The sequence below is a fragment of the Eucyclogobius newberryi genome, unplaced genomic scaffold, assembly GCF_026437365.1.
Source record: "Eucyclogobius newberryi isolate DKJ021-1_F unplaced genomic scaffold, fEucNew1.0.hap1 SCAF_11, whole genome shotgun sequence".
Lineage (NCBI taxonomy): Eukaryota > Metazoa > Chordata > Actinopteri > Gobiiformes > Gobiidae > Eucyclogobius > Eucyclogobius newberryi.
In genome coordinates this window covers 38293269-38435630 of record NW_027315735.1, presented here as the reverse complement: position 1 = coordinate 38435630, position 142362 = coordinate 38293269, and the positions used below count along the sequence as shown (strand labels likewise).

Below are 142362 nucleotides of genomic sequence, written 5' to 3'. Positions count from 1 at the left end.
GTAGTCCTGGGTTAGTGGTCCTAGTTTAGTAGTCCTGGGTTAGTAGTCCTGGGTTAGTAGTCCTGGGTTAGTAGTCCTGGGTTAGTGGTCCTGGTTTAGTAGTCCTGGGTTAGTAGTCCTGGGTTAGTAGTCCTGGGTTAGTAGTCCTGGGTTAATAGTCCTGGGTTAGTGGTCCTTGTTTAGTAGTCCTGGGTTAATAGTCCTGGGTTAGTAGTCCTGGGTTAGTAGTCCTGGGTTAGTAGTCTCGGGTTAGTAGTCCTGGGTTAGTAGTCCTGGGTTAGTAGTCCTGGGTTAGTATTCCTGGGTTAGTGGTCTCTGGTTAGTAGTCCTGGGTTAGTAGTCCTGGGTTAGGAGTCCTGGGTTAGGAGTCCTGGGTTAGTAGTCCTGGGTTAGTAGTCCTGGGTTAGTAGTCCTGGGTTAATAGTCCTGGGTTAGTAGTCCTGTGTTAATAGTCCTGGGTTACTAGTCCTGGGTTAGTAGTCCTGGGTTAGTAGTCCTGGGTTAGTAGTCCTGGGTTAATAGTCCTGGGTTAGTAGTCATGGGTTAGTAGTCCTGGGTTAATAGTCCTGGGTTAATAGTCCTGGGTTAGTAGTCCTGGGTTAATAGTCCTGGGTTAGTAGTCCTGGGTTAGTAGTCCTGGGTTAGTAGTCCTGGGTTAGTAGTCCTGGGTTAATAGTCCTGGGTTAGTAGTCCTGGGTTAGTAGTCCTGGGTTAGTATTCCTGGGTTAGTAGTCCTGGGTTAGTAGTCTTGGGTTAGTAGTCTTGGGTTAGTATTCCTGGGTTAGTATTTCTGGGTTAGTACTCCTGGGTTAGTGGTCCTGGTTTAGTAGTCATGGGTTAGTAGTCATGGGTTAGTAGTCCTGGGTTAGTAGTCCTGTGTTAATAGTCCTGGGTTAGTAGTCCTGGGTTAGTAGTCCTGGGTTAGTAGTCCTGGTTTAGTAGTCCTGGTATAATAGTCCTGGTTTAATAGTCCTGGGTTAGTAGTCCTGGGTTAGTAGTCCTGGGTTAGTAGTCCTGGGTTAGTGGTCCTGGTTTAGTAGTCCTGGGTTAGTAATCCTGGGTTAGTAATCCTGGGTTAGTAGTCCTGGGTTAGTAGTCCTGGGTTAGTAGTCCTGGGTTAGTGGTCCTGGTTTAGTATTCCTGGGTTAGTAGTCCTGGGTTAGTAGTCCTGGGTTAGTAGTCCAGGGTTAGTAGTCCTGGGTTAGTAGTCCTGGGTTAGTGGTCCTTGTTTAGTAGTCCTGGGTTAATAGTCCTGGGTTAGTAGTCCTGGGTTAGTAGTCCTGGGTTAGTAGTCTCGGGATAGTAGTCCTGGGTTAGTAGTCCTGGGTTAGGAGTCCTGGGTTAGGAGTCCTGGGTTAGGAGTCCTGGGTTAGGAGTCCTGGGTTAGTAGTCCTGGGTTAGTAGTCCTGGGTTAGTGGTCCTGGTTTAGTAGTCCTGGGTTAATAGTCCTGGGTTAGTAGTCCTGGGTTAGTATTCCTGGGTTAGTACTCCTGGTTTAATAGTCCTGGTTTAATAGTCCTGGTTTATTATTCCTGGTTTATTATTCCTGGGTTAGTATTCCTGGGTTAGTGGTCCTGGTTTAGTGGTCCTGGGTTAGTGGTCCTGGGTTAGTAGTCATGGGTTAGTAGTCCTGGGTTAGTAGTCCTCGGTTAGTAGTCCTGGGTTAGTAGTCCTGGTTTAGTAGTCCTGGGTTAGTAGTCCTGGGTTAGTATTCCTGGGTTAGTATTCCTGGGTTAGTGGTCCTGGTTTAGTGGTCCTGGTTTAGTGGTCCTGGTTTAGTGGTCCTGGGTTAGTGGTCCTGGTTTAGTGGTCCTGGGTTAGTAGTCATGGGTTAGTAGTCATGGGTTAGGAGTCCTGGGTTAGGAGTCCTGGGTTAGTAGTCCTGGGTTAGTCCTGGGTTAGTAGTCCTGGGTTAGTAGTCCTGGTTTAGTAGTCCTGGTTTAGTAGTCCTGGGTTAGTAGTCCTGGGTTAGTAGTCCTGGGTTAGTAGTCCTGGGTTAGTGGTCCTGGGTTAGTGGTCCTGGGTTAGCTGTCCTGGGTTAGTAGTCCTGGGTTAGTATTCCTGGGTTAGTATTCCTGGGTTAGTGTTCCTGGGTTAGTGTTCCTGGGTTAGTAGTCCTGGGTTAGTAGTCCTGGGTTAGTAGTCCTGGGTTAGTAGTCCTGGGTTAGTAGTCCTGGGTTAGTGGTCCTGGGTTAGTGGTCCCGGTTTAGTGGTCCTGGGTTAGTAGTCCTGGGTTAGTAGTCCTGGGTTAGTATTCCTGGGTTAGTATTCCTGGGTTCGTAGTCCTGGGTTAGTAGTCCTGGGTTAGTAGTCCTGGGTTAGTAGTCCTGGGTTAGTAGTCCTGGGTTAGTAGTCCTGGGTTAATAGTCCTGGGTTAGGAGTCCTGGGTTAGGAGTCTTGGGTTAGTTGTCCTGGGTTAGTTGTCCTGGGTTAGTAGTCCTGGGTTAATAGTCCTGTGTTAATAGTCCTGGGTTAGTAGTCCTGTGTTAATAGTCCTGGGTTAGTAGTCCTGGGTTAGTTGTCCTGGGTTAGCAGTCCTGGGTTAGGAGTCCTGGGTTAATAGTCCTGGGTTAGTAGTCCTGGGTTAATAGTCCTGGGTTAGTAGTCCTGGGTTAGTAGTCCTGGGTTAGTAGTCCTGGGTTAATAGTCCTGGGTTAGTAGTCCTGGGTTAGTAGTCCTGGGTTAGTAGTCCTGGGTTAATAGTCCTGGGTTAATAGTCCTGGGTTAATAGTCCTGGGTTAGTAGTCCTGGGTTATTAGTCCTGGGTTATTAGTCCTGGGTTAGTAGTCCTGGGTTAGGAGTCCTGGGTTAGGAGTCCTGGGTTAGTAGTCCTGGGTTAGTAGTCCTGGGTTTGGAGTCCTGGGTTAGTAGTCCTGGGTTAGTAGTCCTGGGTTAGTAGTCCTGGGTTAATAGTCCTGGGTTAATAGTCCAGGGTTAGTAGTCCTGGGTTAGGAGTCCTGGGTTAGTAGTCCTGGGTTAGTAGTCCTGGGTTAGGAGTCCTGGGTTAGGAGTCCTGGGTTAGTAGTCCTGGGTTAGTAGTCCTGGGTTAGTAGTCCTGGGTTAATAGTCCTGGGTTAGTAGTCCTGTGTTAGGAGTCCTGGGCTAATAGTCCTGGGTTAGTAGTCCTGGGTTAGGAGTCCTGGGTTAGGAGTCCTGGGTTAGTAGTCCTGGTTTAGTAGTCCTGGGTTAGTAGTCCAGGGTTAGTAGTCCTGGGTTAATAGTCCTGGGTTAATAGTCCAGGGTTAGTAGTCCTGGGTTAGGAGTCCTGGGCTAATAGTCCTGGGTTAGTAGTCCTGGGTTAGGAGTCCTGGGTTAGGAGTCCTGGGTTAGTAGTCCTGGTTTAGTAGTCCTGGGTTAGTAGTCCTGGTTTAGTAGTCCTGGATTAGTATTCCTGGGTTAGTAGCCCTGGGTTAGTGGTCCTGGTTTAGTAGTCCTGGGTTAGTAGTCCTGGGTTGGTAGTCCTGGGTTAGTATTCCTGGGTTAGTAGTCCTGGGTTAGTGGTCCTGGTTTAGTAGTCCTGGGTTAGTAGTCCTGGGTTAGTAGTCCTGGGTTAGTAGTCCTGGGTTAGTGGTCCTGGTTTAGTAGTCCTGGGTTAGTAGTCCTGGGTTAGTAGTCCTGGGTTAGTAGTCCTGGGTTAGTAGTCCTGGGTTAATAGTCCTGGGTTAGTGGTCCTTGTTTAGTAGTCCTGGGTTAATAGTCCTGGGTTAGTAGTCCTGGGTTAGTAGTCCTGGGTTAGTAGTCCTGGGTTAGTAGTCTCGGGTTAGTAGTCCTGGGTTAGTAGTCCTGGGTTAGGAGTCCTGGGTTAGTAGTCCTGGGTTAGTAGTCCTGGGTTAGTAGTCCTGGGTTAGTATTCCTGGGTTCGTAGTCCTGGGTTAGTAGTCCTGGGTTAGTAGTCCTGGGTTAGTAGTCCTGGGTTAGTAGTCCTGGGTTAGTAGTCCTGGGTTAATAGTCCTGGGTTAGGAGTCCTGGGTTAGGAGTCCTGGGTTAGTTGTCCTGGGTTAGTTGTCCTGGGTTAGTAGTCCTGGGTTAATAGTCCTGTGTTAATAGTCCTGGGTTAGTAGTCCTGTGTTAATAGTCCTGGGTTAGTAGTCCTGGGTTAGTTGTCCTGGGTTAGCAGTCCTGGGTTAGGAGTCCTGGGTTAATAGTCCTGGGTTAGTAGTCCTGGGTTAATAGTCCTGGGTTAGTAGTCCTGGGTTAGTAGTCCTGGGTTAGTAGTCCTGGGTTAATAGTCCTGGGTTAGTAGTCCTGGGTTAGTAGTCCTGGGTTAGTAGTCCTGGGTTAATAGTCCTGGGTTAATAGTCCTGGGTTAATAGTCCTGGGTTAGTAGTCCTGGGTTATTAGTCCTGGGTTATTAGTCCTGGGTTAGTAGTCCTGGGTTAGGAGTCCTGGGTTAGGAGTCCTGGGTTAGTAGTCCTGGGTTAGTAGTCCTGGGTTTGGAGTCCTGGGTTAGTAGTCCTGGGTTAGTAGTCCTGGGTTAGTAGTCCTGGGTTAATAGTCCTGGGTTAATAGTCCAGGGTTAGTAGTCCTGGGTTAGGAGTCCTGGGTTAGTAGTCCTGGGTTAGTAGTCCTGGGTTAGGAGTCCTGGGTTAGGAGTCCTGGGTTAGTAGTCCTGGGTTAGTAGTCCTGGGTTAGTAGTCCTGGGTTAATAGTCCTGGGTTAGTAGTCCTGTGTTAGGAGTCCTGGGCTAATAGTCCTGGGTTAGTAGTCCTGGGTTAGGAGTCCTGGGTTAGGAGTCCTGGGTTAGTAGTCCTGGTTTAGTAGTCCTGGGTTAGTAGTCCAGGGTTAGTAGTCCTGGGTTAATAGTCCTGGGTTAATAGTCCAGGGTTAGTAGTCCTGGGTTAGGAGTCCTGGGCTAATAGTCCTGGGTTAGTAGTCCTGGGTTAGGAGTCCTGGGTTAGGAGTCCTGGGTTAGTAGTCCTGGTTTAGTAGTCCTGGGTTAGTAGTCCTGGTTTAGTAGTCCTGGATTAGTATTCCTGGGTTAGTAGCCCTGGGTTAGTGGTCCTGGTTTAGTAGTCCTGGGTTAGTAGTCCTGGGTTGGTAGTCCTGGGTTAGTATTCCTGGGTTAGTAGTCCTGGGTTAGTAGTCCTGGGTTAATAGTCCTGGGTTAGTAGTCCTGTGTTAATAGTCCTGGGTTAGTAGTCCTGGGTTAGTTGTCCTGGGTTAGCAGTCCTGGGTTAGGAGTCCTGGGTTAATAGTCCTGGGTTAGTAGTCCTGGGTTAATAGTCCTGGGTTAGTAGTCCTGGGTTAGTAGTCCTGGGTTAGTAGTCCTGGGTTAATAGTCCTGGGTTAGTAGTCCTGGGTTAGTAGTCCTGGGTTAGTAGTCCTGGGTTAATAGTCCTGGGTTAATAGTCCTGGGTTAATAGTCCTGGGTTAGTAGTCCTGGGTTATTAGTCCTGGGTTATTAGTCCTGGGTTAGTAGTCCTGGGTTAGGAGTCCTGGGTTAGGAGTCCTGGGTTAGTAGTCCTGGGTTAGTAGTCCTGGGTTTGGAGTCCTGGGTTAGTAGTCCTGGGTTAGTAGTCCTGGGTTAATAGTCCTGGGTTAATAGTCCAGGGTTAGTAGTCCTGGGTTAGGAGTCCTGGGTTAGTAGTCCTGGGTTAGTAGTCCTGGGTTAGGAGTCCTGGGTTAGGAGTCCTGGGTTAGTAGTCCTGGGTTAGTAGTCCTGGGTTAGTAGTCCTGGGTTAATAGTCCTGGGTTAGTAGTCCTGTGTTAGGAGTCCTGGGCTAATAGTCCTGGGTTAGTAGTCCTGGGTTAGGAGTCCTGGGTTAGGAGTCCTGGGTTAGTAGTCCTGGTTTAGTAGTCCTGGGTTAGTAGTCCAGGGTTAGTAGTCCTGGGTTAATAGTCCTGGGTTAATAGTCCAGGGTTAGTAGTCCTGGGTTAGGAGTCCTGGGCTAATAGTCCTGGGTTAGTAGTCCTGGGTTAGGAGTCCTGGGTTAGGAGTCCTGGGTTAGTAGTCCTGGTTTAGTAGTCCTGGGTTAGTAGTCCTGGTTTAGTAGTCCTGGATTAGTATTCCTGGGTTAGTAGCCCTGGGTTAGTGGTCCTGGTTTAGTAGTCCTGGGTTAGTAGTCCTGGGTTGGTAGTCCTGGGTTAGTATTCCTGGGTTAGTAGTCCTGGGTTAGTGGTCCTGGTTTAGTAGTCCTGGGTTAGTAGTCCTGGGTTAGTAGTCCTGGGTTAGTAGTCCTGGGTTAGTGGTCCTGGTTTAGTAGTCCTGGGTTAGTAGTCCTGGGTTAGTAGTCCTGGGTTAGTAGTCCTGGGTTAGTAGTCCTGGGTTAATAGTCCTGGGTTAGTGGTCCTTGTTTAGTAGTCCTGGGTTAATAGTCCTGGGTTAGTAGTCCTGGGTTAGTAGTCCTGGGTTAGTAGTCCTGGGTTAGTAGTCTCGGGTTAGTAGTCCTGGGTTAGTAGTCCTGGGTTAGGAGTCCTGGGTTAGGAGTCCTGGGTTAGTAGTCCTGGGTTAGTAGTCCTGGGTTAGTAGTCCTGGGTTAGTATTCCTGGGTTCGTAGTCCTGGGTTAGTAGTCCTGGGTTAGTAGTCCTGGGTTAGTAGTCCTGGGTTAGTAGTCCTGGGTTAGTAGTCCTGGGTTAATAGTCCTGGGTTAGGAGTCCTGGGTTAGGAGTCCTGGGTTAGTTGTCCTGGGTTAGTTGTCCTGGGTTAGTAGTCCTGGGTTAATAGTCCTGTGTTAATAGTCCTGGGTTAGTAGTCCTGTGTTAATAGTCCTGGGTTAGTAGTCCTGGGTTAGTTGTCCTGGGTTAGCAGTCCTGGGTTAGGAGTCCTGGGTTAATAGTCCTGGGTTAGTAGTCCTGGGTTAATAGTCCTGGGTTAGTAGTCCTGGGTTAGTAGTCCTGGGTTAGTAGTCCTGGGTTAATAGTCCTGGGTTAGTAGTCCTGGGTTAGTAGTCCTGGGTTAGTAGTCCTGGGTTAATAGTCCTGGGTTAATAGTCCTGGGTTAATAGTCCTGGGTTAGTAGTCCTGGGTTATTAGTCCTGGGTTATTAGTCCTGGGTTAGTAGTCCTGGGTTAGGAGTCCTGGGTTAGGAGTCCTGGGTTAGTAGTCCTGGGTTAGTAGTCCTGGGTTTGGAGTCCTGGGTTAGTAGTCCTGGGTTAGTAGTCCTGGGTTAGTAGTCCTGGGTTAATAGTCCTGGGTTAATAGTCCAGGGTTAGTAGTCCTGGGTTAGGAGTCCTGGGTTAGTAGTCCTGGGTTAGTAGTCCTGGGTTAGGAGTCCTGGGTTAGGAGTCCTGGGTTAGTAGTCCTGGGTTAGTAGTCCTGGGTTAGTAGTCCTGGGTTAATAGTCCTGGGTTAGTAGTCCTGTGTTAGGAGTCCTGGGCTAATAGTCCTGGGTTAGTAGTCCTGGGTTAGTAGTCCAGGGTTAGTAGTCCTGGGTTAATAGTCCTGGGTTAATAGTCCAGGGTTAGTAGTCCTGGGTTAGGAGTCCTGGGCTAATAGTCCTGGGTTAGTAGTCCTGGGTTAGGAGTCCTGGGTTAGGAGTCCTGGGTTAGTAGTCCTGGTTTAGTAGTCCTGGGTTAGTAGTCCTGGTTTAGTAGTCCTGGATTAGTATTCCTGGGTTAGTAGCCCTGGGTTAGTGGTCCTGGTTTAGTAGTCCTGGGTTAGTAGTCCTGGGTTGGTAGTCCTGGGTTAGTATTCCTGGGTTAGTAGTCCTGGGTTAGTGGTCCTGGTTTAGTAGTCCTGGGTTAGTAGTCCTGGGTTAGTAGTCCTGGGTTAGTAGTCCTGGGTTAGTGGTCCTGGTTTAGTAGTCCTGGGTTAGTAGTCCTGGGTTAGTAGTCCTGGGTTAGTAGTCCTGGGTTAGTAGTCCTGGGTTAATAGTCCTGGGTTAGTGGTCCTTGTTTAGTAGTCCTGGGTTAATAGTCCTGGGTTAGTAGTCCTGGGTTAGTAGTCCTGGGTTAGTAGTCCTGGGTTAGTAGTCTCGGGTTAGTAGTCCTGGGTTAGTAGTCCTGGGTTAGGAGTCCTGGGTTAGGAGTCCTGGGTTAGGAGTCCTGGGTTAGTAGTCCTGGGTTAGTAGTCCTGGGTTAGTATTCCTGGGTTAGTGGTCCTGGGTTAGTATTCCTGGGTTAATAGTCCTGGGTTAGTAGTCCTGGGTTAGTAGTCCTGGGTTAGTAGTCTCGGGTTAGTAGTCCTGGGTTAGTAGTCCTGGGTTAGGAGTCCTGGGTTAGGAGTCCTGGGTTAGGAGTCCTGGGTTAGTAGTCCTGGGTTAGTAGTCCTGGGTTAATAGTCCTGGGTTAGTAGTCCTGTGTTAATAGTCCTGGGTTAGTAGTCCTGGGTTAGTAGTCCTGGGTTAGTAGTCCTGGGTTAGTAGTCCTGGGTTAATAGTCCTGGGTTAGTAGTCCTGGGTTAGTAGTCCTGGGTTAATAGTCCTGGGTTAATAGTCCTGGGTTAGTAGTCCTGGATTAATAGTCCTGGGTTAGTAGTCCTGGGTTAGTAGTCCTGGGTTAGGAGTCCTGGGTTAGGAGTCCTGGGTTAGGAGTCCTGGGTTAGTAGTCCCGGGTTAGTAGTCCCGGGTTAATAGTCCCGGGTTAGTAGTCCTGGGTTAGTAGTCCTGGGTTAGTAGTCCTGGGTTTGTAGTCCTGGGTTAGTAGTCCTGGGTTAGTAGTCCTGGGTTAGTAGTCCTGGGTTAGTAGTCCTGGGTTAATAGTCCTGGGTTAGTAGTCCTGGGTTAGTAGTCCTGGGTTAGTATTCCTGGGTTAGTAGTCCTGGGTTAGTAGTCTTGGGTTAGTAGTCTTGGGTTAGTATTCCTGGGTTAGTATTCCTGGGTTAGTACTCCTGGGTTAGTGGTCCTGGTTTAGTAGTCATGGGTTAGTAGTCATGGGTTAGTAGTCCTGGGTTAGTAGTCCTGTGTTAATAGTCCTGGGTTAGTAGTCCTGGGTTAGTAGTCCTGGGTTAGTAGTCCTGGGTTAGTAGTCCTGGGTTAGTGGTCCTGGGTTAGTAGTCCTGGGTTAGTAGTCCTGGGTTAGTAGTCCTGGGTTAGTAGTCCTGGGTTAATAGTCCTGGGTTAATAGTCCTGGGTTAATAGTCTCGGGTTAGTAGTCCTGGGTTAGTAGTCCTGGGTTAGTAGTCCTGGGTTAGTAGTCCTGGGTTAGTAGTCCTGGTTTAGTAGTCCTGGGTTAGTAGTCCTGGGTTAGTATTCCTGGTTTAGTATTCCTGGGTTAGTGGTCCTGGGTTAGTAGTCCTGGTTTAGTAGTCCTGGTTTAGTAGTCCTGGGTTAGTAGTCCTGGGTTAGTAGTCTTGGGTTAGTATTCCTGGGTTAGTATTCCTGGGTTAGTATTCCTGGGTTAGTACTCCTGGGTTAGTGGTCCTGGTTTAGTAGTCATGGGTTAGTAGTCATGGGTTAGTAGTCCTGGGTTAGTAGTCCTGTGTTAATAGTCCTGGGTTAGTAGTCCTGGGTTAGTAGTCCTGGGTTAGTAGTCCTGGGTTGTAGTCCTGGGTTTTTAGTCCTGGGTTTTTAGTCCTGGGTTTTTAGTCCTGGGTTAGTAGTCCTGGGTTAGTAGTCCTGGGTTAGTAGTCCTGGGTTAATAGTCCTGGGTTAATAGTCCTGGGTTAGTAGTCCTGGGTTAGTAGTCCTGGGTTAGTAGTCCTGGGTTAGTAGTCCTGGGTGAGTAGTCCTGGGTTAGTAGTCCTGGGTTAGTAGTCCTGGTTTAGTAGTCCTGGGTTAGTAGTCCTGGGTTAGTAGTCCTGGGTTAGTAGTCCTGGGTGAGTAGTCCTGGGTTAGTAGTCCTGGGTTAGTAGTCCTGGTTTAGTAGTCCTGGTTTAGTAGTCCTGGGTTAGTAGTCCTGGGTTAGTATTCCTGGGTTAGTGGTCCTGGGTTAGTAGTCCTGGGTTAGTAGTCCTGGGTTAGTAGTCCTGGGTTAGTATTCCTGGGTTAGTGTTCCTGGGTTAGTGTTCCTGGGTAAGTGTTCCTGGGTAAGTGTTCCTGGGTTAGTAGTCCTGGGTTAGTAGTCCTGGGTTAGTAGTCCTGGGTTGTAGTCCTGGGTTTTTAGTCCTGGGTTTTTAGTCCTGGGTTTTTAGTCCTGGGTTAGTAGTCCTGGGTTAGTAGTCCTGGGTTCGTAGTCCTGGGTTAATAGTCCTGGGTTAGTAGTCCTGGGTTAGTAGTCCTGGGTTAGTAGTCCTGGGTTAGTAGTCCTGGGTTAGTAGTCCTGGGTGAGTAGTCCTGGGTTAGTAGTCCTGGGTTTGTAGTCCTGGTTTAGTAGTCCTGGGTTAGTAGTCCTGGGTTAGTAGTCCTGGGTTAGTAGTCCTGGGTTAGTAGTCCTGGGTGAGTAGTCCTGGGTTAGTAGTCCTGGGTTAGTAGTCCTGGTTTAGTAGTCCTGGTTTAGTAGTCCTGGGTTAGTAGTCCTGGGTTAGTAGTCCTGGGTTAGTGGTCCTGGGTTAGTGGTCCTGGGTTAGTAGTCCTGGGTTAGTAGTCCTGGGTTAGTATTCCTGGGTTAGTATTCCTGGGTTAGTGTTCCTGGGTTAGTGTTCCTGGGTAAGTGTTCCTGGGTTAGTAGTCCTGGGTTAGTAGTCCTGGGTTAGTAGTCCTGGGTTAGTAGTCCTGGGTTAGTAGTCCTGGGTTAGTGGTCCTGGTTTAGTAGTCCCGGTTGAATAGTCCTGGGTTAGTAGTCCTGGGTTAGTAGTCCTGGGTTAGTAGTCCTGGGTTAGTAGTCCTGGGTTAGTTGTCCTGGGTTAGTAGTCCTGGGTTAGTAGTCCTGGGTTAGTAGTCCTGGGTTAGGAGTCCTGGTTTAGTAGTCCTGGGTTAGTAGTCCTGGGTTAGTAGTCCTGGGTTAGTAGTCCTGGGTTAGTAGTCCTGGGTTAGTGGTCCTGGGTTAGTGGTCCTGGGTTAGTAGTCCTGGGTTAGTAGTCCTGGGTTAGTAGTCCTGGGTTAGTGGTCCTTGTTTAGTAGTCCTGGGTTAATAGTCCTGGGTTAGTAGTCCTGGGTTAGTAGTCCTGGGTTAGGAGTCCTGGGTTAGTAGTCCTGGGTTAGAAGTCCTGGGTTAGTAGTCCTGGGTTAGTATTCCTGGGTTAGTGGTCCTGGTTTAGTAGTCCTGTGTTAATAGTCCTGGGATAGTAGTCCTGGGTTAGTAGTCCTGGGTTAGTAGTCCCGGGTTAATAGTCCTGGTTTAGTAGTCCTGGTTAGGAGTCCTGGTTAGGAGTCCTGGGTTAGGAGTCCTGGGTTAGTAGTCCTGGGTTAGTAGTCCTGGGTTAGTAGTCCTGGGTTAGTAGTCCTGTGTTAATAGTCCTGGGTTAGTAGTCCTGGGTTAGTAGTCCTGGGTTAGTAGTCCTGGGTTAGTAGTCCTGGGTTAGTAGTCCTGGGTTAATAGTCCTGGGTTAGTAGTCCTGGGTTAGGAGTCCTGGGTTAGGAGTCCTGGGTTAGGAGTCCTGGGTTAGTAGTCCCGGGTTAGTAGTCCCGGGTTAGTAGTCCCGGGTTAGTAGTCCTGGGTTAGTAGTCCTGGATTAGTAGTCCTGGGTTAGTAGTCCTGGGTTTGTAGTCCTGGGTTAGTAGTCCTGGGTTAGTAGTCCTGGGTTAGTAGTCCTGGGTTAGTATTCCTGGGTTAGTACTCCTGGGTTAGTACTCCTGGTTTAGTAGTCATGGGTTAGTAGTCCTGGGTTAGTAGTCCTGGGTTAGTAGTCCTGGGTTAGTGGTCCTGGGTTAGTGGTCCTGGGTTAGTAGTCCTGGGTTAGTAGTCCTGGGTTAGTAGTCCTGGGTTAGTAGTCCTGTGTTAATAGTCCTGGGTTAGTAGTCCTGGGTTAGTAGTCATGTGTTAATAGTCCTGTGTTAATAGTACTGGGTTAGTTGTCCTGGGTTAGTAGTCCTGGGTTAGGAGTCCTGGGTTAGGAGTCCTGGGTTAGGAGTCCTGGGTAAGTAGTCCTGGGTAAGTAGTCCTGGGTTAGGAGTCCTGGGTTAGGAGTCCTGGGTTAGTAGTCCTGGGTTAGGAGTCCTGGGTTAGGAGTCCTGGGTTAGGAGTCCTGGGTTAGTAGTCCTGGGTTAGTATTCCTGGGTTAGTATTCCTGGGTTAGTACTCCTGGTTTAATAGTCCTGGTTTAATAGTCCTGGTTTATTATTCCTGGTTTACTATTCCTGGGTTAGTACTCCTGGGTTAGTGGTCCTGGTTTAGTAGTCATGGGTTAGTAGTCCTGGGTTAGTAGTCCTGGGTTAGTAGTCCTGGGTTAGTAGTCCTGGGTTAGTAGTCCTGGTTTAGTAGTCCTGGTTTAGTAGTCCTGGGTTAGTATTCCTGGGTTAGTGGTCCTGGTTTAGTATTCCTGGGTTAGTGGTCCTGGTTTAGTGGTCCTGGGTTAGTGGTCCTGGGTTAGTAGTCCTGGGTTAGTAGTCCTGGGTTAGTAGTCCTGGGTTAGTAGTCCTGGTTTAGTAGTCCTGGGTTAGTAGTCCTGGGTTAGTGTTCCTGGGTTAGTGTTCCTGGGTTAGTGGTCCTGGTTTAGTGGTCCTGGTTTAGTGGTCCTGGGTTAGTGGTCCTGGGTTAGTGGTCCTGGGTTAGTGGTCCTCGTTTAGTGGTCCTGGGTTAGTAGTCATGGGTTAGTAGTCCTGGGTTAGGAGTCCTGGGTTAGTGGTCCTCGTTTAGTGGTCCTGGGTTAGTAGTCATGGGTTAGTAGTCCTGGGTTAGGAGTCCTGGGTTAGGAGTCCTGGGTTAGTAGTCCTGGGTTAGTCCTGGGTTAGTAGTCCTGGTTTGTAGTCCTGGTTTGTAGTCCTGGGTTAGTAGTCCAGGGTTAGTAGTCCTGTGGTAGTAGTCCTGTGTTAGTAGTCCTGGGTTAGTAGTCCAGGGTTAGTAGTCCTGGGTTAATAGTCCTGGGTTAGGAGTCCTGGGTTAGGAGTCCTGGGTTAATAGTCCTGGGTTAGTAGTCCTGGGTTAGTAGTCCTGTGTTAGAAGTCCTGGGTTAGTAGTCCTGGGTTAGTAGTCCTGGGTTAGTAGTCCTGGTTTAATAGTCCTGGTTTAATAGTCCTGGGTTAGTAGTCCTGGGTTAGTAGTCCTGGGTTAGTAGTCCTGGGTTAGTGGTCCTGGTTTAGTAGTCCTGGGTTAGTAATCCTGGGTTAGTAATCCTGGGTTAGTAGTCCTGGGTTAGTAGTCCTGGGTTAGTAGTCCTGGGTTAGTGGTCCTGGTTTAGTATTCCTGGGTTAGTAGTCCTGGGTTAGTAGTCCTGGGTTAGTAGTCCAGGGTTAGTAGTCCTGGGTTAGTAGTCCTGGGTTAGTGGTCCTTGTTTAGTAGTCCTGGGTTAATAGTCCTGGGTTAGTAGTCCTGGGTTAGTAGTCCTGGGTTAGTAGTCTCGGGATAGTAGTCCTGGGTTAGGAGTCCTGGGTTAGGAGTCCTGGGTTAGGAGTCCTGGGTTAGTAGTCCTGGGTTAGTAGTCCTGGGTTAGTATTCCTGGGTTAGTGGTCCTGGTTTAGTAGTCCTGGGTTAATAGTCCTGGGTTAGTAGTCCTGGGTTAGTTTTCCTGGGTTAGTAGTCCTGGGTTAGTAGTCCTGGTTTAATAGTCCTGGTTTATTATTCCTGGTTTATTATTCCTGGGTTAGTATTCCTGGGTTAGTGGTCCTGGTTTAGTGGTCCTGGGTTAGTGGTCCTGGGTTAGTAGTCCTGGGTTAGTAGTCCTGGGTTAGGAGTCCTGGGTTAGGAGTCCTGGGTTAGGAGTCCTGGGTTAGGAGTCCTGGGTTAGTAGTCCCGGGTTAGTAGTCCCGGGTTAATAGTCCCGGGTTAGTAGTCCTGGGTTAGTAGTCCTGGGTTAGTAGTCCTGGGTTTGTAGTCCTGGGTTAGTAGTCCTGGGTTAGTAGTCCTGGGTTAGTAGTCCTGGGTTAGTAGTCCTGGGTTAATAGTCCTGGGTTAGTAGTCCTGGGTTAGTAGTCCTGGGTTAGTATTCCTGGGTTAGTAGTCCTGGGTTAGTAGTCTTGGGTTAGTAGTCTTGGGTTAGTATTCCTGGGTTAGTATTCCTGGGTTAGTACTCCTGGGTTAGTGGTCCTGGTTTAGTAGTCATGGGTTAGTAGTCATGGGTTAGTAGTCCTGGGTTAGTAGTCCTGTGTTAATAGTCCTGGGTTAGTAGTCCTGGGTTAGTAGTCCTGGGTTAGTAGTCCTGGGTTAGTAGTCCTGGGTTAGTAGTCCTGGGTTAGTAGTCCTGGGTTAGTAGTCCTGGGTTAGTGGTCCTGGGTTAGTAGTCCTGGGTTAGTAGTCCTGGGTTAGTAGTCCTGGGTTAGTAGTCCTGGGTTAATAGTCCTGGGTTAATAGTCTCGGGTTAGTAGTTCTGGTTTAGTAGTCCTGGGTTAGGAGTCCTGGGTTAGTAGTCCTGGGTTAGTAGTCCTGGGTTAGTAGTCCTGGGTTAGTAGTCCTGGTTTAGTAGTCCTGGGTTAGTAGTCCTGGGTTAGTATTCCTGGTTTAGTATTCCTGGGTTAGTGGTCCTGGGTTAGTAGTCCTGGTTTAGTAGTCCTGGTTTAGTAGTCCTGGGTTAGTAGTCCTGGGTTAGTAGTCTTGGGTTAGTATTCCTGGGTTAGTATTCCTGGGTTAGTATTCCTGGGTTAGTACTCCTGGGTTAGTGGTCCTGGTTTAGTAGTCATGGGTTAGTAGTCATGGGTTAGTAGTCCTGGGTTAGTAGTCCTGTGTTAATAGTCCTGGGTTAGTAGTCCTGGGTTAGTAGTCCTGGGTTAGTAGTCCTGGGTTGTAGTCCTGGGTTTTTAGTCCTGGGTTTTTAGTCCTGGGTTTTTAGTCCTGGGTTAGTAGTCCTGGGTTAGTAGTCCTGGGTTAGTAGTCCTGGGTTAATAGTCCTGGGTTAATAGTCCTGGGTTAGTAGTCCTGGGTTAGTAGTCCTGGGTTAGTAGTCCTGGGTTAGTAGTCCTGGGTGAGTAGTCCTGGGTTAGTAGTCCTGGGTTAGTAGTCCTGGTTTAGTAGTCCTGGGTTAGTAGTCCTGGGTTAGTAGTCCTGGGTTAGTAGTCCTGGGTTAGTAGTCCTGGGTGAGTAGTCCTGGGTTAGTAGTCCTGGGTTAGTAGTCCTGGTTTAGTAGTCCTGGGTTAGTAGTCCTGGGTTAGTAGTCCTGGGTTAGTATTCCTGGGTTAGTATTCCTGGGTTAGTGGTCCTGGGTTAGTAGTCCTGGGTTAGTAGTCCTGGGTTAGTAGTCCTGGGTTAGTATTCCTGGGTTAGTGTTCCTGGGTTAGTGTTCCTGGGTAAGTGTTCCTGGGTAAGTGTTCCTGGGTTAGTAGTCCTGGGTTAGTAATCCTGGGTTAGTAGTCCTGGGTTGTAGTCCTGGGTTTTTAGTCCTGGGTTTTTAGTCCTGGGTTTTTAGTCCTGGGTTAGTAGTCCTGGGTTAGTAGTCCTGGGTTCGTAGTCCTGGGTTAATAGTCCTGGGTTAGTAGTCCTGGGTTAGTAGTCCTGGGTTAGTAGTCCTGGGTTAGTAGTCCTGGGTTAGTAGTCCTGGGTGAGTAGTCCTGGGTTAGTAGTCCTGGGTTAGTAGTCCTGGTTTAGTAGTCCTGGGTTAGTAGTCCTGGGTTAGTAGTCCTGGGTTAGTAGTCCTGGGTTTTTTAGTCCTGGGTGAGTAGTCCTGGGTTAGTAGTCCTGGGTTAGTAGTCCTGGTTTAGTAGTCCTGGTTTAGTAGTCCTGGGTTAGTAGTCCTGGGTTAGTAGTCCTGGGTTAGTGGTCCTGGGTTAGTGGTCCTGGGTTAGTAGTCCTGGGTTAGTAGTCCTGGGTTAGTATTCCTGGGTTAGTATTCCTGGGTTAGTGTTCCTGGGTTAGTGTTCCTGGGTAAGTGTTCCTGGGTTAGTAGTCCTGGGTTAGTAGTCCTGGGTTAGTAGTCCTGGGTTAGTAGTCCTGGGTTAGTGGTCCTGGTTTAGTAGTCCCGGTTGAATAGTCCTGGGTTAGTAGTCCTGGGTTAGTAGTCCTGGGTTAGTAGTCCTGGGTTAGTTGTCCTGGGTTAGTAGTCCTGGGTTAGTAGTCCTGGGTTAGTAGTCCTGGGTTAGGAGTCCTGGGTTAGTAGTCCTGGGTTAGTAGTCCTGGGTTAATAGTCCTGGGTTAATAGTCCTGGGTTAGTAGTCCTGGGTTAGTAGTCCTGGGTTAGTAGTCCTGGGTTAGTTCTCCTGGGTTAGTAGTCCTGGGTTAGTAGTCCTGGGTTAGTAGTCCTGGGTTAGGAGTCCTGGTTTAGTAGTCCTGGGTTAGTAGTCCTGGGTTAGTAGTCCTGGGTTAGTAGTCCTGGGTTAGTAGTCCTGGGTTAGTGGTCCTGGGTTAGTGGTCCTGGGTTAGTAGTCCTGGGTTAGTAGTCCTGGGTTAGTAGTCCTGGGTTAGTGGTCCTTGTTTAGTAGTCCTGGGTTAATAGTCCTGGGTTAGTAGTCCTGGGTTAGTAGTCCTGGGTTAGGAGTCCTGGGTTAGTAGTCCTGGGTTAGAAGTCCTGGGTTAGTAGTCCTGGGTTAGTATTCCTGGGTTAGTGGTCCTGGTTTAGTAGTCCTGTGTTAATAGTCCTGGGTTAGTAGTCCTGGGTTAGTAGTCCTGGGTTAGTAGTCCCGGGTTAATAGTCCTGGTTTAGTAGTCCTGGTTAGGAGTCCTGGTTAGGAGTCCTGGGTTAGGAGTCCTGGGTTAGTAGTCCTGGGTTAGTAGTCCTGGGTTAGTAGTCCTGTGTTAATAGTCCTGGGTTAGTAGTCCTGGGTTAGTAGTCCTGGGTTAGTAGTCCTGGGTTAGTAGTCCTGGGTTAATAGTCCTGGGTTAGTAGTCCTGGGTTAGGAGTCCTGGGTTAGGAGTCCTGGGTTAGTAGTCCCGGGTTAGTTGTTAGTAGTCCCGGGTTAGTTGTCCCGGGTTAGTAGTCCCGGGTTAGTAGTCCTTGGTTAGTAGTCCTGGATTAGTAGTCCTGGGTTAGTAGTCCTGGGTTTGTAGTCCTGGGTTAGTAGTCCTGGGTTAGTAGTCCTGGGTTAGTAGTCCTGGGTTAGTAGTCCTGGGTTAGTATTCCTGGGTTAGTACTCCTGGGTTAGTACTCCTGGTTTAGTAGTCATGGGTTAGTAGTCCTGGGTTAGTAGTCCTGGGTTAGTAGTCCTGGGTTAGTGGTCCTGGGTTAGTGGTCCTGGGTTAGTAGTCCTGGGTTAGTAGTCCTGGGTTAGTAGTCCTGGGTTAGTAGTCCTGTGTTAATAGTCCTGGGTTAGTAGTCCTGGGTTAGTAGTCATGTGTTAATAGTCCTGTGTTAATAGTACTGGGTTAGTTGTCCTGGGTTAGTAGTCCTGGGTTAGGAGTCCTGGGTTAGGAGTCCTGGGTTAGGAGTCCTGGGTAAGTAGTCCTGGGTAAGTAGTCCTGGGTTAGGAGTCCTGGGTTAGGAGTCCTGGGTTAGTAGTCCTGGGTTAGGAGTCCTGGGTTAGGAGTCCTGGGTTAGGAGTCCTGGGTTAGTAGTCCTGGGTTAGTATTCCTGGGTTAGTATTCCTGGGTTAGTACTCCTGGTTTAATAGTCCTGGTTTAATAGTCCTGGTTTATTATTCCTGGTTTACTATTCCTGGGTTAGTACTCCTGGGTTAGTGGTCCTGGTTTAGTAGTCATGGGTTAGTAGTCCTGGGTTAGTAGTCCTGGGTTAGTAGTCCTGGGTTAGTAGTCCTGGGTTAGTAGTCCTGGTTTAGTAGTCCTGGTTTAGTAGTCCTGGGTTAGTATTCCTGGGTTAGCTGTCCTGGTTTAGTATTCCTGGGTTAGTGGTCCTGGTTTAGTGGTCCTGGGTTAGTAGTCCTGGGTTAGTAGTCCTGGGTTAGTAGTCCTGGGTTAGTAGTCCTGGGTTAGTAGTCCTGGTTTAGTAGTCCTGGGTTAGTAGTCCTGGGTTAGTGTTCCTGGGTTAGTGTTCCTGGGTTAGTGGTCCTGGTTTAGTGGTCCTGGTTTAGTGGTCCTGGGTTAGTGGTCCTGGGTTAGTGGTCCTGGGTTAGTGGTCCTCGTTTAGTGGTCCTGGGTTAGTAGTCATGGGTTAGTAGTCCTGGGTTAGGAGTCCTGGGTTAGTGGTCCTCGTTTAGTGGTCCTGGGTTAGTAGTCATGGGTTAGTAGTCCTGGGTTAGGAGTCCTGGGTTAGGAGTCCTGGGTTAGTAGTCCTGGGTTAGTCCTGGGTTAGTAGTCCTGGTTTGTAGTCCTGGTTTGTAGTCCTGGGTTAGTAGTCCAGGGTTAGTAGTCCTGTGGTAGTAGTCCTGTGTTAGTAGTCCTGGGTTAGTAGTCCAGGGTTAGTAGTCCTGGGTTAATAGTCCTGGGTTAGGAGTCCTGGGTTAGGAGTCCTGGGTTAATAGTCCTGGGTTAGTAGTCCTGGGTTAGTAGTCCTGTGTTAGAAGTCCTGGGTTAGTAGTCCTGGGTTAGTAGTCCTGGGTTAGTAGTCCTTGGTTAGTAGTCCTGGTTTAGTAGTCCTGGTTTAATAGTCCTGGTTTAATAGTCCTGGGTTAGTAGTCCTGGGTTAGTAGTCCTGGGTTAGTAGTCCTGGGTTAGTGGTCCTGGTTTAGTAGTCCTGGGTTAGTAATCCTGGGTTAGTAATCCTGGGTTAGTAGTCCTGGGTTAGTAGTCCTGGGTTAGTAGTCCTGGGTTAGTGGTCCTGGTTTAGTAGTCCTGGGTTAGTAGTCCTGGGTTAGTAGTCCTGGGTTAGTAGTCCAGGGTTAGTAGTCCTGGGTTAGTAGTCCTGGGTTAGTGGTCCTTGTTTAGTAGTCCTGGGTTAATAGTCCTGGGTTAGTAGTCCTGGGTTAGTAGTCCTGGGTTAGTAGTCTCGGGATAGTAGTCCTGGGTTAGTAGTCCTGGGTTAGGAGTCCTGGGTTAGGAGTCCTGGGTTAGTAGTCCTGGGTTAGTAGTCCTGGGTTAGTATTCCTGGGTTAGTGGTCCTGGTTTAGTAGTCCTGGGTTAATAGTCCTGGGTTAGTAGTCCTGGGTTAGTATTCCTGGGTTAGTAGTCCTGGGTTAGTAGTCCTGGTTTAATAGTCCTGGTTTATTATTCCTGGTTTATTATTCCTGGGTTAGTATTCCTGGGTTAGTGGTCCTGGTTTAGTAGTCATGGGTTAGTAGTCCTGGGTTAGTAGTCCTGGGTTAGTAGTCCTGGGTTAGTAGTCCTGGGTTAGTAGTCCTGGGTTAGTAGTCCTGGTTTAGTAGTCCTGGGTTAGTATTCCTGGGTTAGTATTCCTGGGTTAGTGGTCCTGGTTTAGTGGTCCTGGGTTAGTAGTCATGGGTTAGTAGTCATGGGTTAGGAGTCCTGGGTTAGCAGTCCTGGGTTAGTAGTCCTGGGTTAGTCCTGGGTTAGTAGTCCTGGGTTAGTAGTCCTGGGTTAGTAGTCCTGGGTTAGTAGTCCTGGTTTGTAGTCCTGGTTTGTAGTCCTGGTTTGTAGTCCTGGTTTGTAGTCCTGGGTTAGTAGTCCAGGGTCAGTAGTCCTGTGTTAGTAGTCCTGTGTTAGTAGTCCTGGGTTAGTAGTCCAGGGTTAGTAGTCCTGGGTTAATAGTCCAGGGTTAGGAGTCCTGGGTTAGTACTCCTGGGTTAGTGGTCCTAGGTTAGTAGTCCTGGGTTAGTAGTCCTGGGTTAGTAGTCCTGGGTTAGTAGTCCTGGTTAGTAGTCCTGGTATAGTAGTCCTGTGTTAGTAGTCCTGTGTTAGTAGTCCTGGGTTAGTAGTCCTGGGTTAGTAGTCCTGGGTTAGTAGTCCTGGGTTAATAGTCCTGGGTTAGTAGTCCTGGGTTAGTAGTCCTGGGTTAGTATTCCTGGGTTAGTATTCCTGGGTTAGTGTCCTGGGTTAGTAGTCCTGGGTTAGTAGTCCTGGGTTAGTAGTCCTGGGTTAGTAGTCCTGGGTTAGTAGTCCTGTGTTAGTAGTCCTGGGTTAGTAGTCCTGGGTTAGTAGTCCTGGTTTAGTAGTCCTGGTTGAATAGTCCTGGGTTAGTAGTCCTGGGTTAGTAGTCCTGGGTTAGTAGTCCTAGGTTAGTGGTCCTGGGTTAGTGATCCTGGGTTAGTAGTCCTGGGTTAGTAGTCCTGGGTTAGTAGTCCTGGGTTAGTAGTCCTGGGTTGTAGTCCTGGTTTAGTAGTCCAGGGTTAGTAGTCCTGGGTTAGTAGTCCTGGGTTAGTAGTCCTGGGTTAGTAGTCCTGGGTTAGTGGTCCTGGTTTAGTGGTCCTGGTTTAGTGGTCCTGGGTTAATAGTCCTGGGTTAGTAGTCCTGGGCTAGTAGTCCTGGGTTAATAGTCCTGGGTTAATAGTCCTGGGTTAGTAGTCCTGGGTTAGTAGTCCTGGGTTAGGAGTCCTGGGTTAGGAGTCCTGGGTTAGTAGTCCTGGGTTAGTAGTCCTGGGTTAGTAGTCCTGGGTTAGGAGTCCTGGGTTAGTAGTCCTGGGTTAGGAGTCCTGGGTTAGTAGTCCCGGGTTAGGAGTCCCGGGTTAGTAGTCCCGGGTTAGTAGTCCCGGGTTAGTAGTCCCGGGTTAGTAGTCCTGGGTTAGTAGTCCTGGGTTAGTAGTCCTGGGTTAGTACTCCTGGGTTAGTGGTCCTGGTTTAGTAGTCATGGGTTAGTAGTCCTGGGTTAGTAGTCCTGGGTTAGTAGTCCTGGGTTAGTGGTCCTGGGTTAGTGGTCCTGGGTTAGTAGTCCTGTGTTAATAGTCCTGGGTTAGTAGTCCTGTGTTAATAGTCCTGGGTTAGTAGTCCTGGGTTAGTAGTCCTGTGTTAATAGTCCTGGGTTAGTAGTCCTGGGTTAGTAGTCCTGGGTTTTTAGTCCTGGGTTAGTAGTCCTGTGTTAGTAGTCCTGTGTTAATAGTCCTGGGTTAGTAGTCCTGGGTTAGTTGTCCTGGGTTAGTAGTCCTGGGTTAGGAGTCCTGGGTTAGGAGTCCTGGGTTAGGAGTCCTGGGTTAGTAGTCCTGGGTTAGTAGTCCTGGGTTAGGAGTCCTGGGTTAGTAGTCCTGGGTTAGGAGTCCTGGGTTAGGAGTCCTGGGTTAGGAGTCCTGGGTTAGTAGTCCTGGGTTAGTATTCCTGGGTTAGTACTCCTGGGTTACTACTCCTGGGTTAGTGGTCCTGGTTTAGTAGTCCTGGGTTAGTAGTCCTGGGTTAGTAGTCCTGGGTTAGTAGTCCTGGGTTAGTAGTCCTGGTTTAGTAGTCCTGGGTTAGGAGTCCTGGGTTAGTATTCCTGGGTTAGTAGTCCTGGTTTAGTATTCCTGGGTTAGTGGTCCTGGTTTAGTGGTCCTGGGTTAGTGGTCCTGGTTTAGTAGTCATGGGTTAGTAGTCCTGGGTTAGTAGTCCTGGGTTAGTAGTCCTGGTTTAGTAGTCCTGGGTTAGTAGTCCTGGTTTAGTAGTCCTGGGTTAGTGGTCCTGGTTTAGTATTCCTGGGTTAGTGGTCCTGGGTTAGTAGTCCTGGGTTAGTGGTCCTGGGTTAGTAGTCCTGGTTTAGTAGTTCTGGTCCTCTCTGTAACCTCTGTGACATCTGTGACCTCTGTGCTCTCTGTGACCTCTGTGACATCTGTGCTGTCTGTGACCTCAGTGCTTTCTCTCTATGACCTCTGTGTCCTCTATGATCTATGTAACCTCTATGACCTCTCTGACCTCCCTCTGTGCCCTCCCTCTGTCCCCTCCGTACCCTCTCTGACCTCTGTGACCTCTGTGATACTATGTCAAATATCGTGATATCGATTTGGTTCTGGTTCCGATGAGTCTTGTTCTAAGTGACCTTTGACCTCTCAGGAATTTTACGGAGATGCTGATCGCCTCTGGAGGACGTCGAGTCCGGATCAAGACCCAACAGAGGCAGGCTCAGAGGATGCTGGACCGGATTCTGGACCGGATTCTGTCACAGGCCCAAAGCGAAGACCAGAAGAACCGGAACCAACTAGAAGAACCAGAACCAGCTTAGTCCAGGTAAGATCAGGGACTAAATCAGGACTAAAGCGGGTCTAAAGCAGGACTAAAGCAGGACTAAAGCGGGACTAAAGCGGGACTAAAGCAGGTCTAAAGCGGGACTAAAGCAGGACTAAAGCGGGTCTAAAGCAGGACTAAAGCAGGACTAAAGCGGGACTAAAGCGGGACTAAAGCAGGTCTAAAGCGGGTCTAAAGCAGGACTAAAGCAGGACTAAAGCGGGACTAAAGCGGGTCTAAAGCAGGACTAAAGCGGGACTAAAGCAGGACTAAAGCAGGACTAAAGCGGGACTAAAGCAGGACTAAAGCAGGACTAAAGCGGGACTAAAGCGGGTCTAAAGCAGGACTAAAGCGGGACTAAAGCAGGACTAAAGCAGGACTAAAGCGGGACTAAAGCGGGTCTAAAGCAGGACTAAAGCGGGACTAAAGCGGGTCTAAAGCAGGACTAAAGCGGGACTAAAGCAGGTCTAAAGCGGGACTAAAGCAGGACTAAATCAGGACTAAAGCGGGTCTAAAGCAGGACTAAAGCAGGACTAAAGCGGGACTAAAGCGGGTCTAAAGCAGGACTAAAGCGGGACTAAAGCGGGTCTAAAGCGGGACTAAAGCAGGACTAAAGCAGGTCTAAAGCAGGACTAAAGCGGGACTAAAGCGGGTCTAAAGCGGGACTAAAGCAGGACTAAAGCAGGTCTAAAGCAGGACTAAAGCGGGACTAAAGCGGGTCTAAAGCAGGACTAAAGCAGGACTAAAGCGGGACTAAAGCGGGTCTAAAGCAGGTCTAAAGCAGGACTAAAGCAGGACTAAACCAGGACTAAAGCGGGACTAAAGCAGGACTAAAGCAGGACTAAAGCGGGTCTAAAGCAGGACTAAAGCAGGTCTAAACCAGGTCTAAAGCAGGACTAAAGCAGGTCTAAACCAGGTCTAAAGCGGGTCTAAAGCAGGTCTAAAGCAGGACTAAAGCAGGACTAAACCAGGACTAAAGCGGGACTAAAGCAGGACTAAAGCAGGACTAAAGCGGGTCTAAAGCAGGACTAAAGCAGGACTAAAGCGGGTCTAAAGCGGGACTAAAGCGGGTATAAAGCGGGACTAAAGCGGGTCTAAAGTGGGACTAAAGCGGGTCTAAAGCGGGACTAAAGCGGGACTAAAGCGGGTCTAAAGCGGGTATAAAGCAGGACTAAAGCGGGTCTAAAGCAGGTCTAAAGCAGGACTAAAGCAGGACTAAAGCGGGTCTAAAGCGGGTCTAAAGCAGGTCTAAAGCAGGACTAAAGCAGGACTAAAGCGGGTCTAAAGCGGGTCTAAAGCGGGTCTAAAGCAGGACTAAAGCAGGACTAAAGCGGGACTAAAGCAGGACTAAAGCGGGTCTAAAGCGGGTCTAAAGCAGGACTAAAGCAGGTCTAAAGCGGGACTAAAGCAGGACTAAAGCGGGTCTAAAGCGGGTCTAAAGCAGGACTAAAGCAGGTCTAAACCAGGTCTAAAGCAGGACTAAAGCAGGACTAAAGCGGGTCTAAAGCGGGACTAAAGCGGGTCTAAAGCGGGACTAAAGCGGGTCTAAAGTGGGACTAAAGCGGGTCTAAAGCGGGACTAAAGCGGGTCTAAAGCGGGACTAAAGCGAGACTAAAGCGGGACTAAAGCGGGTCTAAAGCGGGACTAAAGCGGGTCTAAAGCGAGACTAAAGCGGGACTAAAGCGGGTCTAAAGCGGGACTAAAGCGGGACTAAAGCGGGTCTAAAGCGGGTCCAAAGTGGGACTAAAGCGGGACTAAAGCGGGTCTAAAGTAGGACTAAAGCGGGACTAAAGCGGGACTAAAGCAGGACTAAAGCAGGACTAAAGCGGGTCTAAAGCGCGTCTAAAGCGCGTCTAAAGCGGGACTAAAGCGGGACTAAAGCGGGTCTAAAGCGGGTCTAAAGCGGGACTAAAGCGGGACTAAAGCGGGACTAAAGCGGGACTAAAGCGGGACTAAAGCAGGACTAAAGCGGGACTAAAGCGGGACTAAAGCGGGTCTAAAGCAGGACTAAAGCGGGTCTAAAGCAGGACTAAAGCAGGACTAAAGCGGGACTAAAGCAGGACTAAAGCGGGTCTAAAGCAGGACTAAAGCAGGACTAAAGCGGGACTAAAGCAGGACTAAAGCGGGTCTAAAGCGGGACTAAAGCGGGACTAAAGCAGGTTTAAAGCAGGACTAAAGCGGGACTAAAGCGGGTCTAAAGCGGGTCTAAAGCGGGTCTTAAGCGGGTCTTAAGCGGGACTAAAGCGGGACTAAAGCGGGACTAAAGCAGGACTAAAGCAGGTCTAAAGCAGAACTAAAGCAGGACTAAAGCGGGTCTAAAGCGGGTCTAAAGCGGGACTAAAGCGGGTCTAAAGCAGGACTAAAGCGGGACTAAAGCGGGACTAAAGCGGGACTAAAGCGGGACTAAAGCGGGTCTAAAGCGGGACTAAAGCGGGTCTAAAGCGGGTCCAAAGCGGGACTAAAGCGGGACTAAAGCGGGACTAAAGCGGGACTAAAGCGGGTCTAAAGCAGGACTAAAGCGGGACTAAAGCGGGACTAAAGCGGGACTAAAGCGGGTTTAAAGCAGGACTAAAGCGGGACTAAAGCAGGACTAAAGCAGGACTAAAGCGGGACTAAAGCAGGACTAAAGCGGGTCTAAAGCGGGTCTAAAGCGGGACTAAAGCGGGTCTAAAGCGGGTCTAAAGCGGGACTAAAGCGGGTCTAAAGCGGGACTAAAGCGGGTCTAAAGCGGGTCTAAAGCGGGACTAAAGCGGGTCTAAAGCGGGTCTAAAGCAGGACTAAAGCAGGACTAAAGCGGGACTAAAGCGGGTCTAAAGCGGGTCTAAAGCGGGACTAAAGCGGGACTAAAGCGGGACTAAAGCGGGACTAAAGCGGGACTAAAGCGGGACTAAAGCGGGACTAAAGCGGGACTAAAGCGGGTCTAAAGCGGGACCAAAGCGGGTCTAAAGCGGGACTAAAGCGGGTCTAAAGCAGGACTAAAGCGGGACTAAAGCGGGACTAAAGCGGGACTAAAGCAGGACTAAAGCGGGACTAAAGCAGGTCCAAAGCGGGTCTAAAGCGGGACTAAAGCGGGACTAAAGCGGGTCTAAAGCGGGTCTAAAGCAGGACTAAAGCGGGACTAAAGCGGGACTAAAGCAGGACTAAAGCGGGACTAAAGCAGGACTAAAGCAGGTCCAAAGCGGGTCTAAAGCGGGACTAAAGCGGGACTAAAGCGGGACTAAAGCAGGACTAAAGCGGGACTAAAGCGGGACCAAAGCGGGACTAAAGCGGGACTAAAGCGGGTCTAAAGCGGGACTAAAGCGGGACTAAAGCGGGACTAAAGCGGGACTAAAGCAGGACTAAAGCGGGACTAAAGCGGGACTAAAGCGGGACTAAAGCAGGAATAAAGCGGGGCTAAAGCGGGTCTAAAGCGGGACTAAAGCAGGACTAAAGCGGGAATAAAGCGGGACTAAAGCAGGACTAAAGCAGGACTAAAGCGGGGCTAAAGCGGGTCTAAAGCGGGACTAAAGCAGGACTAAAGCGGGACTAAAGCAGGACTAAAGCGGGACTAAAGCGGGACTAAAGCGGGTCTAAAGCGGGACTAAAGCAGGACTAAAGCGGGACTAAAGCGGGACTAAAGCGGGACTAAAGCGGGACTAAAGCAGGACTAAAGCGGGGCTAAAGCGGGTCTAAAGCGGGACTAAAGCGGGACTAAAGCAGGAATAAAGCGGGGCTAAAGCGGGTCTAAAGCGGGACTAAAGCAGGACTAAAGCGGGAATAAAGCGGGACTAAAGCAGGACTAAAGCAGGACTAAAGCGGGGCTAAAGCGGGTCTAAAGCGGGACTAAAGCAGGACTAAAGCGGGACTAAAGCAGGACTAAAGCGGGACTAAAGCAGGACTAAAGCGGGACTAAAGCGGGACTAAAGCAGGACTAAAGCGGGACTAAAGCGGGTCTAAAGCAGGACTAAAGCGGGTCTAAAGCGGGACTAAAGCGGGTCTAAAGCGGGACTAAAGCGGGACTAAAGCGGGACTAAAGCGGGACTAAAGCGGGACTAAAGCGGGTCTAAAGCAAAACTAAAGCGGGTCTAAAGCGGGTCTAAAGCAAAACTAAAGCGGGTCTAAAGCGGGTCTAAAGCGGGACTAAAGCGGGACTAAAGCAGGACTAAAGCGGGTCTAAAGCAAAACTAAAGCGGGACTAAAGCGGGTCTAAAGCGGGACTAAAGCAGGACTAAAGCGGGTCTAAAGCAAAACTAAAGCGGGTCTAAAGCGGGTCTAAAGCGGGTCTAAAGCAGGACTAAAGCAGGACTAAAGCGGGTCTAAAGCGGGACTAAAGCAGGACTAAAGCAGGACTAAAGCGGGTCTAAAGCGCGTCTAAAGCGCGTCTAAAGCAGGACTAAAGCGGGACTAAAGCGGGACTAAAGCAGGACTAAAGCGGGACTAAAGCGGGACTAAAGCGGGACTAAAGCGGGACTAAAGCGGGACTAAAGCGGGACTAAAGCGGGACTAAAGCGGGACTAAAGCGGGACTAAAGCGGGACTAAAGCGGGTCTAAAGCGGGACCAAAGCGGGTCTAAAGCGGGACTAAAGCGGGTCTAAAGCAGGACTAAAGCGGGACTAAAGCGGGACTAAAGCGGGACTAAAGCAGGACTAAAGCGGGACTAAAGCGGGACTAAAGCAGGTCTAAAGCGGGACTAAAGCGGGACTAAAGCGGGTCTAAAGCGGGTCTAAAGCGGGTCTAAAGCGGGACTAAAGCAGGACTAAAGCGGGACTAAAGCAGGACTAAAGCAGGTCCAAAGCGGGTCTAAAGCGGGACTAAAGCGGGACTAAAGCGGGACTAAAGCGGGACTAAAGCGGGACTAAAGCGGGACTAAAGCGGGACTAAAGCGGGACTAAAGCGGGTCTAAAGCGGGACTAAAGCAGGACTAAAGCGGGACTAAAGCAGGACTAAAGCGGGTCCAAAGCGGGTCTAAAGCGGGACTAAAGCAGGACTAAAGCGGGACTAAAGCGGGACTAAAGCAGGACTAAAGCGGGACTAAAGCGGGTCTAAAGCGGGACTAAAGCAGGACTAAAGCGGGACTAAAGCGGGAATAAAGCGGGACTAAAGCAGGTCTAAAGCGGGACTAAAGCGGGACTAAAGCGGGTCTAAAGCAGGACTAAAGCGGGTCTAAAGCGGGACTAAAGCGGGTCTAAAGCGGGACTAAAGCGGGGCTAAAGCGGGACTAAAGCGGGTCTAAAGCGGGACTAAAGCAGGACTAAAGCGGGAATAAAGCGGGACTAAAGCAGGTCTAAAGCGGGACTAAAGCGGGACTAAAGCGGGACTAAAGCGGGTCTAAAGCAGGACTAAAGCGGGTCTAAAGCGGGACTAAAGCGGGTCTAAAGCGGGACTAAAGCGGGACTAAAGCGGGACTAAAGCGGGACTAAAGCGGGACTAAAGCGGGTCTAAAGCGGGTCTAAAGCAAAACTAAAGCGGGTCTAAAGCGGGTCTAAAGCGGGACTAAAGCGGGACTAAAGCAGGACTAAAGCGGGACTAAAGCGGGTCTAAAGCGGGACTAAAGCAGGACTAAAGCAAAACTAAAGCGGGACTAAAGCGGGACTAAAGCAGGACTAAAGCGGGTCTAAAGCAAAACTAAAGCGGGACTAAAGCGGGACTAAAGCGGGACTAAAGCGGGACTAAAGCGGGTCTAAAGCAAAACTAAAGCGGGACTAAAGCGGGACTAAAGCAGGACTAAAGCAGGACTAAAGCAAAACTAAAGCGGGACTAAAGCGGGACTAAAGCAGGACTAAAGCGGGTCTAAAGCAAAACTAAAGCGGGACTAAAGCGGGACTAAAGCGGGACTAAAGCGGGACTAAAGCGGGTCTAAAGCAAAACTAAAGCGGGACTAAAGCGGGACTAAAGCAGGACTAAAGCAGGACTAAAGCGGGTCTAAAGCGGGTCTAAAGCGGGACTAAAGCGGGTCTAAAGCGGGACTAAAGCGGGACTAAAGCAGGACTAAAGCGGGTCTAAAGCAGGACTAAAGCGGGACTAAAGCGGGACTAAAGCGGGACTAAAGCGGGACTAAAGTAAACTAAAGCGGGTCTAAAGCGGGTCTAAAGCAAAACTAAAGCGGGTCTAAAGCGGGTCTAAAGCGGGACTAAAGCAGGACTAAAGCAAAACTAAAGCGGGACTAAAGCGGGACTAAAGCGGGACTAAAGCGGGACTAAAGCAGGACTAAAGCAGGTCTAAAGCAAAACTAAAGCGGGACTAAAGCGGGTCTAAAGCGGGACTAAAGCGGGACTAAAGCAGGACTAAAGCGGGTCTAAAGCAAAACTAAAGCGGGACTAAAGCGGGACTAAAGCAAAATTAAAGCGGGACTAAAGCAGGACTAAAGCGGGACTAAAGCGGGTCTAAAGCAAAACTAAAGCGGGTCTAAAGCGGGTCTAAAGCGGGTCTAAAGCGGGACTAAAGCGGGTCTAAAGCAGGACTAAAGCGGGACTAAAGCGGGACTAAACCAGGTCTAAAGCGGGTCTAAAGCGGGACTAAAGCGGGACTAAAGCGGGACTAAAGCGGGACTAAAGCGGGACTAAAGCGGGTCTTAAGCGGGTCTAAAGCGGGACTAAAGCGGGTTTAAAGCAGGACTAAAGCGGGACTAAAGCGGGTCTAAAGCGCGACTAAAGCGGGACTAAAGCGGGACTAAAGCGGGTCTAAAGCGGGACTAAAGCGGGACTAAAGCGGGACTAAAGCGGGACTAAAGCGGGACTAAAGCAGGACTAAAGCGGGACTAAAGCGGGACTAAAGCAGGTCTAAAGCGGGACTAAAGCGGGACTAAAGCGGGACTAAAGCGGGACTAAAGCGGGACTAAAGCGGGACTAAAGCGGGACTAAAGCGGGTCTAAAGCGGGACTAAAGCGGGACTAAAGCGGGACTAAAGCAGGACTAAAGCGGGACTAAAGCGGGTCTAAAGCAGGACTAAAGCGGGACTAAAGCGGGACTAAAGCGGGACTAAAGCGGGACTAAAGCGGGACTAAAGCGGGACTAAAGCGGGTCTAAAGCGGGACTAAAGCGGGTTTAAAGCAGGACTAAAGCGGGACTAAAGCGGGACTAAAGCGGGACTAAAGCGGGTTTAAAGCAGGACTAAAGCGGGTCTAAAGCGGGTCTAAAGCAGGACTAAAGCAGGTCTAAAGCGGGACTAAAGCAGGACTAAAGCGGGTCTAAAGCGGGTCTAAAGCAGGACTAAAGCGGGTCTAAAGCGGGTCTAAAGCAGGTCTAAAGCGCGTCTAAAGCGGGTCTAAAGCGGGTCTAAAGCGGGTCTAAAGCAGGACTAAAGCGGGACTAAAGCGGGTCTAAAGCGGGACTAAAGCGGGACTAAAGCGGGACTAAAGCGGGACTAAAGCGGGACTAAAGCGGGACTAAAGCGGGACTAAAGCAGGACTAAAGCGGGACTAAAGCGGGACTAAAGCAGGACTAAAGCGGGACTAAAGCGGGTCTAAAGCGGGTCTAAAGTGGGACTAAAGCAGGACTAAAGCGGGTCTAAAGCGGGACTAAAGCAGGACTAAAGCGGGACTAAAGCGGGACTAAAGCAGGACTAAAGCGGGACTAAAGCGGGACTAAAGCGGGTCTAAAGCGGGACTAAAGCAGGACTAAAGCGGGACTAAAGCGGGTCTAAAGCGGGACTAAAGCGGGACTAAAGCGGGACTAAAGCGGGTCTAAAGCGGGACTAAAGCGGGTTTAAAGCAGGACTAAAGCGGGACTAAAGCGGGACTAAAGCGGGACTAAAGCGGGTTTAAAGCAGGACTAAAGCGGGTCTAAAGCGGGTCTAAAGCAGGACTAAAGCAGGACTAAAGCGGGACTAAAGCAGGTCTAAAGCGGGACTAAAGCAGGACTAAAGCGGGTCTAAAGCGGGTCTAAAGCAGGACTAAAGCGGGTCTAAAGCGGGTCTAAAGCAGGTCTAAAGCGCGTCTAAAGCGGGTCTAAAGCGGGTCTAAAGCAGGACTAAAGCGGGACTAAAGCGGGTCTAAAGCGGGACTAAAGCGGGACTAAAGCGGGACTAAAGCGGGACTAAAGCGGGACTAAAGCGGGACTAAAGCAGGACTAAAGCGGGACTAAAGCGGGACTAAAGCGGGACTAAAGCGGGACTAAAGCGGGTCTAAAGCGGGTCTAAAGCGGGACTAAAGCAGGACTAAAGCGGGTCTAAAGCGGGACTAAAGCAGGACTAAAGCGGGACTAAAGCGGGACTAAAGCGGGACTAAAGCGGGACTAAAGCGGGACTAAAGCGGGTCCAAAGCGGGTCTAAAGCGGGACTAAAGCAGGACTAAAGCGGGACTAAAGCGGGTCTAAAGCGGGACTAAAGCGGGACTAAAGCAGGTCCAAAGCAGGTCTAAAGCAGGACTAAAGCGGGACTAAAGCGGGTCTAAAGCGGGACTAAAGCGGGACTAAAGCGGGACTAAAGCAGGACTAAAGCGGGTCTAAAGCGGGACTAAAGCGGGACTAAAGCAGGACTAAAGCGGGTCTAAAGCGGGTCTAAAGCAGGACTAAAGCGGGACTAAAGCAGGACTAAAGCGGGTCTAAAGCGGGACTAAAGCGGGTCTAAAGCAGGTCTAAAGCAGGTCTAAAGCGGGACTAAAGCAGGACTAAAGCGGGACTAAAGCAGGTCTAAAGCGGGACTAAAGCAGGACTAAAGCAGGTCTAAAGCGGGTCTAAAGCAGGTCTAAAGCGGGACTAAAGCAGGTCTAAAGCAGGTCTAAAGCAGGTCTAAAGCAGGTCTAAAGCAGGTCTAAACCAGGTCTAAACCAGGTCTAAAGCAGGTCTAAAGCGGGACTAAAGCGGGACTAAAGCGGGACTAAAGCAGGTCTAAAGCGGGTCTAAAGCGGGACTAAAGCAGGTCTAAAGCGGGACTAAAGCGGGACTAAAGCGGGTCTAAAGCGGGACTAAAGCAGGACTAAAGCGGGACTAAAGCGGGTCTAAAGCAGGTCTAAAGCAGGACTAAAGCGGGACTAAAGCAGGTCTAAACCGGGTCTAAAGCGGGACTAAAGCAGGTCTAAAGCGGGACTAAAGCGGGACTAAAGCGGGACTAAAGCGGGACTAAAGCAGGACTAAAGCGGGACTAAAGCGGGTCTAAAGCAGGTCTAAAGCAGGACTAAAGCGGGACTAAAGCAGGTCTAAAGCGGGTCTAAAGCGGGACTAAAGCAGGTCTAAAGCGGGACTAAAGCGGGACTAAAGCGGGTCTAAAGCGGGACTAAAGCGGGTCTAAAGCAAAACTAAAGCGGGTCTAAAGCGGGTCTAAAGCGGGACTAAAGCGGGACTAAAGCGGGACTAAAGCGGGACTAAAGCAGGACTAAAGCGGGTCTAAAGCAAAACTAAAGCGGGTCTAAAGCGGGTCTAAAGCGGGACTAAAGCAGGACTAAAGCGGGTCTAAAGCAAAACTAAAGCGGGTCTAAAGCGGGTCTAAAGCGGGTCTAAAGCAGGACTAAAGCGGGACTAAAGCGGGACTAAAGCAGGACTAAAGCGGGTCTAAAGCGGGACTAAAGCGGGACTAAAGCGGGTCTAAAGCGGGACTAAAGCAGGTCCAAAGCGGGTCTAAAGCGGGACTAAAGCGGGACTAAAGCGGGACTAAAGCGGGACTAAAGCGGGACTAAAGCGGGTCTAAAGCGGGTCTAAAGCGGGTCTAAAGCGGGACTAAAGCAGGACTAAAGCGGGACTAAAGCGGGACTAAAGCAGGTCCAAAGCGGGTCTAAAGCGGGTCTAAAGCAGGACTAAAGCGGGACTAAAGCAGGACTAAAGCGGGACTAAAGCAGGTCTAAAGCGGGACTAAAGCGGGACTAAAGCGGGACTAAAGCAGGACTAAAGCGGGACTAAAGCAGGACTAAAGCGGGTCTAAAGCAGGACTAAAGCGGGTCTAAAGCAGGACTAAAGCGGGACTAAAGCAGGTCTAAAGCGGGTCTAAAGCGGGACTAAAGCGGGACTAAAGCGGGTCTAAAGCAGGACTAAAGCGGGTCTAAAGCGGGTCTAAAGCGGGACTAAAGCAGGACTAAAGCAGGACTAAAGCGGGTCTAAAGCAAAACTAAAGCGGGTCTAAAGCGGGACTAAAGCAGGACTAAAGCGGGACTAAAGCAGGTCCAAAGCGGGTCCAAAGCGGGTCTAAAGCAGGACTAAAGCGGGTCTAAAGCGGGTCTAAAGCGGGACTAAAGCAGGACTAAAGCGGGACTAAAGCGGGACTAAAGCAGGACTAAAGCGGGTCTAAAGCGGGACTAAAGCGGGTCTAAAGCGGGACTAAAGCGGGACTAAAGCGGGACTAAAGCGGGACTAAAGCGGGACTAAAGCAGAACTAAAGCGGGACTAAAGCGGGACTAAAGCGGGTCTAAAGCGGGTCTAAAGCAGGTCTAAAGCGGGACTAAAGCGGGACTAAAGCGGGTCTAAAGCAGGACTAAAGCGGGACTAAAGCGGGACTAAAGCGGGACTAAAGCGGGTCTAAAGCAGGACTAAAGCGGGACTAAAGCGGGACTAAAGCGGGACTAAAGCGGGACTAAAGCGGGACTAAAGCGGGTCTAAAGCAGGACTAAAGCGGGACTAAAGCGGGACTAAAGCAGGACTAAAGCGGGACTAAAGCGGGACTAAAGCGGGTCTAAAGCGGGACTAAAGCGGGTCTAAAGCGGGTCTAAAGCGGGACTAAAGCGGGTCTAAAGCGGGTCTAAAGCGGGACTAAATCTCATCCGTGTTGTTTTGTGTTTCAGGTCTTGGACTTGACTTCAGTGACAGTCTGAGGTCACGTGACAGTCTGAGGTCACGTGACAGTCTGAGGTCACGTGACACTGTCACGTGACATTATGAGGTCACGTGACAGTCTGAGGTCACGTGACACTGTCACGTGACATTATGAGGTCACGTGACAGTCTGACGTCACGTGACAGTCTGAGGTCACGTGACAGTCTGAGGTCACGTGACAGTCTGAGGTCACGAAATGCAATAAATAAAAACAATGAAAACAGTTTTTAAAAAGTTTATTTACACATAAATAATCACAAACACGGGCTTCTGGGTAATGTAGTCTATGATTCGCAGAACACAAAAGAAAGAAGATACTCTGCGTTCAAGTCGTCCTCGGAGGTCAGAACTCGGACATTAGCACAACGTTTATAAATGCTGAGGCTCAACGGCAGCGCAGGAGCCAGCAGGGGGCAGTAGAGAGACAAGAGAACATGAGCCATAACAGGAGCCAGCAGGGGGCAGTAGAGAGACAAGAGAACATGAGCCATAACAGGAGCCAGCAGGGGGCAGTAGAGAGACAAGAGAACATGAGCCATAACAGGAGCCAGCAGGGGGCAGTAGAGAGACAAGAGAACATGAGCCATAACAGGAGCCAGCAGGGGGCAGTAGAGAGACAAGAGAACATGAGCCATAACAGGAGCCAGCAGGGGGCAGTAGAGAGACAAGAGAACATGAGCCATAACAGGAGCCAGCAGGGGGCAGTAGAGAGACAAGAGAACATGAGCCATAACAGGAGCCAGCAGGGGGCAGTAGAGAGACAAGAGAACATGAGCCATAACAGGAGCCAGCAGGGGGCAGTAGAGAGACAAGAGAACATGAGCCATAACAGGAGCCAGCAGGGGGCAGTAGAGAGACAAGAGAACACGAGCCATAACTGGAGCCAGCAGGGGGCAGTAGAGAGACAAGAGAACACGAGCCATAACAGGAGCCAGCAGGGGGCAGTAGAGAGACAAGAGAACATGAGCCATAACAGGAGCCAGCAGGGGGCAGTAGAGAGACAAGAGAACATGAGCCATAACAGGAGCCAGCAGGGGGCAGTAGAGAGACAAGAGAACATGAGCCATAACAGGAGCCAGCAGGGGGCAGTAGAGAGACAAGAGAACATGAGCCATAACAGGAGCCAGCAGGGGGCAGTAGAGAGACAAGAGAACATGAGCCATAACAGGAGCCAGCAGGGGGCAGTAGAGAGACAAGAGAACATGAGCCATAACAGGAGCCAGCAGGGGGCAGTAGAGAGACAAGAGAACATGAGCCATAACAGGAGCCAGCAGGGGGCAGTAGAGAGACAAGAGAACATGAGCCATAACTGGAGCCAGCAGGGGGCAGTAGAGAGACAAGAGAACATGAGCCATAACAGGAGCCAGCAGGGGGCAGTAGAGAGACAAGAGAACATGAGCCATAACAGGAGCCAGCAGGGGGCAGTAGAGAGACAAGAGAACATGAGCCATAACAGGAGCCAGCAGGGGGCAGTAGAGAGACAAGAGAACATGAGCCATAACAGGAGCCAGCAGGGGGCAGTAGAGAGACAAGAGAACATGAGCCATAACTGGAGCCAGCAGGGGGCAGTAGAGAGACAAGAGAACATGAGCCATAACAGGAGCCAGCAGGGGGCAGTAGAGAGACAAGAGAACATGAGCCATAACTGGAGCAGCCATGTTGGATCGTCTAATTCGTATCAACTTGTGAAATGCTCTGAGAACGACTGGAACCGTTAGATCCTGTCGGCCTCTGAGGGAATTCATTATTTAAATGATTTGTGCTTAAAACACACACAATTCACCAGAAAATGTTTTGAATCAAGAGCATTTCCCCACAGGAGGCGGAGCTTCATGTACCATGTGACGTGTTTTATTAGATCCATGATCCATCGACAGCTCAATCCTGCGTTTGTAGAAGGTTTAGACCAAGACTAAACCAGCACCTGGTCCAAACTCAAAAGAGCACGACGAGGTCATGGCAGGACCTGGACCGGGCCTCAGACTTGGACCGGGCCTCAGACCTTGACTGGGCCTCAGAGCACGGCGAGGTTGTGGCAGGACTTGGACCGGGCCCTCAGACTCACTCGTTGGTTTCCTCGGGACATGACTCGGTCCAGAAGTCGTCGAGCCTTTTGCGTCAGACTTTCTTTCCGTCTGTGAGTGTAGCGTGGTGTTAGCGTTAGCACATTAGCGCTTGTGTCGCGGTGAAGCCGGATCTGTCGGACCACGCCCTCGAACAGCTCCGACACGTTGTGATGAAGAGACGCCGACGTCTCCATGAACTTGCAGTCGAACACCACCGCGCACGCAAGGCCTTCTGGGAAAAGACAGGACATGTAGGAAATACTTTAACCCTCAGAATTAGGTCTCATTCATCACCCTCGGGACCTCCACATTTCAACAACCATAAAATACAGATCTCTTCATGTACTTCTACTCTGATCCTAAATGTGCAAACCTTATTAATATGATTTCTTTGTTTTACTTTTTTAGACCATACGGCCTTAAAAGTATTGATGTCATGGATTCCCATGAGTCTTTACATAAGTGAAGACTGTTCAGTGATGAGGGAGCCACAGTCACTCCCGTCGTGCCCAGGGCCAGTGCCTACGACCAATATAAGAAATATCGGAGAACTTCCGATTATGGCGGCGCTTAGAGTCGATGCGCCTCACGCCGCCGCAAAACTTAGCACTGACCCACTTAATCCCAAAGAAGAAGAACAAGAGACGAGTAAACAAGGAAGACACAAGTCTGGAAACTACGAGACCAAAGCAAACAAGGCTGACAGTCCCATTGGAAACAGCCCGCAGCACAAGCTAACAAAGCTAACATGGCTAACAAGGCTAACAAGGCTAACAAGAATAACAAGGCTAACAAGGCTAACAAAGCTAACACGGCTAACAAGAATAACATGGCTAACATGGCTAACAAGAATAACAAGGCTAACACGGCTAACACGGCTAACAAGAATAACATGGCTAACATGGCTAACATGGCTAACAAGAATAACAAGGCTAACAAGGCTAACACGGCTAACAAGAATAACAAGGCTAACACGGCTAACAAGAATAACAAGGCTAACAAGGCTAACACGGCTAACAAGGCTAACATAGCTAACAAGGCTAACATGGCTAACAAGAATAACATGGCTAACATGGCTAACAAGGCTAACAAGGCTAACAAGAATAACAAGGCTAACAAGAATAACAAGGCTAACCTGGCTAACAAGGCTAACATGGCTAACAAGAATAACATGGCTAACATGGCTAACATGGCTAACATGGCTAACATGGCTAGCAAAGCTGACACAGAGAGCCTTGTCCCTCTCAGATGGAGATTCTCACGACTTCTTTGCATCGACGACAGAATCATCAGATACGACTCACACACTTCCTCTTTATTCCAGAATAAACTATTGTTTTGTTCTCAATAAAAACAGATCTAAATCTCTGAGTCAGATTTAGACTCTCAGAGCTCAGAGACCTCAGAGACCTCAGAGACCTCAGAGCTCAGAGACCTCAGAGCTCAGAGACCTCAGAGACCTCAGAGACCTCAGAGACCTCAGAGACCTCAGAGACGACCTCAGAGACCTCAGAGACCTCAGAGACCTCAGAGCTCAGAGACCTCAGAGACTCTCAGAGACCTCAGAGACCTCAGAGACCTCAGAGCTCAGAGACCTCAGAGACCTCAGAGACTCTCAGAGACTCTCAGAGACTCTCAGAGACCTCAGAGACTCTCAGACCTCAGAGACTCTCAGAGACCTCAGAGACTCTCAGACCTCAGAGACTCTCAGAGCTCAGAGACTCTCAGAGACCTCAGAGACCTCAGAGACCTCAGAGACCTCAGAGACTCTCAGAGACCTCAGAGACCTCAGAGACCTCAGAGACTCTAAGACCTCAGAGACCTCAGAGACCTCAGAGACTCTAAGACCTCAGAGACCTCAGAGACCTCAGAGACTCTCAGACCTCAGAGACCTCAGAGACTCTCAGAGACTCTCAGAGACCTCAGAGACCTCAGAGACCTCAGAGACCTCAGAGACTCTCAGACCTCAGAGACCTCAGAGACTCTCAGAGACCTCAGAGACCTCAGAGACCTCAGAGACCTCAGAGACTCTCAGACCTCAGAGACCTCAGAGACTCTCAGAGACCTCAGAGACCTCAGAGACCTCAGAGACCTCAGAGACCTCAGAGACCTCAGAGACCTCAGAGCTCAGAGACCTCAGAGACTCTCAGAGACCTCAGAGACCTCAGAGACCTCAGAGCTCAGAGACCTCAGAGACCTCAGAGACTCTCAGAGACCTCAGAGACTCTCAGACCTCAGAGACTCTCAGAGCTCAGAGACTCTCAGAGACCTCAGAGACCTCAGAGACCTCAGAGACCTCAGAGACTCTCAGACCTCAGAGACCTCAGAGACTCTCAGACCTCAGAGACCTCAGAGACTCTCAGAGACCTCAGAGACCTCAGAGACCTCAGAGACCTCAGAGACTCTAAGACCTCAGAGACCTCAGAGACCTCAGAGACTCTAAGACCTCAGAGACCTCAGAGACCTCAGAGACTCTCAGACCTCAGAGACCTCAGAGACTCTCAGAGACTCTCAGAGACCTCAGAGACCTCAGAGACCTCAGAGACCTCAGAGACTCTAAGACCTCAGAGACCTCAGAGACCTCAGAGACTCTCAGAGACTCTCAGAGACCTCAGAGACTCTCAGAGACTCTCAGAGACTCTCAGAGACCTCAGAGACCTCAGAGACTCTCAGAGACCTCAGAGACTCTCAGAGACCTCAGAGACGTCAGAGACCTCAGAGACCTCAGAGACCTCAGAGACTCTCAGAGACTCTCAGAGACTCTCAGAGACTCTCAGAGACCTCAGAGACCTCAGAGACTCTCAGAGACTCTCAGAGACTCTCAGAGACCTCAGAGACCTCAGAGACCTCAGAGCTCAGAGACTCTCAGAGACCTCAGAGACCTCAGAGACCTCAGAGACCTCAGAGACTCTCAGAGACCTCAGAGACTCTCAGAGACCTCAGAGACTCTCAGAGACCTCAGAGACTCTCAGAGACCTCAGAGACCTCAGAGACCTCAGAGATCCTGCTCTACATTTGTAGATTTGGAGGAAAGATGTAAAAACACAGAGGTTCAATGCAGCTGCTTCATGACCTTTGTTTAAGGACAAAATGTCCTTAAATTGAAACTTCTCTGGAGGAACATGAGACTCCGCCTCCTTTGGGACGCTTCCAAAGCCGTGTTGAGAGGACACATTATAGACGCCGCCTCAGGGGGAAAACAGGGAGAAAAAGCTCAAAGATCTGCAAGAAAAATGTGAATTATTGAAGTAAAACCAGGCCAAAAAGTGCAACAAGAAATTAAAAAGAGGAGAAACTAATAATCTGGCTTCACTGGAAACAGTTCAGAAAATGCTCTTCACCAAATGTTCTAAACATTCTAAATGTTCTAAATGTTCTAAATGTTCTAAATGTTCTAAACATTCTAAACATTCTAAATGTTCTAAATGTTCTGAATGTTCTAAATGTTCTAAACATTCTAAACATTCTAAATGTTCTAAATGTTCTTAATGTTCTAAATGTTCTAAATGTTCTAAACATTCTAAATGTTCTAAACATTCTAAATGTTCTAAATGTTCTAAATGTTCTAAATGTTCTAAATGTTCTAAACGTTCTAAATGTTCTAAATGTTCTAAATGTTCTTAATGTTCTAAATGTTCTAAACATTCTAAACATTCTAAACATTCTAAATGTTCTAAATGTTCTAAACATTCTAAACATTCTAAATGTTCTAAATGTTCTAAATGTTCTAAATGTTCTAAATGTTCTAAACATTCTAAATGTTCTAAATGTTCTAAATGTTCTTAATGTTCTAAATGTTCTAAATGTTCTAAACATTCTAAATGTTCTAAACATTCTAAATGTTCTAAACATTCTAAATGTTCTAAACATTCTAAATGTTCTAAACATTCTAAATGTTCTAAATGTTCTAAATGTTCTAAATGTTCTAAACATTCTAAATGTTCTAAATGTTCTAAACATTCTAAACATTCTAAATGTTCTAAATGTTCTAAACGTTCTAAATGTTCAAAATGTTCTAAATGTTCTAAATGTTCTAAATGTTCTAAATGTTCTAAATGTTCTAAACGTTCTAAATGTTCTAAATGTTCTAAATGTTCTAAACGCTCTAAATGTTCTAAATGTTCTAAACGTTCTAAATGTTCTAAATGTTCTAAACGTTCTAAATGTTCTAAACGTTCTAAATGTTCTAAACATTCTAAATGTTCTAAACATTCTAAATGTTCTAAACGTTCTAAACGCTCTAAATGTTCTAAATGTTCTAAACGTTCTCAATGTTCAAAACGTTCTAAATGTTCTAAACGTTCTAAACGTTCTAAACGTTCTAAACGTTCTAAACGTTCTAAACGTTCTAAACGTTCTAAATGTTCTAAATGTTCTAAACGTTCTAAATGTTCTAAATGTTCTAAATGTTCTAAACGTTCTAAATGTTCTAAATGTTCTAAACGTTCTAAATGTTCTAAATGTTCTAAATGTTCTAAACGTTCTAAACGTTCTAAACGTTCTAAACGTTCTAAACGTTCTAAATGTTCTAAATGTTCTAAACGTTCTAAATGTTCTAAATGTTCTAAATGTTCTAAACGTTCTAAACGCTCTAAATGTTCTAAATGTTCTAAACGTTCTAAATGTTCTAAATGTTCTAAATGTTCTAAATGTTCTAAACGTTCTAAACGTTCTGAATGTTCTAAATGTTCTAAACGTTCTAAATGTTCTAAACGCTCTAAATGTTCTAAACGTTCTAACCGTTCTAAACGTTCTAAACGTTCTGAATGTTCTAAATGTTCTAAACGCTCTAAACGTTCTGAATGTTCTAAATGTTCTAAATGTTCTAAATGTTCTAAACGTTCTAAACGTTCTCAATGTTCAAAACGTTCTAAATGTTCTGAATGTTCTAAATGTTCTAAACGTTCTAAATGTTCTAAATGTTCTAAATGTTCTAAACGTTCTAAACGTTCTGAATGTTCTAAATGTTCTAAATGTTCTAAATGTTCTAAATGTTCTAAACGTTCTAAACGTTCTGAATGTTCTAAACGCTCTAAATGTTCTAAACGTTCTAAACGTTCTGAATGTTCTAAATGTTCTAAATGTTCTAAACGCTCTAAACGTTCTGAACGTTCTAAATGTTCTAAACGTTCTGAATGTTCTAAATGTTCTAAATGTTCTAAATGTTCTAAACGTTCTAAACGTTCTCAATGTTCAAAACGTTCTAAATGTGCTAAACGTTCTAAATGTTCTAAATGTTCTAAATGTTCTAAACATCTAAACGTTCTAAATGTTCTAAATGTTCCAAACGTTCTAAACGTTCTAAATGTTCTAAATGTTCTAAACGTTCTAAATGTTCTAAATGTTCTAAATGTTCCAAACGTTCTAAACGTTCTAAATGTTCTAAATGTTCTAAATGTTCCAAACGTTCTAAACGTTCTAAATGTTCTAAATGTTCTAAACGTTCTAAATGTTCTAAATGTTCTAAACGCTCTAAATGTTCTAAACGTTCTAAATGTTCTAAATGTTCTAAATGTTCTAAACGTTCTAAACGTTCTAAATGTTCTAAACGTTCTAAATGTTCTAAATGTTCTAAATGTTCTAAATGTTCTAAATGTTCCAAACGTTCTAAACGTTCTAAATGTTCTAAATGTTCTAAATGTTCTAAATGTTCTAAACGTTCTAAATGTTCTAAATGTTCTAAATGTTCTAAACGTTCTAAACGTTCTAAATGTTCTAAACGTTCTAAATGTTCTAAATGTTCTCCATCCATCCATCCATCTTCTGCCGCTTTATCCGGGGCCGGGTCGCGGGGGCAGCAGTCTGAGCAGGGACTCCCAGACTTCCTTCTCCCCAGACACTTCCTCTAACTCCTCCGGGGGGATCCCGAGGCGTTCCCAGGCCAGCCGAGAGACATAGTCTCTCCAGCGTGTCCTGGGTCTTCCCCGGGGCCTCTTCCCGGTGGGACATGCCTGAAACACCTCCCGAGGGAGGCGCCCAGGAGGCATCCGAAACAGATGCCCGAGCCACCTCAGCTGGCTCCTCTCGACGTGGAGGAGCAGCGGCTCTACTCCGAGCTCCCCCCGTGTGGCCGAGCTCCTCACCTTATCTCTAAGGGAGCGCCCAGCCACACGGCGGAGGAAACTCATTTCGACCGCTTGTATCCGCGATCTTGTTCTTTCGGTCACTACCCAAAGCTCATGACCATAGGTGAGGTCAGAACGTAGACCGACCGGTAAATAGAGAGCTTTGCCTTTCGGCTCAGCTCCCTCTTTACCACAACGGTCCGATGCAGCGACTGCATCACTGCAGCCGCTGCACCGATCCGCCTGTCGATCTCACGCTCCATCCTTCCCTCACTCGTGAACAAGACCCCGAGATACTTGAACTCCTCCACTTGGGGCAAGGACACCCCACCCACCTGGAGAGGGCAAGCCACCTTTTTCCGGTCGAGAACCATGGCCTCGGATTTGGAGGTGCTGATTCTCATCCCAGCCGCTTCACACTCGGCTGCAAACCGTCCCAGTGCATGTTGCAGGTCCGGGTTTGATGGAGCCATCAGGACAACATCGTCTGCAAACAGCAGAGATGAGATCCTGTGGTCCCCAAACCGGACACCCTCCGACCCCTGACTGCGCCTAGAAATTCTGTCCATAAAAATTATGAACAGAACCGGTGACAAAGGGCAGCCCTGGCGGAGTCCAACATGCACTGGGAACAGGTCTGACTTACTGCCGGCAATGCGAACACAGCTCCTGCTCCGGTCATACAGGGACCGGACAGCCCTGAGCAAAGGGCCCCGGACCCCGTACTCCCGGAGCACCCCCCAAAGGACACCCCGAGGGACACGGTCGAAAGCCTTCTCCAGATCCACAAAGCACATGTGGACTGGTTGGGCAAACTCCCATGAGCCCTCGAGCACCCGATGGAGGGTATAGAGCTGGTCCAGTGTTCCACGACCGGGACGAAAACCACTCTGCTCCTCCTGAATCCGAGGTTCGACTATCGGTCGGATTCTCCTCTCCAGTACCTTGGAATAGACCTTACCCGGGAGGCTGAGGAGTGTGATCCCTCTGTAGTTGGAACACACCCTCCGGTCCCCCTTCTTGAACAGAGGGACCACCACCCCGGTCTGCCAGTCCAGAGGCACGGTCCCCGAACGCCACGCGATGTTGCAGAGACGTGTCAACCAAGACAGTCCTACAACATCCAGATACTTTAGGTACTCAGGGCGGATCACATCCACCCCCGGAGCCCTGCCACCGAGGAGTTTGCGAACAACCTCAGTGACTTCAGCTTGGGTGATGGATGAGCCAGCCTCTGAGTCCCCGGTCTCTACTTCCTCTTCGGAAGACGTGACTGAGGGATTAAGGAGATCCTCAAAGTATTCCTTCCACCGTCCGACGACATCCCCAGTTGAGGTCAGCAGGCCTCCACCCGCACCGTAAACGGTGTTGGTGAGACACTGCTTCCCCCTCCTGAGGCGCCGGACGGTTTGCCAGAATTTCTTTGTTCTAAATGTTCTAAATGTTCTAAACGTTCTAAATGTTCTAAATGTTCTAAATGTTCTAAATGTTCTAAACGTTCTAAATGTTCTAAATGTTCTAAATGTTCTAAATGTTCTAAATGTTCTAAATGACCATCTCTGAAACTTCAAAAACAACAAGCTGAAAGAACAAAATTTAAAATACAGAACAGGCAAAAATATGTCATCTAAACTAAACCAGACCAAATTCAACATTTGAATCTTTATAAAGCTCTAAAGACACCTCAGAGTGTATAAAGCTCTAAAGACACCTCAGAGTGTATAAAGCTCTAAAGAGACACCTCTGAGTGATATAAAGCTCTAAAGACACACCTCAGAGTGTATAAAGCTCTAAAGACACACCTCAGAGTGTATAAAGCTCTAAAGACACACCTCAGAGTGTATAAAGCTCTAAAGACACACCTCAGAGTGTGTAAAGCTCTAAGCTCTAAAGACACATCTCCGAGTGTATAAAGCTCTAAAGACACAACTCAGAGTGTTATAAAGCTCTAAAGAGACACCTCAGAGTGTATAAAGCTCTAAAGACACACCTCAGAGTGTGTAAAGCTCTAAGCTCTAAAGACACATCTCCGAGTGTATAAAGCTCTAAGCTCTAAAGACACACCTCAGAGTGTGTAAAGCTCTAATCTCTAAAGACACAACTCAGAGCGGTATAAAGCTCTAAAGACACACCTCAGAGTGTGTAAAGCTCTAAGCTCTAAAGACACATCTCCGAGTGTATAAAGCTCTAAAGACACAACTCAGAGTGTTATAAAGCTCTAAGCTCTAAAGACACACCTCAGAGTGGTATAAAGCTCTAAAGACACACCTCAGAGTGTATAAAGCTCTAAAGACACACCTCAGAGTGTATATAGCTCTAAAGACACAGCTCAGAGTGTATAAAGCTCTAAAGACACACCTCAGAGTGTATAAGGCTCTAAAGACACACCTCAGAGTGGTATAAAGCTCTAAAGACACACCTCAGAGTGTATAAAGCTCTAAAGACACACCTCAGAGTGTATAAAGCTCTAAAGACACACCTCAGAGCGGTATAAAGCTCTACAAAGGTCATGACCTTTATAACCTCTGATTGAGACGTTTATCAAGATTATAAAGCAGAACTTTCAAGAGGAATAAAATGATATCAATACATTTCTAATCTGGACAAATACAAATTATATTGAACACAAATGAAAGAGAAGCTCATGTTGTTTTGACAGATGAAGAGTGGGAGGAGCTCAAAGTCACATGTTTGGAGATATTTTCTTCATAACTCCAGGTCAAAGGTCTCATTCTTCACAAATACAACTGTTGTAGAAACAGCGCCACCAGGAGGTGAACCACTGTCACTTGACCTGGGACTGTCCTGTCAATCACAAATATGTGAGTGAAGTTCACCACGCTCTGATACAGCATTTACCCCTGAACTATACTACTATGAACTTGGAAATATCTTTATCTTCAGACCAACACAATCAAAACAGTTTCAGATTTTTAAAATTCCATAATATTGTTTTGGTCAAACCATGCAGAAAAATGGGGGCCCTCGAGGGTCCCAAAGGTGATGTCCATACTGTTTTGATTTGTTGAACTGAATATGTGAAACATGGTGGCATTTATGACACTGTGGAACATTTTTGTGACTGACCTTGACACAGCCAGAAATATTCAGGTTTGAAAGAAAAAAAGTTCAAAGGAACTCTCAAGAGTCCCGAGGGGCCCAGAGGGTTAAACGCGCCAGGTCCTGTTTGAAGAGAGCGAGAATATGCAAAACTCTTTCAAATATGACACACTAGTCAATGTAATCCCTCGTTCATCCAGGGCCGATGTCGCCCCAATGACCCGGGCCGATGTCGCCCCAATGACCCGGGCCGATGTCGCCCCAATGACCCGGGCCGATGTCGCCCCAATGACCCGGGCCGATGTCGCCCCAATGACCCGGGCCGATGTCGCCCCAATGACCCGGGCCGATGTCGCCCCAATGACCCGGGCCGATGTCGCCCCAGGGCTTCAACATGTTACTGTGTATTATGTTTGAAAAGAGAAGTTAAAGAGGCTAAAAACACTTGGAACGCAGTGTTTTGTTTACAAACTCTGGAAAGATCTATAGTTTAAGTATTGTAGTAATAGTATCATCACCTTGTGTGTTTACCTCTCAGCAGTGTGTAGAGTATTAGCAGTGGTAAAAATAGTAGTATTGGCAGTATTAGCAGTGGCAGTGTTAGCAGTAGTATTAGCAGTAGTATTAGAGTTATTAGCAGTAGTATTAGCAGTAGTATTAGCAGTAGTATTAGCAGTAGTATTAGCAGTAGTATTAGAGGTATTAGCAGTAGTATTAGAGGTATTAGCAGTAGTATTAGCAGTAGTATTAGAGGTATTAGCAGTAGTATTAGCAGTAGTATTAGCAGTAGTATTAGCAGTAGTATTAGCAGTAGTATTAGCAGTAGTATTAGCAGTAGTATTAGAGGTATTAGCAGTAGTATTAGCAGTAGTATTAGAGGTATTAGCAGTAGTATTAGCAGTAGTATTAGCAGTAGTATTAGCAGTAGTATTAGCAGTAGTATTAGAGGTATTAGCAGTAGTATTAGCAGTAGTATTAGCAGTAGTATTAGAGGTATTAGCAGTAGTATTAGCAGTAGTATTAGCAGTAGTATTAGCAGTAGTATTAGCAGTACAGTTACCTTGTGTATTGACGGCTCGCGCCCGCACCAGGTCGCTCTTGTTTCCTACGATGATTATTGGAACTCTCTCGTTCTGTCGCGCTCGTCTCAGAGTGATTCTGAGCTCTGACGCCGCCTCGAAGCTCGAGCGATCAGCCACAGAGTACACGATCACGTATGCAGTACCGACGCTCAGCGAGTACTCCTGAAACACACAGAGTACTCCTGAAACACACAGAGTACTTCTGAAACACACAGAGTACTTCTGAAACACACAGAGTATACTCCTGAAACACACAGAGTACTTCTGAAACACACAGAGTACTCCTGAAACACACAGAGTATACTCCTGAAACACACAGAGTATACTCCTGAAACACACAGAGTACTTCTGAAACACAGAGTACTGCTGAAACACACAGAGTACTCCTGAAACACACAGAGTACTCCTGAAACACACAGAGTACTCCTGAAACTCACAGAGTACTCCTGAAACACACAGAGTATACTCCTGAAACACACAGAGTACTCCTGAAACACACAGAGTACTCCTGAAACACACAGAGTACTTCTGAAACACACAGAGTACTTCTGAAACACACAGAGTACTCCTGAAACACACAGAGTATACTCCTGAAACACACAGAGTACTTCTGAAACACACAGAGTACTCCTGAAACACACAGAGTATACTCCTGAAACACACAGAGTATACTCCTGAAACACACAGAGTATACTCCTGAAACACAGAGTACTGCTGAAACACACAGAGTACTCCTGAAACACACAGAGTACTCCTGAAACACACAGAGTACTCCTGAAACTCACAGAGTACTCCTGAAACACACAGAGTATACTCCTGAAACACACTGAGTATACTCCTGAAACACACAGAGTACTCCTGAAACACACAGAGTATACTCCTGAAACATACTCCTGAAACACACAGAGTATACTCCTGAAACACACAGAGTACTGCTGAAACACACAGAGTACTCCTGAAACTCACAGAGTACTCCTGAAACACACAGAGTACTTCTGAAACACACAGAGTACTTCTGAAACACACAGAGTATACTCCTGAAACACACAGAGTATACTCCTGAAACACACAGAGTATACTCCTGAAACACACAGAGTATACTCCTGAAACACACAGAGTATACTCCTGAAACACACAGAGTACTGCTGAAACACAGAGAGTATACTCCTGAAACACACAGAGTATACTCCTGAAACACACAGAGTACTTCTGAAACACACAGAGTACTCCTGAAACACACAGAGTACTCCTGAAACACACAGAGTACTCCTGAAACACACAGAGTATACGCCTGAAACACACAGAGTATACTCCTGAAACACACAGAGTATACTCCTGAAACACACAGAGTATACTCCTGAAACACACAGAGTATACTCCTGAAACACACAGAGTACTGCTGAAACACAGAGAGTATACTCCTGAAACACACAGAGTATACTCCTGAAACACACAGAGTACTCCTGAAACACACAGAGTATACGCCTGAAACACACAGAGTATACTCCTGAAACACACAGAGTACTCCTGAAACACACAGAGTATACTCCTGAAACACACAGAGTACTCCTGAAACACACAGAGTATACTCCTGAAACACACAGAGTACTCCTGAAACACACAGAGTACTGCTGAAACACACAGAGTATACTCCTGAGACACACAGAGTACTCCTGAAACACACAGAGTACTCCTGAAACACACAGAGTACTGCTGAAACACACAGAGTATACTCCTGAGACACACAGAGTACTCCTGAAACACACAGAGTACTCCTGAAACACACAGAGTATACTCCTGAAACACACAGAGTACTCCTGAAACACACAGAGTACTGCTGAAACACACAGAGTACTCCTGAGACACACAGAGTATACTCCTGAAACACACAGAGTATACTCCTGAAACACAGAGTACTCCTGAAACACACAGAGTACTCCTGAAACACACAGAGTACTCCTGAAACACACAGAGTACTCCTGAGACACACAGAGTATACTCCTGAAACACACAGAGTATACTCCTGAAACACAGAGTACTCCTGAAACACACAGAGTACTGCTGAAACACACAGAGTACTCCTGAGACACACAGAGTACTCCTGAAACACACAGAGTACTGCTGAAACACACAGAGTATACTCCTGAGACACACAGAGTACTCCTGAAACACACAGAGTACTCCTGAAACACACAGAGTATACTCCTGAAACACACAGAGTACTCCTGAAACATACAGAGTATACTCCTGAAACACACAGAGTACTCCTGAAACACACAGAGTACTGCTGAAACACACAGAGTACTCCTGAAACACACAGAGTATACTCCTGAGACACACAGAGTATACTCCTGAAACACACAGAGTACTCCTGAAACACACAGAGTACTCCTGAAACACACAGAGTACTCCTGAAACACACAGAGTACTGCTGAAACACACAGAGTATACTCCTGAGACACACAGAGTATACTCCTGAAACACACAGAGTACTCCTGAAACACACAGAGTACTCCTGAAACACACAGAGTACTCCTGAAACACACAGAGTACTCCTGAAACACACAGAGTACTGCTGAAACACACAGAGTATACTCCTGAAACACACAGAGTACTCCTGAGACCACACCCGACCACTGACTGTCACAGCAGCACAGGTGAGGAGTGAGCTGAAGAGGATTAAAGTGAGGAAGGAGCAGGACCTGAGGCATCAGCTCCAGGCTCCTTAAGTCCTGCAGATGAACTGTGTGGAGTTATGGAGCATGTCTTCAACATGAGCCTGAAGCTGAGGGTGGTACCACAGGTCTGAAGACCTCCTGTCTGGTACCACAGGTCTGAAGACCTCCTGTCTGGTACCACAGGTCTGAAGACCTCCTGTCTGGTACCACAGGTCTGAAGACCTCCTGTCTGGTACCACAGGTCTGGAAGACCTCCTGTCTGGTACCACAGGTCTGAAGACCTCCTGTCTGGTGCCACAGGTCTGAAGACCTCCTGTCTGGTACCACAGGTCTGAAGACCTCCTGTCTGGTACCACAGGTCTGAAGACCTCCTGTCTGGTACCTGTGCCCAAGACACCGCGCCCCAAAGACCTCAACAGCTTCAGGCCGGTGTCTCTCACGTCCTGATGAAGACACTGGAGCTGGTCCTGGACCACCTCCGCTCCACCGTGAGCTCAGCCATGGACCCGCTGCAGTTTGCATACGTCCTGACATCGGAGTGGAGGACGCCGTCATCTCCTGCTGCACCGCTCTCTCTCTCACCTGGAGAAGCCTGGCAGCTCTGTGAGGATCCTGTTCTTTCATCTCTCCAGCGCCTTCAACACCATCAGCTCCTGAGGGACAAGCTGGAGACGGCTGGTGTGGAGGACGACCTGCAGAGTGGGGGACCTGCAGTGTGGGGAACCTGCAGTATGGGGGACCTGCAGTGTGGGGACCTGCAGTGTGGAGTACGACCTGCAGTGTGGGGGACCTGCAGTGTGGGGGCCTGCTGTGTGGGGGACCTGCAGTGTGAGGGACCTGAAGTGTGGGGGACCTGCAGTGTGAGGGACCTGCAGTGTGGATTACGACCTGCAGTGTGGGGGACCTGCAGTGTGGGGGACCTGCAGTGTGGGGGACCTGCAGTGTGAGGGACCTGCAGTGTGGGGGACCTGCAGTGTGAGGGACCTGCAGTGTGGAGTACGACCTGCAGTGTGGGGACCTGCAGTGTGGGGGACCTGCAGTGTGGGGGACATGTAGTTTGGGGGACCTGCAGTGTGGGGGACCTGCAGTGTGGGTGACCTGCAGTGTGGGGACCTGCAGTGTGGGGGGCCTGCAGTGTGGGGGACATGTAGTTTGGGGGACCTGCAGTGTGGGGACCTGCAGTGTGGGGGGCCTGCAGTGTGGGGGACATGTAGTTTGGGGGACCTGCAGTGTGGGGACCTGCAGTGTGGGGGACTTGCAGTGTGGGGAAGAACCTAAGCAGAACCTCTTAGCTCTCAGAAGAACCTCAGGAGAACCTGAGGAGAACCTCTTAGCTCTCAGAAGAACCTCAGGAGAACCTCTCAACTCTCAGAAGAACCTCAGGAGAACCTCAGGAGAACCTCAGGAGAACCTCTCAACTCTCAGAAGAACCTCAGGAGAACCTCAGGAGAACCTCAGGAGAACCTCTTAACTCTCAGAAGAACCTCAGGAGAACCTCAGGAGAACCTCTAAACTCTCAGAAGAACCTCAGGAGAACCTCTTAACTCTCAGAAGAACCTCAGGAGAACCTCAGGAGAACCTCTAAACTCTCAGAAGAACCTCAGGGGAACCTCAGGAGAACCTCTAAACTCTCAGAAGAACCTCAGGAGAACCTACAGTGTGCTGAGGGTCCCAGGTGTCCATCACTGTCAGAGTTGTGTCTTCTCCGTCCACAGTCAGAGTTTTCTCAAACGTCTGTTCTGTAAAACAAAAACGAGTGTCACAAACTCTTCCTGAATGATGCGTCATGATTGGTGTTTAGACGGAGGCGGAGCTAAAGGTCTGCTGTGTTTGAAATCACGACTCATGCATCAAACTGTAAACTTAATGAAGATATTCCTGAGGTCAAAGGTCAGGTATTTGAGCCACAGAAAAAGCCCATGTAAATATTATAATTATAATGACTGCTCCAGATGTTGATCCCATCTACGCGGCGAGCTACGCGGCGAGCTATGCGGCGAGCTACGCGGCGAGCTACGCGGCGGGCTACGCGGCGGGCTACGCGGCGGGCTACGCGGCGGGCTACGCGGCGATGTTGATCCCATCTACGCGCCGGGCTACGCGGCGAGCTACGCGGCGAGCTACGTGGCGAGCTACGCGGCGAGCTACGCGGCGGGCTACGCGGCAGGCTACGCGGCGGGCTACGCGGCGAGCTACGCGGCGGGCTACGCGGCGGGCTACGCGGCGATGTTGATCCCATCTACGCGCCGGGCTACGCGGCGAGCTACGCGGCGAGCTACGTGGCGAGCTACGCGGCGAGCTACGCGGCGGGCTACGCGGCAGGCTACGCGGCGGGCTACGCGGCGAGCTACGCGGCGGGCTGGGCTACGCGGCGGGCTACACAGCGAGCTACGCGGCGGGCTACGCGATGACGGAGCTACAACTGACAAAGAACATTGGGTTTATAGAGCAAATGATCAAAATGTAGTCAAACTAATGATTAGCATAAACTGGGTCCAAACCAGGTCTAAACCAAGACTGTGTTTTACATGAACACAGAGCCCCGCCCCCTGGCTCCATTACTGAGCTGTCAGTGATCAATAACAGCTGTCAATCATAGCCCGGGGTCAATCAGCAGGATCGATGCAGAGGTCAGACACTGAAACTGAATTCAATATATTTATTTATATTTAATATTATTTATTGAATATTGATCTCTTTGTCCTGCAACTGAGTGTTTTCGCCTACCCCCTAGCCCCGCCCACATCCCTGAAAACCCTCATTGAACACAGGAAGGGCATCTGACCTTGGTTCTCATCCTGGTCTCGGTCCGCGGTTCCGGCGAAGACTGAGGCCAGACTGGACTTTCCCACATCATGGTCCCCAATGAGAACCACGCGGTACGAGTCCAGGTCCCGGTCCAAGTCCCGGTCCAGGTCCCGGTCCAGGTCCCGGTCCAGGTCCTGGTCTAACTGGAGCCAGCGGGACTTGTACCTGAGCGAGTCCCCGGGCTGGTACGAGGCAGACTGGACCAGGACTCTGTGAGGTCTCTGGGGTCTGGACGGTCCGCTTTGAGCCGAGTCCTGGTCCAAGTCCCGCTCTGGGTCTGGTTCTTTCGAGGTCTGGGCCTGGTCCTGGTACAAGGCCATAGTCCGGACTGGAGTACTGCCCCGGCGAGTCCAGTCCTGCTGCGTCATGTCTGGACCTGCAAGACCTGGGTTTAGTCCTGATGCCTGTGGTCGTAGGTGATGTTTGTGTCCATTTCTTTGTGATGGACTTTATTCCTGCTGCAAAAGGACATTAGAAAAGTACATTAAAAAAGTACATTCCAAAAGTACAATAAAAAAGTACTTTCAAAAGTACATTAAAAAAAGTACATTCCAAAAGTACAATAAAAAAGTACTTTCAAAAATACATTAAAAAAGTACATTAAAAAAGTACATTAAAAAAGTACATTCCAAAAGTACATTCCAAAAGTACAATAAAAAAGTACTTTCAAAAATACATTAAAAAAGTACATTAAAAAAGTACATTAAAAAAGTACATTCCAAAAGTACATTCCAAAAGTACAATAAAAAAGTACTTTCAAAAGTACACTAAAAAAAGTACATTCCAAAAGTACAATAAAAAAGTACTTTCAAAAGTACATTAAAAAAGTACATTAAAAAAGTACATTATAAAAGTACATTCCAAAAGTACAATAAAAAGTACATTAAAAAAGTACATTAAAAAAGTACGTAATAAAGTACATTCCAAAAGTATATTCCAAAAGTACATTCTCTTTAATCCCACTGAGACTGAGGACTCAGAGAGACTCGTCCATCACCCAAACTGAAGTCACTGAGGTTGTTGTCTCCTCAGTGTCTCCGGAAACACTGAGGAGACACTGAGGAGTAACGCTTTGTACTACTACTGTTTACTACTACTTTGTACTACTACTGTTTACTACTACTTTGTACTACTACTGTTTACTACTACTTTGTACTACTACTGTTTACTACTACTTTGTACTACTACTGTTTACTACTACTTTGTACTACTACTGTTTACTACTACTTTGTACTACTACTGTTTACTACTACTTTGTACTACTACTGTTTACTACTACTTTGTACTACTACTGTTTACTACTACTTTGTACTACTACTGTTTACTACTACTTTGTACTACTACTGTTTACTACTACTTTGTACCATTACTGTTTACTACTACTTTGTACTACTACTGTTTACTACTACTCTGTACTACTACTGTTTACTACTACTTTGTACTACTACTGTTTACTACTACTTTGTACAACTACTGTTTACTAATACTTTGTACTACTACTGTTTACTACTACTTTGTACTACTACTGTTTAATACTACTTTGTACCATTACTGTTTACTACTACTTTGTACTACTACTGTTTACTACTACTTTGTACTACTACTGTTTACTACTACTTTGTACTACTACTGTTTACTACTACTTTGTACCATTACTGTTTACTACTACTTTGTACTACTACTGTTTACTACTACTCTGTACTACTACTGTTTACTACTACTTTGTACTACTACTGTTTACTACTACTTTGTACAACTACTGTTTACTAATACTTTGTACTACTACTGTTTAATACTACTTTGTACTACTACTGTTTACTACTACTTTGTACTACTACTGTTTACTACTACTTTGTACCATTACTGTTTACTACTACTTTGTACTACTACTGTTTACTACTACTTTGTACTACTACTGTTTACTACTACTTTGTACTACTACTGTTTACTACTACTTTGTAATACTACTGTTTACTACTACTTTGTACTACTACTGTTTACTACTACTTTGTACTACTACTGTTTACTACTACTTTGTACTACTACCGTTTACTACTACTTTGTACCATTACTGTTTACTACTACTTTGTACTACTACTGTTTACTACTACTTTGTACTACTACTGTTTAATACTACTTTGTACTACTACTGTTTACTACTACTCTGTACTACTACTGTTTACTACTACTTTGTACTACTACTGTTTACTACTACTTTGTACTACTACTTTGTACTACTACTTTGTACTACTACTGTTTACTAATACTTTGTACTACTACTGTTTACTACTACTTTGTACTACTACTGTTTAATACTACTTTGTACTACTACTGTTTACTACTACTTTGTACTACTACTGTTTACTACTACTTTGTACTACTACTGTTTACTACTACTTTGTACCATTACTGTTTACTACTACTTTGTACTACTACTGTTTACTACTACTCTGTACTACTACTGTTTACTACTACTTTGTACTACTACTGTTTACTACTACTTTGTACAACTACTGTTTACTAATACTTTGTACTACTACTGTTTACTACTACTTTGTACTACTACTGTTTAATACTACTTTGTACTACTACTGTTTACTACTACTTTGTACTACTACTGTTTACTACTACTTTGTACTACTACTGTTTACTACTACTTTGTACTACTACTGTTTACTACTACTTTGTACTACTACTGTTTACTACTACTTTGTACTACTACTGTTTACTACTACTTTGTACTACTACTGTTTACTACTACTTTGTACCATTACTGTTTACTACTACTTTGTACTACTACTGTTTACTACTACTTTGTACTACTACTGTTTACTACTACTTTGTACCATTACTGTTTACTACTACTTTGTACTACTACTGTTTACTACTACTTTGTACCATTACTGTTTACTACTACTTTGTACTACTACTGTTTACTACTACTTTGTACTACTACTGTTTAATACTACTTTGTACTACTACTGTTTACTACTACTTTGTACTACTACTGTTTACTACTACTGTTTACTACTACTTTGTACCATTACTGTTTACTACTACTTTGTAATACTACTGTTTACTACTACTTTGTACTACTACTGTTTACTACTACTTTGTACTACTACTGTTTACTACTACTTTGTACTACTACTGTTTACTACTACTTTGTACCATTACTGTTTACTACTACTTTGTACTACTACTGTTTACTACTACTTTGTACTACTACTGTTTACTACTACTTTGTACTACTACTGTTTACTACTACTTTGTACTACTACTGTTTACTACTACTTTGTACTATTACTGTTTACTACTACTTTGTACTACTACTGTTTACTACTACTTTGTACTACTACTGTTTACTACTACTTTGTACTACTACTGTTTACTACTACTTTGTACTATTACTGTTTACTACTACTTTGTACCATTACTGTTTACTACTACTTTGTACTACTACTGTTTACTACTACTTTGTACTACTACTGTTTACTACTACTTTGTACTACTACTGTTTACTACTACTTTGTACTACTACTGTTTACTACTACTTTGTACTACTACTGTTTAATACTACTTTGTACTACTACTGTTTACTACTACTTGGTACCATTTACTGTTTACTACTACTTTGTATTACTACTGTTTACTACTACTTTGTATTACTACTGTTTACTACTACTTTGTACTACTACTGTTTACTACTACTTTGTACTACTACTGTTTAATACTACTTTGTACTACTACTGTTTACTACTACTTTGTACTACTACTGTTTACTACTACTTTGTACTACTACTGTTTACTACTACTTTGTACTACTACTGTTTACTACTACTTTGTACCATTTACTGTTTACTACTACTTTGTATTACTACTGTTTACTACTACTTTGTACTACTACTGTTTACTACTACTTTGTACTACTACTGTTTACTACTACTTTGTACTACTACTGTTTACTACTACTGTTTACTACTACTTTGTACTACTACTGTTTACTACTACTTTGTACTACTGCTGTTTACTACTGCTGTTTACAACTACTTTGTACTACTACTTTGTACTACTACTGTTTACTACTACTTTGTACTACTACTACAATACATTAAGAACCACTCAAGTCAAAATATAGTATTTTCAGTATCGCGCTGACATTTTGATCTAAAGAGAAATCCAAATAAAGCTCTTACCTGAGCAGGATCCAGATGCAGCAGAAGCAGTCGCAGTAGAAGTACTGCAGTAGTGAGTAGTATTAGTACTGCAGTAGTGTGTGGTATAAGTACTGTCCGCTGCCGTACTTTTGCTGCCACGCTCTGATTCCACTCCTGAATTTTTAAAGACGCTGTTTCCACCGGTTTAAAGTTTCACTCAGAGACTCTGGGTCTAAACCAGCACTAAACCTGGACTAAACCAGGTCTAAACCAGGTCTAAACCAGGACTAAAGCAGGTCTAAACCAGGACTAAAGCAGGACTAAACCAGGTCTAAACCAGGTCTAAACCAGGTCTAAACCAGGACTAAACCAGGTCTAAACCAGGACTAAAGCAGGTCTAAACCAGGACTAAAGCAGGACTAAACCAGGTCTAAACCAGGTCTAAACCAGGTCTAAACCAGGACTAAAGCAGGACTAAACCAGGTCTAAACCAGGTCTAAACCAGGTCTAAACCAGGACTAAAGCAGGTCTAAACCAGGACTAAAGCAGGACTAAACCAGGTCTAAACCAGGACTAAAGCAGGACTAAACCAGGTCTAAACCAGGACTAAAGCAGGTCTAAACCAGGTCTAAACCAGGACTAAAGCAGGTCTAAACCAGCACTAAACCTGGACTAAACCAGGTCTAAACCAGCACTAAAGCAGGTCTAAACCAGGACTAAAGCAGGTCTAAACCAGGACTAAAGCAGGTCTAAACCAGGTCTAAACCAGGACTAAAGCAGGTCTAAACCAGGACTAAACCAGGACTAAAGCAGGACTAAACCAGGTCTAAACCAGGACTAAACCTGGACTAAACCAGGTCTAAACCAGGACTAAACCTGGACTAAACCAGGTCTAAACCAGGACTAAAGCAGGTCTAAACCAGGTCTAAACCAGGACTAAAGCAGTTCTAAACCAGGTCTAAACCAGGACTAAAGCAGGTCTAAACCAGCACTAAACCTGGACTAAACCAGGTCTAAACCAGCACTAAAGCAGGTCTAAACCAGGACTAAAGCAGGTCTAAACCAGGACTAAAGCAGGACTAAACCAGGTCTAAACCAGGACTAAAGCAGGTCTAAACCAGGACTAAAGCAGGACTAAACCAGGTCTAAAGCAGGTCTAAACCAGGACTAAAGCAGGACTAAAGCAGGACTAAAACAGGTCTAAACCAGGACTAAAGCAGGTCTAAACCAGGACTAAAGCAGGTCTAAACCAGGACTAAAGCAGGACTAAAACAGGTCTAAACCAGGACTAAAGCAGGACTAAAGCAGGTCTAAACCAGGACTAAAGCAGGTCTAAACCAGGACTAAAGCAGGTCTAAACCAGGACTAAAGCAGGACAAAAGCAGGTCTAAACCAGGTCTAAACCAGGACTAAAGCAGGTCCAAACCAGGACTAAACCAGGACTAAAGCAGGTCTAAACCAGGACTAAAGCAGGACTAAAGCAGGTCTAAACCAGGTCTAAACCAGGACTAAAGCAGGACTAAAGCAGGTCTAAACCAGGACTAAACCAGGACTAAAGCAGGTCTAAACCAGGACTAAACCAGGACTAAAGCAGGTCTAAACCAGGACTAAAGCAGTCCCATATTTGGCTGTCAGACCAGATCAGGGTCAAAGCAGGACTGGGTCAGAGACTGAGTGGATCAATGAAAGGGAGGATCTAAACCAGGACTAAACATTGTCTAAACTTGGTCTAAACCGGGTCAAAACCAGTTCTAAACCAGGTCTAAACCAGTTCTAAACCAGGTCTAAATCCGGACTAAACCAGGACTAAACCAGGTCTGAACCAGGACTAAACCAGGACTAAACCAGGACTAAACCAGGACTAAACCAGGACTAAACTAAACAAAAACAAAAATATCAGAATTCCCGGACTTGATTCACAGATTGACAATGACTCTCACAGAGTGGAGATGATGGAATACAATGGAAAGCCACGCCCACCTGCTGTCACACAAGCTAAACCCCGCCTACTTCTCACTTGATCACTGTCGAGATCAAACAGATCAAACAGAGAGTGGAACAGAGAGAGAGAGAGATCCTTTTGAGACTTTCATCCTCTGGATCAGAGTCACTTTTACAAGATCTTTCTTTATATTTATTAAAAAGGAGTATCATTTTTCTCCAGAATAGTTGATCCGTCTCTATGGAGACCAATTATATTCAATTATATTCAATTATATTCAATTCAATGTATTTTTGTAAGGCCCAAAATCACAACAACAGTTGCCTCTGAGGGCGACAGTGAGAAATGAATCAACAATGTCTGTGGTGGCGATGAAGTCAGACAATGTCTGTGGTGGCGAGGGACGATGTCCCAGAGTCCTCTGTCCTTAGACCCTCCTTCTGTCCTTAGACTCTCCCTCTGTCCTTAGACCCTCCTTCTGTCCTTAGACCCTCCTTCTGACCTTAGACCCTCCCTCTGTCCTTAGACCCTCCTTCTGTCCTTAGACTCTCCCTCTGTCCTTAGACCCTCCTTCTGTCCTTAGACCCTCCTTCTGACCTTAGACCCTCTCTCTGTCCTTAGCTCCTCCTTCTGTCCTTAGACCCTCCCTCTGTCCATAGACCCTCCTTCTGTCCTTAGACCCTCCCTCTGTCCTTAGACCCTCCTTCTGTCCTTAGACCCTCCTTCTGTCCTTAGACCCTCCTTCGGTCCTTAGACTCTCCCTCTGTCCTTAGACCCTCCTTCTGTCCTTAGACCCTCCTTCTGTCCTTAGACCCTCCCTCTGTCCTTAGACCCTCCCTCTGTCCTTAGAACCTCCTTCTGTCCTTAGACCCTCCTTCTGTCCTTAGACCCTCCTTCTGTCCTTAGACCCTCCCTCTGTCCTTACACCCTCCTTCTGTCCTTAGACCCTCCTTCTGTCCTTAGACCCTCCCTCTGTCCTTAGACCCTCCCTCTGTCCTTAGACCCTCCTTCTGTCCTTAGACCCTCCTTCTGACCTTAGACCCTCCTTCTGTCCTTAGACTCTCCCTCTGTCCTTAGACCCTCCTTCTGACCTTAGACCCTCCCTCTGTCCTTAGCTCCTCCTTCTGTCCTTAGACTCTCCCTCTGTCCCTAGACCCTCCTTCTGTCCTTAGACTCTCCCTCTGTCCCTAGACCCTCCTTCTGTCCTTAGACCCTCCCTCTGTCCTTAGACCCTCCCTCTGTCCTTAGACCCTCCCTCTGTCCTTAGACCCTCCTTCTGTCCTTAGAGCCTCCCTCTGTCCTTAGACCCTCCCTCTGTCCTTAAACCCTCCTTCTGTCCTTAGACCCTCCTTCTGTCCTTAGACCCTCCTTCGGTCCTTAGACTCTCCCTCTGTCCTTAGACCCTCCTTCTGTCCTTAGACCCTCCTTCTGTCCTTAGACCCTCCCTCTGTCCTTAGACCCTCCCTCTGTCCTTAGAACCTCCTTCTGTCCTTAGACCCTCCTTCTGTCCTTAGACCCTCCTTCTGTCCTTAGACCCTCCCTCTGTCCTTACACCCTCCTTCTGTCCTTAGACCCTCCTTCTGTCCTTAGACCCTCCCTCTGTCCTTAGACCCTCCCTCTGTCCTTAGACCCTCCTTCTGTCCTTAGACCCTCCTTCTGACCTTAGACCCTCCTTCTGTCCTTAGACTCTCCCTCTGTCCTTAGACCCTCCTTCTGTCCTTAGACCCTCCCTCTGTCCTTAGCTCCTCCTTCTGTCCTTGGACCCTCCCTCTGTCCATAGACCCTCCTTCTGTCCTTAGACCCTCCCTCTGTCCTTAGACCCTCCTTCTGTCCTTAGACCCTCCTTCTGTCCTTAGACTCTCCCTCTGTCCTTAGACCCTCCTTCTGTCCTTAGACCCTCCCTCTGTCCTTAGACCCTCCCTCTGTCCTTAGCTCCTCCTTCTGTCCTTAGACCCTCCCTCTGTCCTTAGACCCTCCTTCTGTCCTTAGACCCTCCCTCTGTCCTTAGACCCTCCTTCTGTCCTTAGACCCTCCTTCTGTCCTTAGACCCTCCCTCTGTCCTTAGACCCTCCCTCTGTCCTTAGACCCTCCCTCTGTCCTTAGACCCTCCTTCTGTCCTTAGACCCTCCTTCTGTCCTTAGACTCTCCCTCTGTCCTTAGACCCTCCCTCTGTCCTTAGACCCTCCCTCTGTCCTTAGCTCCTCCTTCTGTCCTTAGACCCTCCCTCTGTCCATAGACCCTCCTTCTGTCCTTAGACCCTCCTTCTGTCCTTAGACCCTCCTTCTGTCCTTAGACTCTCCCTCTGTCCCTAGACCCTCCTTCTGTCCTTAGACCCTCCTTCTGACCTTAGACCCTCCTTCTGTCCTTAGACCCTCCTTCTGTCCTTAGACCCTCCTTCTGTCCTTAGAGCCTCCTTCTGTCCTTAGAGCCTCCCTCTGTCCTTAGACCCTCCTTCTGTCCTTAAACCCTCCTTCTGTCCTTAGACCCTCCTTCTGTCCTTAGACCCTCCTTCTGACCTTAGACCCTCCTTCTGTCCTTAGACCCTCCTTCTGTCCTTAGACTCTCCCTCTGTCCTTAGACCCTCCTTCTGTCCTTAGACCCTCCTTCTGTCCTTAGAGCCTCCCTCTGTCCTTAGACTCTCCCTCTGTCCTTAAACCCTCCTTCTGTCCTTAGACCCTCCTTCTGTCCTTAGAGCCTCCTTCGGTCCTTAGACCCTCCTTCTGTCCTTAGACCCTCCTTCTGTCCTTAGACTCTCCCTCTGTCCCTAGACCCTCCTTCTGTCCTTAGACCCTCCTTCTGTCCTTAGAGCCTCCTTCTGTCCTTAGAGCCTCCCTCTTTCCTTAGACCCTCCCTCTGTCCTTAGACCCTCCTTCGGTCCTTAGACTCTCCCTCTGTCCTTAGACCCTCCTTCTGTCCTTAGACCCTCCCTCTGTCCTTAGCTCCTCCTTCTGTCCTTAGACCCTCCTTCTGACCTTAGACCCTCCTTCTGTCCTTAGACCCTCCCTCTGTCCTTAGACCCTCCTTCTGTCCTTAGACCCTCCCTCTGTCCTTAGACCCTCCTTCTGTCCTTAGACCCTCCTTCTGTCCTTAGACCCTCCCTCTGTCCTTAGACCCTCCTTCTGTCCTTAGACCCCCCTTCTGTCCTTAGACCCTCCTTCTGTCCTTAGACCCTCCCTCTGTCCTTAGACCCTCCTTCTGTCCTTAGACCCTCCCTCAGTCCTTAGACCCTCCTTCTGTCCTTAGACCCCCCTTCTGTCCTTAGACCCCCCTTCTGTCCTTAGACCCTCCTTCTGTCTCTAGACCCCCCTTCTGTCCTTAGACCCTCCTTCTGTCCTTAGACCCTCCTTCTGTCCTTAGACCCTCCCTCTGTCCTTAGACCCTCCTTCTGTCCTTAGACCCTCCTTCTGTCCTTAGACCCTCCCTCTGTCCTTAGACCCTCCTTCTGTCCTTAGACCCTCCCTCTGTCCTTAGACCCTCCCTCTGTCCTTAGACCCTCCTTCTGTCCTTAGACCCTCCCTCTGTCCTTAGACCCTCCCTCTGTCCTTAGACCCTCCCTCTGTCCTTAGACCCTCCCTCTGTCCTTAGACCCTCCTTCTGTCCTTAGACCCTCCCTCTGTCCTTAGACCCTCCCTCTGTCCTTAGACCCTCCTTCTGTCCTTAGACCCTCCCTCTGTCCTTAGACCCTCCCTCTGTCCTTAGACCCTCCTTCTGTCCTTAGACCCTCCCTCTGTCCTTAGACCCTCCCTCTGTCCTTAGACCCTCCTTCTGTCCTTGGACCTGGGTTAGTTCCAGATGAAGGAGGATCTAACTCTCACAGACGTGAGGGAGACTGGAGCCACTCTTCAGGCAGATGAGGGACCGTCCACACGGGGCAGGGACACTTCACCAGGAGAGGGACATCTGGGTCCACAGGTCCTCAGGAGTGAGACAAAGACAAAGAAGGCGGTGAACAGTTTGCAAGTGGAATTAAAAATTAAATATTGTTTGATAGAATAAGTCAGAAGAAGAGGACAGAGCTTAAGCTGTCATACTTCCCCCAGCACAGTTGCTGCTAGGGCAGCGGAGCTAAAGCTGTGGGTTTATGTTTCTGTTCCTAACTACTCTGACCATAAGAGATTTCAAAGAGGAAAGTTTTAATCCTGGACTTAAATGAAGAGACTGTGTCAGCCTTTTTAACATGGACAGAGCTGATTCCATAACACAGGAGCTCTACCTCCCACTGTGCTTTTAGAGACTCTTGGCACCACCAGAAGGCGCTACCTCCTACTGTGCTTTTAGAGACTCTTGGCACCACCAGAAGGCTCTACCTCCTACTGTACTTTTAGAGACTCTTGGCACCACCAGAAGGCTCTACCTCCTACTGTACTTTTAGAGACTCTTGGCACCACCAGAAGGCCGGCATTCTGAGAGCGAAGAGCTCTGTTTGGATGAGATGGTTCTAGAGCATCTTTGAGGTGGGAGGGGCCATGTCATTTATGGCTTTGTAGGTCAGAAGTAGAATTTTAAATGTGATTCTAAACTCGACAGGAGCCAGTGAAGAGACTCCAGCACCGGCGTAATGTGCTCTCTTCTTTTAGTTCTGTTAGTAATCTTGCTGCTGCATTTTGAACCAATTAAAGCTTTTTATGGAGCTTTTAGGACCTGCTGCGAGCAGGAGTTACAGGAGAATCGAGACGTTACAAATGCAGGAGACGTTTCAGCTTCACTTTTAGGCCGGATTCTTCTGATTTTGGCTCTTGTTGCGCAGATGGAAATAGGCTGTTTTACAGACTTGATTTATATGAGCTTTAAATGAGAGCTCCTGGTCAAATAAGACTCTGAGGTTTCTTACAGTAGAACTGGAGGCTTCAGTGAGACTATCTGCTCAGATAGAGCATCTCGTAGATGTTTAGGACCAGCACAATGACCTCCAGCACAATGACCTCCAGCACAATGACCTCCAGCACAATGACCTCCAGCACAATGACCTCCAGCACAATGACCTCCAGCACAATGACCTCCAGCACAATGACCTCCAGCACAGAAGCAGGTAGTTAAGTGTCCTCCAGGTTTTTATCTCCTTCACACGAGCTCTAAGTCTGAACTTGATCGCTCTGATCAGGTTCATTGATAAATACAGCTGAGTGTCGTCTGCAGAGCAGTGGAAGTTAATGCCATGTGACCTGATCATGTGACCTAATGGCAGCATATGAAGAGGAAACAGAACTGGACCCAGTACTGACCCCTGAGGCACACCGTAAGTTACTTTAGAACAAGGGGAGGAGCTCTGGTTTACATGAACAAACTGGTACCTATCAGATAAATAGGAGGGCGGGGCCTCTGACACCTACATCACATTCTAACCTCTGCAGTAGAATGTTGTGGTCGATGGTCAAACGCTGAGGTCAGAACCAGGATTGAGACCAGTCCATCGTCTGTGGTGGGCTCTGAACCCTGCTGTGGTGGGCTCTGAACCCTGCTGTGGTGGGTTCTGAACACTGCTGTGACAAAGGGCAGATTATAAATAGGTCTGTAGTTTAACAATAGGTCGGGATCTAGATGAGTCTTTTTCAGAAGAGGTTTAATGACGTCATGTTTGAAGGACTGGAACATAGCCACTTTCGAGTGAAGTATTTATTATATTAAGAATAGGGTCTATAATTAGGGGGAGAATGTCTTTGAGGAGCTTGGAATGGGGTCTAGGACACAAGTGGAGCTTTTAGAGGACATAATGGCTGAAGTTATCTCTGCTTGATCAACAGCTGAACATTTCTAAAGTTACAGGTGGATTTATCTGAGACGTTAGATTTACAGCTTGGGCTAGTTCAGGGCGAAAAGTGCGAGTCATTTTATCTCATTTATCTCTGATTGTTTTGATTTATTGTTAAAAAATAGGAGGAAATCATCAGAGCTGAGAGAAGCTGGGAGTGAGGGCTCTACTGCACTGTGACAGTCTGTTACCATGGCTACAGCTGTGAGAGTTTGTTACCATGGCTACAGCTGTGAGAGTTTGTTACCATGGCTACAGCTGTGACAGTGTGTTACCATGGCTACAGCGTGTTACTTTAGTTGACTTCTATTAGATGTGAATAGTCTCTGGTTTGGGCCTCACACAGAGCTGCTGATAGGACAAGAGCTTTTAGAGATTCTTCTGTGTGAGAGCGACGAAATAATCCCTCTAGTTTTCTAACTCTTTGTTTATGTGAACGCAGTTCTTGGTTGTACCAGGAGGAGGCGCTTTGACCTAATGACCTTCTGTTTTAACGGAGCTGCAACATCAAGAGCAGACTTCAGAGAATTCATGGTCAAGTCGACAAATTGATCACTTAAACTGGGACTAAAACTGTTCTCAGCAGGATCACATGACATGATCACATGACATGATCACATGACATGATCACATGACATGATCACATGACGTGATCACATGACGTGATCACATGACGTGATCACATGACGTGATCACATGACATGATCACATGACGTGATCACATGACGTGATCACATGACGTGATCACATGACATGATCACATGACATGATCACATGACGTGATCACATGACGTGATCACATGACGTGATCACATGACACGATCACATGACACGATCACATGACACGATCACATGACGTGATCACATGACACGATCACATGACGTGATCACATGACACGATCACATGACACGATCACATGACACGATCACATGACACGATCACATGACACGATCACATGACACGATCACATGACGTGATTGTAATGTATTGCGCAACCGCGTAATATGTCCCTACTGCAATCCGTACCGGTACTTCCGGAGTTCCCGCACGTGTTAATAAAACAAGTCTGAAGACACTCTCGCCTCGTATCTGGCTCGGCTAAACTTACTATACAAGTATATTACATGGTGTCAGAAAACTGTCAAGTACAGAAAGTACCTGCGTAGCCATGACGATCCAGTTTGACCATCCGAAAATAGACTGGGACGCAGCGGATTTATATCAAGAGTTCCAGAGGTTTCGGAGCCACGTTAGCTTCGTGTTCGACGGTCCTCTGTCTGCGCTGGAAGCCAAGCAGAAGGCAGGCTGGATCGGTACGTGGATTGGCGAACAAGGGAGAGAAGTCTACAAAACGCTCGAGTGGGCTGACGGCGAAAAAGATGACCCCGTCAAAGTCCTCGACAAGTTTTCCGGATGTATCAGACCTCGAAAAAACAAGCGGATCGCCAGGCATCGTTTCAAACAGAGGAAACAAGGTGCAACCGAAACATTTGACCATTTTGTGAAGGATTTAAGACTGTTATTATTGGACTGTGAATATGCTGACTCAGACGACATGTTAATTGACGCTATTATCGCCGGCGTGAAAGAAAAGCGTGTCCAAGAGAGGCTGCTTGACAAAGGTGAGGAGCTGACACTTGCTAAAGCCATAGAAATCCCCCAACAGTTCGAAATGTCACAAACGCAAATGAGAATCGTGAGAGAGGAGGAAACACACGTCTCGGCAGTGTCAAGCAAACCAAAGTTTAATGCACAGAACAGAAAAGCATATAGTCACGTTCAGAAAAAACACACGCAACCAAGATGTGCAAAGCAAAACAAAGAATTGTCCGAAATGTGGAAAAGACCCTACACACAAATGGAACCAAGGTAAATGCCCAGCAAAAGGCTCCACTTGCTCATGCTTCACAAACTAAACCACTTCAGTCTGTCGCAGTCGCTCAGTGAGTGCAGTAAATGTTGAGTCAACAAATGACATGTATGAAGAAGAAATACTGGACATTAACTTGACAACAGATGTAGTTCCAGTAGCAACATTGGCAAATGACAAGTGGTTGGTGAATATTGACATTTTGGCTCAGGAAGTACAGTTTAGAATAGACACAGGTGCAAAATGTAACACGCTGACTCTGAACTGTTACCAATTCCTGGAGCACAAAGGTGAGCTGAAACCTTCCAAAAGAGTGCTCAGAACCTACTCAAACCACAAAATAAAGCCTGTTGCAGCAGTGGACCTCCCATTAAAATACAAAGACCGCAAGACAAAAGCAGAGTTTGAAATAGTGGACATTGCACAAGAGAATGTGTTAAGTGGCACAACAGCTGAGGCACTAGACCTTATATTGAGAATTGGCTCTTTACAAGACAGTAGTGTGGTGAACAAAGTGGACTCAGTTAATAACACTGTCTCAACTTCAAGCACACCTGCTGGTCTTGAGAACTTTCCAGAGCTGACGCGCACTACAGGGACACTTCCAGGTAAATACACAATCAAAATTGACCCAGATGCAAAACCTGTTGTACATCCTGTGTGTAGACAACCAGTAGCACTCAAACCAAAAATAGTCAAAAAACTAAATGAAATGGTGCAAGACGGCCACATTGCAAAAGTTGACCAACCAACAGAATGGGTTAGTTCCATGGTTGTTGTCACAAACAAAGACAAACTCAGAATCTGTATAGATCCTAATGACTTGAATAAAGCAATGAAACGAGAGCACTACCCAATGCGCACAATAGAAGAAGTTGTGTCCACAATGCCCAATGCAAAAGTGTTTTCTGTTCTCGATGCAAAGTCAGGCTTCCTGCAGATTGAGTTAGACGAGGCGTCATCGTTCCTGACAACGTTCAACACTCCAATAGGAAGATACAGATGGCTGAGGCTCCCGTTTGGCATCAAATGTGCGCCCGAGATATTCCAACGCATCATGGACCAGATGCTGGAGGGAATTGATGGAGATACTGGCATAATGGATGATATCCTTGTCGCAGCATCAACACTGAAAGAACATGACAGTCACTGAAGAAGGTTGTGGAGAGAGCCACAAGCTACAATTTGAGACTGAACTTTAATAAGTGCCACATTTGAAAGTCAGCTGTGCCTTATGTGGGACATTTGATAACAGCTGATGGACTGAAACCTGACCCAGCTAAAACTAAGGCTGTTAGGTGCATGCCGCCTCCTACAGACAAGGAAGGTGTCCGACGTTTCCTGGGATTTGTGACATATCTGTCAAAGTTTATTCCAAACCTCAGCGAAATCGACGCGCCACTGAGGCAACTCACCAAGAGCGATGTTGAGTTTGCATGGCAGCCAGCGCAACAGCAAGCGTTTGATAAGCTCAAGGATGTTTGTACACATCACCCTGTACTTAAGTTCTATGATGTGTCAAAACCTGTGGAGATTTACTGTGACGCAAGCAGCACTGGACTGGGAGCTGTGCTGGTTCAGGACGACCAGCCGGTGGCCTTCTCATCAAGATCAATGACTGATGCAGAGACGCGCTACGCGCAGATTGAGAAGGAAATGCTCTCCATGGTTCATGCCTGCACTAGGTTCCACCACTACATCTTTGGGAAACATGTCACAGTATTCAACGACCACAAACCACTTGAGGACATTTATAAAAAAAACGCTGCTGTCGACCCCAATGCGCTTACAAAGAATGAGATTGCGGCTCCAGTGGTATGACATCACAGTTAAATACAGGAGAGGCAAAGACATGGAGCTACCAGACATGGAGCTACCAGACACGCTGTCACGAGCACAACTGTCCGACAAAACGCCAGAGGCAGGCTCCTTAGAGTGTGTCTCCATGATCAGCTTTCTGTCTGTGAGCAACGAGAAATATGCTGAGCTGCAAACACTTACTAAAAATGAATTGAGTCTTCTCCAACAGATCCTTCAACAAGGCCGGACAACAGAAGAGATGTGCCCATCCCTGTGCAGCCCTACTGGGACTCAAGAAGTCAACTGGCTGTTACAGATAGCATCGTGTACAAAGGTATGCGTATTGTTGTTCCCCCCACCATGAAACACATGTTAGGCCTGATACATCCGTCCCATTTGGGGTGAAATGCAAACAGCGCGCACGTGAAGTGCTATATTGGCCAGGAATGAGAGCAGAGATTGAGAGCATGATCAGAAACTGCTCCAAATGTGCTGAAGTTCAAAACAAACTCCCAAAGCAACCGCTAATGCCAACTGAAACGCCCGAGTTACCATTTGAAGTTGTAGCTTCGGATTTGTTTGAGTTTGAGGAAAAGCAGTACGTGGTAGTAGTGGACTATTATTCAAAATATATTGAAGCTGACCAGCTGAAAGATCAGCGCAGCCGCACGACCATCGAAGCGATGAAAGCTCAGTTCAGCAGGCATGGCATTCCTACCATTTTGAGAACGGACAATGGCCCACAGTACGCATCAGAGGAGTTCAAGGAGTTCTGTGAAAGCTATGGTATTCAGCACAAGACATCTTCACCATACACACCGCACTCCAATGGTGAGGCAGAGCGAGCAGTTCAAACAGTAAAGAGGCTGTGGAGCAAAGCACCAGATAAACATCTTGCTCTGTTAGACGACAGAACAACTCCGCTCGAATCAGTTGGACTGTCACCCGCTCAGCTGCTCATGGGCAGGAGACCTCGCAACAAATTACCAACCATGCGTGCACTACTCAAACCCATGAACTATGATTCCTGCAAAACAAAACATCTACTGGACAAGACAAAGTGCACCCAGAAACTCTACCACGACAGGAGAGCAGCACGTCCCCGTCCAGATCTACGACCTGGAGATGAGGTCAGGATGGCTCCACATCCTGACCTCATCTCCAGATCTACGACCTGGAGATGAGGTCAGGATGGCTCCACATCCTGACCTCATCTCCAGATCTACGACCTGGAGATGAGGTCAGGATGGCTCCACATCCTGACTTCATCTCCAGATCTACGACCTGGAGATGAAGTCAGGATGGCTCCACATCCTGACTTCATCTCCAGATCTACGACCTGGAGATGAGGTCAGGATGGCTCCACATCCTGGCAGCCAGAAATGGTCCCCGGCAGTCGTCGTTCAGCCACATAGTGGCAAGTTGTTTCGTCGTACCAGCCAACATCTCCGTACCAGCACCGCAACTGCAAACCGCTCACGTCACATCACACCTGATGAAGAGCCCTGGTGTGAACCACCGGAGAGAACACCAGCAGCGAAGGAGCAGCAGTGTGCTTCCCTTCCAGAGCTGCCTTCTACACCCTCTGTGTGTAGCCCCCAGTGCTCACAAACTGAAACAGGTGAACAATATCGAACCAGACGGGGCAGAGTGGTGAAACCGCCGGATAAACTGAACTTATAATCAGGGCGTACACAAACGCCAAAGTGGAAGTGATGTGCTGGCAACCTCTCCTTCCTAGTTAGTTTGTATTATTGTTATTATTGTTAGTATTGATCTAAAATTAAAAAAAAAAAGGAATTTGTGAAATGCCATATTTTTGCTGTTAATGTGTATATGGAAAGAAAAGAACTATTTGATATATATGTATATATATTGAAAGAAAAGTTTATTTCAATGTCCTATGTAAAATGTTACACGGATGACTGTTCTTTTAAACTGTTTATTTTATTCTGAGAAAGGGGGATGTAATGTATTGCGCAACCGCGTAATATGTCCCTACTGCAATCCGTACCGGTACTTCCGGAGTTCCCGCACGTGTTAATAAAACAAGTCTGAAGACACTCTCGCCTCGTATCTGGCTCGGCTAAACTTAAAACATACTATACAAGTATATTACAGTGATCACATGACACGATCACATGACGCGATCACATGACGTGATGTGATCACATGACGCGAGCACATGACGCGATCACATGACGTGATGTGATCACATGACACGATCACATGACGCGAGCACATGACGCGTGTGACGGAGCCAGTCCGTCTTTAACTGGTGTCGGCGCTTATTTGCTGAGCAGCCGCGCGGCCCTTCATGCCCGCGGGGCCCTTCATGCCCGCGGGGCCCTTCATGCCCGCGGGGCCCTTCATGCCCGCGCGCACTTTCCAACACACACTCATACATTCCCCGCTCCCCGCGTTTCCCTCTGTTTCATTCATTCGCATCAGACGCCACACACGCATCTTTCCCCGCACTCCTCCGTCACTAATCCACAGGCTGCACACTTGCGCGCGTTAGGTTAAGTCTAAGCACACACACGCCAATTGTTACGTTTTGTCACGAAGCCGCGCTCCGCCGATGCGTCGCGTTGGGTCGAAACCGAGCCAGGACTTCCGGGAAGTTTAAATGCACGTTGTTCGCGCCGTGGTGCTGACCATGTGACACCGGGTATTCTATGTGTTTATATTGCTTTATTTTGAACATGTGTATATAATTAATGATGTATTATGTTGTAGGAAGAGGCCACAACAGTTTATTGTCAGTTTATTTGGGAATTGAATTATATAGTTATTTTGCTCAGTGGGAGGGGCAAGTGAGGAATAAAGGGAGCAGCTCTTGGCTGTGGGAGGAGTCTGTCTCCAACAACAGAGAAGGAAACAGTGTGAGAGAGAGAGTAAAAGAGAGAGAGTGAAAGAGTTAAAGTTGAACTCATAGTTGGAACTCTGTAAATATATGTTTTTGGATTTTTGGACCTTTTTGCTCACTGTATATATTTTGCACTGTTACACTATTTTTGCACTTTGGTTTGGCACAATAAATCCACCTGAGCACTTGAAATCTGACTTCGCCATTGTTTTGAGAGAGAGCCCCGCTACATTTGGTGTCAGAAGTGGGATATGGCAAGTCGGAAGAAAGTTTCTCGCCAACCAAAGCGCACAGGTTTGCGATCACAAGGCCGTGATCGACAGCCAGAGGGGGCAGGAGCTCCAGACCCAGCATGGGAGACAGATGAGGATGAAGAGTGGGAGCAGAAGCCCGGGCCATCATCTGAACCAGGTCAGGACATGGTGACGCTGATGAGAGATTTTCTAGCGGGACAGCAACGCCGCGAAGAGGGTTTGCTAGCCGAACTCCGGGGACTGAGAGCCTCTTTTCCTACTGTTGTGGAGCGCGGGGCTCAACCTGCATCCCCTTCGCAGCCGACTCTTCGAAGACCTCGTCCAGCGCCGAACCTGCCTGCACATCATGAGTCGCCAACCCCTGGTGGCCAGAGATCGGTGTTCCATGGAAGCCGCATGGAGATCGATGATGCTGAGCCGCAGCGCCATGTACCGGAAGCTGAGGACAGGCCGAGACCAGAATGGAGACCTTACAATGAGCCAAAAATACCACAGTTTCAGAGAGGTGAGGACATGGAAAATTATCTGCTACGTTTTGAGCGGATAGCTAGAACCTGGAGGTGGCCAGAGGACGAGTGGGCGTGTCGTCTTGTACCCTTATTGACTGGAAAGGGACTGGGGGCCTACTCTGCTATGGATGAAGACAGAGCCCACTGTTACATGGACCTGAAAGCAGCTCTGCTTGCGAAATTTAACATTTCACCCGAAACTTACCGACAGCAGTTTCGCTCCAGCACTCTGCCGCATGATGAAAGCCCTACGGAGACCTATCATCGCCTCCGAGGACTCTATCGCCGCTGGATAAGACCGGATGAACGCTCCAAGGAGGAAATTGGTGAAGCGATCATCATGGAGCAGCTTCTGCGGGTGTTTCCCTTTGAAGTGAGGACCTGGGTGAAGGAACATGAGCCAGCCGATGGATTTACCGCTGCTAAGTTGGCCGTGCAGTATCTCAACGCTCGGAAAGGAGTATCTTCTGCCCGGTTAACCACAGCATCCCAGCGCGCACCAGCTCAACCTTTTCTACCAAGGCCTGCCAGACGTGAGACCAACCAAGACGTGTCAGGTACCATGAATTCTGCCCCAAACCAACGAGGACCTGGTAAGGAGTTTATTTGTTTTTCCTGCCAACAACCTGGGCACAAAGCCTCAGTTTGCCCAGTCCGTAAAGCTAAAGTTAGCGGAGCGGGCTATCCTCCAAGACCAGAGGCAGAGGGCACTCATGAGACAGAAAGTACTATTAAACGCTGTAAAAATGTGCTAATTAATGGCCAAGAGGTTTCTGCTTTACTGGACACTGGTAGTTTCACATCCCTTATCAAACGTAGCTCAGTGCCAGTTAGCAGCATAAACTATGACAAGACAGTGGACATTTTGTGTGTGCACGGAGATAGCCACCTTTATCCTACTGTGGAGGTTACCATAACAGTTGCAGACCAGCCCTATCTGGTGGCTGTGGGAGTAGTAGAAAACCTACCCGTGGATGCTATTCTCGGTTGGGACCTACCTTTTCTGATGGACCTGTTGTCTGGGAATGTTGACTCTGGGGGGAATAATGACTGTGGAAATGTGTCGTGTTCTGTTCTTACGCGGGCACAAGTGAAAGCCGGTGTCCAACCTCTGCCAGACTTGGACAGTAGACTGTGTGAGGGAGGCACCAAAGGGCCAAGGAAATCCCAGCGTCAGCGACGCTTTGAAAATGAAATGTGGTCTTTAAATCCTGAAAATTGTGATTCTTTTGTGTGGGATGTACCTGAAAATGTTTCTTTGTTGCAAAGCAATGATATTACTTTGAAAAGTCTTTTTGCTAAGGTGGGAAAAGAAACCAAAGGTTGTCTGGGTCAAGAGAAGTTTATTATTGACAATGGGGTGTTGTATATTGTTAGTGATGAATGTAAACGTCTTGTTGTTCCCTTTAGCTGTAGGACCCTTGTCATGCATTTAGCACACACAGTGCCATGGTCAGGTCACCTCGGTCGCCACAAAACATTCTTGCGCGTCAGTTCTAGATTTTATTGGCCGTCCATGTATGCTGACATTCACAAATATTGCGCTACATGTCCGACCTGTCAGAAAACATGTCCAGTGCGCAAGTCTGACCGTGCCTTTTTGCAGCCTCTTCCAGTTATCTCCACTCCCTTCCGAAGGATTGCGATGGACATTGTGGGGCCCCTGGTGAAGAGCAGCAGTGGACATCAGTACATCCTGGTCATCTCGGATTATGCCACCAGATTTCCAGAGGCTTTTCCGCTGAGAACCATCACTGCGCCTGCTGTCCTTCGAGCGCTTGTTCAACTGTTCTCCAGAGTTGGATTACCTGATGAAATTCTCACGGACCAAGGAACCAACTTCACTTCTCGGTTAATGCACCTTTTCCAGCAGCAACTGGGCATTTCCTCCATCAAAACCACCCCGTACCACCCACAGACGGATGGACTGGTTGAGAGGTTTAACCAGACACTGATGCGGATGCTCCAGAAGTTCGTGGATGATACCGGCAAAGACTGGGACTGTTGGCTACCCTTTGTTTTGTTTGCCTATCGAGAGGTCCCACAGGCGTCAACTGGATTTTCTCCATTTGAACTGTTATATGGCTGGGATGTTCAGGGGCCTTTGGACCTTCTACGCAAACAATGGGAGGGCCCACCAGCACGACAAAGTGACCGGAGCATTGTCAAGTTTGTACTTGAAATGCGAGAGAGACTGTCAAAGTACTTAGAGGAGGCAGAGAAGAACTTGCTAGGTGCTCAAAAAGCCCAGAAGACCTGGTACGACCGCCAAGCCCGCAGTCGTGAGTTCCAGCCTGGTCAGAAGGTGCTGCTTCTTCTGCCATCCTCAACCCATAAACTTTTAGCAAAATGGCAGGGCCCGTACACTGTCACCCGGAAGATGGGACCAGTCACCTACGAGGTCCTGCATCCAGAGAAAAAGAAGTCCAGGCAGACGTACCATGTCAACCTACTGAAGGAGTGGAGAGAGCGTCCAGTCCAAGCTCCAACAAAAGTCCTGTTGGTCAGGAAAGTAGACGATGACGAGGACGGGGAAGAGACGGACATGGGACTGGAGGGACTGACCAACACTGCTACCCCTGTGCTGGTTCATCTTCCTCCTGAGCAAGCCACACAGCTACTCCAGACCTTCAAAGAAGTGTCTTCGCTGTTCCGTGCCAGTCCTGGAAGAACTACAGTGGTGGAACATGTCATCCGCCTGAAGGAGGGTCGCCCGATCCGACAGCGACCATATCGTGTACCACAGCAGCTTGTTGGGAAGCTCCAAGATGAGATCCAAGAAATGCTGAGACTGGGAGTCATCGAACCTTCCAAATCCGAATGGAGCAGTCCTGTAGTGATTGTTTTCAAGAAAGACGGATCACTCAGGATATGTATTGACTTTCGAAAGCTGAACTCTGTGTCTGAATTTGATGCATACCCAATGCCAAGGATTGATGACTTGCTGGAGAAGATTGGTTCCGCCAAGTACATAACCACATTGGACCTTTGCAAAGGATACTGGCAAGTGCCCCTCGAGAAGTCCTCATGGCCCTACACAGCATTTCAAACACCAACTGGACTGTTTCAGTTTACTGTGATGCCATTCGGGCTGCATGGAGCACCTGCTACGTTTCAACGTCTGATGGATCGAGTTCTCCAGGGGTGTGAGCTATTCAGCGCGGCTTATCTCGACGATGTCGTCATCTTCAGCGAGACCTGGGAGGACCATGTCCGACATCTCTCCCAAGTCCTGAAGCAGATCCAGCGAGCCGGTCTTACGCTGAATCCGGCAAAGTGTGAGTGGGCTCGGCAGGAGACACGCTACCTCGGCTATCAGATGGGTCGAGGGGAGGTGAGGCCTCAGGTTGACAAGGTCGAGGCTATCCTGAGATCTCCGAGGCCACGAACAAAGAAAGAGGTGCGTTCCTTTCTGGGGTTGGCCGGATGGTACCGACGGTTTGTGCCGCAGTTTGCAACGATTGCCACTCCGCTTACTGCACTCACCGCCAAAGGCCAGCAAAACCCAGTCGTCTGGACCGAGGACTGTGAGAATGCCTTCAACACCCTCAAAGCTCACCTGTGTTCATCACCGGTGCTGAAGAGTCCAGACTTCACCAAGCGCTTCTTGGTACAAGTGGATGCCTCCATGGTTGGCCTCGGAGCAGTCCTGGCTCAGGGGGAACCTGGAGAGGAGCGTCCAATATTGTATTTGAGTCGCAAACTCCTGCCACGCGAGACCCGCTACTCTGCTGTAGAGAAAGAGGGCCTTGCAATCAAATGGGCGTTGGAGAGCTTGCGCTACTACCTGCTCGGACGTGAGTTTGATCTAGAGACTGATCATAGTGCCCTGACTTGGATCAACACTATGAAGGATCATAATAGTCGCCTGACCAGATGGTATCTTGCACTACAGCCCTTCAGATTCGCCATCCGACACCGTGCCGGCAAGATGAACATTGTTGCGGATTATTTGTCCAGGTTGCCCCACAGTGTCAACCTTCCGGAAGGGAGGGATAATGTGACGGAGCCAGTCCGTCTTTAACTGGTGTCGGCGCTTATTTGCTGAGCAACCGCGCGGCACTTCATGCCCGCGCGCACTTTCCAACACACACTCATACATTCCCCGCTCCCCGCGTTTCCCTCTGTTTCATTCATTCGCATCAGACACTACACACGCATCTTTCCCCGCACTCCTCCGTCACTAATCCGCCAAGGGTGCACACTTGCGCGCGTTAGGTTCATTCTAAGCACACACACGTCAATTGTTGCCTGTTTTGTCACGAAGCCGCGCTCCGCCGATGCGTCGCGTTGGGTCGAAACCGAGCCAGGACTTCCTGGAAGTTTAAATGGAGCTGTTCACACCGTGGTGCTGACCATGTGACACCGGGTATTCTATGTGTTTATATTGCTTTATTTTGAACATGTGTATATAATTAATGATGTCTTACGTTGTAGGAAGAGGCCACAACAGTTTATTGTCAGTTTATTTGGGAATTGAATTATATAGTTATTTTGCTCAGTGGGAGGGGCAAGTGAGGAATAAAGGGAGCCGCTCTTGGCTGGGGGTGAGTCTGTCCCCAACAACAGAGAAGGAAACAGTGTGAGAGAGAGAGTGAGTAAAAGAGAGAGAGTTAAAAGAGAGAACGAGTTAAAGTTGAACTCATAGTTGGAACTCTGTAAATATATGTTTTTGGATTTTTGGACCTTTTTTGCTCACTGTATATATTTTGCACTGTTACACTATTTTTGCACTTTGGTTTGGCACAATAAATCCACCTGAGCACTTGAAATCTGACTTCGCCATATTTTTGAGGGAGAGCCCCGCTACAACGCGATCACATGACGTGATCACATGACATGATCACGTGACGCGATCACATGACATGATCACATGACATGATCACATGACATGATCACATAACATGTCACTGAATATTGACTATTATTTTTTTGAATTTTGAGATAGATTTTTCAGATATTGTCCTTTTCATTATAACTTTATTTTGTGGGACTGGATGATCTTTAAGAATAAACTGAAGGTAATTAGGAAATGATCTGACAATATAGGGTTTTGAGGGAGGACACTGAGGTCACTAATCTCTGTTCCATACGTTAGGACAAGATCTAGAGTTTAAGTCGCTTTATTTACATTCTGAGTGAAACCAATGCTGTCTAACAAGGCGCTGAAGGCATTACTGAGAGAGTCATCACTCATGTTCACGTGGATATTAAAGGCTCCAGCTATAACTATTTTATCCCAGGCTAACTCTAAGTTTGACAAAGTCATAAAACTGTTAAAAACTCTGAGTAGGGACCAGGAGGTCGGTAGATAACTATGAACAAAACTCCTTCTTGTTTTTTCATATTTGGACATGTGATTGACACATGAGGCTTTAAATGAGTGACATGTGTCGTTAGTTTTAGTGCTCATGAGTCGCGTGAGTGTGAGATCACTGCCACGCCCACCTCTGTGCTCCTGGAGGTGTGACAGTTAACATGGGTGGGTGGGGTTTATATGGGTGGGTGGGGTTTACATGGGTGGGGTTTACATGGGTGGGTGGGGTTTACATGGGCGGGTGGGGTTTATATGGGTGGGTGGGGTTTACATGGGTGGGTGGGGTTAACATGGGTGGGGTTTACATGGGCGGGTGGGGTTTACATGGGTGGGTGGGGTTTACATGGGCGGGTGGGGTTTACATGGGCGGGTGGGGTTTACATGGGCGGGTGGGGTTTACATGGGTGGGTGGGTTTACATGGGCGGGTGGGGTTAACATGGGTGGGTGGGGTTTACATGGGCGGGTGGGGTTAACATGGGTGGGTGGGGTTAACATGGGTGGGGTTTATATGGGTGGGTGGGGTTTACATGGGTGGGTGGGGTTAACATGGGTGGGGTTTACATGGGCGGGTGGGGTTTACATGGGCGGGTGGGGTTAACATGGGTGGGTGGGGTTTACATGGGCGGGTGGGGTTAACATGGGCGGGTGGGGTTAACATGGGTGGGTGGGGTTAACATGGGTGGGTGGGGTTTACATGGGTGGGGTTTACTTGGGTGGGTGGGGTTAACATGGGTGGGTGGGGTTAACATGGGTGGGTGGGGTTGACATGGGTGGGTGGGGTTAACATGGATGGGTGGGGTTAACATGGGTGGGTGGGGTTAACATGAGTGGGTGGGGTTAACATGGGTGGGTGGGGTTAACATGGATGGGTGGGGTTAACATGGATGGGTGGGGTTAACATGGGTGGGTGGGGTTAACATGGGTGGGTGGGGTTAACATGGGTGGGTGGGGTTAACATGGGTGGGTGGGGTTAACATGGGTGGGTGGGGTGGACTCATTTAGTCTGACGTAGTCGTCTTGTTGAAGCCACGTTTCAGTTAGAGCTAGAAGATCTATGTTATAGTCACTAATTAATTCATTAAATAAGAGCGATTTGGAGGAAATTGCTCTAATGTTTAGCAGTCCACATTTTACGTGTTTATTCATTTGTATATTTGTGTCATTTGTGATTGTTATTTTCCTTAAGTTATTTGGTCTGAGCCTGAAATATTTTTTCTGAGATGTGACTTTTTGGCATTATTTGTACGAGGGACACGAGGGACACGAGGGACATGAGGGACACGAGAGACAAGAGGGACATGAGGGACACGAGGGACAAGAGGGACACACACAGTCTCTATCTGTCTTGAATCTGAACACTTCACATGTGACAGAGCAGGCAGGAGTTCAGCGACAGAGGAGCGTCTTACACTGCTGCTCTGCGCCCGGGGCTCATCCCTGGGTGCTCACTAAACATGACTAAGACTATCGGTCAAATTCTGAACTAATAAGGATGAACCCTCTGAAGTGGGAGGGGCCATCCATGCGTATGAGCCCGGGCTTTCCCCAAAACGCACTCCAGTTATCAATAAAGACTACTTTGTTTTGAGGGAACCATCTAGAGAACCAGCTGTTGATGCTGAAAGAGGCTGTTCAGTTCAGCTTTGATCCGATTGGGCAGAAAATATTACAGTGTCTGACATCAACTTTGCCAATTCACACACCGCAGCTACTTGTACTTTGAGCACCTCTGCTTGTCTCCGCCGGCGTTGTTACCGCCTGCTTGAATCACCACTCGACGGAGCTTCTTCCTACTCTGCTTTAAGATCCTAAGATTTCCTTCGATGTCACCCATTCTGGCCCCCGGGTAACACCTAACGCTAGCAGCAGCTGGTAGCACCTAACGCTAGCAGCAGCTGGTAGCACCTAACGCTAGCAGCAGCTGGTAGCACCTAACGCTAGCAGCAGCTGGTCGTACCTAACGCTAGCAGCAGCTGGTCGTACCTAACGCTAGCAGCAGCTGGTAACACCTAACGCTAGCAGCAGCTGGTAACACCTAACGCTAGCAGCAGCTGGTCGTACCTAACGCTAGCAGCAGCTGGTCGTACCTAACGCTAGCAGCAGCTGGTCGTACCTAACGCTAGCAGCAGCTGGTAACACCTAACGCTAGCAGCAGCTGGTCGTACCTAACGCTAGCAGCAGCTGGTCGTACCTAACGCTAGCAGCAGCTGGTAACACCTAACGCTAGCAGCTGGCAGCTTCACGTCTCTAACAATAGAACTTCCGATTACAAGAGTTTCTCTCGTGTGTTCAGCGGGCGTGTGATCGCTGAGGGGAGAAAACCTATTATAGACGTGAAGCTCACGACGCTCTGAGGTTCGGCGTTTAGCGCCTTGTCCCCTCCGAACTGTCACAACTTGGTCCCTATTCTGTTCCTGGTCTAGTCCCGGCTGCACGGGAGACGCTGAGGGGCTGAGCACTGCACTTCACGCACCTGTCATCAGAGAAGGAGCCAGGGTTCTGACTCGACATATGACAGCTTAAACAGGTAAAGGTAGATCCAGCCATGACGCTAGCGGCTAGGCTACGCTAGGCTAGTTCAGGCTGGAGCTAGAGAGTGAGAAGGGCTTTTAATCCACGAAATACAGAAAAGTGAGTGGTTTGAGGCTCCGGATTGTTTGCGGAGAAATCAAACTTTCACTTTCGTGTATATGATGCGTAAATAGTGCGTATAATTCGTGGATTAATCGATAAAAAGCTCTAAGAACAAACAGCTCTGAAAACGCGACACACTCACCGGAAATGACGTCACCGGAATGTCTTCTTTAGGACCACACCTAATAAGTGATCTGTTCTTCTGGATCTTCCTGCGTTGCACCAATGAAATTTCCCCATGTGGGACAATAAAGGAATATCTTATCTTATCTTATACACCTAAAGAAGACATTCTGTTTGCCATGTCATTGGGTAGGTCTTTTCTAAAGGTCAGAAGGCGCCAGAAAGAGATGATTTTTTGTACATTAATTTTGTATCAGGACATTGGGCCTGGAAATATCTGGTTTATCACATTCAGAATAGAAATGGCCCTCCCGTGGGCCCACCACCCGCAGGAGGATCCATAAGGGGCGGGGCAGAGAGATCTGGGCAGCAGTCGAGGGCAGGGGCCTCGGCGACCAGATCTCCAGACACAGAGACTAGCTCTGGGGACATGAAATGTCCCCTCGCTGGGGGGAGGAGCCTGAGCTTGTGCAGGAGGTGGAGCGATATCGACTAGATATAGTCGGCCTCAGCTCCAGCACAGTTTGTGCTCTGGAACCATCTCCTCCAGAGGGACTGGACGCTCCACTTCTCTGGTGCTGCCCGCGGGGAGAGGCGGGGCTGGTGTGGGCGGGGCTGGTGTGGGCGGGGCTGGTGTGGGCGGGGCTGGTGTGGGCGGGGCTGGTGTGGGCTTATAGCCCCTCAGCTCAGTCGGCACGTGTTGGAGTTCACCCCGGTGGACGAGAGGGTCGTGTCCCTCCGCCTTCGGGTGGGGGACATGTCTCTCACTGTTGTGGCGGCCTACGGGCCGAACAGCAGTGCAGAGGACCCGGCCTTCTTGGAGTCCTTGGGAGGAGAACTGGACAGTGCACTGACCGGGGACTCCATTGTTCTACTGGGGGACTTCAACACCCACGTGGACAATGACAGTGACACCTGGAGAGGGGCGGAGCCCCGATCTGAACCCGAGCGGTCAGTTATTGGACTTCTGTGTGAGCCACGGACTGTCCAGAACAAACACCATGTTCAAGCACAAGGTCCATCAGGTCACATGACACCAGGACACAGGAGGTCAATGATCCACTTTGTTGTCGTGTCCTCTGACCTCTGACCTTCAGGCGCGTGTCTTGGACACTCGGGTGAAAAGGGGCGGAGCTGTAGAGCACCACCTGGTGGTGAGTTGGATCCACTGGTGGAGGAGGAAGCCGGACAGGGGGGAGGGGCACATTCCACAGTAATAATAACATAATCTTCTTCGAAGGAAAATCAAACCCGGGCCAAAGCTCTTGTTACGTCACAGACTCATATTGAACAAGTTTGAACACGTGATCACAGATGATCGAACACTGAAAAACAAAAGAGTTGATGACAGAGTTCTGCGCGCGGCTTTTACTGTGAAATGACCCGGAAACAGCGCGTGTTAGGCGTAGCGGAACCATGACGGACACTCCTCCTGGTGCAGACCTCCTCCTGCTGCAGACCTCCTCCTGCTGCAGACCTCCTCCTGCTGCAGACCTCCTCCTGCTGCAGACCTCCTCCTGCTGCAGACCTCCTCCTGCTGCAGACCAAAGACCAGACCTGATCCTGGTCCTGGTCCTGGTCCTGGTCTTGACTCTGACCGGACTCGGCTGAAGACCCTCTGCGCGTGCGCGTGAACATGAACAGCAGCGGTAAAAGTCTTTAATCTTATTCTTTATTCACTTTGAACATAAAACATTTTAAACATGACAAGGATCAATGTGTCTGAACAGACACGCCCAGTCCTCTGTCAGGTCCGCAAACCCAGCGCCGGTCCGTGTCTGGACCTGGTTTAGACCTGGTTTAGACCTGGTTTAGACCTGGTTTAGTCCTGGTTTAGACCTGGTTTAGACCTGGTTTAGAGTCTCTTCATGTTGCAGTTTTTCCGGTTTATCTTAAAAAAACTGACATTTAAAACTATTCCCTTAGGCTCTGTCTGACACAGACCTGGTTTAGACCTGGTTTAGACCTGGTTTAGTCCTGGTTTAGTCCTGGTTTGGACCTGGTTTAGTCCTGGTTTGGACCTGGTTTGGACCTGGTTTAGACCTGGTTTAGTCCTGGTTTAGTCCTGGTTTAGACCTGGTTTAATCCTGGTTTAGACCTGGTTTAGTCCTGGTTTAGACCTGGTTTAGACCTGGTTTAGTCCTGTTTTAGACCTGGTTTAGACCTGGTTAGTCCTGGTTTAGTCCTGGTTTAGACCTGGTTTAGACCTAGTTTAGTCCTGGTTTAGTCCTGGTTTAGACCTGGTTTAGACCTGGTTTGGTCCTGGTTTGGACCTGGTTTGGACCTGGTTTGGACCTGGTTTGGACCTGGTTTGGTCCTGGTCTGGACCTGGTCTGGACCTGGTCTGGACCTGGTCTGGACCTGCACCTGAGATTGTCCCGCCCCTTTCCAGCTAGCCTGACTCCTATTGGCTGCTTCATCAGCGGCTCAGTTTCAATCACAGAGAAAGTTCTGCTCCAGCTTCAAACAAAACCAGAACCTAAAGAGTCAGAGTTCCTCCAGAACATCTGTGACGCAAACAAACAGCTGAGCTTTTCTCTGGACCAAGTCTGAAACCTGATCCTGTGTGAGCTCCAAGAGAAAGACTCTGCTTTAGTCCCGCTTTAGTCCTGCTTTAGTCCCGCTTTAGTCCTGCTTTAGTCCTGCTTTAGTCCTGCTTTAGTCCTGCTTTAGTCCCGCTTTAGTCCTGCTTTAGTCCTGCTTTAGACCTGCTTTAGTCCTGCTTTAGTCCCGCTTTAGTCCCGCTTTAGTCCCGCTTTAGTCCCGCTTTAGTCCTGCTTTAGACCTGCTTTAGTCCTGCTTTAGTCCTGCTTTAGTCCTGCTTTGGACCCGCTTTAGTCCTGCTTTAGTCCTGCTTTAGACCTGCTTTAGTCCTGCTTTAGTCCTGCTTTAGTCCTGCTTTAGTCCTGCTTTAGTCCTGCTTTAGTCCTGCTTTAGTCCCGCTTTAGTCCTGCTTTAGTCCTGCTTTAGACCTGCTTTAGTCCTGCTTTAGTCCTGCTTTAGTCCTGCTTTGGACCCGCTTTAGTCCTGCTTTAGTCCCGCTTTAGTCCTGCTTTAGTCCCGCTTTAGTCCTGCTTTAGTCCCGCTTTAGTCCTGCTTTAGTCCCGCTTTAGTCCTGCTTTAGACCTGCTTTAGTCCTGCTTTAGTCCTGCTTTAGTCCTGCTTTAGACCTGCTTTAGTCCTGCTTTAGTCCCGCTTTAGTCCCGCTTTAGTCCTGCTTTAGACCTGCTTTAGTCCTGCTTTAGTCCTGCTTTAGACCTGGTTTAGTCCTGCTTTAGACCTGCTTTAGTCCTGCTTTAGTCCCGCTTTAGTCCCGCTTTAGACCTGCTTTAGACCTGCTTTAGTCCTGCTTTAGTCCCGCTTTAGTCCCGCTTTAGACCTGCTTTAGTCCTGCTTTAGTCCCGCTTTAGTCCTGCTTTAGACCTGCTTTAGTCCCACTTTAGTCCCGCTTTAGACCTGCTTTAGTCCCGCTTTAGTCCTGCTTTAGACCCGCTTTAGTCCCGCTTTAGACCTGCTTTAGTCCTGCTTTAGACCTGCTTTAGTCCCGCTTTAGTCCCGCTTTAGTCCCGCTTTAGTCCTGCTTTAGACCTGCTTTAGTCCTGCTTTAGTCCCGCTTTAGTCCTGCTTTAGACCTGCTTTAGTCCCACTTTAGTCCCGCTTTAGACCTGCTTTAGTCCCGCTTTAGTCCTGCTTTAGACCCGCTTTAGTCCCGCTTTAGTCCCGCTTTAGTCCCGCTTTAGACCTGCTTTAGTCCTGCTTTAGACCTGCTTTAGTCCTGCTTTAGACCCGCTTTAGTCCTGCTTTAGTCCTGCTTTAGTCCTGCTTTAGTCCCGCTTTAGACCCGCTTAAGTCCTGCTTTAGACCTGCTTTAGTCCTGCTTTAGTCCTGCTTTAGTCCTGCTTTAGTCCTGGTTTAGTCCTGCTTTAGTCCTGCTTTAGTCCTGCTTTAGTCCCGCTTTAGTCCTGCTTTAGACCCGCTTTAGACCCGCTTTAGTCCCGCTTTAGTCCCGCTTTAGACCTGCTTTAGTCCCGCTTTAGACCTGCTTTAGACCTGCTTTAGACCTGCTTTAGTCCTGGTTTAGTCCTGCTTTAGACCTGCTTTAGTCCTGCTTTAGTCCTGCTTTAGTCCCGCTTTAGTCCCGCTTTAGACCCGCTTTAGTCCTGCTTTAGTCCTGCTTTAGTCCTGGTTTAGTCCCGCTTTAGTCCTGCTTTAGTCCTGCTTTAGTCCCGCTTTAGTCCCGCTTTAGTCCCGCTTTAGTCCCGCTTTAGACCCGCTTTAGTCCTGCTTTAGTCCTGCTTTAGTCCCGCTTTAGACCTGCTTTAGTCCTGCTTTAGTCCTGCTTTAGTCCCGCTTTAGACCTGCTTTAGTCCTGCTTTAGTCCTGCTTTAGACCTGCTTTAGTCCCGCTTTAGTCCCGCTTTAGTCCTGCTTTAGTCCTGCTTTAGTCCTGCTTTAGTCCTGCTTTAGTCCTGCTTTAGACATGCTTTAGACCTGCTTTAGTCCTGCTTTAGACCTGCTTTAGTCCTGCTTTAGTCCCGCTTTAGTCCTGCTTTAGTCCTGCTTTAGTCCTGCTTTAGTCCTGCTTTAGTCCTGCTTTAGACCTGCTTTAGTCCTGCTTTAGTCCTGGTTTAGTCCTGGTTTAGTCCCGCTTTAGTCCTGCTTTAGTCCCGCTTTAGACCCGCTTTAGTCCTGCTTTAGTCCTGCTTTTGTCCCGCTTTAGACCCGCTTTAGTCCTGCTTTAGACCCGCTTTAGTCCCGCTTTAGTCCCGCTTTAGACCTGCTTTAGTCCCGCTTTAGACCCGCTTTAGTCCCGCTTTAGTCCCGCTTTAGTCCTGCTTTAGTCCTGCTTTAGACCCGCTTTAGTCCTAAAGATGTCTGATGTTGTTTCAGCAATCTACCCCCCGGGCTCAGCGCCCCCTGCTGACATGTTTGGGAATGTGCCCGGATACGAAGGCATCGAAGGAGGTGAGTCCTGGTTTAGTCCTGGTTTAGTCCTGGTTTAGTCCTGGTTTAGACCCGGTTTAGACCCGGTTTAGACCTGGTTTATTCCCGGTTTAGACCCGGTTTACTCCTGGTTTAGACCTGGTTTAGTCCTGGTTTAGACCTGGTTTAGTCCGGGTTTAGACCCGGTTTAGACCCGGTTTAGACCCGGTTTAGACCTGGTTTATTCCCGGTTTAGACCCAGTTTACTCCTGGTTTAGACCTGGTTTAGTCCTGGTTTAGTCCGGGTTTAGTCCGGGTTTAGACCTGGTTTAGTCCGGGTTTAGACCCGGTTTAGACCCGGTTTAGACCTGGTTTATTCCCGGCTTAGACCCAGTTTACTCCTGGTTTAGTCCTGGTTTAGACCTGGTTTAGTCCTGGTTTAGACCTGGTTTAGACCAGGTTTAGTCCTGGTTTAGACCTGGTTTAGACCTGGTTTAGACCTGGTTTAGTCCGGGTTTAGACCCGGTTTAGACCGGGTTTAGACCCGGTTTAGACCTGGTTTATTCCCGGTTTAGACCCAGTTTACTCCTGGTTTAGACCTGGTTTAGACCTGGTTTAGACCTGGTTTAGACCTGGTTTAGACCTGGTTTAGTCCTGGTTTAGTCCGGGTTTAGACCCGGTTTAGACCCGGTTTAGACCCGGTTTAGTCCTGGTTTAGACCTGGTTTAGACCCGGTTTAGACCCGGTTTAGACCCGGTTTAGACCTGGTTTAGTCCGGGTTTAGTCCGGGTTTAGACCTGGTTTAGTCCGGGTTTAGACCCGGTTTAGACCGGGTTTAGACCCGGTTTAGACCTGGTTTATTCCCGGTTTAGACCCAGTTTACTCCTGGTTTACTCCTGGTTTAGACCTGGTTTAGACCTGGTTTAGACCTGGTTTAGACCTGGTTTAGACCTGGTTTAGTCCTGGTTTAGTCCGGGTTTAGACCCGGTTTAGACCCGGTTTAGACCCGGTTTAGACCCGGTTTAGACCTGGTTTAGTCCTGGTTTAGACCTGGTTTAGACCTGGTTTGGACCTGGTTTAGTCCTGGTTTAGACCTGGTTTAGACCTGGTTTAGACCTGGTTTAGACCTGGTTTAGTCCTGGTTTAGACCTGGTTTAGACCTGGTTTAGACCTGGTTTAGACCTGGTTTAGTCCTGGTTTAGACCTGGTTTAGACCTGGTTTAGACCTGGTTTAGTCCTGGTTTAGACCTTGTTTAGTCCTGTTTTAGACCTGGTTTAGTCCTGGTTTAGACCTGGTTTAGACCTGGTTTAGACCTGGTTTAGTCCTGGTTTAGACCTGGTTTAGACCTGGTTTAGACCTGGTTTAGACCTGGTTTAGACCTGGTTTATTCCCGGTTTAGACCTGGTTTAGACCTGGTTTAGACCTGGTTTATTCCCGGTTTAGACCTGGTTTATTCCCGGTTTAGACCTGGTTTAGACCTGGTTTATTCCCGGTTTAGACCTGGTTTAGACCTGGTTTAGACCTGGTTTAGTCCTGGTTTAGACCTGGTTTAGTCCTGGTTTAGACCTGGTTTAGTCCTGGTTTAGACCTGGTTTAGACCTGGTTTAGTCCTGGTTTAGACCTGGTTTAGACCTGGTTTAGTCCTGGTTTAGACCTGGTTTAGTCCTGGTTTAGACCTGGTTTAGACCTGGTTTAGACCTGGTTTAGTCCTGGTTTAGACCTGGTTTAGTCCTGGTTTAGACCTGGTTTAGACCTGGTTTAGTCCTGGTTTAGTCCTGGTTTAGACCTGGTTTAGTCCTGGTTTAGACCTGGTTTAGACCTGGTTTAGACCTGGTTTAGACCTGGTTTAGACCTGGTTTAGACCTGGTTTAGTCCTGGTTTAGACCTGGTTTAGACCTGGTTTAGACCTGGTTTAGTCCTGGTTTAGACCTGGTTTAGACCTGGTTTAGTCCTGGTTTAGACCTGGTTTAGACCTGGTTTAGTCCTGGTTTAGACCTGGTTTAGTCCTGGTTTAGACCTGGTTTAGACCTGGTTTAGTCCTGGTTTAGACCTGGTTTAGACCTGGTTTAGACCTGGTTTAGTCCTGGTTTAGACCTGGTTTAGACCTGGTTTAGACCTGGTTTAGTCCTGGTTTAGACCTGGTTTAGACCTGGTTTAGTCCTGGTTTAGACCTGGTTTAGTCCTGGTTTAGACCTGGTTTAGTCCTGGTTTAGACCTGGTTTAGACCTGGTTTAGTCCTGGTTTAGACCTGGTTTAGACCTGGTTTAGACCTGGTTTAGACCTGGTTTAGTCCTGGTTTAGACCTGGTTTAGTCCTGGTTTAGACCTGGTTTAGACCTGGTTTAGACCTGGTTTAGTCCTGGTTTAGACCTGGTTTAGTCCTGGTTTAGACCTGGTTTAGACCTGGTTTAGTCCTGGTTTAGACCTGGTTTAGACCTGGTTTAGACCTGGTTTAGTCCTGGTTTAGACCTGGTTTAGACCTGGTTTAGACCTGGTTTAGTCCTGGTTTAGACCTGGTTTAGACCTGGTTTAGTCCTGGTTTAGACCTGGTTTAGACCTGGTTTAGTCCTGGTTTAGACCTGGTTTAGTCCTGGTTTAGACCTGGTTTAGACCTGGTTTAGTCCTGGTTTAGACCTGGTTTAGACCTGGTTTAGTCCTGGTTTAGACCTGGTTTAGACCTGGTTTAGTCCTGGTTTAGACCTGGTTTAGACCTGGTTTAGACCTGGTTTAGACCTGGTTTAGTCCTGGTTTAGACCTGGTTTAGTCCTGGTTTAGACCTGGTTTAGTCCTGGTTTAGACCTGGTTTAGACCTGGTTTAGACCTGGTTTAGTCCTGGTTTAGACCTGGTTTAGTCCTGGTTTAGACCTGGTTTAGACCTGGTTTAGACCTGGTTTAGTCCTGGTTTAGACCTGGTTTAGACCTGGTTTAGACCTGGTTTAGTCCTGGTTTAGACCTGGTTTAGACCTGGTTTAGACCTGGTTTAGAACAGTCTTATTCAGTGTGTGTCTGTCTCAGGAGGTTTTCTTCCTCCTCCTGTTCCTCTGGAGCCCATCGCCCCCCCACAGCCCGGCCCCTCCCCCGACGAGTGGAGGTACGTGCACGCCCACAGACACGCCCACAGACACGCCCACAGACACGCCCACAGACACGCCCACAGACACGCCCACAGACACACACACACACGCCCACACACACGCCCACACACACGCCCACAGACACGCCCACAGACACGCCCACAGACACGCCCACAGACACGCCCACAGACACGCCCACAGACACACACACACACGCCCACACACACGCCCACACACACGCCCACACACACGCCCACAGACACGCCCACAGACACGCCCACAGACACGCCCACAGACACACACACACACGCCCACACACACGCCCACACACACGCCCACACACACGCCCACAGACACGCCCACAGACACGCCCACAGACACGCCCACAGACACACACACACACGCCCACACACACGCCCACACACACGCCCACACACACGCCCACACACACGCCCACACACACGCCCACAGACACGCCCACAGACACGCCCACAGACACGCCCACAGACACACACACACACGCCCACACACACGCCCACACACACGCCCACAGACACGCCCACAGACACGCCCACAGACACGCCCACAGACACGCCCACAGACACGCCCACACACACACGCCCACAGACACACGCCCACACACACGCCCACACACACGCCCACACACACGCCCACACACACGCCCACAGACACGCCCACAGACACGCCCACAGACACGCCCACAGACACGCCCACAGACACGCCCACAGACACGCCCACACACGCCCACACACACAGACACACACACACACGCCCACACACACACGCCCACAGACACGCCCACAGACACGCCCACAGACACGCCCACAGACACGCCCACACACACACGCCCACAGACACACGCCCACACACACGCCCACACACACGCCCACACACACGCCCACACACACGCCCACAGACACGCCCACAGACACGCCCACAGACACGCCCACAGACACGCCCACAGACACACACACACACGCCCACACACACAGACACACACACACACGCCCACACACACACGCCCACAGACACACGCCCACAGACACACGCCCACAGACACACGCCCACAGACACACGCCCACAGACACACGCCCACACACACGCCCACACACACGCCCACACACACACGCCCACACACACACGCCCACACACACACGCCCACACACACACGCCCACACACACACGCCCACACACACACGCCCACACACACACGCCCACAGACACACGCCCACACACACACGCCCACACACACACGCCCACACACACACGCCCACACACACACGCCCACAGACACGATCTTCTCGCGAAACCTTAAGGATTCCGAGTGACAGCGCCTCTGGTGGTCATCTGGGATTCATAGAACCGTAGTTACGTATGTAACTCTCGTTCTATTTCATCCCCACTGAGCCAGAGGGCGGGGCTGAAGCACTGACTGACATAATAGTATGTCACGAAGGATCCCAAGCACATGCCTCACTGAGAAGGACCCGGGGATTCCAGGAGAACCAAGAGGATGTGGAGCGGCCACATTGACGCTGTAGAATCTGGCGAAAGATGCAGCCTCGCATATAGTTCCCACTGGAACACCCTCATGGAGGCCCAGGAAGTGGAGACGTCTCTGGTGGAATGAGCCCTCACGCCGGGCGGTGGGGGGAGTCCTGCCAAGCACGCCGTAAGCACGGCGAATCACATCGACGACCCAATGCGAAAGATGTCTGGACACAGGACAGCCCCTCTTAGCGCCACCGTAGCACACGAACAGCTGGTCTGAGCGCCTTATGGCTGCAGTTGCCGCAATATAGGTCTGCAATGCCCTCACTGGGCACAACGACAGGAGCCTGTCCCGGCCTTCTCCAGCTGGAGGCTCATACCGAGCCAAACTCGAAGGCCGGTTGCAATGAGCGCGGGACAACACCTTGGGCAGAAATGTGGGATTTGGCCATAAGGTGACACCGGAGTCATCCGAGCTCCATCTGATGTGGGACTGATCGAAAGGGCATGTAACTCACTGACTCTTTTCACAGAGACCATGGCCAACAAGAATGCAGTCTTCTCAGACAGCCATGTGATGTCCGCCTGTGCCAAGGGTTCAAACGGAGGTTATCAGAGGGAATCTAACACCACTGACAAGTCCCATATTGGAGCACGTGGAGCGACGGAGGGCCGCGACCTACGAGCTCCCCGTAAAAAAAGTGAAACCAAGTTATGACTCCCCACAGTACGATTGTTGACCAAACCATGATGACAAGATATGGCAGCAACATATACTTTCAGGGTCGACCATCATCAAAGAGAGATTGGAGAAACTCCAGGATAAGAGGCACTGAACAGGACACCGGGCCCTCACCGTGGGCAGAACACCACTGGGAAAACAGCTTCCACCTGTTCTCATACTGCTGACCAGTGAAGGCGTTTGTTTAACCGCATCGGCGAGGCCAGTTAGCTGTGGCTCGGACCCGCCTACGGCCAAACCCACAGCCAGAGGCGTTGAGGGTTCGGATGCCAAATCTGACCCCTCAACTGAGACGGTAGATCTCTCCTGGCCGGAAGGGGCCACGGAGGGCTGCAACACAGACTGTACAGCAACGGAAACCACGGCTGTGCCGGCCAGCACGGGGCTATCAGCAATAGCCTGTGACCCTCTTGGAGAACCCTCTGTAGAACCCTCTTGGAGAACCCTCTGTAGGGTCGGCCAAATCAGTGGAAGAGGAGGAAACGCGTACAGAAGGCCCTGAGGCCATGCGTGTGCCAGCCTGGCCTAAAGAGCCCGGCGCCCTTGCGAGAGAGAACCATAGCTGGCAGTGGGTTGACTTTTCTGAGGCGAACAAATCTACTTGCGCCTGACCAAAAAAGGCCCCAAATCACGTGCACCACCTCGGGGTGGAGGGACCACTCTCCCGGAAGGGGTTGCAGCCGTGAAAGAAAGTCTGCCACGTCTCCCGGCAGATACAGAACTCTGTGTGGACAGACAAGGCGCAGCCCATCTCAACAGAGACACCTCAAGAAGCCAAGCCGTTCTAACACCTCCTGATGGTTGATGTGATAAACCGTGGAGGTGCTGTCCGACCGAACCAGAACATGTTTCCCTCTCAGGTGTGGCAGGAAATGCCTGAGAGCCAGATGAACAGCACGCAGTTCTAAAACATTGATGTGATCCAAGCGATCCCTTTGAGACCACATCCCTTGGACCATCCTGTGCTGCCATACTGCCATACTGCCCATCCTGTGGTGCAGGAGTCGGTGGTAACCACCTCCCTGCGACACACCACCAAGCTCATGGGGACCCCCTTCGCCAAGTACCTGTCCCTCCATGGGGCCAGTGCACGTAAGCACTGCCACGTCACCCGAAGCATTCTCCTTCGGTGCCGTGTGGCGTCCAGGTACAAACTGTTCAGCCACCGCTGCAGAGGATGCAATGACAGGAGCACACTGTGGTGGGTCCTACGGCAGGCATCACCCCCTTGTGACCAGCACCAGAATTATACGCCTTGGTTACTAAGTCATCAGTCACCCCACATTGGGACCGAGGACATCTAACGTCCTGGCATAAGGCCTCCTCAGGGGAGATCCAGACCAGCTGCCGATGGATTATGCACAGCGGCCTAAACCCATCCGTCTGATGAGAGACTCAAAAAAGCGCTCGGATCTTTCCAACCGGCATTCATCTCTCTAAGATACTCCATGGAGTATCTTAGAATCTCCACCTGAAGAAACCTCAGGGCTTTACGCAGAACATCCTGCACGGGGCATCGACTAAGCCACTAAAACTTCGAGCCGAGTCATATGAACCATGGAAGGATGATGCCCCCTCCTCATCTCTAAAATGAGAGGCAGATGCTGCCACAGAGAGAACAACCTCTTCCGGAGCAAGAGCAGGCGAGGATCAGAAGCAGAACCACGCCATGAGCAGGCGAGGATCAGAAGCAGAACCACGCCATGAGCAGGCGAGGATCAGAAGCAGAACCACGCCATGAGCAGGCGAGGATCAGAAGCAGAACCACGCCATGAGCAGGCGAGGATCAGAAGCAGAACCACGCCATGAGCAGGCGAGGATCAGAAGCAGAACCACGCCATGAGCAGGCGAGGATCAGAAGCAGAACCACGCCATGAGCAGGCGAGGATCAGAAGCAGAACCACGCCATGAGCAGGCGAGGATCAGAAGCAGAACCACGCCATGAGCAGGCGAGGATCAGAAGCAGAACCACGCCATGAGCAGGCGAGGATCAGAAGCAGAACCACGCCATGAGCAGGCGAGGATCAGAAGCAGAACCACGCCATGAGCAGGCGAGGATCAGAAGCAGAACCACGCCATGAGCAGGCGAGGATCAGAAGAGCCAATTATCGCTTCTAATTCAGCAGAGAACTGTTCCACCCTGGATGTCAGGCCTCGATCTGACATGGCCTTCTTTTTAGCTGGACCACCAGGGCCTGCGGGCTCAGAGAGGCGGGGCCTGCGGGCTCAGAGAGGCGGGGCCTGCGGGCTCAGAGAGGCGGGGCCTGCGGGCTCAGAGAGGCGGGGCCTACGGGCTCAGAGAGGCGGGGCCTGCGGGCTCAGAAAGGCCTTTTGAGCGACTGGTAGGGGGCGCTCGGCCCGAGGGCGGGAGGTCATTGTCACCCGTCAAGGTCAACTCTGCCAACCTCGACACTCTAACCGCCTGTGGCATAACTGCAGTTCATGCACGAGTCCTCGGGTCCTCGGGTCCTCGGGTCCTCGGGTCCTCGGGTCCTCGGGTCCTCGGAGAGCGCCTCCCTCAGGTGGTCGGGGCCAAGGCACGCCAGCCGGGAGCGGGGGTCAAACACTGCCGTCGCCAATTAGGATGAAAGCTCTGGATTGTAAGTTTTCAGAGTTAAACTCTTCTCCTACTTCTCCTCCTTCCTCTTCCTCTTCCTCTTCCTCTTCCTCTTCCTCTTCCTCTTCCTCTTCCTCTTCCTCTTCCTCCGCAGTATTCCCTCCATCTCTGAGGACGAGGCTCACGAGGCCTTCAAGACGTTTGCCTCTGGACACTGCTGCTGGAGCTCAGCGCCGGCCAAAGACGGAGTCATCACCAGCACGCAGAGCTTCAACACCTACAGGGTAAAAACAGTATAAACACAGGGTAAAAACAGTATAAACACGCAGAGCTTCAACACCTACAGGGTAAAAACAGTGTAAACACAGGGTAAAAACAGTATAAACACGCAGAGCTTCAACACCTACAGGGTAAAAACAGTATAAACACAGGGTAAAAACAGTATAAACACGCAGAGCTTCAACACCTACAGGGTAAAAACAGTGTAAACACAGGGTAAAAACAGTATAAACACGCAGAGCTTCAACACCTACAGGGTAAAAACAGTATAAACACAGGGTAAAAACAGTATAAACACGCAGAGCTTCAACACCTACAGGGTAAAAACAGTGTAAACACAGGGTAAAAACAGTATAAACACAGGGTAAAAACAGTATAAACACAGGGTAAAAACGGTATAAACACGCAGAGCTTCAACACCTACAGGGTAAAAACAGTATAAACACAGGGTAAAAACAGTATAAACACGCAGAGCTTCAACACCTACAGGGTAAAAACAGTGTAAACACAGGGTAAAAACAGTATAAACACGCAGAGCTTCAACACCTACAGGGTAAAAACAGTACGAACACGCAGAGCTTCAACACCTACAGGGTAAAAACAGTATAAACACAGGGTAAAAACAGTATAAACACAGGGTAAAAACAGTATAAACACAGGGTAAAACAGTATAAAAACGCAGAGCTTCAACACCTACAGGGTAAAAACAGTGTAAACACAGGGTAAAAACAGTATAAACACAGGGTAAAAACAGTATAAACACACAGAGCTTCAACACCTACAGGGTAAAAACATTGTAAACACAGGGTAAAAACAGTATAAACACAAGGTAAAAACAGTACAAACACGCAGAGCTTCAACACCTACAGGGTAAAAACAGTATAAACACGCAGAGCTTCAACACCTACAGGGTAAAAACAGTGTAAACACAGGGTAAAAACAGTATAAACACAGGGTAAAAACAGTACAAACACAGGGTAAAAACAGTACAAACACGCAGAGCTTCAACACCTACAGGGTAAAAACAGTGTAAACACAGGGTAAAAACAGTGTAAACACAGGGTAAAAACAGTATAAACACAGGGTAAAAACGGTATAAACACGCAGAGCTTCAACACCTACAGGGTAAAAACAGTATAAACACATGGTAAAAACAGTATAAACACGCAGAGCTTCAACACCTACAGGGTAAAAACAGTGTAAACACAGGGTAAAAACAGTATAAACACGCAGAGCTTCAACACCTACAGGGTAAAAACAGTGTAAACACAGGGTAAAAACAGTATAAACACGCAGAGCTTCAACACCTACAGGGTAAAAACAGTATAAACACGCAGAGCTTCAACACCTACAGGGTAAAAACAGTGTAAACACAGGGTAAAAACAGTATAAACACGCAGAGCTTCAACACCTACAGGGTAAAAACAGTATAAACACGCAGAGCTTCAACACCTACAGGGTAAAAACAGTGTAAACACAGGGTAAAAACAGTGTAAACACAGGGTAAAAACAGTATAAACACAGGGTAAAAACAGTATAAACACAAGGTAAAAACAGTACAAACACGCAGAGCTTCAACACCTACAGGGTAAAAACAGTATAAACACGCAGAGCTTCAACACCTACAGGGTAAAAACAGTGTAAACACAGGGTAAAAACAGTATAAACACAGGGTAAAAACAGTATAAACACACAGAGCTTCAACACCTACAGGGTAAAAACATTGTAAACACAGGGTAAAAACAGTATAAACACAAGGTAAAAACAGTACAAACACGCAGAGCTTCAACACCTACAGGGTAAAAACAGTATAAACACGCAGAGCTTCAACACCTACAGGGTAAAAACAGTGTAAACACAGGGTAAAAACAGTATAAACACAGGGTAAAAACAGTACAAACACAGGGTAAAAACAGTACAAACACGCAGAGCTTCAACACCTACAGGGTAAAAACAGTGTAAACACAGGGTAAAAACAGTGTAAACACAGGGTAAAAACAGTACAAACACGCAGAGCTTCAACACCTACAGGGTAAAAACAGTGTAAACACAGGGTAAAAACAGTATAAACACAGGGTAAAAACAGTATAAACACGCAGAGCTTCAACACCTACAGGGTAAAAACAGTGTAAACACAGGGTAAAAACAGTATAAACACAGGGTAAAAACAGTATAAACACAGGGTAAAAACAGTATAAACACGCAGAGCATCAACACCTACAGGGTAAAAACAGTGTAAACACAGGGTAAAAACAGTATAAACACAGGGTAAAAACAGTACAAACACAGGGTAAAAACAGTGTAAACACAGGGTAAAAACAGTGTAAACACAGGGTAAAAACAGTATAAACACAGGGTAAAAACGGTATGAACACAGGGTAAAAACAGTATAAACACGCAGAGCTTCAACACCTACAGAGTAAAAACGGTATAAACACAGGGTAAAAACAGTATAAACACGCAGAGCTTCAACACCTACAGGGTAAAAACAGTGTAAACACAGGGTAAAAACAGTATAAACACAGGGTAAAAACAGTATAAACACAGGGTCAAAACGGTATAAACACAGGGTAAAAACGGTATAAACACAGGGTAAAAACAGTATAAACACGCAGAGCTTCAACACCTACAGGGTAAAAACAGTACAAACACGCAGAGCTTCAACACCTACAGGGTAAAAACAGTATAAACACAGGGTAAAAACAGTATAAACACAGGGTAAAAACAGTATAAACACGCAGAGCTTCAACACCTACAGGGTAAAAACAGTGTAAACACAGGGTAAAAACAGTATAAACACAGGGTAAAAACAGTATAAACACGCAGAGCTTCAACACCTACAGGGTAAAAACAGTGTAAACACAGGGTAAAAACAGTATAAACACAGGGTAAAAACAGTACAAACACGCAGAGCTTCAACACCTACAGGGTAAAAACAGTATAAACACGCAGAGCTTCAACACCTTCGGGGTAAAAACAGTGTAAACACAGGGTAAAAACAGTATAAACACAGGGTAAAAACAGTACAAACACAGGGTAAAAACAGTACAAACACGCAGAGCTTCAACACCTACAGGAATAAAACAGTATAAACACAGGGTAAAAACAGTACAAACACGCAGAGCTTCAACACCTACAGGGTAAAAACAGTGTAAACACAGGGTAAAAACAGTGTAAACACAGGGTAAAAACAGTACAAACACGCAGAGCTTCAACACCTACAGGGTAAAAACAGTGTAAACACAGGGTAAAAACAGTATAAACACAGGGTAAAAACAGTATAAACACAGGGTAAAAACGGTATAAACACAGGGTAAAAACAGTATAAACACGCAGAGCTTCAACACCTACAGGGTAAAAACAGTATAAACACAGGGTAAAAACAGTATAAACACAGGGTAAAAACAGTATAAACACGCAGAGCTTCAACACCTACAGGGTAAAAACAGTGTAAACACAGGGTAAAAACAGTATAAACACAGGGTAAAAACAGTATAAACACAGGGTAAAAACGGTACAAACACAGGGTAAAAACAGTATAAACACGCAGAGCTTCAACACCTACAGGGTAAAAACAGTATAAACACAGGGTAAAAACAGTATAAACACAGGGTAAAAACAGTATAAACACGCAGAGCTTCAACACCTACAGGGTAAAAACAGTGTAAACACAGGGTAAAAACAGTATAAACACAGGGTAAAAACAGTATAAACACAGGGTAAAAACGGTATAAACACAGGGTAAAAACAGTATAAACACGCAGAGCTTCAACACCTACAGGGTAAAAACAGTATAAACACAGGGTAAAAACAGTATAAACACAGGGTAAAAACAGTATAAACACGCAGAGCTTCAACACCTACAGGGTAAAAACAGTGTAAACACAGGGTAAAAACAGTATAAACACAGGGTAAAAACAGTATAAACACAGGGTAAAAACGGTATAAACACAGGGTAAAAACAGTATAAACACGCAGAGCTTCAACACCTACAGGGTAAAAACAGTATAAACACAGGGTAAAAACAGTATAAACACAGGGTAAAAACAGTATAAACACGCAGAGCTTCAACACCTACAGGGTAAAAACAGTGTAAACACAGGGTAAAAACAGTATAAACACGCAGAGCTTCAACACCTACAGGGTAAAAACAGTGTAAACACAGGGTAAAAACAGTATAAACACAGGGTAAAAACAGTATAAACACAGGGTAAAAACGGTATAAACACAGGGTAAAAACAGTATAAACACGCAGAGCTTCAACACCTACAGGGTAAAAACAGTATAAACACAGGGTAAAAACAGTATAAACACAGGGTAAAAACAGTATAAACACGCAGAGCTTCAACACCTACAGGGTAAAAACAGTATAAACACAGGGTAAAAACAGTATAAACACAGGGTAAAAACAGTATAAACACGCAGAGCTTCAACACCTACAGGGTAAAAACAGTGTAAACACAGGGTAAAAACAGTATAAACACGCAGAGCTTCAACACCTACAGGGTAAAAACAGTACGAACACGCAGAGCTTCAACACCTACAGGGTAAAAACAGTATAAACACAGTGTAAAAACAGTATAAACACAGGGTAAAAACAGTATAAACACAGGGTAAAACAGTATAAAAACGCAGAGCTTCAACACCTACAGGGTAAAAACAGTGTAAACACAGGGTAAAAACAGTATAAACACAGGGTAAAAACAGTATAAACACACAGAGCTTCAACACCTACAGGGTAAAAACATTGTAAACACAGGGTAAAAACAGTATAAACACAAGGTAAAAACAGTACAAACACGCAGAGCTTCAACACCTACAGGGTAAAAACAGTATAAACACGCAGAGCTTCAACACCTACAGGGTAAAAACAGTGTAAACACAGGGTAAAAACAGTATAAACACAGGGTAAAAACAGTACAAACACAGGGTAAAAACAGTACAAACACGCAGAGCTTCAACACCTACAGGGTAAAAACAGTGTAAACACAGGGTAAAAACAGTGTAAACACAGGGTAAAAACAGTACAAACACGCAGAGCTTCAACACCTACAGGGTAAAAACAGTGTAAACACAGGGTAAAAACAGTATAAACACAGGGTAAAAACAGTATAAACACGCAGAGCTTCAACACCTACAGGGTAAAAACAGTGTAAACACAGGGTAAAAACAGTATAAACACAGGGTAAAAACAGTATAAACACAGGGTAAAAACAGTATAAACACGCAGAGCATCAACACCTACAGGGTAAAAACAGTGTAAACACAGGGTAAAAACAGTATAAACACAGGGTAAAAACAGTACAAACACAGGGTAAAAACAGTGTAAACACAGGGTAAAAACAGTGTAAACACAGGGTAAAAACAGTATAAACACAGGGTAAAAACGGTATGAACACAGGGTAAAAACAGTATAAACACGCAGAGCTTCAACACCTACAGAGTAAAAACGGTATAAACACAGGGTAAAAACAGTATAAACACGCAGAGCTTCAACACCTACAGGGTAAAAACAGTGTAAACACAGGGTAAAAACAGTATAAACACAGGGTAAAAACAGTATAAACACAGGGTCAAAACGGTATAAACACAGGGTAAAAACGGTATAAACACAGGGTAAAAACAGTATAAACACGCAGAGCTTCAACACCTACAGGGTAAAAACAGTACAAACACGCAGAGCTTCAACACCTACAGGGTAAAAACAGTATAAACACAGGGTAAAAACAGTATAAACACAGGGTAAAAACAGTATAAACACGCAGAGCTTCAACACCTACAGGGTAAAAACAGTGTAAACACAGGGTAAAAACAGTATAAACACAGGGTAAAAACAGTATAAACACGCAGAGCTTCAACACCTACAGGGTAAAAACAGTGTAAACACAGGGTAAAAACAGTATAAACACAGGGTAAAAACAGTACAAACACGCAGAGCTTCAACACCTACAGGGTAAAAACAGTATAAACACGCAGAGCTTCAACACCTTCAGGGTAAAAACAGTGTAAACACAGGGTAAAAACAGTATAAACACAGGGTAAAAACAGTACAAACACAGGGTAAAAACAGTACAAACACGCAGAGCTTCAACACCTACAGGAATAAAACAGTATAAACACAGGGTAAAAACAGTACAAACACGCAGAGCTTCAACACCTACAGGGTAAAAACAGTGTAAACACAGGGTAAAAACAGTGTAAACACAGGGTAAAAACAGTACAAACACGCAGAGCTTCAACACCTACAGGGTAAAAACAGTGTAAACACAGGGTAAAAACAGTTTAAACACAGGGTAAAAACAGTATAAACACAGGGTAAAAACGGTATAAACACAGGGTAAAAACAGTATAAACACGCAGAGCTTCGACACCTACAGGGTAAAAACAGTATAAACACAGGGTAAAAACAGTATAAACACAGGGTAGAACAGTATAAACACGCAGAGCTTCAACACCTACAGGGTAAAAACAGTGTAAAAACAGTATAAACACAGGGTAAAAACAGTACAAACACGCAGAGCTTCAACACCTACAGGGTAAAAACAGTGTAAACACAGGGTAAAAACATAAACACAGAGTAAAAACAGTACACACACGCAGAGCTTCAACACCTTCAGGGTAAAAACAGTGTAAACATAGGGTAAAAACTGTATAAACACAGGGTAAAAACAGTGTAAACACAGGGTAAAAACAGTACAAACACGCAGAGCATCAACACCTACACGGTAAACACAGGGTAAAAACAGTATAAACACAGGGTAAAAACAGTACAAACACAGGGTAACAACAGTACAAACACGCAGAGCTTCAACACCTACAGGGTAAAAACAGTATAAACACAGGGTAAAAACTGTATAAACACAGGGTAAAAACAGTACAAACACGCAGAGCTTCAACACCTACAGGGTAAAAACAGTGTAAACACAGGGTAAAAACAGTATAAACACAGGGTAAAAACAGTATAAACACAGGGTAAAAACAGTATAAACACGCAGAGCTTCAACACCTACAGGGTAAAAACAGTGTAAACACAGGGTAAAAACAGTATAAACACAGGGTAAAAACAGTACAAACACAGGGTGAAAACAGTACAAACACGCAGAGCTTCAACACCTACAGGGTAAAAACAGTGTAAACACAGGGTAAAAACAGTATAAATACAGGGTAAAAACAGTATAAACACGCAGAGCTTCAACACCTACAGGGTAAAAACAGTATAAACACAGGGTAAAAACAGTATAAACACGCAGAGCTTCAACACCTGCAGGGTAAAAACAGTGTAAACACAGGGTAAAAACAGTACAAACACGCAGAGCTTCAACACCTACAGGGTAAAAACAGTGTAAACACAGGGTAAAAACAGTATAAACACAGGGTAAAAACAGTATAAACACGCAGAGCTTCAACACCTACAGGGTAAAAACAGTGTAAACACAGGGTAAAAACAGTATAAACACAGGGTAAAAACAGTATAAACACAGGGTAAAAACAGTATAAACACGCAGAGCATCAACACCTACAGGGTAAAAACAGTGTAAACACAGGGTAAAAACAGTATAAACACAGGGTAAAAACAGTACAAACACAGGGTAAAAACAGTGTAAACACAGGGTAAAAACAGTGTAAACACAGGGTAAAAACAGTATAAACACAGGGTAAAAACGGTATGAACACAGGGTAAAAACAGTATAAACACGCAGAGCTTCAACACCTACAGAGTAAAAACGGTATAAACACAGGGTAAAAACAGTATAAACACGCAGAGCTTCAACACCTACAGGGTAAAAACAGTGTAAACACAGGGTAAAAACAGTATAAACACAGGGTAAAAACAGTATAAACACAGGGTCAAAACGGTATAAACACAGGGTAAAAACGGTATAAACACAGGGTAAAAACAGTATAAACACGCAGAGCTTCAACACCTACAGGGTAAAAACAGTACAAACACGCAGAGCTTCAACACCTACAGGGTAAAAACAGTATAAACACAGGGTAAAAACAGTATAAACACAGGGTAAAAACAGTATAAACACGCAGAGCTTCAACACCTACAGGGTAAAAACAGTGTAAACACAGGGTAAAAACAGTATAAACACAGGGTAAAAACAGTATAAACACGCAGAGCTTCAACACCTACAGGGTAAAAACAGTGTAAACACAGGGTAAAAACAGTACAAACACAGGGTAAAAACAGTACAAACACGCAGAGCTTCAACACCTACAGGGTAAAAACAGTATAAACACGCAGAGCTTCAACACCTTCAGGGTAAAAACAGTGTAAACACAGGGTAAAAACAGTATAAACACAGGGTAAAAACAGTACAAACACAGGGTAAAAACAGTACAAACACGCAGAGCTTCAACACCTACAGGAATAAAACAGTATAAACACAGGGTAAAAACAGTACAAACACGCAGAGCTTCAACACCTACAGGGTAAAAACAGTGTAAACACAGGGTAAAAACAGTGTAAACACAGGGTAAAAACAGTACAAACACGCAGAGCTTCAACACCTACAGGGTAAAAACAGTGTAAACACAGGGTAAAAACAGTTTAAACACAGGGTAAAAACAGTATAAACACAGGGTAAAAACGGTATAAACACAGGGTAAAAACAGTATAAACACGCAGAGCTTCGACACCTACAGGGTAAAAACAGTATAAACACAGGGTAAAAACAGTATAAACACAGGGTAGAACAGTATAAACACGCAGAGCTTCAACACCTACAGGGTAAAAACAGTGTAAAAACAGTATAAACACAGGGTAAAAACAGTACAAACACGCAGAGCTTCAACACCTACAGGGTAAAAACAGTGTAAACACAGGGTAAAAACATAAACACAGAGTAAAAACAGTACACACACGCAGAGCTTCAACACCTTCAGGGTAAAAACAGTGTAAACACAGGGTAAAAACAGTACAAACACGCAGAGCATCAACACCTACACGGTAAACACAGGGTAAAAACAGTATAAACACAGGGTAAAAACAGTACAAACACAGGGTAACAACAGTACAAACACGCAGAGCTTCAACACCTACAGGGTAAAAACAGTATAAACACAGGGTAAAAACTGTATAAACACAGGGTAAAAACAGTACAAACACGCAGAGCTTCAACACCTACAGGGTAAAAACAGTGTAAACACAGGGTAAAAACAGTATAAACACAGGGTAAAAACAGTATAAACACAGGGTAAAAACAGTATAAACACGCAGAGCTTCAACACCTACAGGGTAAAAACAGTGTAAACACAGGGTAAAAACAGTATAAACACAGGGTAAAAACAGTACAAACACAGGGTGAAAACAGTACAAACACGCAGAGCTTCAACACCTACAGGGTAAAAACAGTGTAAACACAGGGTAAAAACAGTATAAATACAGGGTAAAAACAGTATAAACACGCAGAGCTTCAACACCTACAGGGTAAAAACAGTATAAACACAGGGTAAAAACAGTATAAACACGCAGAGCTTCAACACCTGCAGGGTAAAAACAGTGTAAACACAGGGTAAAAACAGTATAAACACAGGGTAAAAACAGTACAAACATGCAGAATTTCAACACCTACAGGGTAAAAACAGTATAAACACGCAGAGCTTCAACACCTTCAGGGTAAAAACAGTGTAAACACAGGGTTAAAACAGTATAAACACAGGGTAAAAACAGTATAAACACAGGGTAAAAACAGTACAAACACAGGGTAAAAACAGCACAAACACGCAGAGCTTCAACACCTACAGGGTTAAAACAGTATAAACACAGGGTAAAAACAGTACAAACACGCAGAGCTTCAACACCTACAGGGTAAAAACAGTGTAAACACAGGGTAAAAACAGTGTAAACACAGGGTAAAAACAGTGTAAACACAGGGTAAAAACAGTACAAACACGCAGAGCTTCAACACCTACAGGGTAAAAACAGTGTAAACACAGGGTAAAAACAGTATAAACACAGGGTAAAAACGGTATAAACACAGGGTAAAAACGGTATAAACACGCAGAGCTTCAACACCTACAGGGTAGAAACAGTATAAACACAGGGTAAAAACAGTATAAACACAGGGTAAAACAGTATAAACACGCAGAGCTTCAACACCTACAGGGTAAAAACAGTGTAAACACAGGGTAAAAACAGTATAAACACAGGGTAAAAACAGTACAAACACGCAGAGCTTCAACACCTACAGGGTAAAAACAGTATAAACACGCAGAGCTTCAACACCTACAGGGTAAAAACAGTGTAAACACAGGGTAAAAACAGTATAAACACAGGGTAAAAACAGTACAAACACGCAGAGCTTCAACACCTACAGGGTAAAAACAGTGTAAACACAGGGTAAAAACAGTGTAAACACAGGGTAAAAACAGTACAAACACGCAGAGCTTCAACACCTACAGGGTAAAAACAGTGTAAACACAGGGTAAAAACAGTACAAACACAGGGTAACAACAGTACAAACACGCAGAGCTTCAACACCTACAGGGTAAAAACAGTATAAACACAGGGTAAAAACAGTACAAACACGCAGAGCTTCAACACCTACAGGGTAAAAACAGTATAAACACAGGGTAAAAACTGTATAAACACAGGGTAAAAACAGTACAAACACGCAGAGCTTCAACATCTACAGGGTAAAAACAGTGTAAACACAGGGTAAAAACAGTATAAACACAGGGTAAAAACAGTATAAACACAGGGTAAAAACAGTATAAACACGCAGAGCTTCAACACCTACAGGGTAAAAACAGTGTAAACACAGGGTAAAAACAGTATAAACACAGGGTAAAAACAGTACAAACACAGGGTAAAAACAGTACAAACACGCAGAGCTTCAACACCTACAGGGTAAAAACAGTATAAACACAGGGTAAAAACAGTATAAACACGCAGAGCTTCAACACCTACAGAGTAAAAACAGTATAAACACAGGGTAAAAACAGTATAAACACAGGGTAAAAACAGTATAAACACGCAGAGCTTCAACACCTACAGGGTAAAAACAGTATAAACACAGGGTAAAAACAGTATAAACACAGGGTAAAAACAGTATAAACACGCAGAGCTTCAACACCTACAGGGTAAAAACAGTGTAAACACAGGGTAAAAACAGTATAAACACGCAGAGCTTCAACACCTACAGGGTAAAAACAGTGTAAACACAGGGTAAAAACAATATAAACACAGGGTAAAAGCAGTACAAACACAGGTTTAAGTGGGTGCTGGCTCCCCCTGCTCGTGGACCAGACTTGTGTTCCTGTAAACACGAAGAGCTAAGGGCTAAAGCGCTAGCCTCAGACGCTCACACTGTTGCCAGGGCGTGTCACTTGTTTACTCCTTTGTTTGTGTAAATAAGTTGTTGTTTCAGTATCGTTTGGAGACTTACACCGAGTCCAGATCGACTGAGTGGAGCCAGAAACCTCACGAAGGTAAGTTTGCTCTGTCCTGCTCTGATTGGCTGTTTCATACTCTGTCCTGCTCTGATTGGCTGTTTCATACTCTGTCCTGCTCTGATTGGATGTGTATGGTTGATTGACAGGTGAAGCAGCAGATTTCTACACTCAGCCCGCCCCCCGGCCCTGGGAGGTCCAGGCCACGCCCCCCAACCACTTCACCAATCACACGGAGAATATCAGAGTTCCTTTTACTGCGTCTGTCAAGGTAAAAGTACTCCAGTACTAATACTGTAATACTGTTGTACTATTACTATAGTACTACTGTAGTACTGTTGTACTATTATTGTTTCTATAAAAAATAATTAATTTGATAACAACAACTGAATAAATTATTTATGAATGAAATACAGTTTTTATAAAGTATAATGACAATATGTATAGCCTCAGGGGGGCGCTCTCTCTGCTTCAGATACAGCCTCAGGGGGGCGCTCTCTCTGCTTCAGATACAGCCTCAGGGGGGCGCTCTCTCTGCTTCAGATACAGCCTCAGGGGGGCGCTCTCTCTGCTTCAGATACAGCCTCAGGGGGGCGCTCTCTCTGCTGGAGTCAAAAGTCGGAGAACTCAACGTTTACACTTTTAATTTCTGTGTTTCAGGAATGTCACAACTGTCGCGCTCAAGGAACGATGCCGTGTGAAACCTGCCACGGGGACGGGAAAGTGAGGATCACGGTTTAGTCCTGGTTTAGTCCTGGTTTAGTCCTGCTTTAGTCCTGCTTTAGACCTGGTTTAGTCCTGCTTTAGACCTGGTTTAGACCTGGTTTAGACCTGGTTTAGTCCTGCTTTAGACCTGGTTTAGTCCTGCTTTAGACCTGGTTTAGACCTGGTTTAGTCCTGGTTTAGTCCTGCTTTAGACCTGGTTTAGACCTGCTTTAGACCTGGTTTAGACCTGGTTTGGTCCTGCTTTAGTCCTGCTTTAGACCTGCTTTAGACCTGGTTTAGTCCTGCTTTAGACCTGCTTTAGTCCTGCTTTAGACCTGGTTTAGTCCTGCTTTAGACCTGGTTTAGACCTGCTTTAGACCTGGTTTAGACCTGGTTTAGACCTGGTTTAGTCCTGGTTTAGTCCTGCTTTAGTCCTGCTTTAGACCTGGTTTAGTCCTGCTTTAGACCTGGTTTAGACCTGGTTTAGACCTGGTTTAGTCCTGCTTTAGACCTGGTTTAGTCCTGCTTTAGACCTGGTTTAGACCTGGTTTAGACCTGGTTTAGTCCTGGTTTAGTCCTGCTTTAGACCTGCTTTAGTCCTGCTTTAGACCTGGTTTAGTCCTGCTTTAGACCTGCTTTAGTCCTGCTTTAGACCTGCTTTAGTCCTGCTTTAGACCTGCTTTAGTCCTGCTTTAGACCTGGTTTAGACCTGGTTTAGACCTGGTTTAGACCTGGTTTAGACCTGGTTTAGACCTTCTTTAGACCTTCTTTAGACCTGGTTTAGACCTGCTTTAGACCTGGTTTAGACCTGGTTTAGACCTGGTTTAGACCTGGTTTAGTCCTGCTTTAGTCCTGCTTTAGACCTGCTTTAGACCTGCTTTAGACCTGGTTTAGTCCTGGTTTAGACCTTCTTTAGACCTTCTTTAGACCTGGTTTAGACCTGGTTTAGACCTGGTTTAGACCTTCTTTAGACCTGGTTTAGACCTGGTTTAGTCCTGGTTTAGACCTTCTTTAGACCTGCTTTAGACCTGGTTTAGTCCTGGTTTAGACCTTCTTTAGACCTTCTTTAGACCTGCTTTAGACCTGGTTTAGTCCTGGTTTAGACCTGGTTTAGACTTGCTTTAGACCTGCTTTAGACCTGCTTTAGACCTGCTTTAGACCTGGTTTAGACCTTGATTAGACCTGCTTTAGACCTGCTTTAGACCTTTTTTAGACCTTCTTTAGACCTGGTTTAGACCTTCTTTAGACCTTCTTTAGACCTTCTTTAGACCTGGTTTAGACCTTCTTTAGACCTTCTTTAGACCTGGTTTAGACCTGGTTTAGTCCTGCTTTAGACCTGGTTTAGACCTGCTTTAGACCTGCTTTAGACCTGCTTTAGACCTGGTTTAGACCTTCTTTAGACCTTCTTTAGTCCTGCTTTAGACCTGGTTTAGACCTGGTTTAGACCTGGATTAGACCTGCTTTAGACCTGCTTTAGACCTTCTTTAGACCTTCTTTAGACCTGGTTTAGACCTGCTTTAGTCCTGGTTTAGTCCTGCTTTAGACCTGGTTTAGTTCTGGTTTAGACCTTCTTTAGACCTTCTTTAGACCTGGTTTAGACCTGCTTTAGTCCTGGTTTAGTCCTGCTTTAGACCTGGTTTAGTTCTGGTTTAGACCTTCTTTAGACCTTCTTTAGACCTGGTTTAGACCTTCTTTAGACCTTCTTTAGACCTTCTTTAGACCTGGTTTAGACCTGGATTAGACCTGCTTTAGACCTGGTTTAGACCTGGATTAGACCTGCTTTAGACCTGCTTTAGACCTGGTTTAGACCTGGTTTAGACCTGGTTTAGACTTGCTTTAGACCTGCTTTAGACCTGCTTTAGACCTGCTTTAGACCTGGTTTAGACCTTCTTTAGACCTTCTTTAGTCCTGCTTTAGACCTGGTTTAGACCTTGATTAGACCTGCTTTAGACCTGCTTTAGACCTTTTTTAGACCTTCTTTAGACCTGGTTTAGACCTTCTTTAGACCTTCTTTAGACCTTCTTTAGACCTGGTTTAGACCTTCTTTAGACCTTCTTTAGACCTGGTTTAGACCTGGTTTAGTCCTGCTTTAGACCTGGTTTAGACCTGCTTTAGACCTGCTTTAGACCTGCTTTAGACCTGGTTTAGACCTTCTTTAGACCTTCTTTAGTCCTGCTTTAGACCTGGTTTAGACCTGGTTTAGACCTGGATTAGACCTGCTTTAGACCTGCTTTAGACCTTCTTTAGACCTTCTTTAGACCTGGTTTAGACCTGCTTTAGACCTGCTTTAGACCTGCTTTAGACCTGCTTTAGACCTGCTTTAGACCTGCTTTAGTCCTGGTTTAGTCCTGCTTTAGACCTGGTTTAGTTCTGGTTTAGACCTTCTTTAGACCTTCTTTAGACCTGGTTTAGACCTTCTTTAGACCTTCTTTAGACCTTCTTTAGACCTGGTTTAGACCTGGATTAGACCTGCTTTAGACCTGCTTTAGACCTGGTTTAGACCTGCTTTAGACCTGCTTTAGACCTGCTTTAGACCTGCTTTAGACCTGCTTTAGACCTGCTTTAGACCTGGTTTAGACCTTCTTTAGACCTTCTTTAGTCCTGCTTTAGACCTGGTTTAGACCTGGTTTAGACCTGGATTAGACCTTCTTTAGACCTGCTTTAGACCTTCTTTAGACCTTCTTTTAGACCTGGTTTAGACCTGGTTTAGTCCTGGTTTAGTCCTGCTTTAGACCTGGTTTAGTCCTGGTTTAGTCCTGGTTTAGTCCTGCTTTAGACCTGCTTTAGTCCTGCTTTAGTCCTGGTTTAGTCCTGCTTTAGTCCTGGTTTAGTCTTGGTTTAGTCCTGCTTTAGTCCTGCTTTAGACCTGGTTTAGACCTGGTTTAGTCCTGGTTTAGACCTGCTTTAGTCCTGGTTTAGTCCTGGTTTAGTCCTGGTTTAGTCTTGGTTTAGTCCTGCTTTAGTCCTGCTTTAGTCCTGGTTTAGTCTTGGTTTAGTCCTGCTTTAGTCCTGCTTTAGACCTGGTTTAGTCCTGGTTTAGACCTTCTTTAGACCTTCTTTAGACCTTCTTTAGACCTGGTTTAGTCCTGCTTTAGACCTGGTTTAGACCTGCTTTAGACCTGCTTTAGACCTGCTTTAGACCTGGTTTAGTCCTGGTTTAGACCTGGTTTAGACTTGCTTTAGACCTGCTTTAGACCTGCTTTAGACCTGGTTTAGTCCTGGTTTAGTCTTGGTTTAGTCCTGCTTTAGTCCTGCTTTAGTCCTGGTTTAGTCTTGGTTTAGTCCTGCTTTAGACCTGGTTTAGTCCTGGTTTAGACCTGGTTTAGACTTGCTTTAGACCTGCTTTAGACCTGCTTTAGACCTGCTTTAGACCTGGTTTAGTCCTGCTTTAGACCTGGTTTAGACCTGCTTTAGACCTGGTTTAGACCTTGATTAGACCTGCTTTAGACCTGCTTTAGACCTTTTTTAGACCTTCTTTAGACCTGGTTTAGACCTTCTTTAGACCTTCTTTAGACCTGCTTTAGACCTGCTTTAGACCTGGTTTAGACCTGGTTTAGACCTGGTTTAGACCTGGTTTAGTCCTGCTTTAGTCCTGCTTTAGACCTGCTTTAGACCTGCTTTAGACCTGGTTTAGTCCTGGTTTAGACCTTCTTTAGACCTTCTTTAGACCTGGTTTAGACCTGGTTTAGACCTGGTTTAGACCTGGTTTAGTCCTGGTTTAGACCTTCTTTAGACCTGCTTTAGACCTGGTTTAGTCCTGGTTTAGACCTTCTTTAGACCTTCTTTAGACCTTCTTTAGACCTGGTTTAGTCCTGCTTTAGACCTGGTTTAGACCTGCTTTAGACCTGCTTTAGACCTGCTTTAGACCTGGTTTAGTCCTGGTTTAGACCTGGTTTAGACTTGCTTTAGACCTGCTTTAGACCTGCTTTAGACCTGCTTTAGACCTGGTTTAGTCCTGCTTTAGACCTGCTTTAGACCTGCTTTAGACCTGGTTTAGACCTTCTTTAGACCTTCTTTAGTCCTGCTTTAGACCTGGTTTAGACCTTGATTAGACCTGCTTTAGACCTGCTTTAGACCTTTTTTAGACCTTCTTTAGACCTGGTTTAGACCTTCTTTAGACCTTCTTTAGACCTTCTTTAGACCTGGATTAGACCTGCTTTAGACCTGCTTTAGACCTGGTTTAGTCCTGCTTTAGACCTGGTTTAGACCTGCTTTAGACCTGCTTTAGACCTGCTTTAGACCTGGTTTAGACCTTCTTTAGACCTTCTTTAGTCCTGCTTTAGACCTGGTTTAGACCTGGTTTAGACCTGGATTAGACCTGCTTTAGACCTGCTTTAGACCTTCTTTAGACCTTCTTTAGACCTGGTTTAGACCTGCTTTAGACCTGCTTTAGACCTGCTTTAGACCTGCTTTAGACCTGCTTTAGACCTGCTTTAGTCCTGGTTTAGTCCTGCTTTAGACCTGGTTTAGTTCTGGTTTAGACCTTCTTTAGACCTTCTTTAGACCTGGTTTAGACCTTCTTTAGACCTTCTTTAGACCTTCTTTAGACCTTCTTTAGACCTGGTTTAGACCTTCTTTAGACCTTCTTTAGACCTGCTTTAGACCTGGTTTAGTCCTGCTTTAGACCTGGTTTAGACCTGCTTTAGACCTGCTTTAGACCTGCTTTAGACCTGCTTTAGACCTGCTTTAGACCTGCTTTAGACCTGGTTTAGACCTTCTTTAGACCTTCTTTAGTCCTGCTTTAGACCTGGTTTAGACCTGGTTTAGACCTGGATTAGACCTTCTTTAGACCTTCTTTTAGACCTGGTTTAGACCTGGTTTAGTCCTGGTTTAGTCCTGCTTTAGACCTGGTTTAGTCCTGGTTTAGTCCTGGTTTAGTCCTGCTTTAGACCTGCTTTAGTCCTGCTTTAGACCTGGTTTAGACCTGGTTTAGACCTGGTTTAGTCCTGGTTTAGACCTGCTTTAGACCTGCTTTAGACCTGCTTTAGTCCTGGTTTAGTCCTGCTTTAGTCCTGGTTTAGTCTTGGTTTAGTCCTGCTTTAGTCCTGCTTTAGACCTGGTTTAGACCTGGTTTAGTCCTGGTTTAGACCTGGTTTAGTCCTGGTTTAGTCTTGGTTTAGTCCTGCTTTAGTCCTGCTTTAGTCCTGGTTTAGTCTTGGTTTAGTCCTGCTTTAGTCCTGCTTTAGACCTGGTTTAGTCCTGGTTTAGACCTTCTTTAGACCTTCTTTAGACCTTCTTTAGACCTGGTTTAGTCCTGCTTTAGACCTGGTTTAGACCTGCTTTAGACCTGCTTTAGACCTGCTTTAGACCTGGTTTAGTCCTGGTTTAGACCTGGTTTAGACTTGCTTTAGACCTGCTTTAGACCTGCTTTAGACCTGCTTTAGACCTGGTTTAGTCCTGGTTTAGTCTTGGTTTAGTCCTGCTTTAGTCCTGCTTTAGTCCTGGTTTAGTCTTGGTTTAGTCCTGCTTTAGACCTGCTTTAGACCTGCTTTAGACCTGGTTTAGTCCTGCTTTAGACCTGGTTTAGACCTGCTTTAGACCTGGTTTAGACCTTGATTAGACATGCTTTAGACCTGCTTTAGACCTTTTTTAGACCTTCTTTAGACCTGGTTTAGACCTTCTTTAGACCTTCTTTAGACCTTCTTTAGACCTGGTTTAGACCTGGATTAGACCTGCTTTAGACCTGCTTTAGACCTGGTTTAGTCCTGCTTTAGACCTGGTTTAGACCTGCTTTAGACCTGGTTTAGACCTTCTTTAGACCTTCTTTAGTCCTGGTTTAGACCTGGATTAGACCTGCTTTAGACCTGCTTTAGACCTTCTTTAGACCTTCTTTAGACCTTCTTTAGACCTTCTTTAGACCTGGTTTAGACCTTCTTTAGACCTTCTTTAGACCTTCTTTAGACCTGGTTTAGACCTGGATTAGACCTGCTTTAGACCTGCTTTAGACCTGGTTTAGTCCTGCTTTAGACCTGCTTTAGACCTGCTTTAGACCTGCTTTAGACCTGCTTTAGACCTGCTTTAGACCTGCTTTAGACCTGGTTTAGACCTTCTTTAGACCTTCTTTAGTCCTGCTTTAGACCTGGTTTAGACCTGGTTTAGACCTTCTTTAGACCTTCTTTAGACCTTCTTTAGACCTTCTTTTAGACCTGGTTTAGACCTGGTTTAGTCCTGGTTTAGTCCTGCTTTAGACCTGGTTTAGTCCTGGTTTAGTCCTGGTTTAGACCTGCTTTAGACCTTCTTTAGACCTTCTTTTAGACCTGGTTTAGACCTGGTTTAGACCTGCTTTAGTCCTGCTTTAGACCTGGTTTAGACCTGGTTTAGACCTGGTTTAGTCCTGGTTTAGACCTGCTTTAGACCTGCTTTAGACCTGCTTTAGTCCTGGTTTAGTCCTGCTTTAGTCCTGGTTTAGTCTTGGTTTAGTCCTGCTTTAGTCCTGCTTTAGACCTGGTTTAGACCTGGTTTAGTCCTGGTTTAGACCTGCTTTAGTCCTGGTTTAGTCCTGGTTTAGTCCTGGTTTAGTCTTGGTTTAGTCCTGCTTTAGTCCTGCTTTAGTCCTGGTTTAGTCTTGGTTTAGTCCTGCTTTAGTCCTGCTTTAGACCTGGTTTAGTCCTGCTTTAGACCTGCTTTAGACCTGGTTTAGACCTGGTTTAGTCCTGGTTTAGTCCTGGTTTAGTCCTGCTTTAGACCTGCTTTAGTCCTGCTTTAGACCTGGTTTTGACCTGGTTTAGACCTGGTTTAGACCTGGTTTAGACCTTCTTTAGACCTTCTTTAGACCTTCTTTAGACCTTCTTTAGACCTGCTTTAGACCTGCTTTAGTCCTGGTTTAGTCCTGCTTTAGACCTGCTTTAGACCTGCTTTAGACCTGCTTTAGACCTGGTTTAGTCCTGCTTTAGACCTGGTTTAGACCTGCTTTAGACCTGCTTTAGACCTGCTTTAGACCTGCTTTAGACCTGCTTTAGACCTGGTTTAGACCTTCTTTAGACCTTCTTTAGTCCTGCTTTAGACCTGGTTTAGACCTGGTTTAGACCTGGATTAGACCTGCTTTAGACCTGCTTTAGACCTTCTTTAGACCTTCTTTAGACCTGGTTTAGACCTTCTTTAGACCTTCTTTAGACCTGGTTTAGACCTTCTTTAGACCTGGTTTAGACCTGGTTTAGACCTGGTTTAGACCTGGTTTAGTCCTGCTTTAGACCTGGTTTAGTCCTGGTTTAGTCCTGGTTTAGTCCTGCTTTAGACCTGCTTTAGTCCTGCTTTAGACCTGGTTTAGACCTGGTTTAGTCCTGGTTTAGACCTGCTTTAGACCTGCTTTAGTCCTGGTTTAGTCCTGCTTTAGTCCTGGTTTAGTCTTGGTTTAGTCCTGCTTTAGTCCTGCTTTAGACCTGGTTTAGACCTGGTTTAGTCCTGGTTTAGACCTGCTTTAGTCCTGGTTTAGTCCTGGTTTAGTCCTGGTTTAGTCTTGGTTTAGTCCTGCTTTAGTCCTGCTTTAGACCTGGTTTAGACCTGGTTTAGTCCTGGTTTAGACCTGCTTTAGTCCTGGTTTAGTCCTGGTTTAGTCCTGGTTTAGTCTTGGTTTAGTCCTGCTTTAGTCCTGCTTTAGACCTGGTTTAGTCCTGGTTTAGTCCTGCTTTAGACCTGCTTTAGACCTGGTTTAGTCCTGGTTTAGTCCTGGTTTAGTCCTGCTTTAGACCTGCTTTAGTCCTTCTTTAGACCTGGTTTAGACCTGGTTTAGACCTGGTTTAGACCTGGTTTAGTCCTGGTTTAGACCTTCTTTAGACCTTCTTTAGACCTTCTTTAGACCTGCTTTAGACCTGCTTTAGTCCTGGTTTAGTCCTGCTTTAGACCTGCTTTAGTCCTGCTTTAGACCTGGTTTAGACCTGGTTTAGTCCTGGTTTAGTCCTGGTTTAGTCCTGCTTTAGACCTGCTTTAGACCTGCTTTAGACCTGCTTTAGACCTGGTTTAGTCCTGGTTTAGTCCTGGTTTAGTCCTGCTTTAGACCTGGTTTAGTCCTGGTTTAGTCCTGGTTTAGTCCTGGTTTAGTCCTGGTTTAGACCTGGTTTAGTCCTGGTTTAGACCTTCTTTAGACCTTCTTTAGACTTGGTTTAGTCCTGGTTTAGTCCTGCTTTAGACCTGGTTTAGTCCTGGTTTAGTCCTGGTTTAGACCTGGTTTAGACCTGCTTTAGTCCTGGTTTAGTCCTGCTTTAGTCTTGGTTTAGTCCTGCTTTAGTCCTGGTTTAGTCCTGCTTTAGTCTTGGTTTAGTCCTGCTTTAGTCCTGCTTTAGACCTGCTTTAGTCCTGGTTTAGTCCTGCTTTAGTCCTGCTTTAGACCTGGTTTAGTCCTGGTTTAGACCTGCTTTAGTCCTGGTTTAGTCCTGCTTTAGTCCTGGTTTAGTCTTGGTTTAGTCCTGCTTTAGTCCTGCTTTAGTCCTGGTTTAGTCCTGCTTTAGTCCTGGTTTAGTCTTGGTTTAGTCCTGCTTTAGTCCTGCTTTACACCTGGTTTAGACCTGGTTTAGTCCTGCTTTAGTCTTGGTTTAGTCCTGCTTTAGTCCTGCTTTAGACCTGGTTTAGTCTTGGTTTAGTCCTGCTTTAGTCCTGGTTTAGTCTTGGTTTAGTCCTGCTTTAGTCCTGCTTTAGACCTGGTTTAGACCTGGTTTAGTCCTGGTTTAGACCTGCTTTAGTCCTGGTTTAGTCCTGCTTTAGTCCTGCTTTAGACCTGGTTTAGTCCTGGTTTAGACCTGCTTTAGTCCTGGTTTAGTCTTGGTTTAGTCCTGGTTTAGTCTTGGTTTAGTCCTGCTTTAGTCCTGCTTTAGACCTGGTTTAGACCTGGTTTAGTCCTGGTTTAGACCTGCTTTAGTCCTGGTTTAGTCTTGGTTTAGTCCTGGTTTAGTCCTGCTTTAGTCCTGCTTTAGTCCTGCTTTAGTCCTGTTTAGTCCTGTTTAGTCCTGCTTTAGTCCTGGTTTAGTCCTGCTTTAGTCCTGCTTTAGACCTGGTTTAGTCCTGGTTTAGACCTGCTTTAGTCCTGGTTTAGTCTTGGTTTAGTCCTGGTTTAGTCCTGCTTTAGTCCTGCTTTAGTCCTGCTTTAGTCCTGTTTAGTCCTGTTTAGTCCTGCTTTAGTCTTGGTTTAGTCCTGCTTTAGTCCTGTTTAGTCCTGTTTAGTCCTGCTTTAGTCCTGCTTTAGTCCTGCTTTAGTCCTGCTTTAGTCTTGGTTTAGTCCTGCTTTAGTCCTGTTTAGTCCTGTTTAGTCCTGCTTTAGTCCTGCTTTAGTCCTGGTTTAGTCCTGCTTTAGTCCTGCTTTAGACCTGGTTTAGACCTGGTTTAGACCTGGTTTAGTCCTGCTTTAGTCCTGGTTTAGTCCTGGTTTAGTCCTGCTTTAGTCCTGGTTTAGACCTGGTTTAGACCTGGTTTAGACCTGCTTTAGTCCTGGTTTAGTCCTGCTTTAGTCCTGGTTTAGTCCTGCTTTAGTCTTGGTTTAGTCCTGCTTTAGTCCTGCTTTAGACCTGGTTTAGTCTTGGTTTAGTCCTGCTTTAGTCCTGCTTTAGACCTGGTTTAGACCTGGTTTAGTCCTGGTTTAGACCTGCTTTAGTCCTGGTTTAGTCCTGCTTTAGTCCTGCTTTAGACCTGGTTTAGTCCTGGTTTAGACCTGCTTTAGACCTGGTTTAGTCCTGGTTTAGACCTGCTTTAGTCCTGGTTTAGTCCTGCTTTAGTCCTGCTTTAGACCTGGTTTAGTCCTGGTTTAGACCTGCTTTAGTCCTGGTTTAGTCCTGCTTTAGACCTGGTTTAGTCTTGGTTTAGTCCTGCTTTAGACCTGGTTTAGTCTTGGTTTAGTCCTGCTTTAGTCTCTGATCCAGATGTCTTGTGTCTCAGAAGCCGTGCTGGGTTTGTAATGGAGCTGGGACCAAAGACGAGCAGAACTGTTCTCGCTGTAATGGCACTGGGACTGACAGGTACTGGAACTCTTCACAAACCTCGTCCTCGAGCTCGTCCTCGAGCTCGTCCCCGAGCTCGTCCTCGAGCTCGTCCTCGAGCTCGAGGACGAGCTCGTCCCCGAGCTCGTCCTCGTTAAGTTCACATGGAGAAATTCAGGGAAGGGGATTTTCGTGACGATGGCGTCCTAGTTTGGACATGTCTGTCTGCAGTCGTATCCATGGCAATAATCCGTCTTCATTACGAGTTCTTCTGATATGTCCCCTGAGGGACACTGCCTCTGACCTGAGGGACACTGCCTCTGACCTGAGGGACACTGTCTCTGACCTGAGGGACACTGTCTCTGACCAGAGGGACACTGCCTCTGACCTGAGGGACACTGCCTCTGACCTGAGGGACACTGTCTCTGACCTGAGGGACAAACCAGGTGTGTGTTTTGACAGACAAACTGGGACGTCCTCGTCTGTCCTGTGGGACAGTTTTTTAACTTGGAGGCGTCGAAAAAAGGCCGTGATACACATATTGTCTTTTCCGTCCGGTTGGACGAGGTGTTTTCAAATCCAAGCTAAAAGACTGTCCCACAGGACGGACGAGGACGTCCCAGTTTGTCTGTCCCGTCCCTGGATGTTCACTGGTGAGGGGGGCGTGGCCTCTCCTTGGTCTTCTGCGTTGATGAGGAGGTGGTTCCACAAAGTCCTGCTCCAGTCCTCTGTCCTCTGTCCTCTGTCCTCCACATCATCGTTTGTGATGAGTCCCATGACGGCGTCCTCCACTCCGATGTCAGGACGTATACAAACTGGTGTTGATGTCCTGATGCTCTGTGATGGTGCTGATGTCCTGATGCTCTGTGATGGTGCTGATGTCCTGATGCTCTGTGATGGTGCTGATGTCCTGATGCTCTGTCATGGTGCTGATGTCCTGATGCTCTGTGATGGTGCTGATGTCCTGATGCTCTGTCATGGTGCTGATGTCCTGATGCTCTGTCATGGTGCTGATGCTCTGTTATGGTGCTGATGTCCTGATGCTCTGTCATGGTGCTGATGTCCTGATGCTCTGTTATGGTGCTGATGTCCTGATGCTCTGTCATGGTGCTGATGTCCTGATGCTCTGTGATGGTGCTGATGTCCTGATGCTCTGTGATGGTGCTGATGTCCTGATGCTCTGTGATGGTGCTGATGTCCTGATGCTCTGTGATGGTGCTGATGTCCTGATGCTCTGTCATGGTGCTGATGTCCTGATGCTCTGTCATGGTGCTGATGTCCTGATGCTCTGTGATGGTGCTGATGTCCTGATGCTCTGTGATGGTGCTGATGTCCGTGATGCTCTGTGATGGTGCTGATGTCCTGATGCTCTGTGATGGTGCTGATGTCCTGATGCTCTGTGATGGTGCTGATGTCCTGATGCTCTGTGATGGTGCTGATGTCCTGATGCTCTGTGATGGTGCTGATGTCCTGATGCTCTGTGATGGTGCTGATGTCCTGATGCTCTGTGATGGTGCTGATGTCCTGATGCTCTGTCATGGTGCTGATGTCCTGATGCTCTGTGATGGTGCTGATGTCCTGATGCTCTGTCATGGTGCTGATGTCCTGATGCTCTGTCATGGTGCTGATGCTCTGTTATGGTGCTGATGTCCTGATGCTCTGTCATGGTGCTGATGTCCTGATGCTCTGTTATGGTGCTGATGTCCTGATGCTCTGTCATGGTGCTGATGTCCTGATGCTCTGTGATGGTGCTGATGTCCTGATGCTCTGTGATGGTGCTGATGTCCTGATGCTCTGTGATGGTGCTGATGTCCTGATGCTCTGTGATGGTGCTGATGTCCTGATGCTCTGTCATGGTGCTGATGTCCTGATGCTCTGTCATGGTGCTGATGTCCTGATGCTCTGTGATGGTGCTGATGTCCTGATGCTCTGTGATGGTGCTGATGTCCGTGATGCTCTGTGATGGTGCTGATGTCCTGATGCTCTGTGATGGTGCTGATGTCCTGATGCTCTGTGATGGTGCTGATGTCCTGATGCTCTGTCATGGTGCTGATGTCCTGATGCTCTGTGATGGTGCTGATGTCCTGATGCTCTGTGATGGTGCTGATGTCCTGATGCTCTGTGATGGTGCTGATGTCCTGATGCTCTGTGATGGTGCTGATGTCCTGATGCTCTGTGATGGTGCTGATGTCCTGATGCTCTGTCATGGTGCTGATGTCCTGATGCTCTGTCATGGTGCTGATGTCCTGATGCTCTGTCATGGTGCTGATGTCCTGATGCTCTGTGATGGTGCTGATGTCCGTGATGCTCTGTGATGGTGCTGATGTCCTGATGCTCTGTGATGGTGCTGATGTCCTGATGCTCTGTGATGGTGCTGATGTCCTGATGCTCTGTCATGGTGCTGATGTCCTGATGCTCTGTGATGGTGCTGGAACAGTCCCTCAGAGCCTCCTCGCGCTCAGCAGAGCACCTCCTCACCACACGGGGCACCACAGGCCTCAGGTGTACAAGGGCGTGGTCCGAGCTGCTCAGGGGAGGGAGGGGGAGGAGCCTCCTGGTGTTGGCAAAGAATAAATCCAATGTTCTATTGTCTCTGGTGGGACAGGAGACATCCTGGTGTGTCAGGACAGAAGAGGGAGGAGCGTGGTTAAAGTCACCAGAGATGAGGAACAGAGCCTGTGGGTGTTTGTTGTGCATCTGCTTGTGATGGAGAACATGCTTCACAGGCTTTGTCAGCGTTAGCAGACGGGGCTACGTACACTGCTATTACAATGACATGTGAGAACTCCCGGGGCAGATAATATGGCCTCATGCTAACGGCTAACAGTTCAATGTCTCTGCTACACAGTTGTTCTCTGACTGTGACGTGGTTTGATCGACACCACTTCTCATGAACAAACATGGCGAGGCCTCCTCCTCTCCTCTTCCCGCTCTCCCTTGTTCTGTCTGCACAGGAGGTGAAAATGGTCCAAAGCAACAGTCTGATCCAGGATTTCTGGGGTCAGCCAGGTCTCTGAGCACGATGATGCTACAGTCCCTGTAATCCCGTTCATAGCGTGTGAGGGTCGCCAGCTCTGCTGTCTTATTTTGAAAAGTCTGACCTGTCTGTCCTCATCTGTCCCCCGTCTGTCGTTGTCTGTCCCCCTCTGTCGTTGTCTGTCCCCCTCTGTCGTTGTCTGTCCCTGTCTCTCCCCGTCTGTCCCTGTCTCTCCCCGTCTGTCCCTGTCTCTCCCCGCCCCCCCCCCTCAGGTGTGACCCCTGCAGTGGTCGTGGGACTCAGGACTGTGATGTTTGTAAAGGAAAGCGACAGATGCTGAGCTTCATCAACCTAAAAGTGGAATGGTACGAGGGGGAGGGGCATCTGACACAGTGGGAGGGGCTTCTGACACAGGGGGAGGGGCTTCTGACACAGGGGGAGGGGCTTCTGACACAGGGGGAGGGGCTTCTGACACAGGGGGAGGGGCTTCTGACACAGTGGGAGGGGCATCTGACAGTGGGAGGGGCTTCTGACACAGGGGGAGGGGTTTCTGACACAGGGGGAGGGGCATCTGACAGTGGGAGGGGCTTCTGACACAGGGGGAGGGGCTTCTGACACAGGGGGAGGGGTTTCTGACACCGGGGGAGGGGCATCTGACAGTGGGAGGGGCTTCTGACACAGGGGGAGGGGCTTCTGACACAGGGGGACATGTGTGTGTTCAGGGAGGACCATGTGGAGGACCATGTGGTGCATCAGGAGTCTGGACTGAACCCTGAGAAGCTGAAGAGCGTTCATGGCAAAGAACTGTTCAAGAACTGCAACAGCCTGGTACTGCAAATACTGGAAATACTACTGCAAATACTACTGCAAATACTACTGCAAATACTTCAAATACTACTGCAAATACTTCAAATACTACTGCAAATACTTCAAATACTACTGCAAATACTGCAAATACTACTGCAAATACTGCTAATACTGCAAATACTACTGCAAATACTACTGTAAATACTACTGTAAATACTGCAAATACTACTGCAAATACTGCTGCAAATACTGCTGCAAATACTACTGCAAATACTACTGCAAATACTACTGCAATTATTATGCGATTATGGGCGCTCAATAATCTATTTGTATTAGATGTGTCCCCCCAGGGCCTGGTTTAGTCCTGGTTTAGACCTGGTTTAGACCTGGTTTAGACCTGGTTTAGACCTGGTTTAGTCCTGGTTTAGACCTGGTTTAGACCTGGTTTAGTCCTGGTTTAGACCTGGTTTAGACCTGGTTTAGACCTGGTTTGGACCTGGTTTAGACCTGGTTTAGACCTGGTTTAGACCTGGTTTAGTCCTGGTTTGGACCTGGTTTAGTCCTGGTTTAGACCTGGTTTAGTCCTGGTTTAGACCTGGTTTAGTCCTGGTTTAGTCTTAGTTCTAACCCTGGTTTAGTCCTGGTTTAGTCCTGGTTTAGTCTTAGTTCTAACCCTGGTTTAGTCCTGGTTTAGTCTTAGTTCTAACCCTGGTTTAGTCCTGGTTTAGTCCTGGTTACTAAACCAGGACTAAACCAGGACTAAACCTGGACTAAACCAGGACTAAACCAGGACTAAACCAGGGTTAGAACTAAGACTAAACCAGGACTAAACCAGGACTAAACCAGGTCCAAACCAGGTCCAAACCAGGACTAAACCAGGTCTAAACCAGGTCTAAACCAGGTCTAAACCAGGTCTAAACCAGGTCTAAACCAGGGTCCTGGTTTAGTCCTGGTTTAGTCCTGGTTTAGTCCTGGTTTAGTCTTAGTTCTAACCCTGGTTTAGTCCTGGTTTACTCCTGGTTTACTCCTGGTTTAGTCCTGGTTTACTCCTGGTTTACTCCTGGTTTAGTCCTGGTTTACTCCTGGTTTACTCCTGGTTTAGTCCTGGTTTACTCCTGGTTTAGTCCTGGTTTAGTCCTGGTTTAGTCTTAGTTCTAACCCTGGTTTAGTCCTGGTTTAGTCCTGGTTTAGTCCTGGTTTAGTCCTGGTTTACTCCTGGTTTACTCCTGGTTTAGTCCTGGTTTACTCCTGGTTTACTCCTGGTTTAGTCCTGGTTTACTCCTGGTTTACTCCTGGTTTAGTCCTGGTTTACTCCTGGTTTAGTCCTGGTTTAGTCCTGGTTTAGTCTTAGTTCTAACCCTGGTTTCTCCTCAGCTTTTTCCTCTGGTTGGATTTCCGAACCCTTTGATCTCTGAAGCTTCAGACCGAATGATCCGAGACCATCAGACCAAGTTCTCCCAGAGCTCCAGGATCCTGCAGCAGGTCAGACAAATACTAGTACTGCTACTGCAAATACTAGTACTGCTACTGCAAATACTATTACTGCTACTGCAAATACTAGTACTGCTACTGCAAATACTAGTACTGCTACTGCAAATACTATTACTGCTACTGCAAATACTATTACTGCTACTGCAAATACTAGTACTGCTACTGCAAATACTAGTACTGCTACTGCAAATACTATTACTGCTACTGCAAATACTAGTACTGCTACTGCAAATACTATTACTGCTACTGCAAATACTATTACTGCTACTGCAAATACTAGTACTGCTACTGCAAATACTAGTACTGCTACTGCAAATACTATTACTGCTACTGCAAATACTATTACTGCTACTGCAAATACTAGTACTGCTACTGCAAATACTAGTACTGCTACTGCAAATACTATTACTGCTACTGCAAATACTAGTACTGCTACTGCAAATACTAGTACTGCTACTGCAAATACTATTACTGCTACTGCAAATACTAGTACTGCTACTGCAAATACTAGTACTGCTACTGCAAATACTATTACTGCTACTGCAAATACTATTACTGCTACTGCAAATACTAGTACTGCTACTGCAAATACTAGATCCTGCAGCAGGTCAGACAAATACTAGTACTGCTACTGCAAATACTATTACTGCTACTGCAAATACTAGTACTGCTACTGCAAATACTAGTACTGCTACTGCAAATACTAGTACTGCTACTGCAAATACTAGTACTGCTACTGCAAATACTAGTACTGCTACTGCAAATACTATTACTGCTACTGCAAATACTAGTACTGCTACTGCAAATACTAGTACTGCTACTGCAAATACTATTACTGCTACTGCAAATACTAGTACTGCTACTGCAAATACTATTACTGCTACTGCAAATACTATTACTGCTACTGCAAATACTAGTACTGCTACTGCAAATACTATTACTGCTACTGCAAATACTAGTACTGCTACTGCAAATACTAGTACTGCTACTGCAAATACTATTACTGCTACTGCAAATACTATTACTGCTACTGCAAATACTAGTACTGCTACTGCAAATACTAGTACTGCTACTGCAAATACTATTACTGCTACTGCAAATACTAGTACTGCTACTGCAAATACTAGTACTGCTACTGCAAATACTAGTACTGCTACTGCAAATACTAGTACTGCTACTGCAAATACTAGTACTGCTACTGCAAATACTATTACTGCTACTGCAAATACTATTACTGCTACTGCAAATACTATTACTGCTACTGCAAATACTAGTACTGCTACTGCAAATACTATTACTGCTACTGCAAATACTAGTACTGCTACTGCAAATACTAGTACTGCTACTGCAAATACTAGTACTGCTACTGCAAATACTATTACTGCTACTGCAAATACTAGTACTGCTACTGCAAATACTATTACTGCTACTGCAAATACTATTACTGCTACTGCAAATACTAGTACTGCTACTGCAAATACTATTACTGCTACTGCAAATACTATTACTGCTACTGCAAATACTATTACTGCTACTGCAAATACTAGTACTGCTACTGCAAATACTAGTACTGCTACTGCAAATACTATTACTGCTACTGCAAATACTAGTACTGCTACTGCAAATACTATTACTGCTACTGCAAATACTAGTACTGCTACTGCAAATACTAGTACTGCTACTGCAAATACTAGTACTGCTACTGCAAATACTATTACTGCTACTGCAAATACTAGTACTGCTACTGCAAATACTATTACTGCTACTGCAAATACTAGTACTGCTACTGCAAATACTATTACTGCTACTGCAAATACTAGTACTGCTACTGCAAATACTAGTACTGCTACTGCAAATACTAGTACTGCTACTGCAAATACTATTACTGCTACTGCAAATACTAGTACTGCTACTGCAAATACTATTACTGCTACTGCAAATACTATTACTGCTACTGCAAATACTAGTACTGCTACTGCAAATACTATTACTGCTACTGCAAATACTATTACTGCTACTGCAAATACTATTACTGCTACTGCAAATACTAGTACTGCTACTGCAAATACTAGTACTGCTACTGCAAATACTATTACTGCTACTGCAAATACTAGTACTGCTACTGCAAATACTATTACTGCTACTGCAAATACTAGTACTGCTACTGCAAATACTAGTACTGCTACTGCAAATACTAGTACTGCTACTGCAAATACTATTACTGCTACTGCAAATACTAGTACTGCTACTGCAAATACTATTACTGCTACTGCAAATACTAGTACTGCTACTGCAAATACTATTACTGCTACTGCAAATACTAGTACTGCTACTGCAAATACTATTACTGCTACTGCAAATACTATTACTGCTACTGCAAATACTAGTACTGCTACTGCAAATACTATTACTGCTACTGCAAATACTATTACTGCTACTGCAAATACTAGTACTGCTACTGCAAATACTAGTACTGCTACTGCAAATACTAGTACTGCTACTGCAAATACTATTACTGCTACTGCAAATACTAGTACTGCTACTGCAAATACTAGTACTGCTACTGCAAATACTAGTACTGCTACTGCAAATACTAGTACTGCTACTGCAAATACTAGTACTGCTACTGCAAATACTAGTACTGCTACTGCAAATACTATTACTGCTACTGCAAATACTAGTACTGCTACTGCAAATACTATTACTGCTACTGCAAATACTATTACTGCTACTTCAAATACTATTACTGCTACTTCAAATACTAGTACTGCTACTGCAAATACTATTACTGCTACTGCAAATACTATTACTGCTACTGCAAATACTATTACTGCTACTGCAAATACTAGTACTGCTACTGCAAATACTAGTACTGCTACTGCAAATACTATTACTGCTACTGCAAATACTATTACTGCTACTGCAAATACTATTACTGCTACTGCAAATACTAGTACTGCTACTGCAAATACTATTACTGCTACTGCAAATACTAGTACTGCTACTGCAAATACTAGTACTGCTACTGCAAATACTAGTACTGCTACTGCAAATACTATTACTGCTACTGCAAATACTAGTACTGCTACTGCAAATACTATTACTGCTACTGCAAATACTAGTACTGCTACTGCAAATACTATTACTGCTACTGCAAATACTAGTACTGCTACTGCAAATACTATTACTGCTACTGCAAATACTATTACTGCTACTGCAAATACTAGTACTGCTACTGCAAATACTATTACTGCTACTGCAAATACTAGTACTGCTACTGCAAATACTATTACTGCTACTGCAAATACTATTACTGCTACTGCAAATACTATTACTGCTACTGCAAATACTAGTACTGCTACTGCAAATACTATTACTGCTACTGCAAATACTAGTACTGCTACTGCAAATACTAGTACTGCTACTGCAAATACTATTACTGCTACTGCAAATACTAGTACTGCAACTGCAAATACTAGTACTGCTACTGCAAATACTATTACTGCTACTGCAAATACTATTACTGCTACTGCAAATACTAGTACTGCTACTGCAAATACTAGTACTGCTACTGCAAATACTATTACTGCTACTGCAAATACTATTACTGCTACTGCAAATACTAGTACTGCTACTGCAAATACTATTACTGCTACTGCAAATACTATTACTGCTACTATTACTGCTACTGCAAATACTATTACTGCAAATACTAGTACTGCTACTGCAAATACTAGTACTGCTACTGCAAATACTAGTACTGCTACTGCAAATACTAGTACTGCTACTGCAAATACTATTACTGCTACTGCAAATACTAGTACTGCTACTGCAAATACTAGTACTGCTACTGCAAATACTAGTACTGCTACTGCAAATACTAGTACTGCTACTGCAAATACTATTACTGCTACTGCAAATACTATTACTGCTACTGCAAATACTATTACTACTACTGCAAATACTATTACTGCTGCAAATACTATTACTGCTACTGCTACAAATACTATTACTGCTGCAAATACTATTACTGCTACTGCTACAAATACTATTACTGCTGCAAATACTATTACTGCTGCAAATACTATTACTGCTACAAATACTATTACTGCTGCAAATACTATTGCTGCTGCAAATACTATTACTGCTACAGCTACAAATACTATTACTGCTGCAAATACTATTACTGCTGCAAATACTATTACTGCTACTGCTACAAATACTATTACTGCTGCAAATACAATTACTGCTGCAAATACTATTACTGCTACAGCTACAAATACTATTACTGCTGCAAATACTATTACTGCTACAAATACTATTACTGCTGCAAATACAATTACTGCTGCAAATACTATTACTGCTACAGCTACAAATACTATTACTGCTGCAAATACTATTACTGCTACAAATACTATTACTGCTACTGCAAATACTATTACTGCTGCAAATACTATTACTGCTACTGCAAATACTATTACTGCTACAAATAATATTACTTTTACAAATACTGTTACAAATACTCCCCTTGAAACCACAGACTTGTACACAAGCAGAGCTGCTCTGAGCCACAGGGGGCAGTGCAGGATCTGTGATGGTACTTCCTGGTTCTAGTCGGGACTAATGTGATGGTACTTCCTGGTTCTAGTCGGGACTAATGTGATGGTACTTCCTGGTTCTAGTCGGGACTAATGTGATGTACTTCCTGGTTCTAGTCGGGACTAATGTGATGGTACTTCCTGGTTCTAGTCGGGACTAATGTGATGGTACTTTCTGGTTCCAGTCAGGACTAATGTGATGGTACTTCCTGGTTCTAGTCAGGACTAATGTGACGGTACTTCCTGGTTCTAGTCAGGACTAATGTAACGGTACTTCCTGGTACTTCCTGGTTCTAGTCAGGACTAATGTGATGGTACTTTCTGGTTCTAGTCGGGACTAATGTGATGTACTTCCTGGTTCTAGTCGGGACTAATGTGATGGTACTTCCTGGTTCTAGTCGGGACTAATGTGATGGTACTTCCTGGTTCTAGTCAGGACTAATGTGATGGTACTTCCTGGTTCTAGTCAGGACTAATGTGATGGTACTTCCTGGTTCTAGTCAGGACTAATGTGACGGTACTTCCTGGTTCTAGTCAGGACTAATGTAACGGTACTTCCTGGTACTTCCTGGTTCTAGTCAGGACTAATGTGATGGTACTTCCTGGTTATAGTCAGGACTAGTGTGACTGCACTTCCTGGTACTAGTCAGGACTAATGTGACGGTACTTCCTGGTTCTAGTCAGGACTAATGTGATGGTACTTCCTGGTTCTAGTCAGGACTAATGTGATGGTACTTCCTGGTTCTAGTCAGGACTAATGTGATGGTACTTCCTGGTTCTAGTCAGGATTAATGTGATGGTACTTCCTGGTTCTAGTCAAGACTAATGTAACGGTACTTCCTGGTTCTAGTCAGGACTAATGTGAAGGTACTTCCTGTCTAGTCAGGACTAATGTGATGGTACTTCCTGGTTCTAGTCAGGACTAATGTGATGGTACTTCCTGGTTCTAGTCAGGACTAATGTGACGGTACTTCCTGGTTCTAGTCAGGACTAATGTGATGGTACTTCCTGGTTCTAGTCAGGACTAATGTGATGGTACTTCCTGGTTCTAGTGGGGACTAATGTGACGGTACTTCCTGGTTCTGGTCAGGACTAATGTGATGGTACTTCCTGGTTCTAGTCAGGACTAATGTGACGGTACTTCCTGGTTCTAGTCAGGACTAATGTGATGGTACTTCCTGGTTCTAGTCAGGACTAATGTGACGGTACTTCCTGGTTCTAGTCAGGACTAATGTGACGGTACTTCCTGATTCTAGTCAGGACTAATGTGATGGTACTTCCTGGTTCTAGTCAGGACTAATGTGACGGTACTTCCTGGTTCTAGTCAGGACTAATGTGATGGTACTTCCTGGTTCTAGTCAGGACTAATGTGATGGTACTTCCTGGTTCTAGTGGGGACTAATGTGACGGTACTTCCTGGTTCTGGTCAGGACTAATGTGATGGTACTTCCTGGTTCTAGTCAGGACTAATGTGACGGTACTTCCTGGTTCTAGTCAGGACTAATGTGACGGTACTTCCTGGTTCTAGTCAGGACTAATGTGACGGTACTTCCTGGTTCTAGTCAGGACTAATGTGACGGTACTTCCTGGTTCTAGTCAGGACTAATGTGACGGTACTTCCTGGTTCTAGTCAGGACTAATGTGATGGTACTTCCTGGTTCTAGTCAGGACTAATGTGACGGTACTTCCTGGTTCTAGTCAGGACTAATGTGACGGTACTTCCTGGTTCTAGTCAGGACTAATGTGACGGTACTTCCTGGTTCTAGTCAGGACTAATGTGACGGTACTTCCTGGTTCTAGTCAGGACTAATGTGACGGTACTTCCTGGTTCTAGTCAGGACTAATGTGACGGTACTTCCTGGTTCTAGTCAGGACTAATGTGACGGTACTTCCTGGTTCTAGTCAGGACTAATGTGACGGTACTTCCTGGTTCTAGTCAGGACTAATGTGACGGTACTTCCTGGTTCTAGTCAGGACTAATGTGACGGTACTTCCTGGTTCTAGTCAGGACTAATGTGACGGTACTTCCTGGTTCTAGTCAGGACTAATGTGACGGTACTTCCTGGTTCTAGTACTGCAGTTGGTTTACAGCTCATTTAAAACTACATTAGAAGTTCAAAGAACTGTGAACAATTAATTCAAAGACAAAGAAAAGATGATAGGAACCATCATTTATCTGTGTTTAGTTTATGGTGGAACTAAAGAAAATGTAACAAAGGTAAATAATAAAATGCTCTTGAAGTGATTCCAGAAGCCCCGCCCACATCTCGTAGCACGCTTTAGAGCTATACCAGGATATGTGCAGTACCTTGGATATTACAGTACTTTGGATATTGCAGTATCCAGTTCTTTCAGAGGCAGACTGTGGTTCTAACCCTGCTGGTTCTGGTTCTGGTTCTTGCAGAGACAGACTGTGGAGCTGATCCCGATCTCTAAAGTCTCGTACAAATGGAAAAGCAACTCTCACAGTTTCTACGTTTACGGCAACGAGCGAGAAGTGAGCGCCGACGACTACCCAGCGACCTGCTGCTGCGTGGTCATGTGACCGGCCCCGCCCAAGTGTGACCGGCCCCGCCCAAGTGTGACCGGCCCCGCCCAAGTGTGACCGGCCCTGCCCACATGTGACCTGGGCTCTTTCATTGTTTTGTAACTTTTATTCTCAAATAAAAATGACTCTCCTGCGTCGGTGTAATCCCTGATTCGTCCAGCAGGGGGGTCTGTGGTGGTGAGGGGGGTCTGGTGGTGAGGGGGGTCTGTGGTGGTGAGGGGGGGCTGTGGTGGTGAGGGGGGGCTGTGGTGGTGAGGGGGGTGCAGCAGTTTGTCACAGGGAGAAGAGCAGAGGAGAAAGTACACCTTTCATGTGTTCAGTCTGGTCCTTTCATGTGTTCAGTCTGGTCCTTTCATGTGTTCAGTCTGGTCCTTTCATGTGTTCAGACTGGTCCTTTCATGTGTTCAGACTGGTCCTTTCATGTGTTCAGACTGGTCCTTTCATGTGTTCAGACTGGTCCTTTCATGTGTTCAGTCTGGTCCTTTCATGTGTTCAGTCTGGTCCTTTCATGTGTTCAGACTGGTCCTTTCATGTGTTCAGTCTGGTCCTTTCATGTGTTCAGACTGGTCCTTTCATGTGTTCAGTCTGGTCCTTTCATGTGTTCAGACTGGTCCTTTCATGTGTTCAGTCTGGTCCTTTCATGTGTTCAGTCTGGTCCTTTCATGTGTTCAGTCTGGTCCTTTCATGTGTTCAGTCTGGTCCTTTCATGTGTTCAGTCTGGTCCTTTCATGTGTTCAGTCTGGTCCTTTCATGTGTTCAGTCTGGTCCTTTCATGTGTTCAGTCTGGTCCTTTCATGTGTTCAGACTGGTCCTTTCATGTGTTCAGACTGGTCCTTTCATGTGTTCAGTCTGGTCCTTTCATGTGTTCAGACTGGTCCTTTCATGTGTTCAGTCTGGTCCTTTCATGTGTTCAGACTGGTCCTTTCATGTGTTCAGTCTGGTCCTTTCATGTGTTCAGACTGGTCCTTTCATGTGTTCAGTCTGGTCCTTTCATGTGTTCAGTCTGGTCCTTTCATGTGTTCAGTCTGGTCCTTTCATGTGTTCAGTCTGGTCCTTTCATGTGTTCAGTCTGGTCCTTTCATGTGTTCAGTCTGGTCCTTTCATGTGTTCAGACTGGTCCTTTCATGTGTTCAGACTGGTCCTTTCATGTGTTCAGTCTGGTCCTTTCATGTGTTCAGTCTGGTCCTTTCATGTGTTCAGACTGGTCCTTTCATGTGTTCAGTCTGGTCCTTTCATGTGTTCAGACTGGTCCTTTCATGTGTTCAGTCTGGTCCTTTCATGTGTTCAGACTGGTCCTTTCATGTGTTCAGTCTGGTCCTTTCATGTGTTCAGTCTGGTCCTTTCATGTGTTCAGTCTGGTCCTTTCATGTGTTCAGTCTGGTCCTTTCATGTGTTCAGTCTGGTCCTTTCATGTGTTCAGTCTGGTCCTTTCATGTGTTCAGTCTGGTCCTTTCATGTGTTCAGACTGGTCCTTTCATGTGTTCAGTCTGGTCCTTTCATGTGTTCAGACTGGTCCTTTCATGTGTTCAGTCTGGTCCTTTCATGTGTTCAGACTGGTCCTTTCATGTGTTCAGTCTGGTCCTTTCATGTGTTCAGTCTGGTCCTTTCATGTGTTCAGTCTGGTCCTTTCATGTGTTCAGTCTGGTCCTTTCATGTGTTCAGTCTGGTCCTTTCATGTGTTCAGTCTGGTCCTTTCATGTGTTCAGTCTGGTCCTTTCATGTGTTCAGACTGGTCCTTTCATGTGTTCAGACTGGTCCTTTCATGTGTTCAGACTGGTCCTTTCATGTGTTCAGTCTGGTCCTTTCATGTGTTCAGACTGGTCCTTTCATGTGTTCAGTCTGGTCCTTTCATGTGTTCAGACTGGTCCTTTCATGTGTTCAGTCTGGTCCTTTCATGTGTTCAGACTGGTCCTTTCATGTGTTCAGTCTGGTCCTTTCATGTGTTCAGTCTGGTCCTTTCATGTGTTCAGTCTGGTCCTTTCATGTGTTCAGTCTGGTCCTTTCATGTGTTCAGTCTGGTCCTTTCATGTGTTCAGTCTGGTCCTTTCATGTGTTCAGTCTGGTCCTTTCATGTGTTCAGACTGGTCCTTTCATGTGTTCAGACTGGTCCTTTCATGTGTTCAGTCTGGTCCTTTCATGTGTTCAGACTGGTCCTTTCATGTGTTCAGACTGGTCCTTTCATGTGTTCAGTCTGGTCCTTTCATGTGTTCAGACTGGTCCTTTCATGTGTTCAGTCTGGTCCTTTCATGTGTTCAGACTGGTCCTTTCATGTGTTCAGTCTGGTCCTTTCATGTGTTCAGTCTGGTCCTTTCATGTGTTCAGTCTGGTCCTTTCATGTGTTCAGACTGGTCCTTTCATGTGTTCAGTCTGGTCCTTTCATGTGTTCAGTCTGGTCCTTTCATGTGTTCAGTCTGGTCCTTTCATGTGTTCAGTCTGGTCCTGTAGCCTGTATGGTTCAAGTTCACTACACCTGTCACAAGACTAAAAAAATACTTCAAATATAAAATTATCATTGTACCATTAGCTCATGACCAAAAGTTCTCCACTCGGATCGCGCCAGTTTTTTTACGGCGATAACTTAAATGCGGAACTATATTCTCAGCCTGATAGCGCAATATCCCTACGCCTGAATCATTCCGCCTCTGAATCAGCCAATCAGGTGAGAGTTATAACAACAACGTAAAAGATGGAGCGGCCATGTTGTCTCTCGAGCCGATAGAAAACGCTCTGAAAATATGGATTACACCTGGAGGAAGCTGTTGTCCTCTGGAGGAAGCTGTTGTCCACTGGAGGAAGCTGTTGTCCGCTGGAGGAAGCTGTTGTCCACTGGAGGAAGCTGTTGTCCGCTGGAGGAAGCTGTTGTCTTCTGGAGGAAGCTGTTGTCTTCTGGAGGAAGCTGTTGTCTTCTGGAGGAAGCTGTTGTCTTCTGGAGGAAGCTGTTGTCTTCTGGAGGAAGCTGTTGTCCTCTGGAGGAAGCCGTTGTCCACTGGAGGAAGCTGTTGTCCTCTGGAGGAAGCTGTTGTCTTCTGGAGGAAGCTGTTGTCCACTGGAGGAAGCTGTTGTCCGCTGGAGGAAGCTGTTGTCTTCTGGAGGAAGCTGTTGTCTTCTGGAGGAAGCTGTTGTCCTCTGGAGGAAGCCGTTGTCCACTGGAGGAAGCTGTTGTCCTCTGGAGGAAGCTGTTGTCTTCTGGAGGAAGCTGTTGTCCTCTGGAGGAAGCCGTTGTCCACTGGAGGAAGCTGTTGTCCTCTGGAGGAAGCTGTTGTCCTCTGGAGGAAGCTGTTGTCTTCTGGAGGAAGCTGTTGTCCTCTGGAGGAAGCTGTTGTCTTCTGGAGGAAGCTGTTGTCCTCTGGAGGAAGCTGTTGTCCTCTGGAGGAAGCTGTTGTCTTCTGGAGGAAGCTGTTGTCCTCTGGAGGAAGCTGTTGTCCTCTGGAGGAAGCTGTTGTCCCCTGGAGGAAGCTGTTGTCCTCTGGAGGAAGCTGTTGTCCCCTGGAGGAAGCTGTTGTCCTCTGGAGGAAGCTGTTGTCCTCTGGAGGAAGCTGTTGTCTTCTGGAGGAAGCTGTTGTCTTCTGGAGGAAGCTGTTGTCCTCTGGAGGAAGCTGTTGTCCTCTGGAGGAAGCTGTTGTCCTCTGGAGGAAGCTGTTGTCTTCTGGAGGAAGCTGTTGTCCTCTGGAGGAAGCTGTTGTCCTCTGGAGGAAGCTGTTGTCCCCTGGAGGAAGCTGTTGTCCTCTGGAGGAAGCTGTTGTCCTCTGGAGGAAGCTGTTGTCCCCTGGAGGAAGCTGTTGTCCTCTGGAGGAAGCTGTTGTCTTCTGGAGGAAGCTGTTGTCTTCTGGAGGAAGCTGTTGTCTTCTGGAGGAAGCTGTTTGTGTCACAATGACGACTTCGCCAAACAAAACTATCCTACGTCTTCTGTGGCTTCTTCGGACGGAAATCTTTCTCATTTTCTGGAGAGTAACAAGCCAGACGTTTCACCCTACATGCTATAGACGTTTCACCCTACATGCTATAGACGTTTCACCCTACATGCTATAGACGTTTCACCCTACAGGCTATAGACGTTTCACCCTACATGCTATAGACGTTTCACCCTACAGGCTATAGACGTTTCACCCTACATGCTATAGACGTTTCACCCTACAGGCTATAGACGTTTCACCCTACATGCTATAGACGTTTCACCCTACAGGCTATAGACGTTTCACCCTACATGCTATAGACGTTTCACCCTACATGCTATAGACGTTTCACCCTACATGCTATAGACGTTTCACCCTACAGGCTATAGACGTTTCACCCTACATGCTATAGACGTTTCACCCTACATGCTATAGACGTTTCACCCTACAGGCTATAGACGTTTCACCCTACATGCTATAGACGTTTCACCCTACATGCTATAGACGTTTCACCCTACATGCTATAGACGTTTCACCCTACAGGCTATAGACGTTTCACCCTACAGGCTATAGACGTTCCACCCTACATGTTATAGACGTTTCACCCTACATGCTATAGACGTTTCACCCTACATGCTATAGACGTTTCACCCTACAGGCTATAGACGTTTCACCCTACATGCTATAGACGTTTCACCCTACAGGCTATAGACGTTTCACCCTACATGCTATAGACGTTTCACCCTACGACGTTTCACCCTACATGCTATAGACGTTTCACCCTACATGCTATAGACGTTTCACCCTACAGGCTATAGACGTTTCACCCTACATGCTATAGACGTTTCACCCTACATGCTATAGACGTTTCACCCTACATGCTATAGACGTTTCACCCTACGACGTTTCACCCTACATGCTATAGACGTTTCACCCTACATGCTATAGACGTTTCACCCTACAGGCTATAGACGTTTCATTGACAAGAAACGAGTTACTAGTGCTGAAAAGCAGAACAGTGGGTCTGTGGGCAGCATGGCGAGGGTGAGAAGGTGAATCTACCACATCAGCTCTGCCCTTCTCCCAAACCACTGAGATCTACCACAGATGTAACGACAAAATCATCTAAAAAGTCAAGCAATGTACTTCCTGCAGTTTGCATCATTTGCATCATTTGCATCATTTGCATCATTTGCATCATTTGCATCATTTGCAGAAGGTCGATCGCTGGATCAAAGAGACTCACGAGACAAAGATAAATTGGTCCAAGCTGAAACTTGAACTGCTGGTGAGTAGATGATATATTGATTGTTGCATGTGTGTTTTCTCTTGCTCGTGGTAAATAGGACTAATCACAGTGAAATAAGTTGGCCAAAATATACATAGATAAGATAAGATATTCCTTTATTGTCCCACATGGGGAAATTTCATTGTTGCAACGCAGGAAGATCCAGAGGTAGATCCAGAAGAAAAGAACAGATCACTATAGGAATATGTGCCTAGTTTATGACATGTAGGTGTAGATGTAATGTACGTGAGACTGTATGATTATGACATGTAGGTGTAGATGTAATGTACATGAGACTGTATGATTATGACATGTAGGTGTAGATGTAATGTACATGAGACTGTATGATTATGACATGTAGGTGTAGATGTAATGTACGTAAGACTGTATGATTATGACATGTAGGTGTAGATGTAATGTACGTAAGACTGTATGATTATGACATGTAGGTGTAGATGTAATGTACGTGAGACTGTATGATGATGACATGTAGGTGTAGATGTAATGTACATGAGACTGTATGATTATGACATGTAGGTGTAGATGTAATGTACATGAGACTGTATGATTATGACATGTAGGTGTAGATGTAATGTACGTAAGACTGTATGATTATGACATGTAGGTGTAGATGTAATGTACGTGAGACTGTATGATTATGACATGTAGGTGTAGATGTAATGTACGTAAGACTGTATGATTATGACATGTAGGTGTAGATGTAATGTACGTAAGACTGTATGATTATGACATGTAGGTGTAGATGTAATGTACGTAAGACTGTATGATTATGACATGTAGGTGTAGATGTAATGTACGTGAGACTGTATGATTATGACATGTAGGTGTAGATGTAATGTACGTAAGACTGTATGATTATGACATGTAGGTGTAGATGTAATGTACGTAAGACTGTATGATTATGACATGTAGGTGTAGATGTAATGTACGTAAGACTGTATGATTATGACATGTAGGTGTAGATGTAATGTACGTGAGACTGTATGATTATGACATGTAGGTGTAGATGTAATGTACGTAAGACTGTATGATTATGACATGTAGGTGTAGATGTAATGTACGTAAGATTGTAGGATGATGTGAGATGATTGTTTACTGATCGTGCTCAGCCTTGATTGAAATTCTTTGACTTTTCCTTTACTTGGACGTTTGGTCAAAGCAGCTGAATCAAGAGCAGATGAATCCTCCTGATGTGGACCAGAGGCACCTCTATCACAAGAGTGTTACAAATACACAAGCTTTCTGACAAAGAAGACAAGTGATGATCAAATACAATATATATATTTCCATATATTTAGATAAATTCATAATTTAATTGAAAATTATTGTAATGACAACACGATCATTTTAAAGACGTTTGAATCAAAAGTAATGAGCTAGAATATTTCAATCACTGCATGTCCTTTATACAGCTGAGCTAAAGTCTGTGAGTAGGGCAGACATACAGCATTCTGTGACACTGTGTCGTCCGGACACGATCCTCAGAATGAAGAAGCTCTTGTCCCTGTTCCAGAAATTCATCCAAAAACACCTGGTCATGGAAGTTAATTCAATTCTTCTTATTGTTTATGAAAGAAAACAAAAGAAGATCAGATAAACATCACAGTTATGTTTATTCATGACATTTTCATTCAAGATCAGACCAATCCTGCTCCAGGAGGCGACGTCTCATTCCTTTTGTTTGTTTATACAGGGAAAACCCCGTGAGAAAAGTGCTTAAACACAACACAAAATAAACACTAAAATGTCAAGAAATGACACATGAATCAATGCTATTACTTAACAGTCCGAGAACATAATTCAACTTAGAATATGAAACGACACAGAAACGTCAGTCTGTTGTGTGGCTTTAAGGGAGAGGAAGGCTTAGCCGAGTCAAGATGTTGTAACAACCTGAACCACTTTCCAAAACCACTCTCAGCGTTCCTCCCTCTTACAAGTCATTTCATTAAAATCACACATCAAAAGGAGGCGGGTCACATTTCTCATTGGTCAGCTTCACATCAAGGCACTTGTCTTTTACGACTCTTTGGTATTATCTTTAGAGATAAAAACCTTCCTCCATCTGGTCCTTGGGGACCAGCTGCTTCTACAACATCTTCACACATGTTATTAGAAATACATGGCTTCCCCTCCCCCCAGGCTAATGATGCAGATCACTTTGAACACACAAATATCATCATATATTTACATTTTAACACAAATATCATCATATATTTACATTTTAACACACAAATATCATCATATATTTACATTTTAACACACAAATATCATCATATATTTACATTTTAACACACAAATATCATCATATATTTACATTTTAACACAAATATCATCATATATTTACATTTTAACACACAAATATCATCATATATTTACATTTTAACACACAAATATCATCATATATTTACATTTTAACACAAATATCATCATATATTTACATTTTAACACACAAATATCATCATATATTTACATTTTAACACACAAATATCATCATATATTTACATTTTAACACACAAATATCATCATATATTTACATTTTAACACACAAACATAGGATACTAAAACACAAATAAAATAATAATTCTAAAACTAAAACACAAATAAAATAATAATTCTAAAACTAAAACACAAATAAAATAATAATTCTAAAACTAAAACACAAATAAAATAGTAATCTATCAATACTTATGAATTTCTATTCCTTGTCTAATTTTTACAGATCTGATCTTCTGAAGAAGAGATTACAGCGAGACTTCCCACAGCTGAATATTCACAAACCACCAAGAAGAAACCTGAGTGAAATGGTTTCCACGGTGACTACAGGACTTCTCCACCAGGTTCTTCCACTGAAACTGAGATGTCAGTTTCTGAGACGTCATGTAGTGATGGAGAAATGGAGCCAGAAAGTGGTAAAGATGCAGCACTGTGAGAGCTCTCAAGGACAGTTTACAGTGCAGGTGTATCACTGAAACAAGCGGTCAAGAGTGCCCCTAGTATGGATGAAACAAGCGGTCAAGAGTGCCCCTAGTATGGATGAAACAAGCGGTCAAGAGTGCCCCTAGTATGGATGAAACAAGCGGTCAAGAGTGCCCCTAGTATGGATGAAACAAGCGGTCAAAAGTGCCCCTAGTATGGATGAAACAAGCGGTCAAGAGTGCCCCTAGTATGGATGAAACAAGCGGTCAAGAGTGCCCCTAGTATGGATGAAACAAGCGGTCAAGAGTGCCCCTAGTATGGATGAAACAAGCGGTCAAGAGTGCCCCTAGTATGGATGAAACAAGCGGTCAAGAGTGCCCCTAGTATGGATGAAACAAGCGGTCAAGAGTGCCCCTAGTATGGATGAAACAAGCGGTCAAGAGTGCCCCTAGTATGGATGAAACAAGCGGTCAAGAGTGCCCCTAGTATGGATGAAACAAGCGGTCAAGAGTGCCCCTAGTATGGATGAAACAAGTGGTCAAGAGTGCCCCTAGTATGGATGAAACAAGCGGTCAAAAGTGCCCCTAGTATGGATGAAACAAGCGGTCAAGAGTGCCCCTAGTATGGATGAAACAAGCGGTCAAGAGTGCCCCTAGTATGGATGAAACAAGCGGTCAAGAGTGCCCCTAGTATGGATGAAACAAGCGGTCAAGAGTGCCCCTAGTATGGATGAAACAAGCGGTCAAAAGTGCCCCTAGTATGGATGAAACAAGCGGTCAAGAGTGCCCCTAGTATGGATGAAACAAGCGGTCAAGAGTGCCCCTAGTATGGATGAAACAAGCGGTCAAGAGTGCCCCTAGTATGGATGAAACAAGCGGTCAAGAGTGCCCCTAGTATGGATGAAACAAGCGGTCAAGAGTGCCCCTAGTATGGATGAAACAAGCGGTCAAGAGTGCCCCTAGTATGGATGAAACAAGCGGTCAAGAGTGCCCCTAGTATGGATGAAACAAGCGGTCAAGAGTGCCCCTAGTATGGATGAAACAAGCGGTCAAGAGTGCCCCTAGTATGGATGAAACAAGCGGTCAAAAGTGCCCCTAGTATGGATGAAACAAGCGGTCAAAAGTGCCCCTAGTATGGATGAAACAAGCGGTCAAGAGTGCCCCTAGTATGGATGAAACAAGCGGTCAAGAGTGCCCCTAGTATGGATGAAACAAGCGGTCAAAAGTGCCCCTAGTATGGATGAAACAAGCGGTCAAAAGTGCCCCTAGTATGGATGAAACAAGCGGTCAAGAGTGCCCCTAGTATGGATGAAACAAGCGGTCAAGAGTGCCCCTAGTATGGATGAAACAAGCGGTCAAGAGTGCCCCTAGTATGGATGAAACAAGCGGTCAAGAGTGCCCCTAGTATGGATGAAACAAGCGGTCAAGAGTGCCCCTAGTATGGATGAAACAAGCGGTCAAGAGTGCCCCTAGTATCACTGAAACAAGCGGTCAAGAGTGCCCCTAGTATGGATGAAACAAGCGGTCAAGAGTGCCCCTAGTATGGATGAAACAAGCGGTCAAGAGTGCCCCTAGTATGGATGAAACAAGCGGTCAAGAGTGCCCCTAGTATGGATGAAACAAGCGGTCAAGAGTGCCCCTAGTATGGATGAAACAAGCGGTCAAGAGTGCCCCTAGTATGGATGAAACAAGCGGTCAAGAGTGCCCCTAGTATCACTGAAACAAGCGGTCAAGAGTGCCCCTAGTATGGATGAAACAAGCGGTCAAGAGTGCCCCTAGTATGGATGAAACAAGCGGTCAAGAGTGCCCCTAGTATGGATGAAACAAGCGGTCAAGAGTGCCCCTAGTATGGATGAAACAAGCGGTCAAGAGTGCCCCTAGTATGGATGAAACAAGCGGTCAAGAGTGCCCCTAGTATGGATGAAACAAGCGGTCAAGAGTGCCCCTAGTATGGATGAAACAAGCGGTCAAGAGTGCCCCTAGTATGGATGAAACAAGCGGTCAAGAGTGCCCCTAGTATGGATGAAACAAGCGGTCAAGAGTGCCCCTAGTATGGATGAAACAAGCGGTCAAGAGTGCCCCTAGTATGGATGAAACAAGCGGTCAAGAGTGCCCCTAGTATGGATGAAACAAGCGGTCAAGAGTGCCCCTAGTATGGATGAAACAAGCGGTCAAGAGTGCCCCTAGTATGATGAAACAAGCGGTCAAAGTGCCCCTAGTATGGATGAAACAAGCGGTCAAGAGTGCCCCTAGTATGGATGAAACAAGCGGTCAAGAGTGCCCCTAGTATGGATGAAACAAGCGGTCAAAAGTGCCCCTAGTATGGATGAAACAAGCGGTCAAGAGTGCCCCTAGTATGGATGAAACAAGCGGTCAAGAGTGCCCCTAGTATGGATGAAACAAGCGGTCAAGAGTGCCCCTAGTATGGATGAAACAAGCGGTCAAGAGTGCCCCTAGTATGGATGAAACAAGCGGTCAAGAGTGCCCCTAGTATGGATGAAACAAGCGGTCAAGAGTGCCCCTAGTATGGATGAAACAAGCGGTCAAGAGTGCCCCTAGTATGGATGAAACAAGCGGTCAAGAGTGCCCCTAGTATGGATGAAACAAGCGGTCAAGAGTGCCCCTAGTATGGATGAAACAAGCGGTCAAGAGTGCCCCTAGTATGGATGAAACAAGCGGTCAAGAGTGCCCCTAGTATGGATGAAACAAGCGGTCAAGAGTGCCCCTAGTATGGATGAAACAAGCGGTCAAGAGTGCCCCTAGTATGGATGAAACAAGCGGTCAAGAGTGCCCCTAGTATGGATGAAACAAGCGGTCAAGAGTGCCCCTAGTATGGATGAAACAAGCGGTCAAGAGTGCCCCTAGTATGACTGAAACAAGCGGTCAAGAGTGCCCCTAGTATGGATGAAACAAGCGGTCAAGAGTGCCCCTAGTATGGATGAAACAAGCGGTCAAGAGTGCCCCTAGTATGGATGAAACAAGCGGTCAAGAGTGCCCCTAGTATGGATGAAACAAGCGGTCAAGAGTGCCCCTAGTATGGATGAAACAAGCGGTCAAGAGTGCCCCTAGTATGGATGAAACAAGCGGTCAAGAGTGCCCCTAGTATGGATGAAACAAGCGGTCAAGAGTGCCCCTAGTATGGATGAAACAAGCGGTCAAGAGTGCCCCTAGTATGGATGAAACAAGCGGTCAAGAGTGCCCCTAGTATGGATGAAACAAGCGGTCAAGAGTGCCCCTAGTATGGATGAAACAAGCGGTCAAGAGTGCCCCTAGTATGGATGAAACAAGCGGTCAAGAGTGCCCCTAGTATGGATGAAACAAGCGGTCAAGAGTGCCCCTAGTATGGATGAAACAAGCGGTCAAGAGTGCCCCTAGTATCACTGAAACAAGCGGTCAAAAGTGCCCCTAGTATGGATGAAACAAGCGGTCAAGAGTGCCCCTAGTATGGATGAAACAAGCGGTCAATAGTGCCCCTAGTATGGATGAAACAAGCGGTCAAAAGTGCCCCTAGTATGGATGAAACAAGCGGTCAAGAGTGCCCCTAGTATGGATGAAACAAGCGGTCAAGAGTGCCCCTAGTATGGATGAAACAAGCGGTCAAGAGTGCCCCTAGGATGGATGAAACAAGCGGTCAAGAGTGCCCCTAGTATGGATGAAACAAGCGGTCAAGAGTGCCCCTAGTATGGATGAAACAAGCGGTCAAGAGTGCCCCTAGTATGGATGAAACAAGCGGTCAAGAGTGCCCCTAGTATGGATGAAACAAGCGGTCAAGAGTGCCCCTAGTATGGATGAAACAAGCGGTCAAGAGTGCCCCTAGTATGGATGAAACAAGCGGTCAAGAGTGCCCCTAGTATCACTGAAACAAGCGGTCAAAAGTGCCCCTAGTATGGATGAAACAAGCGGTCAAGAGTGCCCCTAGTATGGATGAAACAAGCGGTCAAGAGTGCCCCTAGTATCACTGAAACAAGCGGTCAAAAGTGCCCCTAGTATGGATGAAACAAGCGGTCAAGAGTGCCCCTAGTATGGATGAAACAAGCGGTCAAAAGTGCCCCTAGTATGGATGAAACAAGCGGTCAAAAGTGCCCCTAGTATGGATGAAACAAGCGGTCAAGAGTGCCCCTAGTATGGATGAAACAAGCGGTCAAGAGTGCCCCTAGTATGGATGAAACAAGCGGTCAAGAGTGCCCCTAGTATGGATGAAACAAGCGGTCAAGAGTGCCCCTAGTATGGATGAAACAAGCGGTCAAGAGTGCCCCTAGTATGGATGAAACAAGCGGTCAAGAGTGCCCCTAGTATGGATGAAACAAGCGGTCAAGAGTGCCCCTAGTATGGATGAAACAAGCGGTCAAGAGTAACCCTAGTATGGATGAAACAAGCGGTCAAGAGTGCCCCTAGTATGGATGAAACAAGCGGTCAAGAGTGCCTCTAGTATGGATGAAACAAGCGGTCAAGAGTGCCCCTAGTATCACTGAAACAAGCGGTCAAGAGTGCCCCTAGTATGGATGAAACAAGCGGTCAAGAGTGCCCCTAGTATGGATGAAACAAGCGGTCAAGAGTGCCCCTAGTATGGATGAAACAAGCGGTCAAGAGTGCCCCTAGTATGGATGAAACAAGCGGTCAAGAGTGCCCCTAGTATGGATGAAACAAGCGGTCAAGAGTGCCCCTAGTATGGATGAAACAAGCGGTCAAGAGTGCCCCTAGGATGGATGAAACAAGCGGTCAAGAGTGCCCCTAGTATGGATGAAACAAGCGGTCAAGAGTGCCCCTAGTATGGATGAAACAAGCGGTCAAGAGTGCCCCTAGTATGGATGAAACAAGCGGTCAAGAGTGCCCCTAGTATGGATGAAACAAGCGGTCAAGAGTGCCCCTAGTATGGATGAAACAAGCGGTCAAGAGTGCCCCTAGGATGGATGAAACAAGCGGTCAAGAGTGCCCCTAGGATGGATGAAACAAGCGGTCAAGAGTGCCCCTAGTATGGATGAAACAAGCGGTCAAGAGTGCCCCTAGTATGGATGAAACAAGCGGTCAAGAGTGCCCCTAGTATGGATGAAACAAGCGGTCAAGAGTGCCCCTAGTATGGATGAAACAAGCGGTCAAGAGTGCCCCTAGTATGGATGAAACAAGCGGTCAAGAGTGCCCCTAGTATCACTGAAACAAGCGGTCAAAAGTGCCCCTAGTATGGATGAAACAAGCGGTCAAGAGTGCCCCTAGTATGGATGAAACAAGCGGTCAAAAGTGCCCCTAGTATGGATGAAACAAGCGGTCAAGAGTGCCCCTAGTATGGATGAAACAAGCGGTCAAGAGTGCCCCTAGTATCACTGAAACAAGCGGTCAAAAGTGCCCCTAGTATGGATGAAACAAGCGGTCAAGAGTGCCCCTAGTATGGATGAAACAAGCGGTCAAAAGTGCCCCTAGTATGGATGAAACAAGCGGTCAAAAGTGCCCCTAGTATGGATGAAACAAGCGGTCAAAAGTGCCCCTAGTATGGATGAAACAAGCGGTCAAAAGTGCCCCTAGTATGGATGAAACAAGCGGTCAAAGGGCCCCTAGTATGGATGAAACAAGCGGTCAAGAGTGCCCCTAGTATCACTGAAACAAGCGGTCAAGAGTGCCCCTAGTATGGATGAAACAAGCGGTCAAAAGTGCCCCTAGTATGGATGAAACAAGCGGTCTAGAGTGCCCCTAGTATGGATGAAACAAGCGGTCAAGAGTGCCCCTAGTATGGATGAAACAAGCGGTCAAAAGTGCCCCTAGTATGGATGAAACAAGCGGTCAAAAGTGCCCCTAGTATGGATGAAACAAGCGGTCAAGAGTGCCCCTAGTATGGATGAAACAAGCGGTCAAGAGTGCCCCTAGTATGGATGAAACAAGCGGTCAAAAGTGCCCCTAGTATGGATGAAACAAGCGGTCAAAAGTGCCCCTAGTATGGATGAAACAAGCGGTCAAGAGTGCCCCTAGTATGGATGAAACAAGCGGTCAAGAGTGCCCCTAGTATGGATGAAACAAGCGGTCAAGAGTGCCCCTAGTATGGATGAAACAAGCGGTCAAGAGTGCCCCTAGTATGGATGAAACAAGCGGTCAAGAGTGCCCCTAGTATGGATGAAACAAGCGGTCAAGAGTGCCCCTAGTATCACTGAAACAAGCGGTCAAGAGTGCCCCTAGTATGGATGAAACAAGCGGTCAAGAGTGCCCCTAGTATGGATGAAACAAGCGGTCAAGAGTGCCCCTAGTATGGATGAAACAAGCGGTCAAGAGTGCCCCTAGTATGGATGAAACAAGCGGTCAAGAGTGCCCCTAGTATGGATGAAACAAGCGGTCAAGAGTGCCCCTAGTATGGATGAAACAAGCGGTCAAGAGTGCCCCTAGTATCACTGAAACAAGCGGTCAAGAGTGCCCCTAGTATGGATGAAACAAGCGGTCAAGAGTGCCCCTAGTATGGATGAAACAAGCGGTCAAGAGTGCCCCTAGTATGGATGAAACAAGCGGTCAAGAGTGCCCCTAGTATGGATGAAACAAGCGGTCAAGAGTGCCCCTAGTATGGATGAAACAAGCGGTCAAGAGTGCCCCTAGTATGGATGAAACAAGCGGTCAAGAGTGCCCCTAGTATGGATGAAACAAGCGGTCAAGAGTGCCCCTAGTATGGATGAAACAAGCGGTCAAGAGTGCCCCTAGTATGGATGAAACAAGCGGTCAAGAGTGCCCCTAGGATGGATGAAACAAGCGGTCAAGAGTGCCCCTAGTATGGATGAAACAAGCGGTCAAGAGTGCCCCTAGTATGGATGAAACAAGCGGTCAAGAGTGCCCCTAGTATGGATGAAACAAGCGGTCAAGAGTGCCCCTAGTATGGATGAAACAAGCGGTCAAGAGTGCCCCTAGTATGGATGAAACAAGCGGTCAAGAGTGCCCCTAGTATGGATGAAACAAGCGGTCAAGAGTGCCCCTAGTATGGATGAAACAAGCGGTCAAGAGTGCCCCTAGGATGGATGAAACAAGCGGTCAAGAGTGCCCCTAGTATGGATGAAACAAGCGGTCAAGAGTGCCCCTAGTATGGATGAAACAAGCGGTCAAGAGTGCCCCTAGTATGGATGAAACAAGCGGTCAAGAGTGCCCCTAGTATGGATCCTACATCAGAGGATCTAAATGTTTCCTCTGTCAGAAACATTGTGTCAGTTGAACTTCATAACTTGGTGTGTAGGTTCTAGTGATGATTGACAGTGTCTCACATGGTAATTGTCTCCGAGGAGGTCGATCTTCGTTTACTCTTATATCATATATTTGTCCTCAAAAGGTCAAACTCAGACCAGTCCAATGTCATGGCCTCATGTTCATGTTGCACTGACACATTTGGACATGAATCATACTTATATCATTCCTCTGTTTGTTTATATATCATATTCTGCAGAAAGTTTGCCTTATACTAGATGGAAAGATACACATGTTAATTAACCTGTTTATCACGATGTAAATACTGCTTTTATGATTGTAATTATTCATATTGTTCATATTGAAAATACATTACATCAAATTATATCCGTTCTATAGAATAAAACTTTTACCAATAGCCTATGTTTTCTTTCTTCAACTGGGACACTGGTGTTGAAAGGGTTAAATAGTACTTTTATATCATGTATATCATGTGTTTATGGTGTGTTTATGGTGTGTTTATGGTGTAGTATGAATCAGGACTAGAGCATGTGTCATTGTTGAAGCATCAGTTGAAGACTAAATGTGGAGTAAGAGTTTAAGTGTGGAACAATAACATGCATAATAGTTAAAACTTACATTAGCTCATAAACTGAAGCAGCCAGAGTCTCACCACTTTACATCCTCCAAGAAAGTAGTTCTGTCTCTGAGAACCTGAATTTATGAAGCAATCAAAGAATGACAAAAATAGAAGGTATGAAGATGGATGTACAGCCAAATTTGTCACATATTTGGGTAAAGTGGCAACTTCAACACCTATTTTCTCAAATACTGGAGTAAATCATGTGGAGAACTTCCCCCGGCTCAAGTGTCTTTGAGATGTTAAAACACTTGAGTAAAGTTGTCTTCATGTGGTGGAGCCACATCCGGACTTACAGCCTCTGGACCTGAACCACTGCAGTTACACAGCCCTGACACGCCTCTGGGGCCGGCCCCTCCCACCTCTGTCTCTTTGTCCCTCGCACTTTCTCCTTGGACACAAGCTCCACATCTTTCTCCAAACCGGGTTGTTTTCAATCTCCTGACCTCCTCCATGGTGGTAGGGGTCATGGGTCATGGGTCATGTCCTTATGGCTTTAATGATCTAAACAGAGTCAATGACATGAAGAAATAAACAGAGTGAATATTGTTTGTCTTTATTTCATAAATTGAATTGAAAACATTTGCAGTTGGACTCATGAACACTGCATAAGCACCTGTCACTCACTGCACCTGTCACTCACTGCACCTGTCACTCACTGCACCTGTCACTGCTATTGCACAAACTTTATATTTTATTATGTACATTTCATGCTGCTCAGTATTTATTGTTTATTGTTTGTGTTGCTCCAGGACAAGTTCCTGTTTGTGAATTTTGTTCATTGACAAATATCAATAAATCTAATTCTGGTGACGTCACATGGTCTCAGACACCATGTGACGTCACATGGTCTCAGACACCATGTGACGTCACCACTGCAGACACCATGTGACGTCATCACTGCAGACACCATGTGACGTCACCACTGCAGACACCATGTGACGTCACCACTGCAGACACCATGTGACGTCACCACTGCAGACACCATGTGACGTCACCACTGCAGACACCATGTGACGTCACCACTGCAGACACCATGTGACGTCACCACTGCAGACACCATGTGACGTCACCACTGCAGACACCATGTGACGTCACCACTGCAGACACCATGTGACGTCACCACTGCAGACACCATGTGACGTCACCACTGCAGACACCATGTGACGTCATCACTGCAGACACCATGTGACGTCACCACTGCAGACACCATGTGACGTCACCACTGCAGACACCATGTGACGCGTCATCACTGCAGACACCATGTGACGTCACCACCGCAGACACCATGTGACGTCACCACCGCAGACACCATGTGACGTCACCACTGCAGACACCATGTGACGTCACCACTGCAGACACCATGTGACGTCACCACTGCAGACACCATGTGACGTCACCACTGCAGACACCATGTGACGTCACCACTGCAGACACCATGTGACGTCACCACTGCAGACACCATGTGACGTCACCACTGCAGACACCATGTGACGTC

General features: G+C 46.6%; 2 protein-coding genes across 2 annotated transcripts; one reads left to right on the top strand and one right to left on the bottom strand.

The window, feature by feature from the left end:
* Window positions 1–34017: 34017 nt before the first annotated feature.
* On the bottom strand, window positions 34018–50667 carry LOC140347559 (GTP-binding protein REM 1-like). Its single transcript, XM_072434060.1, has 4 exons — window positions 50199–50667; window positions 49070–49152; window positions 44714–44897; window positions 34018–34760 (listed from the first exon to the last, which is right to left on the bottom strand). The coding sequence occupies exons 1-4, from the start codon at window positions 50587–50589 to the stop codon at window positions 34477–34479; spliced, it is 942 nt and encodes a 313-aa protein (XP_072290161.1). The 5' UTR covers window positions 50590–50667; the 3' UTR covers window positions 34018–34476.
* A 28225-nt stretch (window positions 50668–78892) lies between these two features.
* On the top strand, window positions 78893–125086 carry LOC140347551 (protein SSUH2 homolog). The gene is made up of 12 exons (XM_072434048.1): window positions 78893–79096; window positions 82337–82411; window positions 85385–85460; window positions 90409–90538; window positions 101912–101972; window positions 102083–102204; window positions 102594–102656; window positions 112500–112579; window positions 115790–115882; window positions 116240–116345; window positions 117699–117806; window positions 124818–125086. The coding sequence occupies exons 1-12, from the start codon at window positions 79084–79086 to the stop codon at window positions 124956–124958; spliced, it is 1068 nt and encodes a 355-aa protein (XP_072290149.1). The 5' UTR covers window positions 78893–79083; the 3' UTR covers window positions 124959–125086.
* Window positions 125087–142362: the final 17276 nt, after the last annotated feature.

Excerpts from the sequence above, each read along its gene's own strand:
- LOC140347559 (XM_072434060.1), bottom strand. The coding sequence starts at position 50,589 with ATGACGCAGCAGGACTGGACTCGCCGGGGCAGTACTCCAGTCCGGACT. Across the intron at positions 49,153-50,198 it reads AGACCAGGATGAGAACCAAG|AACAGACGTTTGAGAAAACT; the intron begins GTCAGATGCCCT and ends TTTGTTTTACAG. Across the intron at positions 34,761-44,713 it reads GCGAGCCGTCAATACACAAG|AAGGCCTTGCGTGCGCGGTG; the intron begins GTAACTGTACTG and ends GTCTTTTCCCAG.
- LOC140347551 (XM_072434048.1), top strand. Across the intron at positions 102,657-112,499 it reads CCTGCCACGGGGACGGGAAA|AAGCCGTGCTGGGTTTGTAA; the intron begins GTGAGGATCACG and ends CTTGTGTCTCAG. Across the intron at positions 116,346-117,698 it reads TCAAGAACTGCAACAGCCTG|CTTTTTCCTCTGGTTGGATT; the intron begins GTACTGCAAATA and ends GTTTCTCCTCAG.